Genomic DNA, 143,868 nt, shown 5'->3' on the forward strand with positions numbered 1-143,868 from the left:
ATTTGGGTGAATATGGAAGAATTTTTGTTTTGGACAAAAAAGGAATCAATAAAGGGTGGCGAGCGTTCCGTGTTTTAGTCACGTCGTTTCCTCGAGCATCAGTTTTTTCTTTCATAGAATCAGCATTCTTTCTCACGACAAGAAAAGAAGCGAGCCTCAAAGAATCTAGCACTTTATAAGGAGTGCCTTCATTGTTCATTTGTCAATCCTTTGAGTGTTACTCAAAGGTGACGGTCAGGGTGTTGATGGGACATGTGCAGTCACTCACACGATTATCCTAAAAATGAGCAGAACAGTAAAACAAAAGAAATCACATCTTTTTCTCGTAGGAATGTGTGGTATTTCGTTTGTTTTATCCTGTAAGACTCCTATTCAAGATAATGTTGTGGGGGGGGGGGGGGGGGGGGAGGCATTAAGTGACGACTGAGATTTTGTATTTTTCAAGTATTTTTAATAAAACTCACTTAGTGTTTGCATCTTTTTTACAGTCATTATTCGTATGTATATACAGTTCAAGCTCTTTTTTTCTCTCACTCTGTTTTAACTTTTATTCTTTAACTTTCGTTTTTGCATCTTTTTTGTCATATTTTCTTTTCTTTTTATAACTCCTTTTCTCTATTTTTCACGATATCGTGCTTCCCCATCTTCTTTAGCCGTTTCTCCCAATAGCTATTTTCCTGTTTTCCGCCTTTATTTATTCATTCGTTGGTTCGTTCGTTCATTTGTTCGTTCGTTCATTTGTTCGTTCGTTCGTTCGTTCGTTAGTTCGTTCGTTCGTTCGTTCGTTAGTTCCTTCGTTCGTTCGTTTGTTCCCTCGTTCGTTCGTTCGTCGTTCGTTCCTTTGTCGTTTTTCTTTCGTTAATTCGTTGGTTGGTTCGTTAGTTCGTTCGTTATTTCGTTCCTTTGTCGTTCGTTCGTTCGTTCATTAGTTCGTTGGTTTGTTCGTTGGTTTGTTCGTTCGCTTGTTCGTTCGTTCGTTTTTTCTTTCGTTCGTTCGTTGCTTGGTTTGTTCGCTCGTTTTTTATTTTATTTTATTTCTTTATCTTTTATTCTGTCATCCATTTTGAAGACCACCTGCAGAGATTAATCAACAGAAAAACAAAATATTAACTCTCTTTATCAGGAATACATGGGTAATATATCCTATAATCTTCTAGCAGGGAAGGCTGTCTGTGTGGCTGCTTACATAAACAGAGTTCAAAAGGAACAAATAACAGGTAAAAGAGAACTGAACGAGAACAGAACATGGAAGAATGAGAATTAAAAGCTAGATAGTTGCACACGAAGAATGAGAGCTCAATGGAAGAAAAAAAGACACAGAATGAGAATTGAATGGCTGACCGATAGAGAATATACTAAGAATAGGAGTATTAAATTGTAAAGGGTTAGACACGAAGAACGAGAAGTTTCTGAAGATTCTTATCGGCGTATCCACATGGCATTGAAGGATCTTGAAGTAGACTGAATTTGTGAGTGTTATACGATTAATACGATTTAATTCTTGAACTAGTGGTCTTTGACATTAGCTCTTGCATCTAGTCAAAATATAATTCGATAAATAAATAAATATATTAAAATTTTATATCAGACTTGTGTATTTTCATTGAATAATGTACTTACAATTCTGTCCTGAAATCGTATTGAAACTTGACAGAAACTTTAGCCCTTGTGTTTGCATGTAGACAAGTTGCTACTAACTATGTAAATTCTCATTTCATTTCATTTCTGTAATTCCAAAGCTTACAAAATGTGCCGTTTAAATACTGCTAAAAAAATAAAATAAATCACTTTTATGTGTCTAGTCGTTCTAGCGCTTTCGCACTAATTGGGGACACTTTTCTCTCACACACACTACCACTACATTCAATATTCTATGCACACAACGCTCAACTCACATGTTGATTTTTACGGAGGGAGGAAACCGGAGAACTCGTAGAAAACCCTCATAGCATAGGAGAGAACAACACATCAAACAAACTCAATTCACGTGTGGCGACCGCAGGGTTCGAACCAGTGACCCGACCCGTTGGACTCACAGCGGTGAAAGACGACACGTTGAAAGATTATTATTTTCTTGGGAGAGGAACAAACGACGTGACAAACTCATAAATAATCCAGAATCGTGAGTGTGATTATATCCTAAGATAGATAGATAATGAACGCGATATAGAGTAGTTCCGCCCTCATGGCTTTCTAGGCCAAATGCTAGGGACCCATAGATAACTCGCGTTCATCATTTAACCCTTAACTTATATGTCTTATATAAATTATTTCGTCTGAAATTATACTCACCGACAGTTCTGTGCCTTGTTCTGTGCCTTGTTCTGTGCCCTGTTCTGTGCCCTGTTCTGTGCCCTGTTCTGTGCCCTGTTCTGTGCCCTGTTCTGTGCCCTGTCCTGTGCCCTGTTCTGTGCCCTGCTCTGTGCCCTGTCCTGTGCCCTGTTCTGTGCCCTGTTCTGTGCCCTGTTCTGTGCCCTGCTCTGTGCCCTGCTCTGTGCCTTGTTCCGTACCCTGTCCTGTGCCCTGTTCTGTACCCTGTTTTGTACCCTGTTCTGTACTCTGTCATGTGCCCTGTTCTGTAACAGTTAAGATCCTTTTTTAATACTGATTAAATCAAGGGAACATCTTCATCTGTATAACATTAATTCATTAATAATCATTTTAACCCTGGGCGTGGCCCTTCTACACAAAATCGTAACCTTCATCGAAGTTTTCCAGGACTTTCTCCTGCAAATTTCAAACCTATTTTTCTATTCATTAAAATGTCATCCAACAATTTATCATGGCTATTTGATTCTCGACGTCCCAAGCAAAAGGCCTCCGGAAACATTGGTACGATTGTAGAACGAGCATCTTTTCTTTTTCTTGGTCGTTCCTGAGGTTGAGATGGTTTAGATGAACAAACGCTCTTCTGACAGGGTTTCAAACCAAGAGAGATCTGAAAAAATAATATAAAATATATTTTACTTTGATAAGATATCATTTTTTCTTATCTCTCTCCACCAAGTTTCACTAATGATAAAATATGACTTATCCAATATTCTTCAAATCTATAATTTCCATATTCCTATCCCATTCCATAGCCATAGCCATCTCCATTTCTACTATTTTTCCATTCCCTTTTACATACTAATTCCCATTGCCATCGCTTATTCACAGGTGATGTGCCCCCTTGAACACTCACATAAAATTGCCTCTCACTTAGATAGGATTGAAACCATTTAAGAGCTGATCCCCTAATCCCAAACTTCATAAAAAGTATATTTAACAAGATTTCATGGTTTACAGTGTCAAAGGCAGATGAGAGGTCAAGAAGAACGAGAAAAACTGCTTGTTGCTTATCAATGGCACACAAGATGTCATTGTGCACCTTCAAAAGAGCTGTTTCGACACTGTGATGTTTTTTATATGCTGATTGAAGTGTCACATGAAGGTTGTTTCTCTCAAGATGTTCAATTAGCTGGCAGGCAACTACTTTCTCAATAGCCTTAGACAGAAATTTTAAATTTGAGATTGGTCTGAAGCTGGAATACTCTTCTGGAGACAAAGTTGGCTTTTTAAGAAGAGGTTTGATTATAGCTTGCTTTAACTGAGATAGCATTGATGCAGTGAACAAGGAAAGATTGATTATCTTGGTAATGGAAGGAATCAATTAATCAATACATTTCTTCAAGATTTTGCCAGGAAGAGGATCAAGCTCACAAGATTTCGCCACCAAGGGGGAAATAAGCTTAGAAATATTCTCAGGAGAAATGCCATTAAAAGATGTAAGATAACTATCCAATGTTTCAGGATGAACATCAAGGTCACAAGTATTATCATCAAACTCAATTTTCTTGATCTTGTTAACGAAATATTCGGCAAAAGAAATTGCAAGATGCTCTGGAGATGATGCTGATGGGAAAAGTTTATCTGCCTTTTTATGAATCATTTTTTCAAAAGTAGAAAAAAGTATCTTCATCATCACCACCATCACCATCACCATCATCACCATGATCATCACTATCATCATCATCATCATATCCATTATCATCAGCATCGCCACCATCATCACCATCACCACTATCACCATCATGAAGATGATTATCACTATTATCATCATCACCACATCCACCACCATTATCAACATTACCACCATCATCATCTTCTTCATCATCATCACCATCATCATCATCTTCAACAACATCACCATCATCATCATCTTCAACAACATCACCATCATCACCATCATCATCATCATCACCATCATCATCATCTTCAAAATCATCACCACCATCACTATCACCACCATCATCATCATCACCATTATCATAATTACCTGACGGTGATTTGTCCAGTTAGCACTGTTCCTGTCAGAATACTGCTTCCCAGAAATGCGAGGATGAGATGCTTTGGGTCGTCTTGATTGATTGTCCTTGAGATAAAAGTTCAAAGTTGTAAGTGAATCAATTCAAGAAAAAGTTTGGTGCCTATAATCTTTATTAGAAGAAATATTTACTTTCAAAAATATTGCAGTAAAGAGATTTTTACCGATAAGAGGAGAGACAAGTATGGTGACTTCACCACCTAGGCTCTTTTTATCACTAAAGATAATACTCCATTTTACAGTTCTATTCAGTGACCACGAATAATAGTTCCTAGCCGAGGCTGGAGTTACCGCGCATGATAAACTGTAGTTTTGCTATGCGCGGTAACTCCAGCCTCGGCTAGGAACTATTATTCGTGGTCACTGAATACAATTGTAAAATGGGTTAGTGTTAGCGTTAGCGCAGTGAGTGGTTTCACTGCACAGTTTGGATCACATGCTGACGCCATTCCATGTTCGATAAGAGTACAGGCCGTAGAAAGGGAACCTCAATTTTCTAAATATACACCTGTTTCAAAAAAAAGTTGGTGAAAAGGGTTTGCTGCATGCTGTATGCTGCATGTTGCATGCTGCATGTTGCATACTAAATCCAAATTGTACTTTGGGCGAGGTGAAAACCATCAGCGAAAGATCAAAAAGATATGAGGTTTTTTTTTAACTTTCTCTTAACGCTTTTCCGCATCTTGGAAAAGATCTACCATCACGTTTGTTCCGTCAGGCAAAACAGAGAGTTTTAGATTGAATTTTTTTCTCCCCGCAAACGGCAAACGTGACCACGTTTTCATCGTTTTCCTGTATTTTACTTTACCTTTTGCAAACTTTCTTATGACAAACAAATATCCTTTTGTTTTTATACTACTTGGATTTTTTTGCAATTCCTTTTCAGTTACTTAAAATAATTTTTCACTGATCATCTTGCGTTACACGTTTGCCGTGAACGGCTATCTAAAACTACTCTAATATATTTATTTTTGCCTCTGGTAAAACTAATAAAACAGTCATTGCAAGGTCGTGAATGCAGGACAAATTTCCCGCAGGCACAGAACATTTCAACATCTCATAAGATCAATACTGTATGTGTTGTTTTAAGAGCTATTGCTCTACAGCTCCAAAAGTGTTTATATCACAGTACAGAGACACGAGAAAGCCGATTTATATTGCTTTTATTAAATAATTTTGAACGATTTTGCGCGAGCGTGTCTCTGTCCTCTGATACAAAGACAATAGCCAGCAAATCAGCGCGCGCGTTGTATTTCAAATATCATTATTCGAATATTCATAAGATTGCACATGTCAAAGCTATCTTAATTCGAGTTCCGTCTATCAACATGTCAGTACAGCAAAAGTGTCAGTAATAACACGAGGTAATAGCAAGCAGTTTAATTTGACTTGTTGACTCTGGCTTAGCTATTAAAAATAATTCTACAGACGATTCGGTCCGATGTCAGACAAGCGCATTTTGAGAGTCTGGTTGTTTGCGCGCGATTTTGTTAGAATTTTCTTAGAATTTACAAGCGTTTTAAAAGTGTTAGGAATCTGAATCAAGCATCTTAATAAAAGGACAGTCCTTTAAAGTGCTTATAAGCCTTTGCACAATATTTTCAGAATCGATTCTTTAGATAGTGGGTAGTTGATTGTAAAAATATTTCGTCATTTGAATGTCGGGTCTTCGAGATACGAAGGTTTCTATTCACAATATGTTAATGACTAAGGTTTAAGAATAATCGATGATGCAAGTTGCCATGAATCCTGGATGTAAACTTCACACTTTCAAAAATTTACGTAAGCAAGTTAATGTTCAAGTAAATTCAAATCACTCGGTGAAAAGCAACTGTTCGCAATAGATGTGTGCACGTATTATGCAGGATATCTGGTTTGACTGTATTTAAGAGCGACTGTCTATAAAAATCGACCAAAATCGACTTTTCGTGGCACAAGTCAAAAAATCGATTTCGCTCATATTTTATCCATAGGTAGCCTATAGTGTGAAATGAAATGTGCTGTAGTTAGTTTTTTTAAATATTGCTTTGTTTGGCGAGAATTTGAGAAAAACGATTTTGACCGGAAACGGCACTGAAATCGCCTTTCGCAAAGGTCAAAACTATCAGATTCTAATGAGCCTCGCGCTGGAAAACTACGGCTCTGAACATCGTTGAAACACTATATTTTCTTTTTTAGTATATCTCTTCTTAGTTTGGCATTGAAATACTTCCATAATTTTATTTATTTTCGTCTGGAGAAAATTACAAATTTAAGCTATAATCGCCAAATTGCTTGTAAATAAATCATAGGGTCTGAAAATCGCTTACGTTTTATATGTGCTCTTCCTCCAAATTGCTCAAAAACTGTCTTGTAGGCTTTAAAAGACAATAATCTTCCAAAATATGCAGAAAAATCGCTGGGCAATTTATTTTGACTGAGCTGCTGGGGAGCTTTCTGATCAGCTATTTAGCAATTTTTTGGCTCGTTGTATATTGCGTGACATGATAGAAATTCGTCACGATATTTCAAAAATCTTTAAAGATCGTCTTAAAAAATAGTGAAATCGATGAATATTAAGTATTTCTTTTATTTATAGAACTTCGAGTTATTATTTGGAAGATTTCTGAACTGTTTGTTTACCTCCAAGATCATGAAGCTTGAATCTTGCGTTACACTAAATTGTTGTGAAGGCGGCACAGAGTCCCCGGGTAAACACTGAATTAATTTGCCTTTTTTTTGTCCGCAATAAAATTGCCTCACGCAGAAGTAGATATTTTCATAACAACAAGCAGACTGTCCTTTCCTTTTTTCCTCGATACTCGCCTACTTTTTTTTCTCTACTTCTTGATTTAAACTTAATCCAGTCATGCCACTGAAAGCTCAAGAGATCCGCGACAACACAGGTAGCCCACGCTGTTTGAGTATGCTTAATTAGGAGAACTGATGTGTGAAAGATAAAAAACAAAACAAAACACACTCGTCATACTCATAGTTAGGTTTATAAGCTATTCAATTCATCTAATTAGCTTTGCTTGATAACAGGTACACGATTCTACCAACTGCTGCAACTTGTCGACATACGGTTTCTTTCGCTTGGCTTTGATTTCAGAAACATCAAGGTCGAAGTAAAAGCACGCATCTCGTAATGCAGAAACGCTGAACTTAGCACTGAGTTTCCCATTGGAAAGGAGTTCGCAAATATTATGTGTGTCATACATGATAGGATGACTGAGGCCTATTTCCTTTGTTACTAGTATTCTCAACTCTTCCAATGTCTTTTCCTGTCTAGCACTGCATACATCTTCATCCTCGTTGCCATCATCATCATCTTCTTCTTCTTCTGCAGCTTCTTCTGCAATCAAACCAATGTTGCTTTTTGAAGCAATTCTTGAAAAGAAACTTGCTATTTGCTGACTTGTTAGAAAGTCCTTCCTATTAGGAAACAAGCGATTACCATCAGCATCTTTTGCGCGCCTCATCTCCTTAGCAACAGTAGACGGGTCTTGTTTTCTTCCAGTATCTCTACCAATGTTAAATTTCTTAAGAAGGTAATCTTTTTGGGCGGCCGTGAACTTTCCTCGTCGCGTGGTTTTTAGGGCCCAACCCTTCGGTAGAGACGGTAGATTGGAGCTGACCTCTTTATCGTACGAAGAACCAACAGCAACTTCTTGTAACCTGGTACTACCTTGTTCGAGCTTATTTGCATAATCAATCATAGCCTTGTCTTGCAGGGTTCCCTGCTCCAGCACCTTCTTATGCCTTCCACATTCAAGGTGATACTGTAAGTTAGAATACCTTTGAAAGGATTTCATGCACCCCTCTTCGGGGCAGCAGAAGAGTTTGTCAAATGAAGGGTTGACTGGGAGCTCACTGTCCGACTCTTCTTCGTCGTTATCTGTTGGTGTGTCACTGACTTTCTTTCCAGACCTCGGCGCTGCGAACTGGATCTTTTGGGCCATACTGCTCTCAATTACCGGAAGAGTCGGTATTTCAGCTTTACAATTTTTGGCAAACCTTTTCCAAGAAATGAGGTTTCCAGATCCGATATTGTACGCTTTCCAAATGCGCAGCTCATTTTCACCGTACTCAATGTTATTGACATAACTGACTCCCGCCCACTTGAAAGTTTTAAGAGCTGATGTATCTGGCAAACCCGAAAGCGTGACACTAACATTTGGAACTCCACCTGAAGATTCAATTGCTCTCTTCATCTGGACAGCAGTTTCAATGTCATTGCCTGCGTTGAGGAATAGACCCATGTGGGATTTTATAGTCGCTGCTTTTCTGTCGCAGGCTCCTTTTCCCCCCTGTGGGTCGGAAAAGTCCATCCTTCGAACATTGACACCAAATTTTCCCCCGACTTTTTTTGCGTTGGCGATGATCAATGCCGAGTGATAACACCCTGCATTGTCTGATCTAAAATACACTGATTCGAGGTTGGGCATAACGCCTTTTAGCTGCCTTATTACATCGGCCATGATAACCAAGACTACATCACTTTCTTGGCTACAAGATTGAAAAATGTGAACAAGCTCGTTGTTTTGCCCACGTCTGAACGCCACAGTGATATGCCAGGGTATCCCACGTTTTCCGTACCAATCCCTTTGGCTTTCACGATACTTTCTGGGTAAATATTTCATCGCCCAGTCTTGGACTAAAAAGACTGATTTATCATCTAATTTATCTATCAAGTCAAGCCTTGCGTCCTCCTGGTTAATGGAACGAAGTAGATGGGACTTCCAAGCAAGAATGCTGTGCTTTGCTTGTTCAATGGTGAAGGTTAAATCGTCTACTTCATCTTGGGTTCCAGATATCTTGTCAGGTGATTTCTCGATTTCGTTAATAATTGAAGTCAAGAGGTCACAACGTGCACAATGGCCATCATGGATGTGATCACATGCACACTGGTAATCGTTCGCGGTTGGATCGCTTAGAGCGTATTTTCGACAGTGGTCTGGTACATCAGATGACATAGAAATGTGGACCTATCGTCAAGGTCAGAAATATTACGTATTAATACATGAGGTTAATGGACCACTCTACTACCACCCTGCCTCTCCTACCCCACTCATCCCACTCCCTAGTGGTAGGCCATTACCTTATAGTCACTTTTCAGATAACGCTTGCACAACGCCAACTGCTGTTTCTTCTCTTTGGCCCAAGACATACCAATGCCCAGATCTCCTAGCTTTTCAACTGCTTCCATCAAGTCATCAAAGCCTTTCGCACCAGAGGCCGTAATATAATCCAGGCCCTGTAGGGACTTTCGAACCGATGCTGTACAAACTTCTAAAATTCGAAGAAGAGTGCTCCGACTTAGCGGACTAAATTTGGTTTCTGAACAGTACTGCTGATATTGTTTGACAATGCGTTCTGGAACCATCGACCTGATAACATTGGGTACTGTGATTACTTCATTAGACGACAGGGTGAGCTTCTTCTCGCCAAAGGGCAAATCCTGGATGATATGCTGGCTCGTTATGAAGCAAATAAAATGGTCCAATTTTTCTTGAGGAACACGCATTCTCGTATGACACGGTCTTGGAACAGGCACTCCCTTACCATGAATTAGTGAGTGTTTTTTGGCGATTTGATAGCGATATCGACTCAGATCCGGGATCCACATGCAAAGAGTCTTGTAGCTTATTTTCTCAACCACGATAGATAGTATCTGTCTGCGGGTATCCCACTGATCTGCCTCATTATAACACTGGACAAGGCATTCAAGTAGGGCGTTGTCTACACTTTCAGCGTCGTTTGATGATGTCGGTATCTGCTTTTGAATTGCCTTTGAACCAATTAGGGAATGCCACAATTCATCAGAATCATTAGGTGCTATTATGTTTGAAGATGCTGCTACGGCTTGGCTAGCTTTCCTCACGTAATATCGCTTGGTCCGGTCTCCAGCTTCACTCCACGGTTTATCTAAACAGGATCGCACGGGGCTGATATCTCTACTTTTCAAAAACCTATTAAGGTGATACTTGGCGCTATCTTTCTCGCGCACTTTCGAGGTAGAATCATCTGAAATATCTGAATGCAGGGACAAACTTTCCAAACGCACATCGGCTTCAAAGAGACATGATGGTCGCTCGGCTGCTGGAGTGCTAGTTCCCAGGAAATCAGCTGATTTTTTGTCACCATCCTTGATAAAAAAAAGTAAGCTCAACATGAGTCGGCAGACCTGAAAAAAATTTATGTGATAGCTCCACTGATATTTTTTTGGTAATCTATTACGAAGGCTACGTGAAGAAAATGTCATCAATGGTATCCATGCATAATTTCAGATATATTTTTGTAGTTGAAATAGTCAAAGTTTTTAAATTTGGCCTTGCGCATACAGTATTTATCCCTAACCATTGAAAATAGGCGGGCCAATCAGAAGCCAGAAAAGGCCTGGTTATATAATTGGCTGTATGGCATTGCGGTCTAGGTATTTTCGTTGGTATGGAATAAGAAGGCTAGTTGCCGCTTACCAAACTCAAGTTGGTTATTCCATCTATCAGACTTTCGATTTCTACAGAATCGGGAAGTTCTCTCGGTTTCCCCGTCTTTACTGGGAGGTTTTCTTTATCTTCTTGTACTTCAAGGGTTTGAAGTTTCTCGACCTTGATATAAAAATACACACAAGTTAACTTAAACTTACTGTGAGTCAGCAGACCTGAAGAAAGAAATATGGGATACAAATGCTATCTGAAGAAAATAACATCAAACCTATCCCATTTAATAAGTTCTTTGAATCAGCGGCCTCACATTTATCTATCTCAAACCATTGAAAATTGGCGGGCCAATCAGAATCCAGAAAGGGCGTCGTTATATAGTTGGTGGTATATTCTACGGTGTGTACCCATCAAGCATTGCGGTCTAAGTATTTTGAATGGTGTGGAATAAAGAAAACTAGTTGCTGCTTACCAAACTCAAGTTGTACATTCCGTCAATCAGACTTTCGATTTCCTCTGCTTCCTCCTTGTTTGTTGAGTGTTCTTCATCTTCTTGTACTTCAGTAAAGGTTTGAAGTTTCTCTCTGCACGATCGGCACAACCCTTGACCATAAATAATTTCATCTCAATATTTAAATGTCTTTATTCTCAGTAATGAAAAGTTATCGATTTACTTGATATTACCTGAACCAACTGGAATCAAAATACCCCTTTGTTTTTTTACTTGGCGAGAGAGTACTTTTGACATTCCTCGATCCCCCTTTGGTAATTTTGCTTTACCGGCATGACAAGATAGCATTTGAGGAACGCTACACCTGGTACTACTTCTTTTCCATCCAATTCCAAGAGTGAGGCGATGGAAGGGACAAATGCTCATTGACTCGATGTTTTCCGAGCGTTCAAATATTGATGCACGGGCAAGAATTAAATCAACTTCATTGTCAACATCTTGAAAGCTCCAAAGTGATTTGTGAGAAGAAATATCTTTTGTGCACGTTAACAAACTAACTATCTCTGTTGAGTGCTTCCTGTCTCTCCGATCGTAGGTACAATGCCCTCCAACAAGCGTGTAAAATGAACAGTGCGCTTCCATTTTACTACTGATTTATTTTGAGTGTTTCACAGCAATATAGTGATAAAAACAACATTCTCACGGGATTTTTGTGCGTAGTTATAGCACCTTATTAAAATGTACAAACTGCCACTCAGCAATCCCATTTATGAAATTTTGTTCCAAAACAAATAATAGCAAACCTGCATCGAAATCTTTGATATATATTTAATTTGCTCGCTAAAACTAAGTAAGAAAGACTGCAAGCACAAATGTTTTACGGCGCGCCTAGAAATTAAAAAATCTTTTGTAACCATTTATGATCAGGAATCGCAGCGAAGTCCCTGGTCATTTCTGTTGACTACAATGTAACGCAAGATTCAAGGTTCATGACCTCGGAGGTAAACAAACAGTCCAAAAATTTTCCAAATAATAGCTTAAAATTCTAGAAATGAAAGAAATACTTAATCTTCATCGATTTCACTATTCTTGAAGTCAATTTTTAGAGATTTCTGAAATAGCTTACGCACGTCACGCAATATACAACGAGCCAAAAAGATTGCTAAATAGCTGATCAAAAAGCTCTCCAGCGGCTCAGTCAAAATGATTTGCCCAGGGATTTCTCTTCATATTGTGGAAGATTATTGTCTTATAAAGCCTACAAGACAGTTTTTGAGCAATTTGGAGGAAGAGCACATATGAAACGTAAGCGATTTTCAGACCCTATGATTTGTTTACAAGCAATTTGACGATTATAGCTTAAATTTGTAATTTTCTCCAGACGAAAATAAATAAAATTATGGAAGTATTTCAATGCCAAACTAAGAAGAGATATACTAAAAAAGAAAATATAGTGTTTCAACGATGTTCAGAGCCGTAGTTTTCCAGCGCGAGGCTCATTAGAATCTGATAGTTTTGACCTTTGCGAAAGGCGATTTCAGTGCCGTTTCCGGTCAAAATCGTTTTTCTCAAATTCTCGCCAAACAAAGCAATATTTTAAAAAGCTAACTACAGCACGTTTCATTTCACACTATAGGCTACCTATGGATAAAATATGAGCGAAATCGATTTTTTGACTTGTGCCGCCGTTTGGTGGATTTTTACAGAAAGTCGCTCTTAAAAACCAGCTTGCAGTTAGTAACGGTAAACATGAATGTCTCCATTCCTATCAAGCTGCTCACCTCGACTAAACCTTAACATTAGAAACGTAAGCTAACGCAAGTAACTTGTAAACATCTTGGATTTGCAATCAGGATTCATATTAATCGATAGTATTTGCTAATATCGTGTCTGAATATAAATATCATTATTATTATTAACAGCAAAAAATGATGGCTTGCGCACTTGTGTTGACTTACATTTACATCTGAAAAACACTGAAAAACACTCACCATTGTCGAAGCAAACACTGGATAGAACTCTCCTTTAAACGACTGATGGAAGTAGTGCGTCCCATCGTCCGCAACGGTAAAATAAACAGCATCATTGTACATGAGAGCCGGGGTATCTTGATCTTGATAAACCCATTGTGGATTGAAATAATGATGGCCACAGTACGAGATAGGTTCTGCATCATTCCTGGCCGGCGTCTGATGATAGACTTTGCTTTTTACTTCAGCTTGTGAATTTTCAGGATTAATTGACATATTTTTGTGAGCTCTATCCATCCTTCTTCCCTTTTGCTTTAGCGCTCTTTTCAAAAGATTTCAAGAGATTGTTTTACTGTTCTTTCTATTTTTTTCGGTCCATGATGTACAAGCGTCTTTCGTCAATCTTAATTGTTGTGACAAACGGCAGCGCGCGCAATGGTTTGGTCTAGTATGACGTCACTAACGAAGCGCAAGCGCGCCAGGCTTTGATATGTTGCAGCGGGATTACGAGCGTTGTGCGCGCTTTAAATTTCAAAACCAACTGATTTTGAAAAGAGCCTAATTCTTAAAGGAAGTTTCAGCTGATTAATTAGAATAAAGGAAAAAGGGGGTTTGCAACTGACCTAAAATGTTGCTGAAGGATATCACGTGCCAGTTCCAACACCAAGTTACGTTTTATTGATTATTGTAAACTGAGTACAGAAAAACTCTTGCGCAAAATTAGGCGTAAAGAAGCGGATACATGCACGACGTGATTTTTCATGCGACGTCGCTAAGACTAGGACGTACCATGTGATAACACGTGCGACGTTGCTCTCGCACGATGATATTCGTCGTGTGCGACGTCGCAAGCGTTGAAATCTTTTGTACTTTTTGCGACGTCGCCAGAGACGTCGCTTGCAACGTCGCACGAAAAATCGTATCGAGTTTCCGCACCTGAAACGTTCTAGAAAAGAAATATGAAAGGAATATCTGTGTCCCAGATGTAAAATGAACACCCAAGGTAGGTGTGGAGCACTTGAAAAGCAAGAGAAACGTTTGGCTACACCTTGTGCCAATAAGCTTGCTTCCCTTGTACTCTACCAATGTGTTTGTATCACAGTAAAGAGACACGCACGTATTTTAAGCATGTGATGTTCATTTCACTTTAGGGAAAAGAAAGAAAGGAAAAGAGAGAGAGAAGGAAAAATGGAACGCTTTTTCTTCAAGGAAGCAAGGAAAAGAAGGAAAAAAGAAGAAGAAAAGAAACAAATACGATTTAAAGGAAAGTTTGTTTTTCCCCATTAAACTCCAGCACCTACTTCGGCTATTTACATTGCATATATTATATACACTCAATTGAAAAATCATTGTCAGCCGAAGGAAATTAGCCTGGCTTACATCCGGAATTTCCTTCGTAAATACCGTCTTTACAAAGAAAATTCCGGATGTGACGCAGGCTAAAGGAAATGGTCCATGGGAGAATATTTATGACGTATCTAGTGATACGACTCGTGGAATGTTCATAAATTGTTGCACTGACAGAAATCATGGAGGCTTTCAACACATGTTTCATATCGACTGTTTATCTCAAATGATTACATCAGAGGATAACTATGTCGTTTCCCAGGATACATTTTGGTCCCAGCTTCTATGTTTTATGTTTTGAGCCTGATAATAATTTCGCAATTAAGTGAATATACCTTAAAAAGCAGGATAAATACTGAACAACAGAGTTACCATTATATATTGGCCCATTTATATTACACCCTAATATACCCCAGATATACACATATTTCGAAAATCGTTGTCGCACCAAGAGCCTCAAGTAACAAGCCAAGGCTCCAGAGAACGTCGGTACTTTTAATTATAATTGATTTATTCATGGTTTATGCAAGTGGCTATAGCTCTACACTAATTATCATCTCAAGTAGCCCTGCTTGGAGCAATTTGTGAAGTCAATACATGAAAATGCACCATGAATAAACTAATTACAGCTAAAAGTACCGGTGTTCTCTGCGGTCTTGGCTTGTTGCTTGAGGCTTTTGGTGCCACAACGATTTTCGAAATAGGTGTATATGATATAAACTTCGCATACCCAACACCCGTTATTACTATGCATGTAGAATAGGGCACGTACGATACATCAGATTTTTAGCATGAATTCAAGACTTTCAAATGAAGTACTCTCAAAAACTAACCAAATATGCAGTGAAGATGTAAATACAATGATCTAGATTCAAAAGTGTCGAACATTGCGAAGGAGATTAACGTCATCTATGGTTCAATCAAGAGAATATGAACTAAGAGAAGGAATCCTACCTATATAGCCTTGTAACCATCATGTGCACAGTTTGATGCTATTTTTAAACCATTTGTTTTTCTGCACGTGCATTTATTGCGCGCGCTCTACTCTGTTTGCTTACGTTTTTCAGAAAATTGAAGTAGTAATTTGTTCAACTTTCTGGAGTATTTTTACATTTATTTTCCAAAGCTTTCGACCTACATCGTCATCTTGAGGGCAGATTTGAACATTTGAACATAAGAAAAGCACAAGAAAACGTTAGCAAACAGCGTAGAGCGCGCGCGTACTATGCGCGTGCAGAAAGTCAAACGATCAAATAAATGATATCATTGGATGATATTTTTAGAATAGATTCTAGAAATAGCATCAAAGTGTGCACATGATGGGGCACGGGGATTCCTTCTCTTAGTTCATATTCTCTTGGTTAAATATACTAGTAAATGTGTTGGGTAATCATATTTTTGTAGCATACACGAAGCACCATGCTAAGCCTCGACACATGCTAGGATTTTGAAATATCGAACGTTGTCTATTAAAATTCGTAAGTATTTGTCTTATATATTTATTGGTTATTAGAGATTATTATATTGTATCGCCAATTATATGGTATTGCGCATGCCCGAGAATTTTTTCGGTAGAGTTATATAGCCAATACCGTAGCCATCAAGCTAAGCTGATATTAGTTGAATCAATAAGAAAAACTTATAAATATCTTCCAAAATCAACGGGGAAAAAGAGAAACGGAATTTACTAACTAAAAAAGGGGGAAAAGTATGAAATAATAAAATTTGTTTCCAATGAATATGTATTCAATTCCTTAAGAAAAACCCTTAACTCGTTTGATTTTTCGATGGCGAAATTAAGGTGAAAGGGTAAAAATCAGACTGTGAAAAGCTCGTGACGTTGCAAGGCATGCGCCAGACCAATCAAATTGCAAAAGAATTTACTCTCCATCCAATCAAATACCCAAAACACGACACGAACACGGCGTGGACACGGTCACGCCAAGGTCACGGCACTGCCAGACCAATCATATTGCGCAAAGAAAAAACCCGCCAATCAAAATTCTAGAAAAAAATACGGTCACGGCAAGGCACGCATACGGCACTGAGCCTTTTCACTGTCATGCGAAAACTGCTCTATAAAAGCACGCGAATGAAAGAAACTAAGAATAGAAAATCCAAAAAAATACGTCATGATAAGATGAGAGTCGATAAGTGTTCAGTTCTAACAACCGGAAATACGTCATGATAAGTGCTAACCGGAAGTGGTATCGGTCTTTTTCTCCTCGGTTTTATTGTCATCGTTGTCATCTTTGGTCGGTAGGGTGATGGTCGTGTTGTTCTCTTCTTTCACCGGCTTGAATGAGTAAGCATCTTCTCCTTGTGAATGAAAAAACGAAATGCCTTCACACAGGTGAAGTTTTTGTTCTAATACCACATCTACATAAAATGCTTGTTTCTGATTGGTGGATTGGCAGTGCATTTTTTCTCAATCAGTGCAATTAATTAATCGCACACATCCGAGAACGTTTTACCGTGTTAAGTTGTTTGAAATGCAAAAATAATGGAGCCAGATGTTATCATTTTTTTACTTCAGTATTTTCTGTAGATGCATTAGAAATTACCACCTTAGTTCTCGAAGAATTAATGAAGAATACCATTTGCATTTTGATGAAAGTCGTGCTATGCACTCGTGGTATTAAACCACTTTCATCAAATGCGCGTGGTATTTTTCATTATTTCTTCTCGAACGGTGATATTTGCTATACTAATTGTACACCTAGTTGTGGCTATTTTAGCTGTGTGTGTGCGTTTTAGTTTGTTTGTTTGTTTTCTGTGGTTACTGCCCCAATAAGCTGTCTTAAGGCTAGATATAGTATTCACTCAGAGTTAAGCGTACAATTCTTTACTCGGTTACATCCATACACGACCTTCATAACTGGCTGCTGCTAATTTGCATAAACATTAAAACTCAATGTTTTTGGAGTGAAAACCCTTTTAAATCTTGATCTATGCATTGGTCGATGTTGTCACTGTTCTGACAAATATGAGACTGATAATGCAGCTATAAACTATCATTACTGTCATTTATGCTCTCCCCCCAACTTTCCCCTTAAATTCTAAAAATATATCAAGTGCTGCTAAGCCTGAGCTCTGTTTACTGGGCGAGATAAAGATAGACAAGATTGAACGATAAGGGCTATGGGTTAAAAACCCAAAGCCGATTTATTGAGTTAATAAGTTCAATCTAGATACTTACAATCATTTCATAAAATTTGATATAACTGTTCAAATTTAGCCCAGCAAAGGTGAGGGCAACAAACGCCAAATGCATCCCTGGAAAGCAGAGATGCAGCCCCACCCCAGGCAAAAGCAGCACCAAATAATCATATATAATTTCCTTCTGCAGTATAATATAAGTACTTATTATAAATGTAATTGACAAATTCAGCACTGCTGCCCTTGCTAGACAGTCTGAACTGCCCTAATCAATAAAGATAATATAGCAATTTCATTTGGTTAACAAACAGTAACAATTAACTAATGACACAATGCTGCCCATGCCATACAGTATGCACAACATAATTATATTAAGGCATTGATACACTTCTGCCCTTGCAAGAAAGTGTGGGTAAATCTTAACTCACTTAGAAAATTAAATGTTTTGACCGGTTGAAGACTGCTGCCCATGCTAGACAGTATCAACCGTTCTTCTATATATAACATTCAAACACTTCTGACCTTGCTAGAAAGTGTTAATAGCCCAAGTAACACTTCTAAGACATGTATCATGCTATAAATTGCTGCCTCTGCTAGACAATGATAGCACGACAATGACTTATAAATTACTTTTTAGATGAGGTTTTGGCTGAGAAACTATTAATTCTTATATATTTAAGAAATGCATTGGATTTCCAGCGACCTAGTGTTCTTATCTGTGCATCGGTAAGCCCCAATGCTGCAGTGTGGGTAGCTGCCCCTATGCGAAAACTGTGCCCTTTGTAATGAAAAGGATCTAAACCACATTGTTTAATGGCAGAAGATAGAAAAGATGAAAAAACATTCCGAGGAACAGAGTCACCCGAACTAAGGTTGAAAAGTGCACCAGGCATGTTACCACGTTGGTCGAGGTATTCAAGAAAATATTTAACAGGGCAAGGCCCAGCCTGACGATGGACAGTAATCGAGAAAGGTCGGTTGTTGTAATTATGTTTGTAATTTCCAAATGAAATTCTTATGGCTTCAACATAAAGAGAGGAATTACACAGCTTAAAAACTTGACTTATTTGCAACGGGGGGTTGGCAGACCGTTTCCCATTCACAGTTATTTCCCCCACTCTTAGAAATGCAAAAAATGCAATGGCACACATTGCTCGGAATAAACAAGCCTCGTAAAAAGAATTTGTGGCCTTTGAAGCAGAAGCTAGTAGTTTTTCGAGAATAGGAAGAGTGATTGGTAAACGATTGTCCAACCTAAACCCTATCTTCCCATAACCTTTAAGTATTTGTACTATGTAAAAAAACCTTAGAAGGATCATCATAACCAGCTAATTTGTGTGAGTATGCAATAGCCGAAACGTAAGTATTAACTGTGGAAGGTGCATAACGGTTCTCATATAAATAGGCAATAAACAAAGCCAGCACTGATGGGGAAACTGGCAACTTAGCAGCATTGTTGCTAGGAAAAACACAAGTTGAAAACTTATAAAAAAGAGCCCAAGCTCGTTTGTAAGTTGGTACCGATGATAACTGCAAGCTAGATTGCAAAAGCTTTGAGACTATATCACCCAATTTTGAGGCTGTAAGTGTAGAGGAATTGCTGTTGGCTGAGAGTCCATGCTGGGCGGAGCTAGCTTCATGAAGTTGTGAACCTGCAGGCGAGACAAACAATCGGCTAAGGTGTTGGAAACACCAGCAATGTGTTTTGCCCGAAACAAAATATTAAATTTTAGGCAAATGGCAACTAACTTTCGAACGAAAAACATGAGCTGCTTATCATGGCACGACTGTTTGTTGATTACATGAACTAATGCCTCATTATCAGTAAAGAACAAAATGCAACGATTACGCATCTGGTCCCCCCACAAATATAAACTCAGAACAATGGGGCAAAACTCAAGAAAAGCTATATTATTTCCAAGCCAAGACTTGGGCCATGGCCCATAGCACCAATGGTTGCCTAGTATTGCTCCATAACCAATGGAGCCTGCTGCATCCGTATACAGCTGCAATTTATTTGAATTTGTCCAATGCTCATCCAAGAAAAAGGATTTACCATTGAAATCTTTCAAAAACGTAAGCCAAACATGTAAGTCATCCTTAACCTTCGAACTAATTCTCACCCTATGGTGAGCCGCTTTGATTCCAATAGTGAGGTCTATTAGCCGTCGTAAAAAGGCTCTACCAGGGATTATCACTGAGCATGCAAAGTTCAAAAGGCCAATCAGAGACTGGATTTCTACTAAAGTCACCTTCTTACGATGAATGAAGTCAGAAATAAGCTCAATGCATTTGTCGATTTTATCTCTAGGAAGGCGTGCTAATTGAAGCTGGGAGTCAAGTTCGATACCAGCAAAAGACAAAGTTGAAGATGGACCGCATGTTTTTTCCGGGGCCATTGGTATACCCAGATATTCACAAGTATCAAGAAATAATTGTAGCTGATCTGAACAAAGTTTGGCGGATGGTGCAACAATAAGAAAATCGTCTAATAAGTGTAAAATAGAGGAAATCCTTAACTTAGTTCGGGCAATCCACTCGACTGATGAACTGAAAGTTTCAAATGTTTTACAGGAACTGGCACAGCCCATAGGCATAGCACGATCATAATAATAAAGACCGTCCCATTTCATCCCCAACAAAGGATAATCAGCTGGTTGGATTGGAATAATGCGAAAGGCATTTTTGATATCCGTCTTTGCCCTAAAACAACCCCTCCCATTCTGTTTAACAAAATGCATTGCATCCTCAATTGTGGCATAATGGACACTAGTGTTTTCAGGCTGAATGCCGTCATTAACTGAAGTACCCTGAGGGAATGACAGATGGTGAATCATTCTGAATTTGCCAGGGGTTTTCTTTGGTACCACCCCTAAAGGAGAAACTCGAAAATTGGGAAATGGTGTAGAATGAAATGGGCCTGCTAGTCTATGGGCATCCAGTTCCTTCTGAAGTTTAGCTGAAACAATATCAGGGTTACTGCGTGCACTTAACAGGTTCTCAGCCTCAAAGGAAAGAAACTCCCCTTCAAAATGCAAAGGGAATCCTTCACTAAAACCAGAACGTAAAAAATCAACTATAGACGGTGTATACCCAGAAAGCAATTTACAAAGGCGTTCACATTTTACTGGGGTTGGGAGCCTGTGGTTTGAAATGGCTGGATTGGTTGGAAGTTCTGATTGGCTTCGTGAAGGGACGAAAATTGCACTGAAAGCCAGGGTGGTTTCCCTCACATTTAAAACATGAATGCTTAAATTCACAGCCCGAGCACTCTTTCCCCCTGTGAAAACGATAGCAAAACCCCTTAGGTATCACTCCTGCCTTGTTAGGTTTAACAGTTGAATTATTATTAAGAGGTGATGATGACTTGCTAACATTAACTTGCGCCTGCAACCACAGCTCCCAATGGATATTACCCCACGGAAAGAGTTGAGGCTGACTTTGCCTCAGAAAACGAAAATTTTCATCATAAAATTTCCAATTGTATGACCTAGAGGCCAAGTCCTGAATGGTCTCACCATATTTCATTAGATGAGGTGCTTCGCCAGGGTGTGCCTGGGTATACACTGCAACAAATATCCGGAAAGCAGACATCCAAGTATCAATATTTAAGATGCGCCTGGGTTTAGAAGTGGGCTCGATGGACAGAGCAGGCTGGTCCCCACTTCTATTTACCACACTTATTTGATACTTGGACTCTGTGACTGGATTCATGAGTAACAAACCAAAGTCAAAAAATTCATTTGATAAAATTTTGGATTTAGGCTTCGCAGGAATTCTAGCCTCTAAACTGAGTCCTACTGACTGGAAAACCTGACTGGGCACAGATTTTTCAGGCTGCTCACCTCTCACACATTTATTAGCAGCATTCACGGCCTCATCAACTGTTGTCTCTGCCGACTTTTCACCCGGTGACTGGCCAGTTGTTACATTTACGTTGCTGGACTCCTGAAGGTTTTGCCCAAGGGGTACTTCTGTGAGATCATTATCTGCATCCTGTTGAAATGTTGATGTAGCAGCAGCGTCATTTGCAGTTTGCGTCTGAGTTAAACCTCGAGTCAGCAAGGGGGTTATACTCTTTGTGACCTCAGCGCTCACTCGAGCCACCAGCTCATTAAACATACTGGTAGACAGTGCCATTGATGATGTCGCTCCAGCTGTAGCATCAACCACATCACTCTCTTCCCGAGGAACCACAGGACGGCCTTTCTTGGTTCCCTTCTTATTAGCTTTCTTTTTTGATGCGACCTGACGTCTTAGCTGTTCAAGGACGTGAAGCAACTGATCCCACGAAGTTGTATCACGTGGATAGATAGTTGCCCATGACAACAGCTATCAAAAGGAGTACCGCTGCCCATCTGCCGCGTGACTTCTGTTCTTACGTAACTATAATTTTAGCCTATCTTTAATGGCTTATTAATCAAATAATTACAAAACAGTTGGAGGGGAACATAAAAATCCTATTCGCCAGCAAATATTCCATTTTTATATTTGACAAACTATTGCTGTTGGTTTTATCGTTGCAGTTTTTAGTTGCTGTTATCGTAATAGTTATTGTTACAATCTTTGAAAATGACGATTTCACTCTTGACAAATGCTGCTTTTTTTCCGGAAGCAAATAGGTTTTATAAAAACAGATTTATTAATTAATTTGCTTTATTTATTTTTTCCTAAGCGTGCGCGAATTTGTTTAATTTAATGCGCGTGCACATATGCCATGGTTTGATCGCGTTTTTCTTTGTTAATATGTAACGTTTTTCATTTCCCTGAGGATGGCCGAGTAGGCCGAAAGCTCAGAACATTAAATCTATGGTTGATAAGACAAATTATCATGAATGTAACAACAACCAACAAGGAATTATTTGATTTAAAAAACAGATATGTCTATCTTTCTTATTTTAGGGTACAAACAATCATACCTTGTATAATAGAATAATACTTAGATGTACTTACGAGCACTCAAAGTAACATGTGTATCAGAGGAGCATTCAGAAGCAGTGTTGTTCAACGAAGAGTCGAAGCTCTTTTTAGGGATGGTGCTGAAATGAGATGCGTCATTGGTTGCATGCTTGTTCTGACAAATGTACATCACCTACGAAAAAAAAAATTTTTTAGCTCGCTCTAATCGCTTCAAAAATACTCGGATATTTCTGAATTTAGCACATGAAGTAGCTCAAACATTTAGGTTTTTAATGGTGTATTTCAAATTTTATTCTTGAGTCGCGTTTCTCTTTACGGGCCGATTTTCTGACAGCGGTTTTTTTCAATATTGTCCTCTTGCTCGCTTAAAAATCGATGGATTTTCATGAAACTTCAGTTTCTCGGTAAATAAATGATCATACCTAATTCTGTCGTCTGTCGAGTTTGAAGGAAATCTATTGAGCGCATTTTTAAAAATGCTATTCTTTCGCCCTCTTTTGCCGCACAACTATTTACGCATTCTATTCCCGGAGGATAGAAAATGTATTGTTTTGATGTACCAACATGAACGCTGTAACGTCATGTGAAAACTTTCTGTTAAATCATATTTTAAATACAAATTGTCTCAGTCTTAGAGTCTTACCTTGGGCACGAAAATGAGGCATTGAGTGACAGTCGTACAGAGGATGCATAGCAATGACGTCATACCATATATTGCACTGACGTTGTCCTTGATGACGTATAACACAGGAATGACCAACACGCAAGGAATGACAACGTTGTACACAGCAATACCGATCAGTTTGGAGTCGTTCAGAACAGCGATAGTCACCTGGAAAAAGATATTTACCGATAAAAATGTGTTGGAGCATGGCGTTAAAAAACACTTCTTAGACTCTGATTAGCAGACATTTTCATTTTTTCCCTTGTGTTTAAACATCCTCCTGTTAAAAATAGGAGTTAATGTTGAACAAGAAATTTATAGAAAGCCACTGAAATGCTTCTAAAAAGCCACTTAAGTGCTACTAAAATACTGTTAAAATGCCAATATAGTGCAACTTCAATGACACACAAATCACAGTAAATATGCCACAAAAATGCTACTAAAATGCAGCAAAATATCATTGAAATTCCGATAAAAAGCTCTTGAAGTGATACTAGAATGTATCAGAAATAGGCAGTCAACATTCAAAAATAACGGCCACTCGCCTTTCTCGTTTCCCAAGCCAAGTAGGTTCCAAAGAGCAGCAAAAATCCCTTGTATCCGTACAGAACACCAGTAAAGATGATGAGATGTTGTGAGGTACATTGAGAGTAGTGAGGGATCAGGATCAGATCACCGCCTTCTAAAGTCTGCGAGAAAAACAATCATTAAGGCTGCAGATTTACAGGGTACGATTATTCCTCACAACTTTTGCGCGCAACGTGCTGACAAAACGAATAGACCGGTTTCGAGTTCCTTGATCACGGACTCATTTACTCAGGGTTAGCCTCGTATCAGTGTTTAAATATTCACAAATACCAACGGTAAAGTAAAGAATGCACAACTTCAACAATACAAACACTTTGAAACTCGACGGACCTTGACCTGAACACGTGAATATTCTACACAAAATCGAGGCTTACCCTGAGTAAATGAGTCTGTAATCAAGAAACACAGCGGTAATTTGGAATTCGAAATTGGTCCATTTCTTCGTGTAAATTGACCGTACAACTTAAAACGTACGACTGTAAGTGGCAGCTAAATCTCGACGCAAACATTTCGCACGTTGATGGTGGTGACCATCATCGGGTCCAGGTCTTGCTACCCTAACCTCCCCTCCCCTCCCCCTGGTCTAGTAAATGACTGTTGGTGTTGATGGTACTGTATACCTGTGGCATCATATCGATAGTGCTGACCATCATCGGGTCCAGGTCTTGCTACCCTAACCTCCCCTCCCCCTGCTCTAGTAAATGACTTTTGGTGTTGATGGTATACCTGTGGCATCATATAGATGGTGGTGACCATCATCGGGTCCATGTACTGCCAGGTGACCAGGATAAGGATATCGATCAGGAGGAAGGCAAATACCAGACCGAACAGCTGAGAGTCTTTAATCACCTATTGGGATATGTTAAAAATATGATTTTTTATAAGGAGAATGGATGGTTGGATGGATAACTGGATGGATGGATGGATGGATGGATGGATGGATGGATGGATGGATGGATGGATGGATGGATGGATGGTTGGATGGATAACTGGATGGATGGATGGATGGATGGATGGATGGATGGATGGATGGATGGATGGATGGTTGGATGGATGGATGGTTGGATGGATGGATGGATGGATGGATGGATGGATGGATGGATGGATGGATGGATGGATGGATGGTTTTTTGTAATCGTACTTTTTTCTCAGTCTTATTCAAGAAGATAACGTGTACTCTCCACGTCTTGGAGAACAGCGCACCAAATGCCAAGGTAAAACCTGTAGACACGAACCAGGCCTGGATCTGTTGAGGAAAGAAGTACGTAAGATTGCTGCTGATGTTTTTATTTTTGTTACTGCCGTTGTTATTATAGTTCATGTTGCTGTTGATGGTTGTTGTTGTACCGGGTTGTTGTTGTTTTTTTGCTGTTGCTACTATTGAATTGTTGCTACTATTGTTGTTGAATGATGCTGCTCATATTGAAAATGATCCTAGGCACCCAATCTGCTGCAACAGGGGATGGGAACTACCATTATGCTGCTGTTGCTGTTGCTTTTGCTGCTGTTGTTGTTAGCTGCTGCTGTTGCTGTTACTGCTGCTGTTTCTGCTGTTGCTTATGCTTTTGCTGCGGCATTTGTTTTTGCTTTTGCTGCTTTTGTTGCTGGTGCAGTTGTTGCTGCTGCTGTTGCTTTTGCTGCTGCTGTTGTTACGTGCGGTTGTTGCTGTTTCTCTTGCGCTGTTTTTGTTGTTGTTGTTACGTGCTGTTGGTGCTAATGCTTTAGCTGCTGTTATCGTGGCTGTTACTGATACAATTGCTGGTGTAAATCGTTGTGGTGTTTGTGTTCAAAGTGAGTGTAGGTATGTCTATAACGAAGGTATCCCACCTGACACAGGTTACCGTGGATGTATTCAGTCACAAACTGTCCATCAATACCAGCCAAGATACCAGATATGTAGATCAGTATACAGCCTGATAGGATGATGTTGTTTAAGCGGGGACTTGACATCTTGATGTACCTGTGAAAGAACAATAACAACATTATTATCATGTTAATTTAAAGACCTCAGTTTACGATGTGTCGTCTGTTATTTTCGTATTATTATCATTATTATATAATCATGGATTCTCAGTACTGGACTAAGCATCGCGAGTTAGCTTGGTTGATAGAGCCTCTCTCTTGATTCGAGGGTTTTTCTCTGGGTTCTCCGGTTCTCCTCCCTCCGCAAAACCTTAACACGCTAAATTCCATTTATATCTAGTTTATTATCATATTTATTATTATATTTATATTTATATCTATATTAAGTAAGTCGTAAGTCAGCCCACTGAGGTTGTTGCAGGGTTCGATCTGTGAGTTTGCCATGCCCTGACTTAGATCAGCCCAGAGGTTGTTTCAGGGTTTGATCTGTGAGTTAGCCTTGCCCTGACTTAGATCAGCCCAAAGGTTTGATAATGTTCGAAGCTCTCTGATATTGAATTAAGAATCCAAAGTACCTGACATCTCTGTACTTGATGTTGAAGATAAGGAATATCACAGCCATGATGATTCCAACGAGACATAACGACAACATAAAGTAGAACACAGACTGATTGATGTACTGCGCCACGCGAACCGTCTTACTTTTGCAGATCGGTTTCTTTGGCCCTGCAGAGGGAACGAGAATCCTGTTCTTAGTACTGTGATAAAAAATGAAATTACAATGACTACCAATATCCAATGAGTACAAACGCTTTGATTTCTCTGTTGCTCAGGTTTAGCATCAATTTTGTGCAGAATATTCACGTGTTCCAGTGAAGGTCCGTGGAATATCAGTGTTTGTATTGTTGAAGTTGTGCATTCTTTACTTTACCGTTGGTATTTGTGAATATTTAAACACTGATACGAGGCTAACCCTGAGTAAATGAGTTTGCAATCAAGGAACACAGCGGTAATGTACGAAATCGGAAAACCTAATACAGTCATGCATGTATTTTTTATTTACATTCCTTCCAAGGGCGCAAGCTATTACCCTCACCCCTGAATAAAGGTTTTACACCATCGCGTGACGGCAGCCATATTAGATAACAGGAACAATACAATCGTTTTACATGAGAAAGAATTCAATTCACGAGAACAAAAGGATTTTATTGTTCTGCCATCTAACCATAGGCAGCCCAAGTGATGGTGCAAAGCCTCTAGTAAAATTTGAATATTAAGCAATATGAATAGAATATGACTGCGTACCTTGCCATTGGATCTTAGTGTCCTTTTTGAAGCTCAACTTCTTTGATGTCATGCAGAATGAACCAATAGTCACCATCTTATCACCTAGGAATGACATCCGAATTATTGATTTAAATATTAATTCATTATTAATGATTTGGCAACACCATGAATTGGTACTGGGGGGAAAACATTTCATGGGACTAACCTTGACGCTGTTCTAAATGAAGAGTTCCAAGCCTCTCGTATTTCCTGTCAAAACTTATCTTTCCCTGATAAAACATTTTTTTAAATATGTTTGTAAAATACCATCCATCCATCCATCATCTGTCCATCCATCCATCCATCCATCCATCCATCCATCCATCCATCCATCCATCCATCCATCCATCCAGCCTGTCAGTTATTTATTCATTCCTTCGTTTTTTCAATTCGTTCCCTTAAACATCCACTCATTTTAATCCATGCATGAATGCATTCAATCATCCATCTATCAATTCGTTCGTTCTACATCTGCTCATTAATCGTTCTTTCTTTTGTTCCTTCAAACATTCACCCGCTCACTCGTCGATCCTTGCATCCTTTCAACTCAAGATTAGAAGGGTAACTGACCCCTTATCTAAGCTCACCCCATCAACCTCCTTACCGACATGCCGTAGAAGCTGATGTATCTCATACTCTCCATAAACAGTTTCATCATATCTTCGTTATCGTAGGTAAAATTACTCAGCGTCATTCCTTTAGTTTTATTCCTGGTATCCATGAAGCTTAGCGACTTGTTCAGACTCAGCGCGGCCGTCCACACCGCATCGTATGCAAATGAAGCGTAAACATGAGGCTCGTGGAAGTCACCTTTAGTGACTTCATTAACGTACTCCTCTTCTAGTTCCTTTATTGTCTGAACAGGAAAAGAAACAATATCGATGGAAAACGTTTATGCAAAATGAAAATGAATAAAGAAACAAATATCGAAGGAAAATTTGTATGTGAATTAACAATTTTACAATAACAAAAACGATAAAAACTTCTCATTTTTAGTGATCAAAACAACCAACGGAAAGAGCGCGCGCTCGTTGACGTCAGCTTTATCTGTCTGTCCTCTTATTGATGATAAAAAATAACCAATCAGCGCGCGAGAAATTGGTAAATATCGAAGGAAAACATTTATGCAAAATGAAAATAAAAATAATCTAATATCTTATTTAATGCTTATAAAATATTGCTCTAAGCGCTTGATCATCGTAGAGTATAATACGATACATTATACAGCATTTTGAAAAAACCCTATATGATAAATAAATATGATATATATATCTATATAAATATATGGGGTACATCATTTTGGGAAAATTGAGAGTCGAAAATCGTCTTAACAAATACAGTCAATGTCATTAACGTTGTCCACCGAAAAAAAGACATTTACACATTAACACATTTACACATTTAGACTAAAAGATATATTACGTGTTTCATTATGTATTCTTTGCCTCGTGTGCGTCAGCCTGAACTTTAAATGTAAAATTCAACTCGTGAATCGAAAATCCAGAATGCCCCTACCATTTAGTGAGGATTTAAGATGGAGAATGGTATTTCAGCATTTGTTTTATGCCAGAACCTTCGAGGAAACACGTGATATTTCTTTTAGTCTAAATGTGTAAATGTGTAAATGTGTAAATGTCTTTTTTTGGTGGACAACGTTAATGACATTGACTGTAAGAAATAAATATATAAGAAGATAGATGTATGATGTTTTGTCGTTTTGTCATTCTGCATAATTTTCTTCAGCTTCTTGATGGCCACATCCTGATGGCCGGAATATTAAAACGACAAAATGTCATACATCTATCTTTTTTTATATTTATTTATTACAAAATCATATGCCCACAAATTCACTGCTAAAAAATGTTTCATTAAAGTGCCTTTGGGAAAATACAATCTTAGTTTACAGTGTGGTCATAGGATAAGGTAATTAATTGGTTGCCTTTTGGTTGAAAATTGCTATGTTCAAATAATTCGGCCAAAATATGCTAATTAGTAGAATCGCTAATAAACTCACCTTTCCCGCCACGGTGTCAAAATTGGTCCCATCATGCAACACGGCCTTGGTTCCAAAGTAGGGCCCAAGCCCCCTTTTTACTTGCTCGGGTGTGCAGCTTGTGTCGTTGACATTCCACCATTGGGCATGGTAACCACCGGACATAAGTATCCAGACGTACTTTGGTCCCCACATACCGAGCTTGTAAGCCTGTGGGATGGATAAGGATAGATTTAAAGTCAAACAACGATGTGAAGACCACAACTTTGCATAAAGCCTTGGCCGATTGTCAATCAATATGTCAGTCAATCACATAGTTGATTGACTGGCTAGTCGGTCGGTTAGTTGGTCGTTTAGTAAGTCAGTCACTCTCCATCGTTTCTTCAGGCCATCGACCTTGCTTAAGTCAGTCAGTCAGTCGGTCAGTGGGTCAGTCGGTCAGTAAGAGTCGGTCGGTCGGTCGGTCAATCCGTCCATCTCTCCGTCCGTCCATCCTTCCGTCCGTTCCTCCTTCCGTCCGTCCATTATTCTTGCTTTAGTAAATGAGTTAGTCAGTCAGTCAGTCAGTCGGTGCTATCTATTCTATTTGCATCATTTACCAGCAATTCATACCTGACAAATGACCTGACGTGCGGTAGCTTCTGTGAATGAACCAAACATGACGCGACCATCCTTAGCCTAGGAGAAAAATAAAGATCACTTCAGCAAAGCTCCAGACAACGATGAGGAGCGATGCTTTATGAGTACGCACAACCGGTCACATGCAATATACCTGCTAGAAAGCAAGACAACTTTTGCAGCCCAGTAGAGCAGAGTGAAGCTTACCTTAATATTCTCCAAGGCGTTCGTAGGGTCGTCACTAAATGTCTCATGCGAAACAATACTAACATTGGCTTTCTTCAGTCTTTTAACCAAGTCATTAGACAATCCCAGGTATGTATCCAGGGACTCCTGAAGTACAGCGACGTTCTTCCAGTCGAAATATTTCACCATTTCTACTCTGCCCATGTTTTGGTAATGTTCAGGTGGAACTGTTCGCACAAATGTCTTGTAGACCTTTTTGCATCCCAGACTTGGATTGGCATTGGCCATTGATATCTTTTAAGACAGAATAGTATAAAACGACATACACTGTTACGCTTTGGGATTGGTTGCTGAATTGAACTGGAGAAGGCTGTGAGGGAGAAGGGGAAGGAGATGGAGAAGGGGAATGAGAAGGAGAAGGAGATGGAGAAGGTGGAGGAGGAGGGGGAGAAGGAGGAGGAGGAGGAGAAGGAGAAGGAGAAGGAGAAGGAGAGAGGATTGGCGAAAAAAATGAAACAGTAAGAAAAAAGTTTGTTCTGATTTATGCAAATATTTTTCTCCTTGATATAACTAGATCTGCTTACCTGAATCAAGTTATAGAAATGAACAGCTTTAGCAAAGGGTTCTGCTGACTCAGAGCAGGCTGGTCCAATGATAATGATCTTACGTCTTTCTTCCTTTATGTATTCAACCAGAGCTTTGATGGAATAGGCGTCTGAACACTGTTGAATTAAGAAGACCGTAGTGCATCGTGTATCAAGAAGCAAAGTGTAGTGATGTGAGTTGAAGTTGAGGTGGGGGTTTAGTTGGTTTAGTATAAGTATGATGTAGTGTGGGAGAGTGGTGTGAGTGGTGGTGTGAGTTGTGGTGTGAGTTGTGGTGTGAGTTGTGGGTGTGAGGTGGGTAGGTGAGGTGAGGGTGAGGTGCGGTGAGGTGAGGGTGAGTGAGGTGCGGTCGGTGAGGTAGGTGAGGTGAGTGGGTTGAGGTGTGTGGGTGAGTGAGGGTGCGGTGCGGTGCGTGTGAGGTGCGGTGCGTGGGTGGGTGCTGCGTGTAGTGGTGCGTGTGGTCGTGCGGTGCGTGCGTGCGGTGCGTGCGTGCGGTTCGGTGGTGCTGCGGTGCGTGACGGTGCGGTGCTGGTGCGTGCGGTGCGGTGGGTGCTGTGCGGTGCGGTGAGGTGCGGTGCGGTGCGGTGCGGTGCGGTGCGTGCGGTGCGTTGCGGTGCGGTGCTTGCGTGTGCGGTGAGGTGCGTGGTGAGTGAGGTGGGTGAGTGAAGAGGTGAGGTGAGGTCAACACCCTTACCTTAACATCTTTATGTCCAGTTCTATATGATAGTCGCCTGAGAAGATCAGGTTTGCATTCACGTGTTTTCATAGCCATCTTTACACAGCAGGGATCATGTTGGAGGAATTATCCGCCTTTATTTTAGTTTGAACATCAAATATTCCTCCAAATGTAAGGATCTTCTTAGCAATATTTGGCTGGGTCAAGGACGGCTGGCAGGGCACCGAAAGTACCAGACACAGCACCAGTAGTAAATGCATTGTGTGCCAGGAAATAATATATCTAGAACATAGAAAAATGAGTAGTATTATGACAAGCAGGATTTGGAATTCTATATTTTGTTATCGTCATTTACGGTCTCTTTTGACGCCAAAAGACGCCATCTTGGAAATATGTCTATTTAAACAGTTAAACAATGTAGTGCCAACTTGACCAAGTTTTTCCCTCTACGTCTTTGGAATGGCAATTAAAGATTTATCACATGGATAAGCCTCGGAGGGCAGCGTTTGTCCTTTCCTGAAGGCAGGTAGATATAGATTAATGACAAAGGCTTAAAAATGTTTCTTGTGAAAATGCTCTAAAAAGAGTTCATATATAACTAGGAAAAATGAGGCCAAAAGACAGACCAAGAAAAGAAGACATGGACAATAGTCGCCTTCACGGTTCCCTGCGCCATCTTGAAAGGTAGCCGTGCCTTTGCATCGAAGCGAGACGAACGGTGAGCTTGCAATGATAGAGACCTCTTTTTAACACCTTGTACAATTATTCACAGGTCCCTATCATTGCATGCAAAGGCACGGCTACCTTTCAAGATGGCGCAGGGAACTGTGAAGGCGACTATTGTTCTAAAACTCAAACTTTCAAAGAAAGCGCTCAACTACCTTCACTTGAGACAAATCTAACTAATAACGGATAAAGAGGGCTTCAAATAAACGAAGACTCTAATTCAAAAAAACCCGACAAACTCCGAAATAGACATCGAAAATGGCCAAGTCGAGACATAGAGTGAATTCTAGATTGCTCATGGGGCACTAAAACTTAAGTCTAAACTAAAGAAAAGCTTGAATTCAAGCATAACTATAATTTTTGACATTATGCAAAGAACGTTATATCCAAATAACGGTTAGAATTGGTTTAAATTTGGCTCACAAACCAGAAGGGTAAAATTTACGTTAAAAATTTAAGTCTGCATGGAATTGAACTGATTTCACGAAGGATTGAAGCTAATTACTTTGCGATCTAATTTCCTTAGCTAATGCTGTACCAATGTATGGTGCCGACCTCTTTTTTTATCAAAGGTAAACGTTTGTTTTCGTTATTCTTCCTTGAGTAATTTATAGCACTAGAAATTCGTTAATTCGGTTAGAGATTTAAAAAAAGGGAATTATCTAGTATGGCCTTACGAACCTATACTAGAGCTAGGCTTCACCTTCAAAATATGATCCACTGAATTCTTGAGCTTGTGTAACAGTTACAAGCCTGCTATGAACTTTAATGTCGTTTTCTAGCCTATACAGTGGCGGATCCATCCATTAAATACTAAACATAACGTGCTTTGATTGGCTAATGCTTCCTACGCAGGTGGTGAGTTTGAATCATAAGATTTTCCACTTTGGGAGAAAAATCCACACTAACTTTGATAAGGTTTTTTTTTTCAATAAAATTTGCTGTTAGTGTAGAAAGTTAATTTTTAGAATCAAATTTAAAATTATTTCAAAAAAATCATGATTTTTTCCTACATCAATCTTAAATATGAAAGTTTGTCGCTTTTCTTTAGAAGGAAATACGAGAAAAATAGTGAAAGTAGAAAGGCGATTTCATTCAATCGACTAAAATAATATTTTTTCAAAATTGTTTTGTCAATTTACGTTTCCTGGACGGATATCCTCAAACAAAATATACAGGAAGACACTTAATCATAACTTTAGAAAGACAAAACCCATAATTGAGACGATATTGAATTAGTAGTTCATATTATTCTATAATCTAATCGAAGAAAAACATTTCTATAACCGAAAATGGCAAATTTCAAGTCTTGTCTATTCCTTATGATTAAGATTAGTTTTAGATGAAAAACTTCTTTTTAAAACATAATTTGAGTACACTTTATAATAAACATCCTTGCTATGGTTTACTGGTTTGTTTGCCCGTTTGGGTCGTTTCAAATCTTTAAAGCGTGTTAAGAGAAAAGGCTTGTAACAAATGGTCATCATTACATAATTATTGAGCTTGTTTATTGAATTTCTTTTTAAAAGCTCTTTAAAAGTAGAATCATTGTCATTAATTTATTTGGTTGTTAAATTTTGAGCGTCACACCTTAAAAGTAGTTATGACTATATCGCGCTGTTATAATGATATCGTTAATTCACACACCGTCCTAAATACTTTACTATGCAGTATGAGAGAGCTTCAAATGCTTATTGAGGTAGTACCGGAAAGAAGGCATTTAAATGTGATTATTTCAAAAAATCCATCTATTCAAAGATCTTCAATATAGGAATCACCGAGTTGGTTTTCGAGTCATAAGACGTTATATGTTAAGGGGCGATTCCAATTATCATTAACATTAATTTTTCCCAAATGTACATACTTAAAGCTTTGTGTGGAAAGTGAAGGTTTTCGCCGATCCAAAAGCCTACAGTAAACTAAATGATTAAGTTTATCTATAATATTGTTCTCAGCATTCGCTCAATTTGTTGGTGGGTTGGTGGGTTGGTGGGTCGGTGGGTTGGTGGGTTGGTTGGTTGGTATGTTGGTGGGTTGGTTGGTATGTTGGTGGGTGGGTTGGTGGGTTGGTGGGTTGGTGGGTTGGTGGGTTGGTGGGTTGGTGGGTTGGTGGGTTGGTGGGTTGGTGGGTTGGTGGGTTGGTGGGTTGGTGGGTTGGTGGTTTGGTGGTTTGGTGGTTTGGTGGGTTGGTGGGTTGGTGGGTTGGTGGTTTGGTGGGTTGGTGGGTTGGTGGTTTGGTGGTTTGGTGGTTTGGTGGTTTGGTGGTTTGGTGGTTTGGTGGGTTGGTGGTTTGGTGGGTTGGTGGTTTGGTGGTTGGTGGTTGGTGGGTTGGTGGGTTGGTGGTTGGTGGTTGGTGGGTTGGTGGTTTGGTGGGTTGGTGGGTTGGTGGGTTGGTGGGTTGGTGGGTTGGTGGGTTGGTGGGTTGGTGGGTAGGTGGGTTGGTGGGTAGGTGGGTTGGTGGGTTGGTGGGTTGGTGGGTAGGTGGGTTGGTGGGTTGGTGGGTTGATGGGTAGGTGGGTTGGTGGGTTGGTTGGTTGGTGGGTTGGTAGGTAGGTAGGTAGGTAGGTAGGTTGGTTGGTTGGTTGGTTGGTTGGTCGTTAGCAATGTTATACAGAGTTATTTATGAGAATTCGTTGATTAGTTTTGGCTTATGGTTTTTATTTTCTTTTTCTTGACCTTTTCTCCCTCTCCCTCTCATTCTTTTTCTTTCATTTCTTTGGTTATGTAACAACGTTGTGCAACGCGAATAAGCACCAAATTTTGCTTAAGAAACACCTTGCAAATGAACAGCAACCCTATTCAATCAATACATCCTTCCGCAATATTAGTTTGCTTATCTTATTTATTTTATGAACTAGAACAAGAAAGCATTCAGCTTAATGTACCAGAATATATTTTCTCGGAAGTGCTTTTGTTTGGTATTTCATTATCAATTAAGATTACTTTGAGAATCAAATAGTGAGCGTCTTCTTGTCTTGACTCATACTGAATCGATAGACAATTCATAATCTTTGAGATTGAAAGTGAGTTTAAAGTGGAAGAAAATTAAATTTGTGAGGATTCTTTCATTGTCTACGAAGTTTGAAACCTATTTTCTTTATCCTTCTTCGTTTACTCGTTCTTTCTTTCTTCCTTTCTTTCTTCCTCTCTTTCTTTCTTTCTTTCTTTCTTTCAGTCTTTCTTTCAGTCTTTCTTTCTTTTTTTCTCTCTTTCTTTCTTTCTCTCTTTCTTTCTTTCGTTCGTTCGTTCGTTCTTTCTTTCTTTCTTTCTTTCTTTCTTTCTTTTGTTCGTTCTTTCGTTCGTTCGTCCGCTCGTTCGTTCGTTCGTTCTTTCTTTCTCTCTTTCTTTCTTTCTTTCTTTCTTTTGTTCGTTCTTTCGTTCGTTCGTTCGTTCGTTCGTTCGTTCGTTCGTTCGTTCTTTCCTTCTTCCTTTCTTTCTTTCTTCCTTCTTCCTTTCTTTCCTTCTTCTTTCTTTCTTTCTATCTTTCTTTCTCTCCTTCTTCCTTTCTCTCTCTCTCTTTCTCCTTTTCTTTACCCCTTTTTTCGTCCTCTTCTTCTTTGACACATTTTATAAAATAGAAATGAACTCGAGCTTGAAAATGCTTTTCCTACTAATTTCCATCATAAAATATTCAATAAAAAAACATGCAAAAAAATACTCATCATTTAACCAAACGCGTTTTATTTTCGTTACTTTTGACTTACGATGTGATTTTTTTTCTTAACTACAAATCGAAATTTATATTTTATGCTCAGTAATCCTTAAACCCTCTTTTTAAAAGTGCAATAGTGTGTGTTGGAGTTCGTATTGTTTTAATGCTCTATCATTCGGCGATAACCTATACTTTGTACGTTGTTGTAAGCTAATGGGAGTTTCATTCGAAGTGGATAAAAACTCGTATTGTTTAACTCAAGCATTTAGGCCTAGGGCAAACGTCGAACTTTCCATGCACCGAACTTAATTACATTTAAAAATGCCGCCTCATTATCACCTAATATCCATTGTTTTTAATGAATTTGGTGGATGGAAAGTTCGACGTTTGCCCTAGGCCTAAGTCTCTTCAAACTTCATAATCTACACGTCCCTTTCCGCGCCAAGTCAAATTATTTCTGATCTCAAAAGGACTTCTTCTAGATTTTTGTTGGTTTCCAAGTCGTAATTTCGGGAACAAACTAAACTTTGTACGGTGCTTCGTCTTTTTGATGTTGATGTGTGTGGCAGTACAAATACACTTGTATACGCTTCAAGCAAAACTAAAATATCAGAGAAACTAGAAGAGGTCGACCGGAACTTTTCAATAGGATGGACTTCACTACACTTATTCTTAGTCCATTCAAATGCTAAATTAAATGATTTCGACTACAAACAGAACGGAGTTTTAGGAACTTCCGGTAGAAGAGAAAGTAAATGAAACGTTAACAATCACTTTATAACCTTCCCACTTTCAAGCGAAGAAACACAAGATATTTTGTTTACTTTTACTTCAAACTTCAGTTATCAGTAGGAGAATGCCTACACTTTCCATGTCCTTGCAACAAGCTCTTAATCTTTAGTTTCGAAGAAATAGAGAGGCTCTTTCTTCAGCAATAGGAATTTGGGAAAATGCTTCGAACCCATTTTTTGGGCGACATTCGGGAAAAAAATCAGGGAATCTGATTGGACGATGCATGTCACGTGCACCGTGTCGCACACCACCTGAGGTGGCTCTAACATAATAAGTGAATAGCTCGTATCGCGCCAAAAAAAAAAAAAAAAAAAAAAAAAATCATATATAATAATAATAATATTCTAATATATTAAAAAAAAACGATGATAATAATAATAATAATAAATAATAATAATGATAAAATAATATTTAATATTTCTGAATTTAGCATCTTTAACTCGTCCGTATCGTGTCAAAGAAAATACTCGAATATGACTGAATTTAGCATATCTAGAAGCTTAAACATTTCGGCTGTTAACGGTGTATTTTGGCAAAATTTTAGTTTTGAGTCGCGTTTGCCGTTATGGGCCGATTTTCTGACAGTGGTTTTTCACAATATTGTACACCTGCTCGCTTAAAAATCGATGGATTTTCATGAAACTTCAGATTCTTGGAAAATAAATGGCCATAATTCTATCTGCAGAGTTTAAGGAAATCCATGGGCCGGGCTAAATTGTTTTCTTGAAGTGATACGAAGTGCCCCAATTCTTAGCCGAAAAAGTCCTAAAACTTAGTATGCTGTTTGTCGCAATTTAAGAAACAACTTGATGCGATAGAACACCTGGTATTTGTCTACGAATTCGAAACTTTTTGCCATGAATTTGACATATTGAAAGTATAAGAATTATTTTTTAGAAATAGTAGCTCCTAGCTTAGATTCCCCCCTGAATTTAAGTCTCCACACAGATTCACTTTATTATATTATTATTTACAGTATTACATTTTATAGTATCTAAATTAAGGTTTTAAAAATATCTAAATAAAATGAATAAAGATGGGTTTGTCTTACCTTTACGTCCTGGTCGTTGCGAGAGTTGGACAGCTTGGTACTAATGGTGCGCTCAAAGGTCCTAGGTGTTTTTTGAAGTAATCAAGACAAAGAAAAAACAGATAATTGTTTTCGCACTCAATCAATGTTAAATTAATCTTCGGTATTTTATTGGCGACGCAAACAGAAACAAATGCGTCTAACGGGTATAGTATTTGCGCATGCGTAGTTGCTTCCAAGTGGAACAGACGGCCTTTTGAGGTCTAAAAGGTGAAAATACAAAGAAGGGGAGTGAAAGGAAAGAAAAGGAAAGAAAGGGAAAGGAAAGAAAAGGAAAGAAAGGGAAAGGAAAGAGAAGAGAAGAGAACAAAAGAGAAGAGAAGAGAAGAGAAGAGAAGAGAAGAGAAGAGAAGAGAAGAGAAGAGAAGAGAAGAGAAGAGAAGAAAAACCCTGATGATCAATGAAACCTTGTGATCAATGAACATTTATGATCAATGACGACACTTGACGTTATACGAACAATTATACGTCTCTTTTTATTAATTACTTCCTGCAAGATCATATCATATATACTGACTAGTTTCTAATTTTGAAAAAAATTTTTCGTTTGTTTCTCAATAAGCACCCTGCTACATAGCACTATATTTACGGGCACCCTTACAAGCCAAGGTTTTTGACCAATTGAGCAATGCAATTTGCCAACTTGACATTTCCATGACGATACTTACTCACGAAACAGGAGATGAGATGACTTGTACCAATAGGAGAAATATTTAACGATAAACTTCTCACGCAAATCAAACTTTCGTAGTATTACTTTTTGAAATCATTTGGAGACATAAACTGAACTGTAAAACGAGAGCAAATGGTACGAAAGATTCCATCTCTAATTTTGCTCATATATATATATATATATATATTTATTTAATGCAAACATATGTATGCATCATATGTAAGCATTGTATATTACAGTAAGTTAATGTAAACATTGTATATTGAAATAAGTATTTTTATACCCAGTTTTTGCATATGCTGAGACAAACGTTTTGAATTGTATTCGAAAAGATGAGGAGCGAGGAGAATAGGTATAATATTCCAAAAAATCAATAACGTACTGCGTTTGGGAAAGTTGATAAAAATTGTGGTAGAAACGATTTGGAAAAATAAGACAATGTTTGAAGGAATCAAAAAAAAAAAAAAAGAGAAAAAATTTTCTGGGTATTTTCAAAATATTAGAGTTAAAAAACTTTTCAAAAGCTTCGAGGTATTTTAATATAAAAAATTATCAACCAAAATTCCGATATTTTAAATAAAGATCCGACAAGTTTTCTTCGCAAAGTGTAAATATTATATATTCGTATTCAAAGACAAATTAATATCTTCAAATTCTTAAATTCATTATAACAACATTGAATCGAACAGCTGGATGGGAGACAGTCCTATTGAATGTTCACAATATCTCTCCTTAATGAAAGTTCTTAATCTTTATTTTTTTAATCAACCAAAAACAAATGTGAAGGTTATAAACTACTTACGCAAAATTTGATCATAAATTTATGAAATTTGATAATTATTAATATTTATAAATTTCGATAATATTCCTTGAGAATATTGGGTAGTTATGGAAGTTTTTCGATTGTAGATATGATATTTTAGTATTTAAAATTTAAAGAACTCTAGTTTTAACAATATTAAGGAAGTCAAGAATTAACAGCAATTATGATTCTCTTACGTATTGAACAATGTTAACGTTCATATTTTTTTATTTTCTAAAGAAATTCAAGAATAATGTAGAATATTCTGGAACTTTGCTTTAGTGTTAAAGTCGACGACCGGAAAATTAATATATTTTCTTTTCGTAAACGACGATTTTCTAAAAGAAAATGAAATTTTGAAACGAAAATGATAATAAATACGGAGTGTGACACGAAAAGAAAAGACCAAAAATATAACAAAATCAAAACTTTAACATGTTTGTAGCGAAACAAAAGAAAATCTCCGCAAAAACCATCTTAATTTGAGCAATTCTTCTTACGAATTGTGGAAATTTAGTTACAATTCGTATTAACTTTACGAAAAACAAAAACAAAACAAAAAAAACAAAAACAAAAAAAAAAACCCCAAAATATTTAGTTTTGCGTGAGCATGTTGACCATCCTCTTCTTTGCGTTTAGTGTCTTTTCCGGTTCTAATAGAGCTTTCTTCACATCCTAATAACTGTTATCTTAAAGAATAATACAAAATAGAAGGATGTTAATTTCTTTGTTTTCCAAATACTTATCGAACGTTTGTAACGAACAATTTTTCTAAAGACCTTCAGTTCTTCTGTTATAAAACAGGAACCTTGGATCCGGCAAAATTTGTGGAAGACAATTAAATGCAAAATAACCGTAACAAAAGAACTTGAACAAAATAAGAGTCCAAAATTTCAGAAATATAAATTCCTTGTATATAAATTGTTTGTGTAATAACTTAGTATATATTTTACTTAATATATATTTTTTCAATGTTTGTTATTAGCTTGAAATAATAATAATAATATAATAATTTTTTTTTACAGACTGTGAGAAGTACATTTGATCTTTCTACTCTTTTCATCTGTCTTCTTCGTCGAATTTGACTCTTTAGTTTTCTTCTTCTTCATTAATCCGCACATTTTACAATTCGAACCTTCACCACTGTAACGAATCACGTACGAATTTTTATTCGGAACTTCGTCGGGTTTTTCCGAACTGTCTTCGCTGTTTTGTCGTTCAACGACAAATTTCACTTTATCGTCGAATGACATGTTCTCATAAGCAGAAAGTCGATTGACGATTTCGATAACTTCTTTATCTTCTACTTTAGGTTTTAGTTCCGGGATTGGTTCGATTGGAATAGACTCCAACAGTGCACACAGATCAACTTCATCGAAACTCGAGTTTTTCCTATCGTCATCGGCTACCATCCTTGTATTTTGAAGTCGTGTATCTTGTGTTGGTTCAGGGTTCTTGATGTCTCTATGTTTTCTTTTGCGTAAGCATGAGGTCTGTTTTGGTTCAACCACCATCTTGTCGAACGTTACTCGTTTTTCTGTCTTGGTTTTCCTCTCGCTGGCGTCAGTTGTGTCTGAACTAGTCGTGGATTCGTTGCATGATACTGTGCTTGCTCTTATTGACGGTTCCGTTTTCACATCCATTCTGGAAAGTCAATGACATGAAGAACAACATTGAAAAGAAAGAAAGAATAAAAGAAATATATAAGAAATGAGTGGATGGATGGATGGATGGATGGATGGATGGATGATGGATGGATGGATGGATGGATAGTGGGATGGATGGGTGGATGGATAGCGGGATGGATGGGTGGATGGATGGATGGATGGATGGATGAATGGATGAATGGATGGATGGATGGATAGCGGGATGGATGGGTGGATGGATGGATGGATGGATAGCGGGATGGATGGGTGGATGGATGGATGGATTGAATGGATGGATGAATGGATAGCGGGATGGATGGATGGATGCATAGATAGATGGATGGATGGATGGATTGAATGGATGGATGAATGGATGGATGGGTGAATGAATGGATGGATGGATGGATGGATGGGTGGGTGGGATAAGATTGGATGGGACTTAAGAGATGAGATGGGTGGGTAGACAGATAGATAGATGGATGAACGACATGGTATATGATGGATGGGTGAAATATGAACATACCTTGGTAAAGTCTCACGTTCCTGTCCCTCAATAATCTGGTCTTCCAGCTCTGTAATCTGTTCTCTAACTTCATTCAATTCTTCCTCCAACTTTGCCTTGTACTGAGCAAACTCCATGATCTCTGATTCCAACCTCGCCGTGTCTTCCATGTATGACAACAAATTCGCCCTCAAAAGCTCATTAGATTGATTAACTTTCTCAGGATCGCTCAAGCAATGCTCGCACAACGTAATACCATACTTGCTCTTCATCAATTCATTCTGTAGTTTCAACTTTTCTTTTAACAAATCGCAAATTTGAAGCTCCTTTGTCGCAAGATGCGAGGAGAGGCCAGACAGTTTTTCCTCGAGTCTAGAGTACAAGTCATACATCGTCCCTTCATTGCCATTCTCTCTTCTCAACACCGATAGCAACTTTGTTAATTTTTCTCTTTCTGATTTATTGAGATAGGGAAATTCCGTAAGATTCTCCCCCGTGTTCTCTTGTGATATTTCAGACTGGGATTCAATGTTGCTGGCTTCGCACGACTTTATACTTTCCAAGGCTTCATTATCTTTAAACTGCTGCAGGAAATCCTTGATAATTAATAATTTAATCTTTAGTTCTTCTTGAAATCGAAAGATTTCTGTCTTGTTTTCTCTGATAATACTTATCTCAGAAGGATTGACTAAACATTGTTCGTCTGGTACTAAATTACAATTGGAGAGAGATTCAGCGATATTTGATTCACTTCCAGCACTACTTCTCTCGCTTGATGCTTCAGTTGCCGTCGAAGTGTAACCAGAATCAATAGATATAAGTCTCTGGCGAGAAAAGTCTAATTGTTTTCCTTCAATCCCAAGACAAACTAAAATCCCATCTACAAGGCACAAGAGTTCCTTCTGCAAACTGAGTACAATGTGCATTAATGAGATAAGTTCTTCCTTGACTTGGTCTATAGCTCTGCTCGCTTCATGGATTCTTTTATCTAGGCATTTCCTTTCATCATCTATCGACCCAAGCTCTTCCTTCATTCGAAGTGACTCCTCTTTCCATTCATCCAGGCTGACTTTAAGTTCTTCAACTCTTCCATTCAAAATCCCTTCTGTTTCTTTATACAACTCGATCTGTGTCTTCATACTTTTTATCTCCTCTGAGCATAGCGAACTGTAAGTTCTCAACGTCTCCAGCTCAGATGCCTTGATAGATATTTCTTCTGTTAGAGCAACTTTCTCGTTTAAACAGTAAGTTAAACTCTCTTGTAGCGTCAAGAGGTTTCGTTCAAGTGTTTTTATATCGTGTTGTAGAGCTTCATTCTCCTCAACAGCATTAACTTTTTCATCTTTCATCTCGCTTAGAGAAAAGTTTAATCTAGATTTTTCCGACAACAATTCATCCAAATCGTGTTGCAACTTTTTCACTGTCGCCTCTCGTTCGTCAATATCGTTTTGCAACTTGCTGTTCTTAGTTTCAAAATCCGAAGTTAACTTCTCCAACTCGTTCTCTCTTTCTTGGACTGCTTGTAAATCTCGTTCGAGGAGATTTCTTTCGGACAGGACAGCCGACACAGATGTCTTCAATACATCAGAGGTACTTTCAATCTTATTCCTCAATGCGTTATTTTCGTCCATCAAAGTCAAAACATCACAACGCAGCTTTGAACATTCTTGGAGCACACCTTGTAGTTCTCCTTCGATTTCATCTCTTTGATTACGCTGCTCTTTCATATCCCTTTCTATTTTTACTCTCTGAGCAACCAGTTCGTTGTATTCAGTGTCTAGCTTGCTAACTTCACACATCAAGTCAACTGCTTCATTTTTGAGGCAAAGAATTTCCTGGTCCTTGAGGAAGATTTCTGTCTCCAACTGGACGATAGTTTCTCTCATTTTCTGTTGCTCCTCTTCCACAGGAGACGATTCTTCAGCGTTATTATTTTTGGTTTCTTCCATTTTGCTTTCATTTGAAGCATCACCATCTTTTTTCAGCAGTGAATTCTCTGCTTGTAGTCTAGCAATGTTCGTTTGCAAAAATCTCTCATTTTCTTTATGCCGTGCAACAAGTTTCCCTACTTCTTTCAACTTTCCCTCGAACTCTTCTGCTTTTATAAGAAAACGATTATTCTTGTGTTCAGCTGTTTGTAGTTTTATCTTCAGTTCTTTGGTTTCTCTTCTCGCTTCGTTTGACTCTTCTATCCTGGTTGCTTCAGATCTTTTTAAACAGTTTTCAAGTATTTTGACTTTTTCTTCTAGCTCTCTGCTTCCTGCACGTGCAGTTTTGAGCTGTGCACTTAATTCTTCAATCAACTCGTCCTGAATTTTTCTCTCTTTATCAAGTAATCCTCTTGCTTCGTTACCGTCGTGTAGTTTCTCCTCAAGTACTTTGAGTTCCTCTTTTAATCTTCTGTTGTCATTACCAACTTCTGTGTCTCGACATCTCGAGAGGTCATCATTGCTTCTTGACTTCAGCTGTTCTTCGAGTTCATGAAGTCTTGTACGCAGTGCCATGCTATCAGAAACAGCATCCTCTAACCCAACTGCAACTTTATTTACGACAATCTCTTCATTACCTTCTGCAATTGCGTGCTCTTTCAACTTCTCTTCCAAATCTCGAATTCTTTTCAATAATGACTTGTCTAAGTTTATACTCAACTTTTCTTCCAAGTCTTGAACTTTAGAAATTAAATCCTGGTTGCTTCTTTCTGCGAGTTTTAATTTTTCCACAAGTTCAGAATCACTTGCAAACTTAGGCAAAACACTTTCACTGTCTTGGAGTTTTTTCTCGACTTCAGACAACTTACGATTCAAAGATTCATTTTCTTTCTCGGAATCATTCAACCGTTTTCTCATCTCAGCATTTTTTTCACACAACGCTCGATTCTCAGCCTCCATTTCTGCAAGGCTAGAACTTTCTAATGGATGACTTAGCTTTTCTCTGCTGTTGGTACTTTCTGATCCTTCCAACACGACGCCTTCGTCCACGGATATCAATCTACCATCGCTACGAGTTGAGCTATCTTCAGAAGACTTTTTTCGGAATGACACCAGTGATGACTCCACTCCTACAAAACAAACAAAAGTAATTTAGATACTAATTCAATTATCTCCCGCCCCTCCCCTGACAAAAATTCTGCCAATGTTTGAGCATTTATCAGGGATGGGTCACAATATAAAGTAAATATAAACAGGCTATAGTTTTATTGGAGATAATATGTACATAAACAACTCTTCACTTAAGACGTTTGTAATATTTAAGTATCTCCACCCTCAATGTTGTTGATATGTCAATATTCGCCCGGCTCAAACCGGAAGGGAGGTGACGAGTATGTTCAACTAAAGAATATAACTCTAGAGAATCCTTAGGATCCTGTCTACAAGTAACACTACGCCAGCTTTGAAAAACAGTAGATTTTTTCGTCGCTGATTTTGATTTTTAGCATTTTGGAAAGAACTATTTTCTTAATTTTGATTCCGGGTCGAATGCAGGAACCAATCAATATTGAGATATTTTTGCAATTTCCTTTAACGAACTCAGCATAAATGATTTGTTGGTTTATTTATATCACGTTAGCGCTCTTTTCCATATGGATATGATCGAATGCAGAGGTTAATTGTTTCAGGGTTTTATCTGTGAGTTAGCTATGCCCTGACTTTAATCAGCCCGGAGGTTGTTTCAGGGTTTGATCTTTGAGTTAGCCATGTCCTGACTTAGATCAGCCCTGAGGTTGTTTCAGGGTTCTATCTGTGAGTTAGCCTTGCCCTGACTTAGATCAGCCCAGAAGTTGTTTCAGGGTTCAATCTGTGAGTTACCCATGCCTTGACTTAGATCAGCCCAGAGGTTGTTTTAGGGTTTGATCTGTGAGTTAGCCGTGCCCTGATTTAGATCAGCCCAGAGGTTGTTTCAGGGTTTGATCTGTGAGTTAGCCATGCCCTGACTTACATCAGCCCAGAGGTTGTTTCAGGGTTTGATCTGTGAGTTAGCCATGCCCTGACTTTAATCAGCCCGGAGGTTGTTTCAGGGTTTGATCTGTGAGTTAGCCATGTCCTGACTTAGATCAGCCCAGAGGTTGTTTCAGGGTTTGATCTGTGAGTTAGCCATGCCAGGACTTAGATCAGCCAGAGGTTGTTTCAGGGTTTGATCTGTGATTTAGCCGTGCCCTGACTTAGATCAGCCCAGAGGTTGTTTCAGGGTTCCATCTGTGAGTTAGCCATGCCCTGACTAGATCAGCCCAGAGGTTGTTTAAGTTTTTTGTAAAATTTAAAATCTTTTAGAGTTTTCAATAGAGTTGGAACATACCTGAGAGGTCAAACCTCATCTGCTCTTCTCTTAGTTGCTTTATTTTCTTTTCCATGGCAGCTTTGTCCAGTAAAAGAATACAGTTGATCAGCGCCTTGTCCATCAACACATGACACAAGGACTGTTCCAGGTTTAACACAGTGAAGATTCCTGGTTCTTCGCCTAAGATAACGAAAGACAAACAAACGAAAGAAAATATGAAACAAACAAAACAAAACAAAACAAAACAAAACAAAAAAAAAACAAAAAAAAACAAAACAAAAAAACAAAACAAAACAAAACAAAACAAAACAAAAAAGAAACGAAAAACGAAAAAAATCGATAAACGCATTTTCAACCTAAGGTTTAATGTTGCACCAGTTAGAGACCATGTACTTAGACCCTAGCAACCTTCATGTGATATTTCGAGGACCATCCAGTCAATAGACCTAATCAGCTAAAGTGTTGCTATGTACGTTGCCACCCAATTCAAACCACATGGGACTAAGTTTCATTGTTCGTTATATTTTGGTTTCACAGTTGAATTCGTAGAAACAAACGCTTCTATTCCCAGAAGGTTTGAATTGGGTGGTAACGTACGTAGCAACACGTTAGCCGATTAGGTCTATATAACTTAGACGTCGTTTTGTCTAATGGTTAAGAAGATGCGTGGGCGATGAGAAATGCCTACCCAGATAGCTGGCGACTTCACAGTTGAATGGAGGACGTATGTCATTACTGCAATAGTCGATCATGAAGTTGGTAATTTGAAACTTATAGTTAAAATGTGGTTCAAAAGAAAAGGGATTTTTTTAATTAAAAAAAAACAACAAAAAACAAAAACAAAAAAAAACAAAACAAAAAAAAAAAAACCAAAAACAAAACAAAACCAAAAACAAAAAAAAAAAAACCAAAAAAAAAAAAAACCAAAAAAAAAAACCAAAAAAAAAAAAAAAAAAACCAAAACAAAACAAAAAAACAAAACAAAACAAAACAAAAACTTAAAATGGATCGAAAAAGAACATCGAAAAAAAAAAAAAACAAAAAAAAAAAAATCGAAAAAAAAAAAATCTGGTGGTATAAGAGGAATGGGTGGATGAATTGGGGAAAATGCTTGATGGAATAGGATAGGATGAGACGGATGAGTGGGATGGGATGAAAATAATAGGAGGATGGATGGAATTGAATAGAGTGAATGGGTAGATAGAATGAATGGAATAGGATAGATGGAGAGGATTGGATGAGAGGAGATGAATATGAACACTTACGCATGGGGTCGATACGACGTTGCACATATTCCTTCAATGTTTCGTGTAATTTTCGCTTGTTATCAAGGATAACTGTAGAACAAACACACAAAAAAGAACAAGATTGAGAATAACTACTGGTGTTCATTCATCACAATCCAGATTACTCAAAGAAGATATAAATAATAAATAATAGTATTTTTATACAAGTGAATATCATAAATCTGGCGCGCACTTTGGTCACAATTTATGTCTTATGCTGCTACAATGGTCAATAGAGCAGTTTTCGTATGACTGTGAAAAGCTCGCGGCACAAACACGGTCGTGACACGGCAAGGGATACGCCAGACCAATCACATCGCGTGAGAATTTACTCTCTATCCAATCAAATACCCGGAACACGGCACAAACACGGTGCAGACATGGTCACGCCACAGTCACGGCACTGCTAGACCAAGCACATGCATTACGCGAGAAAAAAATCAGCTAATTGAAATTCTAGAAAGTATCACGGTCACGGCACGGCACGCTTAACGCACTGAGCTTTTCACAGTCATACGAAAACTGCTCTATAACGCGCGCACGCGCACGCGCACGCGCACGCGCACGCTCGTTTATCGATTTGTGCCGCTTGCAGAGATAAATGAAATTTTAAAGACTAAAAACTCTCTCTCCGTTATTTATTAAATTCATTTGTATTAAAAATACTAAAACAACCATTCGCCTCAGGGTAATCGTTAAATAATAATAGTAATAATAATAATAATAATAATAATAATAATAATGATAATATATATACTAGTTAAAGGCTTTTCTGTAAAAGTAAGATTTAAATGTTCTTTAAAAGTGGGCAGTGAAGTAATTTTTCTAATTGTAGCAAGTAAATTATAGGATATAAGAAATGTCCTATGTTTGGGAGAAAAGGGACCAAAAGATCTAGCCTGCATAGCGGCGCTTTAAAAAGGGCCTGGGGAAGGGTACAATCCCTTAGAGCGCCGCTACGCAGACTACAAAAGATCCAGCTTGTCTTTTTTTCATAACGACATACCTGTGTCAGTAGTCTGTTTGTCCAACAAACGAGAAAGAAACTGTACAGCAGCTTTATCTGTGTTCTCTTTGATTCGACACAGCGTACTTCGAACACGAAGCAGTTTCCCTGCGTAGGACGAGTCTGCTAGTCCATTCTGGGCTGCTGCACCAACTAGGAGAAAAATATTTAGATATAAAAATGAAATCACTATGTTAGACCATCATGAAAGGAATCTCTGATGGATCTCATCATCGCTTTCCCATTTCAGGCCATGCGTCATTCCCTTGAAAATCATTTCTTTGTTTAACAGTTGCGCAATAGCATATGCAGCTCAATCTGGGGGACAAAACAATAGGTTCCAATTCTCAGGAGATTGGAATTCTTTTGTTTTGTCCCCTAGATCGAGCTGCTTTGACGTCACATGCAGAGGCTCTGTACCCAATCATTAATGATTTTCCCATTTCAGACAATGCGTCATTCCCTTTAGTCTCATTTCTTTGTTTCACAAAATGGGCCATCATACCAAATCATTACTGATTTTTCCATCCCAGACCACGTGTTATTCACTTGAGAATAAGATTTTTTGTTTTAGTTGTATCCATATTCATGTGTCTTCTCGTGCGCAACCGTGAAACAAAGAAATGATACTCTAGGGAATGACACGTGGTCTGAAATGGAAAACACATTACGCCCAAGCTGAAAAGTTTTTTATCCCAAAAAGTCACCAATCTTCTCTAGCCTGTCAATTTAACCAATAGACATCAGTTTTTTATGTGTCTGTCCTCTTATTGACGATAAATTGCGTCATCACATTGTCAAAGTAGTGTGGATCCACGAGGCGTAGCCGACACATAAAACTGATGTCTATTTGTTTTTACAATAACAAAAACGATAAAAATTTCTCATTTTTAGCGATCAAAACGACCAACAGAAAGAGCGCGCGCGTCCTATTATTGAAAGTAAAAAAAAAAAAAAAACAATCAGAGCGCGAGAAATTTGCAAGTTATTATAAAACTTACATCAGCTTAAACCTACTAATGGTCTATCACAAATCCTGCGCTCTGATTGGCTGAACCACTTATGCAGTCTATTAGTAATAGACCACTGGTAGAGATTAGAATGGTTTTGAAAACCAAAAGAAGCCTGTTCAGACTTACCGTCAGTGTTCGAGTCCTGGCAAGTTTCCTGTCCATTGGCCATGGTACTGCTGATTGGACAAGGCATACTCTTGGTGAAGAAATATTCTGTAAGCTGAAAAATAAACACGTAGCTCGTTAGATTTGTTGGACAAAAGTTGGAAATATCAAAATTCTAGCATTGTAACAAAAAAATGGTTGGTTCAGGATTTCATAGATTTTATGTTTGAAGTTTGAATAATATGTACTTATTGACCGAGTGGGAGGGCAGTCCGAGAGCCAAATATTTTCCCGTACGGCCCGACCTAACTCAGTCAATAAGCATTTTATCATATGACCCTCACGAAAAAAACAATAAAAAAATAAAAAGAAAGAAAGAAATAGTAAATAAAAGCTAAAAAAGAGAAAGTGCGCGGATTCGAGCAGGGCCGTACGAATCCGTACCTCCCTGCTCGCTCAAAGCCGTACGGCTCTGCTCACGCCATTTTCCCGAAGGTTTTTCTAAGAGCGCACGCCCGAGTAGATACGGGTCATATGATAAAACTACTTATGGTCAGAGTATCTGACTGAGATAGTGAGTGCTTGTAGATGTCAACGCTTCTGGATGTCTTTACGCGGGCATTAACATGGCTTGCGGATAATCCAAGTCCCGTAAAAATCAACATGCGAGTTGAGCGTTGTGTGCATAGAACATTGAATGTAGTGGTAGTGCATGTGAGAGAAAAGTGTCCTCAATTAGTGCGAAAGCGCTAGAACGACTAGACACTTAAATAAAGATATCTATTTATGTATTTCTATTTATCTAGTTTCTTAAACTACTTAGTGCGCTTTATCTTTCATTTTATGTACTTATAGACTGAGTTGGCTCGAGGTCATGCCGTATGGACCGAGCGCGTACAAATGACCAAGATATCTTCCCATCCGGCCAGACCTAAAACAGTTGTTTTATTTGATACGACCAAATTTTCCTCCTAAAATTGATAAATATAGAGCGCGTCAAAGAGGAGAACGAGTTTTTCCGGCCTGCTCACGTCAACCCGTACGGTCCCCACCTGCGCGAGCAGGGCCGTGGTCATATATGATAAAATACCTTCTCCCTTTGATCCCCCCTAAACCCAAGAATAGAAGGATTATAGTAGTTTTCTTAATTCCGTCCTACCTCGAGTAATGTTTCCGCACTGTGAAGCAACAGCTCTCTATCCGTAAGTGTGTATAGTTTCTCAGCGGTCACTTGTTTGTTGACACCAGCACCCCCACCATCACGTAGCAAGTCCTCCATACCATAAAACAGCTCCATGGATATCAATTCCATCAGAAGAAGGGCCTTTGTCTGGTTCTTCAGGGACTCCTCTACTGGGTCTGAGATGGTCTTCTGCCACGGACCAACTCGAGCCTTATCTGGGAGGCCCTGCTCATAACGCCCCACTTCTAACTGAAAAGGAATTATAGTACAGTTAAATTATAAAAATTAACTCACACGGTTTGACTTGCTTTGTTGACTCAAACTTACGTCGTTACACGCTAGTTTTTTTTTAGAGCTGTTTTCGGTATGAGCTGGAAACGATTTTTCAAGTAGCCGTTCCATAGTTAGTAGTTCACCTATGACCGTACTGTATAGCCCTACAGTAACTACGCGTTGTGATTGGATAAATTACTGGAAGGCAATGGAAAGCCATTTCAATGTTACGGCATGTTGTACCATGTACATGCTGTAAGTCAGTACCATACGTTTCCCACTCATACGATAACCATTCATATGGGAAGCCATTTTAATGTTAAGTGCTGTAAGTCGTGTCGTATGTTTCCCACTCATATGATAACCATTATTATGGGGAACCATTTCAGTGTGACGACATGTTGTACCGTGTACATGCTGTAAGTCAGTACCGTACGTTTCCCACTCATATTATAACCATTCTTATGGGAAACCATTTCAATGTTATGGCATGTCGTACCGTGTACATGCTGTAAGTCAGTGTCGTATGTTTCCCACTCAAATGATAACTATTCTTATGGGAAGCCATTTCGATGTTAGGTAGTCGTACCGTGAAGTGCTGAAGTCAGTACCGTATGTTTCCCACTTATACGATAACCATTCTATAGTGCACAAGCAGTTTAGTAGATGTGCATTTTACGAGGCTCTCCGAGGTCTTTTGAATCTCCCCGAAATTTGACGAACGATCCGCAAGCCTTCACAAGGGTACCCGAGGCTCCGGGAAAATTGGTTGAGCGTTTTCGGTCTCTCTTACACGTGTGTGGTTTTCCGAGTGGAACAGCCGATAGCTACAAAACACGAACATCTTGAATCGTTTAGTTTCACTGCTTATGAATGGATAAGACAAAGGAGCACCGTCATTTGTTACCGGATTTTCTTATCTTGTAACTAGACACAGCGTCTAACTATTAAATCAAACATTACAATGATAAGACAAAACAGCATTGGAAGCTTTGTTAATACCAAAGATAAAGCCAGGGACTAGATAATTAAGATACATTTTATCTTCAAAAAACTGGTTTTCCTGTGAAAATTGAATACCTCATAGTGTGGCAAAAGTAAAGAAAAGTATTCTGTATTTCTACAAAAAGAGATTTATTGCCTACAATAGATAAAACATGTTGAATGAACGTGGTTTTAACTTCTAAGCTAGACTCTCTTTCTAATTTATTGCGATGACTCGAACTACAATTCACTATACAATTTTCAGTAATTCCAGGACAATCTTTTAGAAATAACTACAAATACTCTGAACCAGAAACCAGTAAATCGAAGAAAATATCTTCCGTGTTCGTTGGTCGTTTACTCGAAATTGTCAATAAGATATAATATAAAGTCCTTAGTTCCATCTCACTAAGTTTAAATTAGATTTCTTATCGGCCTTCACAACTGATTAAAGACTATAAAAGATGCGACGCTTAAGATAGAAGTTGTTATTACTAAGATATGAAGACATTACGTGAGAAAATAAACGCCGTAAGATTACTTTTTAATCAAGTAAAACAATACGAATCAGCTCGGCTTTTGTCTAGAGCTTATGGCAATTACTTTAGCAACGATTTCCAAAGAAAGGTCTTTTCTATGTAAGCCTATATGAATGATTTGATTCGATGGTTCTTTTGTTTTGACATATATTTATTAATATCGATTGACGTATCTTGAATATCGCAATACACGACACATGCATAGGATATTTGTTGCTGGGGGAAAATGCAGCATTTTTCATGTCTATCAGTACGAGCCGTATACAGTTTTCAAAAAAGTGCAAAAAACGAGTTGAAATATTTGAACTTTTCGCTTTCCGCACGTCTGTTGTTTACGCAAAAAAAAAAAAAAAAATCAAGCACAAATGATGGAATTTCTAGCGTCGGTGGTAAATACCACAATCCGCAAAACGCACAAAGCTAAATTCCAATTCAATATATGAATATTCGCCGTAAGTAGATCAGTCCAGAGGTTGTTTTAGGGTTCAATCTGTGAGTCAGCCGTGCCCTGACTTAGATCAGCCCAGAGGTTGTTTCAGGGTTTGATTCGTGAGTTAGCCATGCCCTGACTTAGACAGCCCAGAGATTGTTTCAGGGTTCTATCTGTGAGTTAGCCATTCCCTGACTTAGATCAGCCCTGAGGTTGTTTAAGGTTTCGATCTCTGAGTTAGCCAATGCCCTGACTTAGATCAGCCCAGAGGTCGTTTAAGGGTTCGATTAAATTTATGCTAGTTTTTTAAAGCGATCAGCCGAGAAGTACGATTATATCTATGGTTTGAGTTGAATATCTTCATACCAGGCCATACAGTGACAAACCACTCCTTCCCTCTATCTATAAAAGCAATCACCCTACCCCCCTCCCCTAGGGGTATTCAAACATAAATGGTTTGGAAGATCTTGCCTTCAAAACAAATATTGATGCAATCTCGCAATGAGTTGGTTTACTCCGACAAGGTATTCACATAAGATAGAATGTAATTTTCCCACAGTATACGAAGCAGTTCACACAGCAAGTTACTTGGTGTTGTCGTGTTTGTAATCTTAGTAACGGAAACAGCCCGGCAGGGCAGCAAGCTAAAAATTCGAAATCGTTTCCGGCACATATTTCTATTTCTAACAAACAACTTTTTGATACATTCTGGCGGGAAAATTGTGGAAATCGATACAGGAGCTATAATTTTCTCTCTAATTTAAAGTCGAAAGCATGCTATTCCATGCTGCGTAAAACTGATTTACTTACTACTAAAGCTTTTTGAAATATTGATGAGTTTAATCGTTCAGACATATTGCCAACAGCTGATTCTTAAATGGCTCAAAATAATAACCCTGTTATCACCAACGCCAGAAAAAAACAATTCGTTTTTCTGTAACAAAAAGTTGTCTAAATCGCACTTTACAATCCGCGTCTCCCCAGGAGTAAACGAAATGGGAAAACAGTAAAGTGTTGTGGACAGGGGGGTGCAAGACTTACCTCTACGTCGCTGTCTTTTTTCTGGTTCGCCTTCAACGACATGATGTAGCTCTCGTAGTCTGTTTTAAGACGTCGCCATTCTCTTTCTGGAAAACGAAAGATAGGAATAGATTTTATAGATAGATTTCTCTTGTAATACTCTCCTGTCACTCGCTCGCCCACGGTCGTTCTATGCAATTAACTGTGGACGCTAGAAAAACAGTATTTATAATAATAAGCAAGTTTCAGCTGACAGAAACCGTTTAATCTAAAATTTGTCAGAAGTACGCAGGTGTAGTATAATAGAGGATGATAAGTATTACGAAACGCTTTAAAGGATTGAATATCTCAGGAATGAGGATTCCATATTTGTCATCCAAAATGGTTATCATTACACTGTCACTTAAAACCTTTTTAGGTTAACCACTGTTGTTGTGGTGTTCCAAGCAAGGTAAAGGTTCAACCATATGTATATGTGTCTATCTATATGTATTAACAAGTACGACAGTCGACCTCCCGCGCATACAACAGACGGGTGCGCAACCGTTTTTATTTTTATTTTATATTTTATACGCTTCGCCACAAGGGCAGGGAAAGCCCACAGAGCAAAGCTCCACTGCGGGGATTCATTTATCGGCCAACGGATAGGGATTTGGTTAATACAATATATCCATGAAAACCTTTTTTTGGGGGGGGGGGGGGGGGCAGGTGAAAATGAGGGGGGATAGGGAAAATTTACGTAGGAAAAAGGGGGGATGGGCAAATTTGTATCAGAAAAATAGGGGGATGCACAATTTTTGGAATAAGCTACAAGCCTTGCTTAGGGGGGATCGTATTTCTTTGCATGACTTTAAGGGAAGGTGTTAAGAATTATTCTGGACATACCAAATTTTCACCTGCCCCCCCCCCCCCCCCCCCCCCCCCCCCATCCCTCTGCCATACATTATGAACGAAGACTATACAATAGACAATATACAGGAACCTTGTTTGGGCTACCTGTGATTACACTGAGTGGGAAAGGAGATATAAGAGATTAACCGTATCGAGAATATCTTCTAAGATCGAATTAGAAAAACAAAATCCTTAACGGTTGTTATGGGAACAAACAGTAGACGTCTAAAACTTTACTAAAAACTTGAAAGTTTATTTTTTTTAAATCTCATCTCAAATCATACATCATACACTGAATGAGATTTAACTTGATAAGTTTACGAAATAAAATTTTAAATTCTATACTTGCAACTCAATCGAAGCGACAGAAAAGTCTCATTTTACAGCGATCACTTACTAGTCGCAAGTTCGGTCTTGACAGATTTAACTCAAGTGTTATTGATAAGAATTTATAAAGTCTATTTTATAATCTTTTTGGCAAACAAAAGTGTATATTTGGATTCTACTTCCGTTGAGTTTTGATGATCTTAAGTTTCCAGAAATAAAAATCTGGAATTTGTTTTAAACTATTTGATATTTTTTCAATAAAATCCAGGTATTTTAACAGTTATTTCAAACATAATATTTAAAAAAGTCTAGTAAAGTTCGGTAAAGAGTGGTTTAAAAAGAAACTTCTCAATAGGAAAATTAAAAAATTCATTGATTATAAAATGGCTAGACTAAGAAAGAGGAAATTTATTTTTCTCGGTGTTGGGTATCAACCTGTGGGATATAGATAAGATAGAAAAACAAGTATCAAACTCTTGCAACATTAAAAGATCTGCATGTCGGAGGAAAGCCATTTAGCTGCCAGCTGAAGTGTCAAATCATATTATAGTAATAATACTGTGAGATAATTTTTTTAATAATTGGTCAATGATTATTTTTTAGTAGGAACATAGAAAAGTTAAGTATTTTAAACAAAATTTTAGTTTTAGATTTTTTTCCCTTAAATGGCGTAAATATTATCATATTTATATAATATAAGCTTGTAAGTATATGATTACGTAGACAGTAAAGATCGTAACCTATTCATTAATAATTCGAGTAAGAATCTTAATTGACTAAAACAAGCCTTCAAACAGCTTAAATTCTTAAAGTAGAACCTTGAAGCCTTAAACCCGTAATAGTGGAGTACTGGCTAGTTTCGTAATGTCAATCTATCTAGGATACGGCTGACTTTACTTCACGATTGATATTTTTCACCTCATTAATCAAAATTCTGTTTTGTTCAATGTCAATACTATTATGAGGGGAAAACGGAATGAAACAGCTGTGCAGCTAATTCGACGTCTTAATAAGTAATTATGGTTGGTATTTTAAGGTTTTAGGTAATGCAAAGCCAGGAGAAGAGAGAGTTTTTTAGAGAAAATGTGTACGAATGAGTCTCGTGTCGCAGTCGTATAAGTGTCAAAGAGCTAAACGGATCAACTACAACTGCTAACCACAAGCAATATATTGATCTAATAAACTCCTGTTGTCCCGGTCATTTCGGTTCGTTAATTAAAGAGTAAACCACGTTAATTAAAGAAAACTTTGTCAAACAACACGAATAAATTAAAACATTGCCACAAATTAATTCCAACACGAAATTATTTGTAATTCCATCTAAAAATATAAAATAGAATTACCTTTGTTTTCTAATGTTTCTGCAAGTTGTCTCGCCATTCTCTCGTAGTCTACCTATAAATAATTATAGATAAATATTAATGAATGCAACGTGCAAGAAAGAATTGCTTGTATTCAATATTGATTACATGAGTTCACATGTATCTTGTTTGCAGATGCCAATGGCGACTAAACCATTTGAGTAACCCTGTTTAAGTCGCTGTTTCTCTACCTAAAACCTCGTACAAACCTCAGAAACCCTTACCCTCCATAGCCTAACTTATTCTACTTCACTCTATGATGTTATTTAGCTAAACTAATAATTACTATAAGCATTAAATGGTTCGAATAATTGTGCTTCATTCGTAGTAAATTATCTAATCTCTGAGCTAAAGGAAGCGAATGCGAGTCAGATTTATGCTACTAAAAGATATTTAACTTACGTCTCCTGTACAAGAATTAGAAGAATCGAGATGCCATTCATCGTCAAGTTGTTTAAACAGTTGTACGGTAGTTGTACTATTTCAAGTCAAGTAAACAACTGCGAATGTTTGTAGTTACTCTATTACTTCACGCGGGATCTTTAAGCTATGTGAGCATCAAATAACAGTCTTACATGACCTAGCTTTATCTCTTTGATCTTTTGTGTGAATGATCCCTACTATCAGACCAACCCGTCCACGTTCTAAGCGGTCTGACCTGCAATATTCCGTAGCGAGGCCTAGAATCTACTGGTGCAGAGCGAAGAGAAGTGGGACTTTTGTTTAGCGTAAATTACATGCCATCAGCGACGTCAGATGTGACAATACCGATCTGTTTACATATGTTTTACATCGAAGTCAGCGTTCTTCTAATCCTAAACAAAGCTACGACGGAAATAAGTGAGACGTAGATTCACTCCTTTAAAAAGGTTCTAAATATCCAACTGTGAATGGATTAAAATCACTCTTATCTGCTATTGTTTTGAAAATCTCTTCAAAATAGATTGTCACGTTACGGAGATTTTGGTAATAATGAGAACTCGTTGGTCGAGCGAACGATAGAAATGCTGTACATCCGGTCGATAATCGGAATTCTAATAATAACAACTGTGAATGCCCGACATAGTTGCGTGACAGAAACATGAGCCACGTGAAGTACAAGAAAAATCACGGAACCCCTGCTAGTGCGTTATTGTTAGACTTATTTTCTCCCACTTGGAAGCCATGCCCCTTATGGCTTTACTAATGATTTCAATCAATTTTTAGAGCAGGTTTTCGTACACGGTACTGATATGCCGTAACATTGAAATGGCTTTCCATTGTTTTCCAATCTTCAACCAATCACGTGTATCTGGCTTCGTGTATCTACGGCTTGGGTAAGATACGGACCGTTCCCCATTCATGCGAAAAACGCTCTAATTAGCCATTCTTATGTTGAGGAAAAATACTTGATCGACGTGGCATTGCAGTGCATTGTGGGAATGTTCTAGGGGACAAAACAGACTGCCATCTTGGAAATATCAATCCCGTTTCGCTATTAAAATAATTGTACGACTTGTACATTTCATCTTTCGACAAGACGTACGACAGAAAAGAAAAAAGGGAAAGAGATCTGAATAGAAAAGAAGAGGAAAGATAAGGGGTTTCAGTATGCAATACTGATACGAGAAAAAAGGAAGAAAACGAGAAAAATAACATCGAAAAGAATAGAAGCCAAATAGCAAAGAAGGGTAAAAAAATTAAGCAAGAAGAACTTGAAGGAAAAATTCAAAGGAAACGAAAGAAAAAATGGAAAGAAAGGAAAAAAAAAGGGAAAAAGCCAACATACGTCATTTTCAGGCAAAAGAAATTAACATTTGTAACTCTGTAACCGTCTAGTCTTAAGCAAAGCTTTCACATGAAAATCACCATGTGTCTTTTATCGAGAGTACAAAACGCATCTTTCCTAGTACGAGGAAAAATGTAGTTATCGCTCTAGGACGTCGATTTAGATAGTGTACCTGCACAGCGTGCTCACTGTCTAGGAGTCAACAACGTTCCTAGAGCCTGCGGTCTTAGATATCACTGCACAGCGGGATTTCATCCCATTGCTTCCGACACAGTCTTCCACGTGACCTGAATTGCTTTCCTTGCATGTTATTACATATAAACTTTAATTATAACACTATGAATTGATGACAGATCTTTTCATCACAGTATCACTATTGCTATCTTTAGAATGCTTTTCTGCGTGCAGGGGAGCTAATGTAACAGTACAGCGAACACCAGATGCCGAGTTAAGAGAGAAATCCTCCTAGAATTGGAATATATGAGCTCACTAGTTCATGCTGCTTTTCTCCCAGGAGTTACTTGACTATTTTCGCAATCGACTTGTTTTCCAAAATTGGACCATAATTACATCCCAGGGGGGAGGGGGGGGGGGGATTACATTCCGCTCTTAAATAATCTTAGGCAAGTATGAGAAAAATATTTGAAATGCTGAGAAAGGAAGAGAGGTGTAGGAAGGCGATTTAATCGATATATCTTTGAACGTCAGTTGAGACAACCGTGTGTGGGATGAAAGACAAACAGAGCTCAAAAATTGGCAATGATGTTCGTGGAATTGCGAAGTGCACCAGTTCTATAGCTAGCACAAAGATGAACTAACAACTTCCTAGAGTGCTTGACCGTTCCTTAATTCAATTTTGTAGTCTGGTTTCTTGATTGAGTTAAGTTTAATTGACTCAACGAAAGTATTTATCGGATTGGCACGAACGCACTGAATCTGGTACTGAACGTAACATGTCTGTAGTGTGAAGTGTACTGCAGTTGCCCGATTTTATCATTTCATGGTAGCAATCTTTGAAGACAGAAAAGAAAAATCGTGAAGCTCTTTTCATAAAGACTTCCTGCAATATTTCAGTGCCAATGTTATTTTGACGTATTTTTCTCCCTACAAATACGAATAAATGTACGATTTGCAATAATAAACGAGAAATCTTGCTACGGCAGTGGAACATTTTCCAACGCATCATAAGAGATTTTCCTAAAGAGCAAGATGATCTTCCGATTACACTTTCAACATTGTTTTCCTTAAGAAACTTGATACTTTTGGCTTTTTTTCTTGGAATGAGATATCGATGTAATTTGAAGTATTTGAGTAAGAATTCTGAATTTCAAAGTTGCTTTTAAGATCTACATTTATAAAACCAATGGAAGCATAATTGTGTATTCTCATCTTTGGTGTCTTTCAAAGGTATCTTGTAAAGCGGAGCAAATCATAGATAAGGCAGTGCAAGGTTTAGCATCTCATGCCGGTCGTGTGTGGCATATCGATTTCCAGTTTAGCAGCAACTTTAAACTCGAGAAAATAATAATAATAAATAAACTTTAAAAGCATAAAACGATTTTAAAATAGTTGATGAATGAAGAACTGAAAGAAGAGTGTCGTCCAAGGTTTTGCAGTCGAAATAGCACCGGAAGAAGTTGAATAATGGTAGATTCTTAGAGTGCAGTATTCGGATTTGGTTCAGTTTATTAGGGACAGATAACTGGAGAACGAAAAAGTAAATTTCCAGGACAGTTTGCCGTAAAACATCTGGCCTAGACAACTCATATTAAGCTAAGTACTTCTAACAGGATTAAAAAGACGATTGAGAAAATCAAAGGACGACAACACGAAAGTAATTTTAGTGACTTCTAAATACCTTTTCGGAACAAACAGTAAAGCTATCTTCGCTGTCTTGGTATAAGAGTTCTTCCATTTCGTGTGCTTCGAAGATGGTACTTATTACTCTTTCTCCTTCAGGAGAGAACAACTCTGGCTCCATAGTAAAAGCACACTACCTCATCAGTCGTTCGTCACAGCGCATCTAAATCAGGCTTGACGACGCACAAGCATAAGTACCAAAACATGAATTGTACACCGGAAATCTGACTCCATGATCATGTTACGGTATCTGTGGAGAATTGTGAAGGAATTTTCGGAGAGATGATTCGATCTTGTCGACTCTTGATAGACATCTCACCTCGTACGATACAAACCAAGGGATAGGTTGAGCACAGAGCCGTCTGTTTTCTAATACATTAGGAAATTCCTCTCGATCTCCAATTTAAGAGGCCGATGGATTAAATATGAAGGATGCAAATTCGAATTTTCATTTCTAGTGACCTTGGTGTAATTGGTCTTAGACTTGAAGGAATTTTAGTAACTCGGGATTTCTATGTATAAAGCTGCTCCCCGCAGACTTAGACAAACTAGTAGAGCAGCTAGGTCAAACTTACAGGCGACATCTCCAGGCGAAATGTTTAGATTCGTAGAAACATTTGAGTTTGATTTAGGCAGATATGCATGAAGCAAAGGGTGGGTAGCTTATTTGACTCCAAGGTCTTTGCAAATATCAAAATTCAATAACTTAAAGCGTTCGGTTAATTAAAGAGCTAAAAAGATTATCAGTCTATTGAAGGTTAAGGGCCGGGTCTCGTGGTGTGCTTCAGGCGTTATACAGAATAATCTGCTAATAGGACGTTCAACGCCTATTCCACTCAGCCTTTTTAACTTGACTGGATGTTATTAATTTGAAGGTTGAAGTAGTGATGACTTTTTAATTAAATTTCTTAAAAAGATTTTCATCCTGCATGGGCGAGCGCACGTGAGAGGTATACTTAGACAGTGGATTAATAAATGTAAAAACGATACAACAACCACAACCACCACCACCACGACTACTACCACTACGATCACTTAAAGACTACTCCTACTACCACCACTACCCCCAACCACCACCACCACTACCCCAACTACTACTTCCACCACTACCACTACCACTATACCACTACCACCACCACTACTACTACCACTACCCCAACTACTACCTCCACCACTACCACTACCACTACCCCAACTATACTACCTCCACCACTACCACTATACCACTACCACGACTACTACCACTACCAACACAACCACGACTACTACCACTACCATGCACTACCCCCACCACCACTACCACCACCATCACTACACAACTACTAGAGCAGTCTACGAAATAATGTCACTGCAACGACGACAACTATTACTGCTACTTTCTACTACTAAATAAATAACAAAAGGTTACTACTTCTACTACTACAACAATTACTTCTAACATTATTACTGATGAAGCCACTACCACCACAATCTAAACCTCTTCCGCTACACTACCACTACCACTACCACTGCCACTTCGAACACCAACACCAACACCAACGCCAAGACCAAGACCAAGACCAAGACCAAGACCAAGACCAAGACCAAGACCAAGACCAAGACCAAGACCAAGACCAAGACCAAGACCAAGACCAAGACCAAGACCAAGACCAAGACCAAGACCAAGACCAAGACCAAGACCAAGACCAAGACCAACATCAACACCAACAGCACTACTACTAGCCGCCTAGCACGGTTTTTGATGACGTTTTTGAAACTAATATAGCTTGAGACCACCAACCAGCTATGGTCCAGTTTGATTTTGATCAGTACAAGATAAGATCATTCAGACAATCCTTACCTAACCCAAGCTCATCTCGAATGTGAGAGCAATTAGATTACATTAAAGTATTAAATTTGTTGATAAAATTAATAGCATCGATTCTCTTACAAATATTTAGGGTAGACATGCCATTGAAGTAGTGAGGGGTTGAAGAAAAGATAGATCGATGACCATAACGTTGGTGACGATGACGAAGATTATGAGACAGGTGATGGAGATAAGATAAAAATAAGAAGCACAAAAAGATGAGAAACTTAACTTTCTGTTTGTGGAAGAGTTGAATATTGAAGTAATGCTAGCTCCTTGTACGTGTTGAGGAAGTCTTAATCTCTTTCATACTGATGTAGACCTCAACAAAGCAGACTGACCTGTCCTTGAGTCTTAATATCATTAAATCAGCATATTTTGCCCTCTAGCTAACCCTACTTTGTAATCCTTTCTCCAGACACAGAAGAGAACATTAAGGAATAAAAAAATGAGCGATAACATCTTGATTGTTAATGGAAGAAAAGTTATTATAAGAGACTTCAATTAGATGAATGTCGTTCTCATGAGTAAACTAATCGCCACAAGACCTTTGAGGCGTGGGAAAATGCATAGAGCAGTTTTCGTATGACCGTGAAAAGTTCACGGCACGAACACGGTCGTGACACAGGCAAGGGCATGCGCCAGACCAATCACATCGCACAAGAATTTACTCTCCATCCAATCAAATACCCGGAACACGGCATAAACACGGCGCGGACACGGTCACGCCAAGGTCACGGCAATGCAAGACCAATCATATTGCGCGTGAAAAAAATCAGCCAATTAAAATTCTAGAAAGTATCACGGTCACGTCACGTCACGCTTACGGCACTGAGCTTTTCACAGTCATACGAAAACTGCACTAAGACTTCTTTAATTGAAACAAGAATCAAAGCCTGGAAAAGAATAGAAGGATAAAGAAGACTAAAACTTACTGTAGGAAATTTAATGGTTTTTGACATGGATGGAATGACACATGCTGCTTTGTTTCGTAAGTAATCAATACCATTACCTATCACCATTACCTTGAGAGAGAGCATCATCACTGCTATCATTGCCATCATCATCATACATAACCCTTATCAACTTCAACATTATTCTCATGACTGTTGGAATCACCAGCAGCAGCATCGTCACCATCATCATTACCAGGCGTCACTAACAACAGCATCATCATTGCTACCATTCAGTATCATTATCAACCTCGTTAACGTCATCGTCATCATTACACCATCACCACCATCAATACCACCATCACCAACACCAACACCAACACCACCAACAGCAACACCAACAGCAACACCAACACCAACACCAACACCAACACCACCATCACCACCACCGTCATCATCATTACCCAGGGTTCGTACAGATTTTGTAATACAAAATTTAAGGACTTTTCAATGACTTTTTAAGGACTAATATTCTATTATCAAGGACACAAGATCAACAACAAACAGAAAAATACAGTTACTATACTGACTTGTCTTACCATACTCAACTAGTCTATCAGAAAATTACAGTCAACTTTGCTTAAGAGCCTTCTCCTTTTGGCAAAGATTTTCCTCGACCTGTATTAATTTCTTTGATTTTGAATTGAAAATGCACTTATATTTGCCCATTGTCATAAGAATTCCTTTGTTTTACAGCCTCTAAAACAGCATGCTTCGATGCATGCACTTCACGTTTGATTACTCTGACTAGTACTTATTCTCCCCTCGTCAACATGTGCAAGAAAACGAGGTAGGGTCCGCCATATTGAAGAAAACGAAAACAGGCAGCTCAAAACAAAAAAAGAAATTACATTAATCGATGGAATTATTTTCATTTTGCTCCAAAAATCTTGACTCTTTTTAATTTTGATCCCTAAAGATATATTTTACATTAACCAAGACTAATTCAAGGACTAAATTATCATTTTCAAGGTCTTTTACTCCTTATAGTACACTCAACAAAATTACTCGACTCTGATTGGTCGAGAGGAGTACAATTATAGCGTTAATTGTACTCCGTAGGAGTACCGAATTAAGTCGCTATGGCAACACGGCCAAAACAATGTCAAAACAATTACTTTTCTATCATTTTGTACTTAAAAAACATATAAATAAAATCTTAAAGCCGTAAGAACTAATCTTTTTTATGCATTTCAGTTGCGCGATGGACTGAAAATCGGCCGCCAAATAGACAAAGATGAACGCCGTCGCTTCGCACTTTTTACTGACATTTTGTTGAGTGAACTATAAACAAAAAATCGCACGATCTTTCCTATACAAATCCAAGGAATTTTCAAGGACCTAGCTCAAAAATCAAGGACTTTTCAAGGCTGTACGTACCCTAATCACCACCACCATCATCATTATTATTACTACCGTCATAACAAGAGCATCATCAAAAACAACACATTAAACATCAATGTGGCTATGACCTCATTTCAATGATCTAGGTTGTAGCATTATCGACAGAAAAAAACCTATGGAAAACTAAAAGGAGATGACTTGACTCACAGTCTAGAAGTTGCAGGCAAAATTCATTTTAAAGCGAAAACTAATATACTTTTTATTAACGTGGGCATTAGAACATCTGGCAGGTCGGATTGAAAGTTAATCTTCTTATCCTCCCACACATTCGTGGCCACTGGAAATATTATGTCTTCATTCTTTGATATTATAGATTCTTATGAACAGACACCGCGTATCAAGTGATCTCTCTATAATGGAGCACAGACGTCGCAGTAGTCTTTAGTGAATTACTGTGTTTTTGAGAGAATGGTTCTTTTATTAGTTTCGTCGAGATTTTCTTGCAGCCAACGATGTCGTCGATAAAGGTTTAAGCAACTCTATTATGTGTTTTTTTCCCTTCCTTCTACCGCTTTTCTCTGTTCACTGTTTCGGTTTGCTTGTCTGCATTTCATTTGTGTCTGTCTGTCCGTCCTCGCCACGAGCGTATATATTTATTTGTCTGTCTGTCTGTCTTCCATGATTAGTTTCATGTCACTCAGTAACGAGTAACGCTAGTGCATGCTGTAATCCCAATAAACCTATAGATGCTTTGCGCTCCCACTTGGAATTCAAATTACTCAGATTTAAATTTTGAGAAAGTACTAATAGAAGACCTTTTCTACGTGAAGCTCCTCCCCTTGTAAGTAAAAATATTAACACCGTTCTAATGAGTATCTGTAGCAACGTAAGTAATCATTCCGCACCATCTCTGCTCTCTATAGGTCCTTTGCAGCTAACGGTCACGTGTCTGTACTGGAGAGCAAAATTTTTGTTTTTATTTTAAATTGGTGATTCTTTTTAGCTACTTGTAAAGAACTGAATGATACGATGTGCAACTAGTGTGTTACGAAATGCAGTTTTATTACGATCTCTCAAAACAGGTTGTAGAAAGTTTCTTTGCTCACCAGCATATTTCGCCCATGGGAATCAAGATGTTCATTCATTTGCTCTCAATGAATTAATCAGCACGTGATTACTGAGCTGCAAAGGGCCTATTCTACACTCTAAAGCATTTGTGGGTGTGATTGTTTACCTCGATATTGACACTTGCAGTGTTCTCTACCTTCATCGCCCGCAGGCCGAACTTCAGGCTACACATTGTCTCGTTGACGTCTGTGAAAGATGGTGACACACATACCTAAAGAAAAAGAAAAAGAAAAAGTATTGATCTAGCTGAGGAATCTTCGAAAATTGAAAACTACCGGGCATTTAGTCCATCATTATAAAAAGAAGATAGACTCCCACAGAAAGGGAAGCAAGCAGGCAAGCAGGCAAGCAGGCAAGAGGGCAAGCAAGAAAGTAGGCAAGCAGGCAAGCAGGCAAGTAGGCAAGCAGGCAAGCAAGAAAGTAGGCAAGCAGGCAAGCAGGCAGGCAGGCAGGCAGGCAAGCAAGCAGGCAAGCAGGCAGGCAGGCAAGCAGGCAGGCAGGCAGGCAGGCAGGCAAGCAGGCAAGCAGGCAAGCAGGCAAGAAGGCAAGAAGGCAGGCAGGCAAGCAGGCAAGCAGGCAGGCAGGCAGGCAAGCAGGCAAGCAGGCAAGAGGGCAAGCAAGAAAGTAGGCAAGCAGGCAAGCCGGCAGCAGGCAAGCAAGCAGGCAGGCAGGCAGGCAGGCAAGCAGGCAGGCAGGCAGGCAGGCAAGCAGGCAGGCAGGCAAGCAGGCAGGCAGGCAGGCAAGCAGGCAGGCAGGCAAGCCGGCAAGCCGGCAGCAGGCAAGAGAAATAAACAGGCTAGACCTATAAAGTTAGAGACAAGATTTCAAACGGAAATTCTCCAAATGATTAATTAGGTCAAAAAGAAAACAAATAACAAATTGTTACAAATCACACCGCATAGCGAGATGTGAGATCACGTGACAAATGTGCACGCCATGGGTCCAAGATAAGATGAGAAATGGTTCTTATCATCTGGAATCCGAGGGAAATTAAATAAACAGTGTTCATATTATTTCAGCAATGGTTATCGATACTCTTGAAGATTACAGATTACATTCATGTTGTAGACATCCCTGTGTTGCATTTATCAGATTCTAACGCCTACACAAAAAACCATTGGCTAATTAAAATAACAAAGACACAAATATGCAATGAAAATGCAAAAAGGAATAAATGGGGGTGTGGGGGGGGGGGGGGGGGGGGCAGATACAGGACAGTAATGGAGTAGAATTAAAAAAAGGAGGAGATGATGACAATGGTGATGATGCTGATGCTGAAGTTGATGATAGAGGGGATACAGGACAGTAATGGAGTAGAATTAGGAAAAGGAGGAGATGATGACAATGGTGATGATGCTGATGCTGAAGTTGATGATAGAGGGGATACAGGACAGTAATGGAGTAGAATTAGGAAAAGGAGGAGATGATGACAATGGTGATGATGCTGATGATAACGATGTGGAGATGATGATGACAATGGTGATGATGCTGATGCTGATGTTGATGATAGAGAGGATACAGGACAGTAATGGAGTAGAATTAAGAAAAGGAGATGATGATGACAATGGGGATGATGTTGTTAATGGATGCTGATGCTGATGCTGGATTTGGTTGGCGGTGATGGTGATGATGACGATGATGATTACTGATAATGATTATGAGGGGTTTAATATAGCAACGAGGCTAAGACAACAACAGCCATGTGATTCAACATGTGACAGTACATCTTAGGCAATTGCACTTGCATGCTCAACATGTATGATATCATATTAACTGCAGCCGTTCAGTATGTTTGACTTTAAAATGATGGAAGCGGTGCCAGACTACACCTTAGAAATGAGACGAGAACTGTCTTTTAAAATATTTGACATAAATTGATAAGAATTCAAAACTTAATCCTATATATATACACGCTAAAAATCTCCCACTGTTGACCTTAAGATAACACCTAAGGATCGAGATAAATACAATGCTTCTTCGAACACACTATCTGTAAGATCTTGATATTATTTTTGTATATTCGATATTAAAGTTGATCATCTTTCAAAACATTTTGTTTCATTAAAAGATATAAAAAGAAATCCTACACAATCTTGTTTTCAAAGCCTCACCCAGGTATAACATCTTCGGAATTTTTCGACCTAGTTTTTTTAGCTTCTTGAAATCATTTGAAAATATTTGGGGAAATAAAGACTTTTAAGTATTAAAAAGATAACTGAAGTAGAGATTTTGAAGTATTTAGGACTGAAAGTTTTGAATTTCGTCTACTTTGGTCCGTTATCCATCATTACTGTGAACTCTAATTGTTGCTTGCTCTTATATAGTGTCTGTAAAACTTTCACTAATGAGGCGATATTTTTAATCATAGGACAAAAGTTACTCACTATTAAGCTTGTTCTTGAGTTCCCAGACAATCCATCTTGTAAAAAACGAGTTAAAATCGAATTCCTGTAAGGTATAAAGCTGTTTTTGCCTTCTGCTAGAGCATGGATGACGTTCCTGAAGGACACACACCAAAGAGAATGAATTGTAATCAGTGTTACAGCGTAGAGTCTGGGAAAAAAAGATAAGTTACACGACAGAGGGTATCTTATCTTCTAAACTCATTGAACTGTGTTAGCTGGGGGCTTCAGTGTGATTCAGTGTTGTCTGACATTGAGTAAATTAATTGCTAGACAAGTTGTAACAGAGATTAAAGTGTAAGGATAAACGTTTGATGAATGGGACATTAGTAAAACAAACGAGAGACGTCTGCTAGTGATGTTAAACGTCGTTAGATAAAGCATTCTGGTTCGACGCTTTTTTTGTAATCATAACAATCAGGATAGATTGTCTATCACTGTTCTATGGAAAATATATGCTTATCTCAAGCTTAAATCACAAAAGAAAAGATGGGATAAGATGAAATGGAAAGGAAAGATGGATGGACAGATGGATAGATGGTTGGATGGATGAATGGATGGATGAATGAATGGTTGGATGGATGGATGGATAGATGGTTGGATGGATGGATGGATGGATGGATGGATAAATGGCTGGATTGATGGCTGGATGGATGGATGGATGGATGGATGGATAAATGGCTGGCTGGCTGGCTGGCTGGCTGGATGGATGGATGGATGGATGGATGGACAGATGAATAGATGGTTGGATGGATGAATGGATGGATGAATGAATGGTTGGATGGATGGATGGATGGATGGATGGATGGATGGATGGATGGATGGATGGATGATTGGATGGATGGATGGATGGATGGATGGTTGGATGGTTGGATGGTTGGATGGTTGGATGGTTGGATGGTTGGATGGTTGGATGGTTGGATGGTTGGATGGTTGGATGGTTGGATGAATGGATGAATGGATGAATGAATGGTTGGATGGATGAATGGTTGATGGACGAATGGAAAATTGGATGGAAAAACTAATGGATGGAATAGGTGGGTGGTGGGTTGTAGGGATGGTTTTTAGCGAGCGTGTGGGTTAGACACAAAATCTAGACATTTTTATCTGGAGAAATGCGAGCTACGAGAGATAGCAGTACCCTTCCGTCAGTTACCTTTACAGGAAATCGCACGCTAAAACCATGCTCACGGTACACACAAACATTCGTCTCTAATGAGACTGTTATCCGAGCTCACGCCCCCTCATGTGAGCCCATACAAATTATGTCTCAAAAACACGGTTTTTGGATCTTTTCCCGAAATAATGACTATCTAGGCAAAAAACAGAAGTGGATTCAGTTAATTCAACTATTCACGGACTGTATTATATGGTTTAGATTGAATTCTATTGAAAAAAACCACCGTACTTTTTGAGTTGAATGTACGCTATTGGATGTATTTTACAAGAGAAAATGCATGACATAACCGGGGTCAAGCTAGAAAATCGTCTCTCCTTGAAATAAAACAGAACCTGTCAAAAAAACAGAAGTGGAATTGAAAACCCCGGGCTTTCCTGAACATTTTGGTATATAATTCATAGCAATTTGATAAAATTTAGAACCGTATTTTTGCTGATTTTATAAGCTCATACTATCTGTTGGCTATACATTTGCCTCTTATGGTTTCTTAGGTTGCGTAGCCTCGAAAGCGCGCTAACTACGGTAGTTAGCGAAAGGAAAGAAGATTTACATGTCATTTAGGATGTTTTGTCACGCAGTTTACTTGTGCTATATAACTTTACTTTTAAGAACAACCTTTTGCTTTGGAAAGAGAGGAAAAAGACCGAAAAGAGCAAATATTCCAAATGTATGGGCAATTTTTTCCAATGTAGATCGGTTTTTGTATGAGTAGGGAAACCACGCGACAATTCCATAGCCATACTCTAGCCGCCCTGTATCTCCTGTATCTACCGTTGCCGTAACTACGCTTTGTGGTTTTATAAATTACTGAAGACAGCTAGAATTACTGGAAAGCCATTTCAATGTTAGGTCATGTACCTAAGCGTACTGTAAGTCAGTGCCATGCGTTGCTCCTCATATATATAACCCTCTAATATGGCCCGACTACGCCCTGTTGTTAATTAAGCGACTAGTACTACTTCATGGTTCCGCCTGCCCTTAGTTACCGTTGCTATGTCCCACAAGCTCAACAAATTAGTCTAGAATATCTTAGAATTTAAAAATTGCCAGGTAATACTTGTAGTGCTCTTTAAAACAAATACTGTGTAGTTGTGTGTGGGGCAAGATTTTAATTCCACTGGGAAAACTGCTGCAAAGGTGATTGGTTCGCTGTTGTCTGAGTCTTAACCATAATTAGCCCTAAACTTGACCAGCCACGAAGATTAAATTTTGATGAGCTTAAATGTATTTTATATTCACTAAGCTTTTCAGTTGAGTTTGCACAACATACATTTTGCAAGGAAGTTTTGTCGACAAAATGTGGATGTTGTCAGGGGCAACATCAGAAGTAGCTTAGTATTCAATAGAAAGCAAGCATACATCTTTTTTCCCTACGAAGTGTTTGGTGTAGTACTTACCCAAGTTCTAGTAAAGAGGAGTTGATTGACTGAGCTTCTTGGAGTCGTTCACCCTGAGCTTTTGTTTTCTTAATGCGTTCACTTCCAGCAAGATCACATCTGATATAATAAAGGAGGAAAAATACAGTTTTCCAATAGACCCGTTTCGAATTCCAAATTACCGCTGTGTTTCTTGATTACAGACTCATTTGCACAGGGTTAGCCTCGAGTTTGTGCAGAATATTCACGTGTTCCAGTCAAGGTCCGTCGAGTTTCGAAATGTTTGTATCGTTGAAATTGTGCATTCTTTACTTTACTGTTGGTATTTGTGAATATTTAAACACTGATACCAGGCTAACCTTGTGCATTCATTCATTCATTCACTCATTCATTCATCTATCCATTTGTTTTTCCTTCCTTCCTTCCTTCCATCTTTCCTTCCTTCCGTATCCCTAGACGCAAGACAAGACAAGGGTAGAGTAATCTTACATGTAAAGTCGACCTCTTACTGTAGAAGCTCCATTCGTCAAGCTGTTGACCTTAGCGAAAATATCATCATCTTCCTGAAATAGAAGCACGTCTCTATCAAAACACTACATGCAACAGTTAATACTCGAGGTCATCGTGTATGAAAACAGGAACAGTAGTAATCGTCACATGACCAAGTACTTCAGTTTTAGCAACAAGCAGCATGATAGGAGACTTTTTTAGGAAAGCATAGGTGAAGAACGTCTGCGCGTGCCTAAATCATCGAGCACAGTGTGCATCAGCTGATGAAACGACGAAGGGGAAATGATTTGCAGGGTTGGGAGGGTAGGGATCAACTAAGAAACTTGGAAACAATGAATGAATGAATGAATGAATGAATGGATGGATGAATGAATGGATGGATGGATGGATGAATGAATGAATGGATGAATGGATGAATGGATGGATGAATGGATGAATGGATGAATGAATGGATGGATGAAAGAAAGAAAGAATGAATGGATGGATGGATGAATGAAGGGATGGATGGATGGATGAATGAATGAATAAATGAAGGAAGGAAGGAAGGAATGAAGGAAGGAAGGAAGGAAGGAAGGAAGGAAGGAAGGAAGGAAGGAAAAGGGAAAAGGAAAGGAATGGATGGATGGATGGATAGAAAAAAGAAAGAATGGAAGACAGAAAATACACAGATAGACAAGCGGAATATCTGATTCTTCGCATCATATCCAAGGTGAAATATTTTCACATTTTATAATTGCACTTCAAAGTATTGATTTAAGTCAAAAATTCTAACGTATGAAGGAAATAAATTAATGAATATGTGTCATTTTCAGTGAAAAGCGGACCAATTAGGAGAAATAAACTGTACTGTCAAAAACACAAGCAGCTTGCTTCAACCTCAAAACATCTGTCCAAAATGAAACTCAACTTACGAAAAACGCTTGCTAATAACTTGATTGTATTCAGTCTAGCTGGATATATCTTATTAGAAACCTGGTGTTTCAGCAAGTGTCACAAATAGTCACATCAACAGACAGATTGAATTACGCCAGGCGTCTAACCACATATCGTCCAATCAACGAAGATGTTCTTTCATCTTGTATTACTTCCAACCTTTTCAATTTGTATTGAATAAGACACATCTTTTGCACAATTTTAGTGGGAGTTCTCTCTTGAACTGATTAGAAAACACTAAATATCCCAATAAAATCCAAAAAATCAAATTGGCCCCACTTAAATTGCTAATATACTGGTTCGCAGGATCTGTCCAATCACGTTTGAGAAATTTTCTTCTCCTGTCATAGTTACAAAGGTTCGTTTCCTTTTAGTGAAAAGCAATTTGGGGACATCACACTAACTTGGACAAAATTTGTAAGTCTTCCGATGGATTGCTTCCGCCTTAACTTGACTGCAGTTAAATAGAAGTTTCTACGGTTTTGCTCTATCACCAAATGATCATAATGGCTCTGATCTCCTAACATTTTGTTTAGCCATCTCTTGAAAGCTGGAGACAAATTCATATTTTTCATATTTCAGGAAACATCTATTAATTTCTTCTAAGTTTTTGTTTTCAAGTCATGAATAACAGTTCTTCAGAGCAGCCGTTAATGACTTTTAGTGTGCCGTCACAGAATACTGAAGAAGAGCCGGACTTGTTCGACAACCATAATAGCTATTTTACAGCTTTGATGCTCATTATTAACATTTTGGTAGCATTTCTGGCGACCTTTCTGAACTTGTTCATTATTTTGACTTTTGTGAAGACACCAGCTGTTCGAGAAACCCCTTCGAATGTTCTTGTCCTCAACCTTGCTATTTCAGACTTCGGAGTTGGAATTTTGTCAGCGCCTCTGATCTCCGTTTGTGAAATTGCTAACTTAATCGACCTGAATTACGAGGAAATACGAAATGCCTTTATCGGCGTAACTATTCTATTATTTATCATTTCATTTTTCTCTGTTTCTGCCATCACTGCAGATCGATTTCTGGCTATTCATCTTCACCTGCGCTACCAAGAGATCATTACAATCAAGCGATATGGCATAACTGTATCATGCATTTGGATAAGTAGTTTGTTGTTATGTGGATTAAGCATCGAGCTACATGCACTAGGATACAGGATAGTGCTTCTTTCTATAATCTGTGGCATTGTATTCGCTAACGTATTTTTCCTCTTCAAGATCTCACGAGTCATTCGGCGACACTCAATGCAGATCCACGCCCAAAAGCAAACAATACAACAGTCCATAGACATGCCCAGATACAAGAAGTCAGTCAACACCATGCATTACATCATGTTTGGATTTGTTATTTGCTATTTGCCTTTTCTGGGAATGTTATTTGTGGTATTTGTTTTCCGAGACACGAAAAGGGAGAAATGGACTACTTTCGTGCTGTCTTCAAGTATTGCATTTATGATGTTGAATATAGTGTGATGAATCCTATCATTTACTGTTGGAGGATTAAAGAGATGCGTAATGCTGCTAAAAAGGTGATTCGAAAAGTATGGAAACAAGATAACTAGCTAAACAACTCCTCTGCTAATATTCAGGATTATCAAAGATTCACAGAGAGAAACCATTTACGGCAAGTGTCATTTATGAGTGTTGTAAATATGGATACAAGATAACTAGCTAAACAACTCCTCTGCTAATATTCAGGATTATCAAAGATTCACCACGAGAAGCCATTTACGGCAAGTGTCATTTATGAGTGTTGTAAATATGGATACAAGATAACTAGCTAAACAACTCTTCTGCTAATATTCACGATTATCAAAGATTCACCACTAGAAGCCATTTACGGCAAGTGTCAATCATGAGTGTTGTAAATATGGATACAAGATAACTAGCTAAACAACTCCTCTGCTAATATTCACTATTATCAAAGATTCACCACTAGAAGCCATTTACGGCAATTGTCAATCATGAGTGTTGTAAGTATGGAAACAAGATAACTAGCTAAACAACTCCTCTGCTAATGTTCACGATTATCAAAGATTCACAGCGAGAAACCATTTACGGCAAGTGTCAATCATGAGTGTTGTAAGTATGGAAACAAGATAACTAGCTAAACAACTCCTCTGCTAATATTCAGGATTATCAAAGATTCACCACGAGAAGCCATTTACGGCAAGTGTCAATCATGAGTGTTGTAAATATGGAAACAAGATAACTAGCTAAACAACTCCTCTGCTAATATTCAGGATTATCAAAGATTCACCACTAGAAGCCATTTACGGCAAGTGTCAATCATGAGTGTTGTAAATATGGAAACAAGATAACTAGTTAAACAACTTCTCTGCTAATATTCAGGATTATCAAAGATTCACCACGAGAAGCCATTTACGGCAAGTGTCATTTATGAGTGTTGTAAGTATGGAAACAAGATAACTAGCTAAACAACTCCTCTGCTAATGTTCACGATTATCAAAGATTCACCACGAGAAACCATTTACGGCAAGTGTCAATCATGAGTGTTGTAAGTATGGAAACAAGATAACTAGCTAAACAACTCCTCTGCTAATATTCAGGATTATCAAAGATTCACCACGAGAAGCCATTTACGGCAAGTGTCATTTATGAGTGTTGTAAGTATGGAAACAAGACAACTAGCTAAACAACTCCTCTGCTAATGTTCACGATTATCAAAGATTCACAGAGAGAAACCATTTACGGCAAGTGTCAATCATGAGTGTTGTAAGTATGGATACAAGATAACTAGCTAAACAACTCCTCTGCTAATATTCAGGATTATCAAAGATTCACCACGAGAAGCCATTTACGGCAAGTGTCATTTATGAGTGTTGTAAGTATGGAAACAAGATAACTAGCTAAACAACTCCTCTGCTAATGTTCACGATTATCAAAGATTCACAGAGAGAAACCATTTACGGCAAGTGTCAATCATGAGTGTTGTAAGTATGGATACAAGATAACTAGCTAAACAACTCCTCTGCTAATATTCAGGATTATCAAAGATTCACCACGAGAAGCCATTTACGGCAAGTGTCATTTATGAGTGTTGTAAGTATGGAAACAAGATAACTAGCTAAACAACTCCTCTGCTAATGTTCACGATTATCAAAGATTCACAGAGAGAAACCATTTACGGCAAGTGTCAATCATGAGTGTTGTAAGTATGGATACATGATAACTAGCTAAACAACTCCTCTGCTAATATTCAGGATTATCAAAGATTCACCACGAGAAGCCATTTACGGCAAGTGTCATTTATGAGTGTTGTAAGTATGGATACAAGATAACTAGCTAAACAACTCCTCTGCTAATATTCAGGATTATCAAAGATTCACAGCGAGAAACCATTTACGGCAAGTGTCAATCATGAGTGTTGTAAGTATGGAAACAAGATAACTAGTTAAACAACTCCTCTGCTAATATTCAGGATTATCAAAGATTCACCACGAGAAGCCATTTACGGCAAGTGTCATTTATGAGTGTTGTAAGTATGGAAACAAGATAACTAGCTAAACAACTCCTCTGCTAATGTTCACGATTATCAAAGATTCACCACGAGAAACCATTTACGGCAAGTGTCAATCATGAGTGTTGTAAGTATGGAAACAAGATAACTAGCTAAACAACTCCTCTGCTAATATTCAGGATTATCAAAGATTCACCACGAGAAGCCATTTACGGCAAGTGTCATTTATGAGTGTTGTAAGTATGGAAACAAGATAACTAGCTAAACAACTCCTCTGCTAATGTTCACGATTATCAAAGATTCACAGAGAGAAACCATTTACGGCAAGTGTCAATCATGAGTGTTGTAAGTATGGATACAAGATAACTAGCTAAACAACTCCTCTGCTAATATTCAGGATTATCAAAGATTCACCACGAGAAGCCATTTACGGCAAGTGTCATTTATGAGTGTTGTAAGTATGGAAACAAGATAACTAGCTAAACAACTCCTCTGCTAATGTTCACGATTATCAAAGATTCACCACTAGAAGCCATTTACGGCAAGTGTCAATCATGAGTGTTGTAAATATGGAAACAAGATAACTAGTTAAACAACTCCTCTGCTAATATTCAGGATTATCAAAGATTCACCACGAGAAGCCATTTACGGCAAGTGTCATTGATGAGTGTTGTAAGTATGGAAACAAGATAACTAGCTAAACAACTCCTCTGCTAATGTTCACGATTATCAAAGATTCACCACGAGAAACCATTTACGGCAAGTGTCAATCATGAGTGTTGTAAGTATGGAAACAAGATAACTAGCTAAACAACTCCTCTGCTAATATTCAGGATTATCAAAGATTCACCACTAGAAGCCATTTACGGCAAGTGTCATTTATGAGTGTTGTAAGTATGGAAACAAGATAACTAGCTAAACAACTCCTCTGCTAATGTTCACGATTATCAAAGATTCACAGAGAGAAACCATTTACGGCAAGTGTCAATCATGAGTGTTGTAAGTATGGATACAAGATAACTAGCTAAACAACTCCTCTGCTAATATTCAGGATTATCAAAGATTCACCACGAGAAGCCATTTACGGCAAGTGTCATTTATGAGTGTTGTAAGTATGGAAACAAGATAACTAGCTAAACAACTCCTCTGCTAATGTTCACGATTATCAAAGATTCACAGCGAGAAACCATTTACGGCAAGTGTCAATCATGAGTGTTGTAAGTATGGAAACAAGATAACTAGCTAAACAACTCCTCTGCTAATATTCAGGATTATCAAAGATTCACCACGAGAAGCCATTTACGGCAAGTGTCAATCATGAGTGTTGTAAATATGGATACAAGATAACTAGCTAAACAACTCCTCTGCTAATATTCAGGATTATCAAAGATTCACCACTAGAAGCCATTTACGGCAAGTGTCAATCATGAGTGTTGTAAATATGGAAACAAGATAACTAGCTAAACAACTCCTCTGCTAATATTCACGATTATCAAAGATTCACCACGAGAAGCCATTTACGGCAAGTGTCATTTATGAGTGTTGTAAGTATGGAAACAAGATAACTAGCTAAACAACTCCTCTGCTAATGTTCACGATTATCAAAGATTCACCACGAGAAGCCATTTACGGCAAGTGTCAATCATGAGTGTTGTAAGTATGGAAACAAGATAACTAGCTAAACAACTCCTGTGCTAATATTCAGGATTATCAAAGATTCACAGCGAGAAACCATTTACGGCAAGTGTCAATCATGAGTGTTAAATTCGGTGCGGGGAAGTAGTATTTCAAAGCCAACAATGAGGAGTGGTTTCCTCATGAATGTTTAATGAGTATGAGAAACGATGTTCAAGGGTGATTTTTGAGGTTTTATAGGTAAATGTTTATTGGAATTAAGCTAGCTAATCTTAGCTAATACCAAGTTCCAAGGAATCGTGGTCTTAGCCGGGGTCCGATCGAAGAATTAATAGGAACCGAAATGGTCATAGCGAAAAGGTCAATAGGTGACATAACCCAAGGATAAATAGAAAGCACCGCAGGTATCCCAACCCAAGAATAAATAGAAAGTACCACAGATATCCCAACCCAAGAATAAATAGAAAGTACCACAGGTATCCCAACCCAAGAATAAATAGAAAGCACCACAGGTAACCCAACCCAAGAATAAATAGAAAGCACCACAGGTATCCCAGGGAGATAAATCTCAACTACACTGTTAAATTATTGCGCAACACTTACCTCATAATCAAAAAATGACGGTACGTCCCGTGAACCACACATGCTCCCTTCACTACCCCCTTCGAAGCTTGAGGATGATAGACCTGAGAAGGTGAGGTCACCAATGGAGGAGTCTGACGTCATAGATGACGCATGCGCATCGAATACTAGTGGAAGGAGTGATGACATGGATGAGTGAACAGGTGGAATGAATGTTTAACACTCAAACAATGGATTAGCTTCTTCCTATTCACTCCTTGAAAGTTTATACTTATTCGTTTCTTAAACCAGATTTATTTTAATGTTAGGACGTGCCGTGACCGTGTTGTTTCATTGGTTAAGCAGTAGCCCCTCGCGCTGTGATTGGTGGAAAGTATGTCGTCAATTCTGTTCTTTATTAACAGTAACATTTATCATGCCCTTTGGCAATCGTATGTAATCTACTCTATATAGACATGAAGTCTAATAGATTTCTTGCATGTGACGTCAAATAAACTCAATTTGGAGCACAAAACAAGATAATTTCAATCTCCTGAGAATAGACCAGTTCCAAATTTCAAATTCCAAATTACCGCTGTGTTCCTTAATGACAGACTCATTTGCACAGGGTTAGCCTCGTATCAGTGTTTAAATATTCACAAATACCAACGGTAAAGTAGAGAATGCACAACTTCAACAATACAAACACTTTGAAACTCGACGGACCTTGACTGAGACACTTGAATATTCTGCACAAAACCGAGGCTAATCCTGTGTAAATGAGTCTGTAATCAAGAAACACAGCGGTATTTTGGAACTCGAAAATTGTATATTCCGTATGGCGCTGGAAAGCACAACAGGGCCGTAGCCACGGTGCCGTCGGTCTGGTCTTCAAACGGATCAATTAAATGAGTCTGTAATAGTATAGAACGGTCTGAACCCAGGTGAATGAATGTCAATCGAAGTATTATGATCATCCGGGTGGATGTAGTCCTGAGAAGGACTGTTTGATGTGACTGACGTTTTGACAACCCTGAGCGGAAGTCATCTTCAGAGTCAAGTGAAGAATAAAAGTCAGATTGGTCATATTTATACTACCACGATAACAAGTCTGTAATCTAGAAACACAGCGGTAATTTGGAACTCGAAAATGGTTTAATGGAAACTTATTGTTACGTCCTCCAAATTGGGCTGCATTCCGAAGTGCTGCAAGGGGTCTATAGAGCGAATAAACTTTGTACCAATAATCAAGAAAGAAAATTAATCCACTGCTTGATTACTTTACTGAATTATAGAGGCTTTGCAGCATCACTTGATTGTAGCCATGACAGGAGGCACAACAATAGAGTCTTTTTCCACTGGAAGACTGAATTATTTCTCATGTAAATCACATTAGACCAGATTCCATTGTTCCTGCCTCCTGTCATGGCTGCCATCACGTGATGGTGAAAAGCCTCTATAACGTACATATCAAATCCAATGTTTATTTGTATACGTAGCTATCATGATACCAATGAATCAATGCTTTTAGTATAATTTTAGATTTGAATATAGAGTTTCTCGAGCTGTGATTGGTCGAGCGACAGGTGATTTGAGACGATAATCACTGCTGGAGCGGTGATTATGAGGTTTTCGAAAGTTTGCCAGAGCGAAAGTAATACAAAACGTTTTTTATCCTGAATTTCGACTTTTCTCTGATATTGAAGCCCAAAATTATATTAAAACGATCATCCCCCTCAGACTCAGTGATTATGGTGAATATTTTCCTCGCTGCTCGAAGACTCGCGTCTCAGTAAATATTCCACCGATAATCATTTCGCCTTTGGCCTTTAATTGTTAAATAGACGCAGCATTGATTCAATGTACATGTCGATGTTGTACAGATATGATAGTCAAATGCACATGTCAATGTTGTACAGATATGACGGTCAAATGCACATGTCGATGTTGTACAGATATGATGGACAAATGCACATGTCAATGTTGTACAGATATGATGGTCAAATGCACATGTCGATGTTGTACAGATATGATGGACAAATGCACATGTCAATGTTGTACAGATATGATGGACAAATGCACATGTCAATGTTGTACAGATATAAGATGGTTAAATGCACATGTCAATGTTGTACAGATATGATGGTCAAATGCACATGTCAATGTTGTACAGATATGATGGACAAATGCACATGTCAATGTTGTACAGATATAAGATGGTTAAATGCACATGTCAATGTTGTACAGATATGATGGTCAAATGCACATGTCAATGTTGTACAGATATGATGGTCAAAATTTAAATGTAGTAATTACATATGCAGATTCAACTAAGACTTAAGGCAATGGAAAGTTGAGTTATGTTTGTTTTGGTGAATCCAAAAGAGGCTTAGGATCTATCTACACGCATACAATCGAAGCTATTTAACAAATCACTCATAGATTTCCATTGACTGCCCTCTTATTGATCATAGATCATAGATCATAGATGACGTCTTAAAATGTTCAAAAAGGGAACTTTCAAAAAACTCTGATGAAGCTTTCCTTACATTTACACACCAAGCCCGAAATGCAATATGGACGGTGTGAGTTCAATCAGAAAAAATTCACGAACGTTTTCTGCACGTTTTTTCTGGCATATTTCATTCTATGCTGACATTATTTACATATGATAATGATTTCAAGCTTGGTAAACAATGCAACATGCAACAAAACCTTCACCAACCTTTATTCAAAATACTACATATATACCAGCTGAGCGGTAAACGCAGCGCGCAAAGCATGATTGAACAAAACGACCGGCCATAAGCTTGAAAGAACGAAGCAAACATGGCGGCAAAGTGAAATTGGTTTCATTCTTCCTTTCCACATTTCTGCTTCTTGTAGGCACGTATATTATATCTTAGTCAAAAGAAAGCAGAAAAATAGCCTGGGAATTAAGGATGGCGGCAAAACAGGTAAACGCGCTGTGATTGGCTGAAACAAAATTCGCCGCTTAGCTGGCAAGATAGTGTAGATAAGTAAGCGCAAGTCCGATAAACTACCCCGAGAGTTTGGTCAGTGGTTTGATATGAGAATATATTGCTTTTTTATTGCAAAAATATCAATTTTTTAATGATCGCAAATATTATTCTTCAAATCATCTCACCTCCATATCGCGTGGGCATGTTTATTCTCTCGATCTTCAACTGACAAATAGCATGTGACCTGTTCAGTACACAAGAGAAATAATACTTTATGAGGGTGGTCTGGGTAAGAGTAACGTGGGTAATGGCCGTTAGACTCTCAGAGAGAGTGGTTAAAGAGAGAACTGGATAAAGATTTCATGAACGAGAAATTCATGAGGGCAAGCATATCTCGTAATGTAATCCAATTATGGTCATGGATGGTACACAATTAGAGAGGTCGCTTTTCATTGGCTGAGAACAGCATATGATAGCCAAAGTTGCAGGTCATGTTTACACGTAACATTGCAGTTGCGCATGCATATATGGTGCAATCTCGTTGTTGCATACAAAATTGCAGATGCAATATGACATGAATCCTTAATCGGTAATTACCGCTGTATTTTATGACTATACAGACTCATTTGTACAGGCTTAGCCTCGCTTAAGAGCAATTCATTCACAAAAGTCAACTGAAATGTAAAGAATGTTCAACTTGAACGATACTAATGTTTTCAAATCACGTGAACCTTTAATGGTGTCTGATGAAGATACCCCGATTGAGATTTGCGCTATATAAATTCAATAAATTATTATTATTATTAACCTTTAATGGTGTCTATGAATATTTAGCTTATAGACGAGACTAAGCCAGTGTAAAAGAGTTTATGGTCAACAAAACCTGCGGCATACTATTCTTTAGGTGCAACCACATGACTCAAAACCCCTTGAGATATAACAAACAATGAAACAGCCCCCATGTTGGTTGATCTAACAAGAAATGTTAATGAGGAATGTTTTGTTATCGTCAATCAACATGGCGGCTATGACGTAACATTCATCCCAAGAATTACGTTGTTTCGCGCATCAGTGGCACTGATTTTCTCTGCATAACATTATCACATTTTCCTTTACCTGCTGGAGTTTCTGTTCATCTTTGTCTCCGCAAAAGCGAGTCTTTTCCTTCCCGTGGTGAAGAACGTTGACACATCTTGCGGACTCTTGACAAGTAATTCTGATAAGCGTTCTACGAAGACACCTTTCTTGGGATGCTCACGAAGGAACACTTCGCGCATCTTTCCCGCGCACAAAAGATCGTAGATTCGTTCTTGGTATATTTGTAAGTACGAACACGTGACCTGGGGAAGACGAAAAACATGGTTTAAGATGGATGGATAGTTGGATGGATGGATGGTTGGATGGATGGTTGGATGAATGGATGGATGGATGGATGGATGGATGGATGGATGGTTGGTTGGATGAATCGATGGATGCATGCATGCAAGGATGCTTGGATGAATATATGGATGGATGGGTGGATGGTTGGAATAGAAAATGATAAATGGAATGACGGATAAACGAACAAACAGATGGGGGCAGAGAAGTATGGCTGATAGCAGCCTTTTGACGTGATATTATCTTGCTAATTATAATAAACAGATCACTTACAGTGTATGAATGAAGTTGGTCCCTTTCAACAATGGAGAAGATGGTATTGACTATTTTGGGTGTGATACCATCTGATGCCATGAGTGTATATGTCTTTCCTAAAGAAACATGCGTAGATATTATTAGAATCAAGGTTACATTGATGCATAACTCACCTCTCCCCTCTGGGGTCTAGGGTTTGATTACTGAACTCAGCATCACATGTTGTAGAGTTTGTTACGTCTTTCCTTTCATTGGAAGGGTTTTTCCAAGTTTTCTTCCCTCCGCAAAACCCAAAACTTTAAATTCTAAAGGCCCTGTTACACGTTGAAACTTTTAGGTGAAACTTGTGTGCAACGGCATTGCGAGACAAGTTGCACAGGGGTGTTACACGGCGCAATTTCGTCCTGAAACTTGTTCGCAACACAAGTTTCGGTTGCAGAAGTAGAAAGCAGTTCTAATTTTCGTGAAACTTTCTCGCGACGAAAGTTTCACAAAAGCTGGGGTGTTACACGGTGCAATTGCTTCTGAAACTTGTCTCGCAACGCTGTTGCACACAAGTTTCGCCTAAAAGTTTCAACGTGTAACAGGGCTTTAAGTTTGATTTGGGATTTAGCCTTGCCCTGACTTTGATGTAAAGGTTCGATAAAGTACTTCAGTTTTATATTCTCTTTTGCTTACCTGCTCCAGTTTGTCCATAAGCCATCAGGATGGCATTCAACCCAGTCAGACAAGCCTCTACAAGTGGCTTTCCAATGATCTTGTAAACCTGCAGTTACAATAAAAACGCTTTTGGATTTCCCCCACTCTCCCGTTCTTCTCCAGATTCCTCATTGGGAAAGGAATTTAACAAATAGACATCAGTTTTTTATGTGTCTGTCCTCTTATTGACGATAAATTGCGTTATCACATTGTCAAAGTAGTGTGGATCCACGAGGAGTAGCCGAGGTGGATCCACATACTACTTTGACAATGTGATTTGTGTTTTTAATAAGAGGACAGACACATAAAAAACTGATGTCTATTTGTTTTTTACAATAACAAACACGATAAAAACGTCTCATTTATAGCGATCAAAACAACCAGCGGAAAGAGCGCGCGATCGTTGACGTCAGCTTTATCTGTCTGTCCTATTATCGATGATAAAAAATAACCAAACAGCGCGCGAGAAATTTGTAAGTTATTGTAAAAAGACCTTTTAGGCTTGGGCATAATGTGTTCCTATTTCAGACCACGTGCCATTTTCCTGAGAATAATATTCTTTGCTTGGGTTATATCCATATTTATGAGTCTTCTCGGGATACTCTAGGGAATGACACGTGATCTGAAATGGGTAAACCTGATTACGCCCAAGTCCGAAAAGGTCTAATGCACCAGTTAAGATATCATTAAGTGGATATTGTTAACAAAATGCTTAGCACTGTTTCTTGGGATTTCCCTACCTCTTCATTGACAGTTTCCTGTGGTATGACTTGGTCAAACTCGAACGATTTGGAGGTTTTTCCTTCGTTGACTTTGACCTAGGAAAACGAAATAGACTCACTCCATCCATCCATCTATCCTTCCTTCCTTCCTTCCATCCATCCATCCATCTTTCCTTCCTTCCATCCATCCTTCCATCCACTTTTCTATCCTTCCTTCCTTCCTTATTTCCTTCCATCCATCCATCCATCCTTCCTTCCATCCTTCCATCCATCCTTCCTTCCAGAAGTGGTATATGAGGCATATGGTTAGCATCCTACTAAGTCCTTAAGGTTTACGTGGCCTCATACCCGTTGTCAAGTTAGACATATCTACCTGTGTCATATCTCCATTTGTCACGTGAACAGCCCCTTTTCCAAACTGATCTGTGACGTCATGTGGACCAAGAGGACGAATACGAACAAAGACTTTGATACGACTGGAATCTGAGTCCGGGGATTTGGAGCGCTCTGGAAATGAAATAAACATCCACGATTACACTAATGCGCATGTTCGGAAGATTGGTGTCAAGCATAATCTGATCCTAAAGAGCCTGCATTCTTTATGGTCAGCATCGAGGAATGACAAACTGCGAGCAAAGATAGTTGGGCCTATAAGGGCACTTTTCTATTCGAAAAGCAGACGTGTGGAATGAGTATATTTGATAGCGAACAAAAACAATGCTTCTAATAGAATCTTAAGAGCAAGATACAGACAGAAGCTATGATAAAAAATTGAAAACGCGCGCGCGTGCTGCGTCTAGTTATAAAGCACGCAAGGATTGGCAGAACACGAGAGAAGCACGACGTGTAAACCCCTAGTGCTTTATAACTACACACAGCAGAGCGAACAAGTTTTTTAATTTCTTTTATAGAATGCAAATTAGAATAACTGTTTATTTGGATACGGAATGACAAAATAGAAAGTGCACACGCATGCTGGAAAACGTACATTTGCTTATAGTTCAGCTTCCCTATTCAACTGTCTTGATTCTGATTTGAAACATCTACTCTGTCATCCTAATCCCTCTTACTCTCTTTCATCTAATCTGTCCAATTTCAAGTCTAAAATCCTTCATTTATTTCTTCAGTTGTCTTCAAGTGTCTCGCACTTAGAAGAATTATTCTGTTTTGAGTGTCGCTATAAAATTCGTTGTTCCTGCAGCACTTTATAAATTTTGTCAATTTTTCTTTTCCATTTGATTACAATTGTAATTTATTCAAATTTCCAGTAATATGATGTAATGTTTGCACTTTTAATTTCTCATATTTTTGAATTGTTTCAGTAGTGTGAGGGCCACGTGTTAGATAACTCTCTCTGGGTTAATTGTGTCACCCTCCTTAAATAAAGTTTATTGTATTGTATTGTATGCTGTGTGCTCTCATAAACCACGCGCTCCCAACCAATCCGAACGCGAGATTCATAACAGTTATTTTATAATAAAGTTCAGTGTAGTTCCTTCAGTTAAGCAGTTGACTTTCTCGAATGGAAAGCAAATTTAAAGCTCTACTATTAGCTCTCTTATCTATACATTACGTTTAGGGCTAGTGAAAACTCTAGTTTAAGAAAACTCTTATTGAGATAAATCAAGTGAGAAAATGAACATATTCTCTTGGATAAATCTGATTCGTAAGATAAGTCAAATGGAAGAAACATTGATCTCTCGGGGATTTTTTTTAACAGCACGATAAACAGATATAAGCCAAACTTGACCGATAAATAAACAACTGAGCGACTGAGAGTCTGCGTCTAAAGAAACTAATTGCACATTAGAAAGGATTAGAGTTTTAGATTTACGTTCACGGCAAACGTGAAACGTTAGTTGACCAGTAAAAAATTCTTTTAAGTTACTGAAAGTCCAAGTAGTAGAAAAACAAAAGAGTATTTGCGCTTGGTGAGAAGGTTTGTAAAAGGTAAAGTAAAATACAGAAAAACGATGAAAACGTGGTCACGTTTGTCGTTTGCGGGGAGAAAAAAAAAGTCAATCTAAAACTCTCTATTACTGGAATAAAACGTGCAGTAAGTTAGATGGAAAGAAGTCTTTTGATATATCTCCAATATTAATGGCCTTGTGTTGTCGATCAGACACTGTGATAATCTGAACACTCCTTAGCTACTCCTTCGAGAAAAAATATTTCTTAAAGACAGCATTGTAAAGGAAGAACTAAATATAAAATTTTATACCTTTTTCTTTATTTTTCAGGCCTTGATTTCCATCAGCGTTGAAAGAAATCTTACTCATTTTGAACTCGGAAAAAAGAGACTGAAGACTTCAGCATGGAAAACCGCGTTCATCCATTGATCAATATGATTATAAAAAGATGAACACAAGCTCACCAGACTATACGATAGACACTGGACATTTTCACGTGATTTTTAACGAAAAAAAAGATTTTGGTGGTTTTTGATGTTTTCAGTTTCGTGACTGCAGTTGTATAGTACTATCTGTCAGACCACCACAGGGTTACCATAAATAGAATATTTAAAATTTGCTCGATCTTCTATAAAATAAATCGATAAATAATCTATAACATTTTATTGGTTGTCTTTCAATTAATTTATAAGAATTTAGAAGACCACAGAAATTCATTCCAATGCAATTTAAAATGACATATCTTACTCGTTTGCCTCTTGACTGGATGGTGGTTGGAAGGCTTAACTAAAATTGAGGTTTCAGTAAAAGCAAAACAAGTTAATGGATTGAGCGAAGAAGTGGTTATTATTTAATTATTAATTATTATTATCGCCCACAAAAAAGATAACTCCAGTTTAATGGACTTTTAAACTTGACCCTCAGGAAGAAAACATTGAATAAATCACGACAATGTTTGCATCATTTACTACAACTACCAGAATCCCTTGCACACTTTCTTTTGTTCAGTTTATTAGCACCAATAGAATAAGAAAAGAATTGTCGAGGCATTTTGGTGATAGTAGTAAAAATGACGTCATCATGCGAACGGCAAATGAAATGAAATAAAATTCAGTAATAATGATATAAAATAATTAAATATTTTAGGATACATTTTACTTTTCCGAAAATATCTGCCTCTTATTACCTTATTTTGTTAGTTCTTTAAAAACCTAATTTATTACTGGGTTGCGTTCACCAGTATTTTTAATCGAACAATCAATTAATTATATAGTCTTCTTTCACTTATTTAATAATTTGCCTCAATGCTTTTGCATTCTTTACTCATGTGTATCCATTGCTCTTGTTTTAAAAAAAAGTCTTTTCTAGAAAGTTTGCTCGACAGCTCTAGATGAAAAAACTGCCAATTTTTTTCCTACGAATTTATTCCGAAGCACAAACAAAGCCATATGGTATAATGGAAATAAAAGAATAAATAAAATACAACCATGTTAATCTTGCTAACCACAAGAGCCTCGTTCGAAAAAATACAAGGTTCAATCAATGTTGAACTCACAACTTTAGTTACTGTAATTTTTACAAACTTCTAAATTATGTCATAGCCACGTCAGTTTATTCGCGTGCTGTGACACGTGGTTGGCAGAGGTGGATTTGGTTCTAGCAAAAATGGTAGCTTCGTAACCGTGTAGTATTTTGCTTTTTAGGGGGAAAAATAATTCCATTAAAACCAAAATTATATCTGACTTTAGTCAACTCTTCCATCTATTTTTGTCCTTCAGAAGGCAAACTTCTTGCTACGAAGATATAGAAATAAAGACAAGATACCATATGTTAATCAGATTTTCACGCAGAGCTGATGTAGGTTATCGGCGACGTTAGAAGAAAATTCTTTAGCTGCTTGCACAGATACCCCAACCATTCCCTAAACATGGGAGCAAATACTGCGAATACTTTGAGATAACAGAACGTGCTAGAATCCAAAAACACATTCACGGACGATTTATGATAACGCTTTAAAACAAAACAGAAACAGCGGGATAAGGTGAAGTAGAAAACCATGATTACATTATAATCCTTATTCGATGTTGACAAATACCGTATCCGTTTTGACAGAAGCCAAATATAACGTAACAAACACAAAAACTGTTGCCCAATCCACTAGATTTTGGACGAGATTTACCTCACTTAAAGTAGAAAAATATTTTTTAGTAAATAGTAGAAGTCCCCGGCTTGAATATGTAGAATTTGGAGGCAAAGTATGAGAGAAACGTGCCTGAAGCGGTTTGGAAACTCTGACAATCAACGCCGGTCATTCTAATTACATCAGCGACAGTGGCAGAATTGAGAATGCTAGGTTTAAAGATTGCGGTTAACGGTTTTGAGCAAACACATTTTATATTGATGATACAAGGCAAAAGGCTTTGGATTTGTAGTAGAAGAGTTTTTATAACTATACTCGTAACAGGAGCCAGGAATATTTGAAAAAATAAGAACAGTTACCTTTGCGCTTTTTGTTACTTCTTCTCTTCATTGTCTCCAAGCCATGAAAAAATTATCCTACAAAACCGGCTGCCATCTTAAACTTTCCCAACAAGGATATCGAAGATTAAAATGATCATTCGAATGGAGCAAGTCGTAGCGTTGTGTTATCATTCAACGAAGAAACAGCGGGGGCTTATTCCAACAATATTTTGTAAAATTTAAAATCTATATATATCTTGTTTCTGTCATTGGCTCACATTCGCGAATGTCAAGAATGGATTGACCTCTACGTTGCGTGTTATGAATCCCAGATTGTTATCAAACTCTAAGAATTATTATATACACGATAAATTATTAATTGTAAATGCTGAAATTGAAAAGGAGAGGTAATTATATTAATGAACGGATTAATAGTTGTTTTGTGCGAAATGTTATTTCCGGTGAAGGGTTAATTTTGGTTTCAGATCAGTGAGGATCAAAAGTATGTATTAAATGCTGGAAAAACAAAATATAAATGGCTTATTTTAGCTTTTTAAGATAAAAGTCACTGTGACAAACAAATTCTAGAAAAGGAGAGAAGGAAGGTAGGAAGAAAGGAAAGGAAAGGCAAGAAGAGGAGAAGCGGAATTGTTTGCAAAGCAATGTGTGTATAGAGGAGAAGTGAGGAGAGGAGAGTAGTATTTTCAGTGCAAAGGAATGTATGCAAGAGAGAACGAATTTGCCTACAAACTTTTTTTGGTATTATAGATAATGCAATAATAAGACGTTACAGCTTTATTAATACGGATTTGGCAAATTTAATCTAAGCTCTGATTTTGTTGTTGTTGCCAACAAAAATGGCAATTATTGAATGTGTTACACCCTACCTCGTCGTTTGTATTTTTAAACTGTTTAAAATAATTCTTCTTTAACGTTTCATTTTAAAGAGAAAAAAAGTACATTTCTATGTCACTTTGCTGGCTTTTCTTGGGTATAAAAAAGAATTTATAGTAAGGTCGTAGCAGAGTTCACAGTTTTACACGTGTTTTATAGAAAATCATTAGGGATTAACTGAAGGGTGAGTAATTGAACTGACGGGAATATTAGGAACTAAGACACAAGCTGTGAGTATAAATGATGAGTTACGGGCAAACACCACACACTAAGAGCTTGGTTGCTCGTTTGACTCATCAATCTCACCAATCACCGTTGCAGCAGTTTTTCCAGTGGAATTAAAATCTTGTCTCACAAACAACTACACAGTATTTGTTTTAAAGAGTACTACAAGGATGACGAGACAATGTTCTATTCTTTTCGCAGGACAGTGAACAATTGAAACAATCTATAATCAATTTTCAGCGATCAGAGTTTTAAATTCTGAGATATGCTGGCTAATTTGTTGAGGTTGTGGGACATAGCAACGGTAACTAAGGGCAGTCGGAACTATGAATACACAAAAGTCTTGTACAATTACAAGATTTTTGAAACATCACTCGTACCTTAACAGCAAATTGTACGAGAAGGTCGTGGGATTTCCTATACAAATACAAGAATACAAACTGACAAATACGGAAGCCCATAGGGGACATTGCTGCAAATGGAATGAGAAAAAATACCGAGAATCAAAACCAAGTGGAACTAAAACCCTTGCCAGTAAATTCTGAATCTCAATCAATCTGAATCCAACGCTGCCAATCCGACGCTAGCTTCATTTTGGTTCCAAGGAGGCATCTTAAATCAGGAACATACATTAATTTTTTTCCAATCTAGATTGCTTACTTAACTGTTAATTCTGAATACAAGCGAAAAGGAATAATCTTTCTTTCTAAAAAGATATTGCCAAATTGATAATGATATGCATTAGAAAAAAAGAAAAAAAAAACAAAAACAAAAAAAAAAAAAACAAACAAAAAAAAAACAAACAGTATGGATACGATGGGGTTCGAACCCACCTACAGAAATAAAGTTAAATTTTTTTGTCAGAGTGTTAGTGTTCCAAGGAGGCATTTTAAAGGGACACTTGGATGAAAACACCCCGATTTTTGAAAGTCCGAATAATTAAATTATTTGAGGATAATATGACTCAATTATAATTATGGAAATATGATTAGTGAAAATTTTAGCCTGGGAGCCACTTGCTATCCAGATATTTTAGGTTCAAAGTGAAAAGAACAATAGGGTTGAGTAAATGACGTCATTTACTTACAATTTAGATGCTCAATAAAATTGATGTTTTTTTTGCGCCACTTTTGACTGTTAAGGAAACATGTTGCTCGGCCACTATCTGCGCCATATAGATAAGTTTAAACAAGTTTCAAGTCATTTTCAATTTTCATTGATTTTCATCCAAGTACCCCTTTAAATCAGGAAGATAAATTTATTTTTTTCGATCGAGATTGCCTACTTAACTGTAAATTCTTAACATAAGTAAAAACAGTAATAGGCTAAAAAGATATTGCCAAATTGATAATGATATGCACTAAAAAAATAAAATAATTTATCTGGATACAATAGGGTTCGAACCTACAGACAAAAATTAAGAAAAAAATCGATCCCACTTTGCCATACCCCCGAGACATCCGCAGAGCTGAGGCGTCGTATGGACTTCGGACCTGACGGCGATTAAATCCTTCTGCCCTTGGGTGTACGAATTACGCAAGAAAATGTTCCAGCCGAAGCATCAGGGGAGAGACCAGCCGGCCCCCAGACCATATCGGCTAATCCCTTGCATCTCTGCCACGCACGGAATCGGTTGAAAAAATACTGTTAAAAAATCTAGTCTATTGGGTGCATTGTTTTCACGGCTATTGTTATGCTGATTCACCTGAAACCGTGGTCCAGTGGAGAAAACTTGGGCTTCAATGATATTGAGTCAAGCACGGTTGAGGCGAGATAGTAAATGGATGGGTGACCTGAAACTTATGCACTAAAAAAAATTTGCAAGTATTTTCCCCGTAACTTTTAATCGACTAAATAAAAATCCGTTCTAATATACGTTGAGAAATCGATCGTCGAAAATTAAAAACTGCCTGGCATTTAACCCTTGACCGGCAGTCTGTAATCATGAGCAATTTTTCAAGAATATCTTGAAGAGAATTGTTTGTATCTTGTGCCGAGGAAAGGCATACAAGAAGATGTTGAGTGAGAAAATAAATGTTTGTTTTCTCCAAGTATACAAAAAATTTCGCGAGTATACTTTTGTGAGACCAAAATACTGTATTAACAAACACAATATGGATTAGCCTTACAGTGGCGGATCCAGGGTTTTTCAAAACGGGGTCCAGATCGGGGAATAGATTGCTATGACGTCATATTGACGTCATATGATGTCAAAGTATTAATTGTTTCGTTGCTTTTACCTACTATATAAGCGCTGTTAGTTTGAATAAAAATTATAAAATTTGTCTTAATAATAATAATAATAATAATAATAATAATAATAACAACAACTTTATTAGACAGGGTAACACCGTTACCATAAATGATAATTTTCAGGTGGCCCTTACCTTATTCAATCGCCCAAAACAAAGGACAACCTCATCTTTCGGGGATGGAATTGCTCGAAAGCTTTTACCAGCTCTACCATTTTATTGTCATCAAAAGCTAGTTTGTTGCAAAGACTTTGATGAGCTTTCATCAGGGCCAAACCAGATAGCCTATTCCCTGACATCGTTGAACGCCTATCAGTCTTAATAAGTTTCAGCTGACTGAAACTTCTCTCGCTTTCACATGAAGTAATGGGTAGAGTTAAAGCCAGTTGAAGCAATATGTGTATATTTGGGAACTGCAAACTGCTACAGGATTGAAAGGCATCAGCCAATTTATTTGGAACCTTAGAAGGATTGCCGTTTGATTGCTGTTTCCACTTTCGAATCCACATCTTATACTCTGTTGGAAACATTTGCGAATAAGGCAGATCATCATTATAGAATTTAACCGTTTCAGCAAGTTTTACTGGAAGCTCAGCATCGTCTTCTTTATTGATGCATTCACTTGGAAGAAGGAAAAGTAGGCTAAGTGTAACATCATGAGCAGGGTTATGTACAAATCGTTCCTGCAGCTCGGCAATCACATGCGAGATGAACTCATTATACAATGTAACTCGGAAATAATCTTCTGAGCTAGATACGTTATGATTGTTTCTATTCATCTGCCGTCTCACAATTCTAGGCTTCTCCAGCTGGAACTCCTCTCCATAGAAATGTTGTCCAAGCCTTGTCGTCTCCTGGAAAATCTTCTTAAACTCTGCTTCAGACTTTTCTCTCATAGTTGTTAGTGTAGATACAAGAGAATGTACTTGCCGGTATGCATATGCAACATCAATTGCTTGCATCTGCAGCTTAACTGTTAGTTCTCTCAGTAAGAAAAGGACCTGCTGGAGAATCATGATGCATAAAAGGAATGTCGATGACTCAATTTGAAACAAAAATCCATTTGCCTTTGTCACAGTTTCGCTATCCCACATCCAGTTTGTACCGAGCTCTTCATGTTGGTTTGGGTACACCATGGCCTCTAATGCTGTGTGGATGGCGGGAAGCATTTCTACGAAAACAATGTAAGCATCAATGCGTAGAACCCAACGCGTTCGGCAAGCATCCTTTAGCTTCTTTGCTTTTGTTCCTTGTGGATTCTTTAATTCAAGAACTCTGTCCAAAAGACGCTGCCTCTTTGCTGAGTAGCCAAAGAACCTAGCAATTTCACCAACATACGACTCTGCGTTCTTGAATTCTTGAACTTTGCAGGCAGAAACTACAGCAAGATTTAATCGATGAGCTGCGCAGTGAAAGTAAATTGCCAGAGGGGCCTTCTCTTGTATAATTGATTTGCATCCTGACTTTGCGCCTGACATATTGAAAGCACCATCATAGCATTGACCTCTGAGATTGGCCAAAGACAAACCATTGCTTGTCAGCCATTGCAAAATAGATTTTGCCAATGTCTCACCAGTGATTCTTTCTACTTCAACGAAGTCCACAAATACTTCCTTAACGGCAGAATCAAAAACATAGCGGAGGCATAGTGACATCTGCTCTCTGTTTGAGACATCCGTTACTTCATCTGCTATTACGGTGTAGTACTTTGCTTCCTTTACTTCGTCCAGTATATCCTTCTGGATATTCTTGCCAATAACTTCAATTAGTTGATTTTGTATGGTTTTCGATGTATATTTCGCATTGCGTGGCGCATTTTCCAGGTGTTTAGCGAGCACTTGATCCGTCTCTGCCCGAAAACGAACAAGTTCAATAAAGTTACCTTCAGCTGAATGTTTATCCTCTTCTTGCTCCGTCCAGCATATTTTATCGTCGCGGTGTCCACGTAGTGCGAAGCCTTGTTTCCCACACAACATTACAATCTTTAATAATGATTGAATTACCCGTCTATTTTTTTCAATTGTTTTCTGGGCTTCGCTGTCTAAGATGTTGTTGATTGCTTGCGAAGGGTTTTTGTAACGAGAAAGAAATTCAGCCATTTTCGCCATAGAAGTTAAATGGTAATCTTGTGTTGCATGGCCGTTCATCTTTTCGCATATGTTATTCCATTGTTTATAAGGTTTATTCACAAAGCAACCAGCACCACGTGCTTTTACTTGCTCTGGAGCAAACATTGCGCAAGCACGACAGAATACACCGTCAATGTGAGAACTATAGTGAACCCAAGGGTGTTTTAACAGCCAAGACGGTTGAAACTGCCGTAAAGTGGATGACGTGTTACAAAGCCGTGTACGCGGGTAAGACGATACATTGGGATCAGGCTCTTTGGTAAGAATGTTGTATAAATCGTCTCTACTGATGCTTCGAAAGTCAGTATGTGACTCAAAGAGCAAACCAATATCATACGATTTACAAGGCAACGAAATACTACTGACTTCCTCGTCCATGGAAATCTCCCCACTAAGATCTATAAACAGTATAGAATGTGAAAATACTTTCAAAATGGGGACATTTAATACTTTTAAACGACACTTGAATACAATAAATATTAAATCTGACAAATTGATAAAGCGTAGACTCTGGAAATTATACATTTTTTTCTTTATTGCGCTCATACCTAACTAAGTGCTAACTCTAAAATTTAAGAGTCAAAGTGCTCCAAATAATTACAGCAAAGTGTGTGGTTACATCATTTTTTAACTAATTTGTTAGGATTGCACAAGAGTTGCTCCAAGTCTTTCTTGCTCTTTACTCCCGAACGACGAACGACGTTTTTCCGAAAAGTTATCGTTATTCCGAAGAGATTTCCAATCGGAATAACGGTTCATTGTTCGGTAATTTCGCCATCCGTGATCGCGCCGCTCTAGAGTAAGCAGCGCGAGAGACTTGGAGCAAGTCACTGTCTAGGATTGCACTTACTGTCCTGATCTGATGATGGTGTCGTTACATTTTTCTTAAAACTTGCATTTGTTTCTTCATCTATAATTAAATGTTTGAATGTGAAAATTCAGCGAATCATGCTGGTGTGCATGATAAATTCAAAATCTTTGGGAGTATAATTCTATAATAGACCTATTTACTAGAGATAATTCATGTACCGTAAATGATCTATTAGACGCCCACTGTCTAATAAACGCCCCTCTCTAAAGTAACAAACGCCTCTTATCTATTAAACGCCCACGGCACCCTTCGTATACGAAAATTTAATAGGCGTCTAATAGATCATTTACGGTAATGATTATGCAGCACCCCAATTGCAATTGCATTCTTAATGTAAAACTTATTATAAAACAACAAAGTTAACACAACACTCTAAACGACATCCTTTGTGATTATAAAACAAAGTTTAAAAACTAGTACTAACGATGTTTTTTCATCTCTAGCTGTCATTAAGTAAACGATAACCGGATGTATATGTTTACTCGCTGTCACTTAAAATCTCTGTATCACAGTCACTTGACTCATTGTCTGACGGCTCCCACTCATCTGTGTCTTCGAAGCGTATAAACACGTCTCCACCTTCCACTAATTGATTTCGCGGATTTATTATCTCCTCTTTTCCTGGTAGGGAAATCGTCATGCCATCGTACAATACGGTTCCAATTTCATCCGGCCTTCCAAGAAATGGCCGAATAATTGGGTGAACCAAGCCTGGTATATGTGTTTCTCCAGTCATGAAATGCTCCACAATTTTAACAGTTATCAGATATCTTAGATTATAAATGTCAGTTTCAGGATTGTCCTTGTTAAGTGTGAGCTCCACGAGAAGAGATTCGAAGTGCTGTTTGCAAATATACCGATGGTTGATAAATAAGCTCAACATCTCAGCCATCACGAGTCCTTTTGGCGGCAAGCTTTACTCAGGACAATATTCTTGTTGATGAATAAGATGAAAATACAAATAATATTGTCAATCTTTGTTTACCTTCGCTTTTTTTCTTGAAAAATGATGTGATTGCTTGAAGTTTTTCGTTGGATTTTCGCTTGCTCATCTGATTACATTGATTAATTTGATTTTCGGGAATTCCAATATGGTGGTTCAGTTCTGACAAGACTGTAAGTAGACTACGCATGCGCGCTGTATTTCAACACAGGTAGTCCAAACAGTTGGTCGGGGATCGGGCCGGAAAGGCGATGGCTCGAACTGTATGGCGTTCCATCCCCGCCAAAATTGATGGTTTGTATTTGAAGTTCATCACATGAATTTTGCATTCGAGTAAATTTTTTTATGTTATCATCTTGTATTTCATATGCTTCATCAAGGGTTCAACATACGTGTTTTATATTTGTCGTTCATGTTTTATATTCTTGATTGTCGCTGATTCATTCTAAACTCCACGCCACGTATTTGTCCTTTGAGTTTCACATTACAAACTCGACGACTTTTATTTTCAACTCAACTTCACGCTCCGGTGAACTCGGTTGACCTTGGTAGCCGCTGACCTAAAACAACGCAGTCGTAGGTATGAAAAGAAAAGAAAATGGCGGCAGAGTTTGCCCTCTGTTGTTGAAGAGACAATTCGGCAGCTTGATACAAACCGCCAACAGGAGGACGACTGTAGTAGCTTATTGCTTCGTTTAGAGTATCTAAACCGTATCTAAACCGCATGTGGAAATGTTCATGTCTTTAATTTGTTCCGTATAAATAAGTACTATGATTACACTGGGACTATCTAGCATTCACTGCGGCCGTCAGCTTCTTGCTTTAGGCCCAGACAACGTTTATTGGAATAGGTGTATAAACGCAATAAAATTTAAAAACTAATCTTTCTACGTGGAATATACAATTCTTAGATTTTTTTATCCTGATATCCTAATGCCAAAATGAGACATTCTCCTTTCGATGGTTATGGACACTCCTAGCAAAAGACTTTATTTGCGGCACAGAAAACCCACTTTCTACAAGGTGAGAGACGTTGATCTTCAGAAACCTTGAAAGAAGGGCGACCTGGGTGGCCAGTTAACACTTTTTCTGCCCTAGATTCATGAGATATAAACTATTGTTTTTCGTTCCTTAAGAATTTTATCGCTAATCCAATGCCAGCCACGATTGAGGCCGGTGGTTAACCTTTATTAATAATTGTACGGTTTAGGATACTCTAAACGAAGCAATAAGCTACTACAGTCGTCCTCCTGTTGGCGGTTTGTATCAAGCTGCCGAATTGTCTCTTCAACAACAGAGGGCAAACTCTGCCGCCATTTTCTTTTCTTTTCATACCTACGACTGCGTTGTTTTAGGTCAGCGGCTACCAAGGTCAACCGAGTTCACCGGAGCGTGAAGTTGAGTTGAAAATAAAAGTCGTCGAGTTTGTAATGTGAAACTCAAAGGACAAATACGTGGCGTGGAGTTTAGAATGAATCAGCGACAATCAAGAATATAAAACATGAACGACAAATATAAAACACGTATGTTGAACCCTTGATGAAGCATATGAAATACAAGATGATAACATAAAAAAATTTACTCGAATGCAAAATTCATGTGATGAACTTCAAATACAAACCATCAATTTTGGCGGGGATGGAACGCCATAGAACTGTTTGGAGTACTCGAGCTACCAGTGCGACGCCAAAAACAAGCTATAACTACAGGATACAACCCAAAACTTCTGTAATCTTTTTAATAAAAATTTACAAAATATTTTTTTCTTGATATCCAAAAATTCAAACCAAAAAAAAAAAAAAAAAAAAAAAAAAAAACTTGAAAAAAAAAAACGGGTGCAGCGGACCCCGTCGCACTACCCCTGGATCCGCCACTGCCTTAAGTTTCAAGCATGGACACTAAGTTTTGGTATTTTGTGAAGTCCAATTTATCAGGCATGTTTGAAAGTCAAATTTACATATGTTTTGACTAATTTGCACAGACGTTTTTCACTCGTGTCGGTCTAATCAACATCGGGCTTCTTATTTGTAGCAGCTAAAGGTAGAAATGCTAGTCGGCCCATTCCTCAACAACGTTATAATCGAATCCACAATACTATATCTACTGATTCTCTTGAGGCTTATAATGAAACTTTGAATATTTTATTCCTTATTATTCTATATATTATTCCTAGTACGGAACTTACATATTTGCGAATTTTGCAATATTCTTTAACAGTACTAATAAAAAAAAGTTCGCAATTTTCTTGATGCCGTATTAAATTATTTTAAAATTACATTATATACTAGTAAAAAAAAGTTCGCAATTTTATCAACTTTCATAATTTGCGAATTTTCGAACTGTATCATACTATGTACTAGTAAAAAAAAGTTCGCAATTTTATCAACTTTCATAATTTGCGAATTTTCGAACCGTATCATATTATATACTAGTAAAAAAAAGTTCGCAATTTTATCAATTTTCATAATTTGCGAATTTTCGAACCGTATCATATTATATACTAGTAAAAAAAAGTTCGCAATTTTATCAATTTTCATAATTTGCGAATTTTCGAACCGTATCATATTATATACTAGTAAAAAAAAGTTCGCAATTTTATCAATTTTCATAATTTGCGAATTTTCGAACTGTATCATACTATATACTAGTAAAAAAAAGTTCGCAATTTTATCAACTTTCATAATTTGCGAATTTTCGAACTGTATCATACTATATACTAGTAAAAAAAAGTTCGCAATTTTATCAACTTTCATAATTTGCGAATTTTCGAACCGTATCATATTATATACTAGTAAAAAAAAGTTCGCAATTTTATCAACTTTCATAATTTGCGAATTTTCGAACTGTATCATACTATATACTAGTAAAAAAAAGTTCGCAATTTTATCAACTTTCATAATTTGCGAATTTTCGAACCGTATCATATTATATACTAGTAAAAAAAAGTTCGCAATTTTATCAACTTTCATAATTTGCGAATTTTCGAACCGTATCATATTATATACTAGTAAAAAAAAGTTCGCAATTTTATCAACTTTCATAATTTGCGAATTTTCGAACTGTATCATACTATATACTAGTAAAAAAAAGTTCGCAATTTTATCAACTTTCATAATTTGCGAATTTTCGAACCGTATCATATTATATACTAGTAAAAAAAAGTTCGCAATTTTATCAACTTTCATAATTTGCGAATTTTCGAACCGTATCATATTATATACTAGTAAAAAAAAGTTCGCAATTTTATCAACTTTCATAATTTGCGAATTTTCGAACCGTATCATATTATATACTAGTAAAAAAAAGTTCGCAATTTTATCAACTTTCATAATTTGCGAATTTTCGAACTGTATCATACTATATACTAGTAAAAAAAAGTTCGCAATTTTATCAACTTTCATAATTTGCGAATTTTCGAACCGTATCATATTATATACTAGTAAAAAAAAGTTCGCAATTTTATCAACTTTCATAATTTGCGAATTTTCGAACCTGTATCATATTATATACTAGTAAAAAAAAGTTCGCAATTTTATCAACTTTCATAATTTGCGAATTTTCGAACCTGTATCATATTATATACTAGTAAAAAAAAGTTCGCAATTTTATCAACTTTCATAATTTGCGAATTTTCGAACCTGTATCATATTATATACTAGTAAAAAAAAGTTCGCAATTTTATCAACTTTCATAATTTGCGAATTTTCGAACTGTATCATACTATATACTAGTAAAAAAAAGTTCGCAATTTTATCAACTTTCATAATTTGCGAATTTTCGAACTGTATCATATTATATACTAGTAAAAAAAAGTTCGCAATTTTATCAACTTTCATAATTTGCGAATTTTCGAACTGTATCATACTATATACTAGTAAAAAAAAGTTCGCAATTTTATCAACTTTCATAATTTGCGAATTTTCGAACTGTATCATACTATATACTAGTAAAAAAAGTTCGCAATTTTATCAACTTTCATAATTTGCGAATTTTCGAACTGTATCATACTATATACTAGTAAAAAAAAGTTCGCAATTTTATCAATTTTCATAATTTGCGAATTTTCGAACTGTATCATACTATATACTAGTAAAAAAAAGTTCGCAATTTTATCAACTTTCATAATTTGCGAATTTTCGAACCGTATCATACTATATACTAGTAAAAAGAAGTTCGCAATTTTATCAATTTTCATAATTTGCGAATTTTCGAACTGTATCATACTATATACTAGTAAAAAAAAGTTCGCAATTTTATCAACTTTCATAATTTGCGAATTTTCGAACCGTATCATATTATATACTAGTAAAAAAAAGTTCGCAATTTTATCAACTTTCATAATTTGCGAATTTTCGAACTGTATCATACTATATACTAGTAAAAAAAAGTTCGCAATTTTATCAATTTTCATAATTTGCGAATTTTCGAACTGTATCATACTATATACTAGTAAAAAAAAGGTCGCAATTTTATCAACTTTCATAATTTGCGAATTTTCGAACCGTATCATATTATATACTAGTAAAAAAAAGTTCGCAATTTTATCAACTTTCATAATTTGCGAATTTTCGAACTGTATCATATTATATACTAGTAAAAAAAAGTTCGCAATTTTATCAACTTTCATAATTTGCGAATTTTCGAACTGTATCATATTATATACTAGTAAAAAAAAGTTCGCAATTTTATCAACTTTCATAATTTGCGAATTTTCGAACTGTATCATATTATATACTAGTAAAAAAAGTTCGCAATTTTATCAACTTTCATAATTTGCGAATTTTCGAACTGTATCATATTATATACTAGTAAAAAAAAGTTCGCAATTTTATCAACTTTCATAATTTGCGAATTTTCGAACCGTATCATATTATATACTAGTAAAAAAAAGTTCGCAATTTTATCAACTTTCATAATTTGCGAATTTTCGAACCGTATCATATTATATACTAGTAAAAAAAAGTTCGCAATTTTATCAACTTTCATAATTTGCGAATTTTCGAACTGTATCATATTATATACTAGTAAAAAAAAGTTCGCAATTTTATCAACTTTCATAATTTGCGAATTTTCGAACCGTATCATATTATATACTAGTAAAAAAAGTTCGCAATTTTATCAACTTTCATAATTTGCGAATTTTCGAACTGTATCATATTATATACTAGTAAAAAAAAGTTCGCAATTTTATCAACTTTCATAATTTGCGAATTTTCGAACTGTATCATATTATATACTAGTAAAAAAAGTTCGCAATTTTATCAACTTTCATAATTTGCGAATTTTCGAACCGTATCATATTATATACTAGTAAAAAAAAGTTCGCAATTTTATCAACTTTCATAATTTGCGAATTTTCGAACTGTATCATACTATATACTAGTAAAAAAAAGTTCGCAATCGACAGGCTGCCGCTCGTCCTGCTGAGGGGAAGAAAACCATCTTCTGCTCGCGGGGTAGTATTTTAAAAGACTTAGTCTCGGACAATATATGGTAGTCAGAAGTCTCGCCGGTTAATTATATTTAGACAACTAATAAAGGTGTCGATGACGCGGTCAACAAACGATCGGGACACCGGGACATGTAGGTCAATGGATGCAAAGAATATCAGAAAATCTTAAAAAAACACATGCACTTAGAATGAACTAAGCGATCTTTATTAATGTTTATTACTTCTTTTTCATGTAACGTTTTTGTTCTTGTCACCCCCTTCCCCATCACTCCCCCCGATCAGACCACCATAAACATTGCATTTTTAAATACTCTCCCCCATCGCTGAACTATTATCGGCCGCGATACATCTTGGTAATAATTTATTATCGTCTCCCATGTATTATGCATCACTGCAGTTTAGAAACATAGTTATGTTCTCCACTTTCTTTAAATAAAATACCGTATTACGACTAGCAAAAATTATATCATATAGTACTAAAAAAATTTCGCAAATTTATCAACTTTCATAATTTGCGAACTCTGATACCGTATCATATTACATACTAATATATGACAGCATAGCATTTGTCCAAAAAAAACCCGATGCTTGAGATATATTTATGATTGGCTACGACCAATCCCGGGGGGAGGGGGGGTACTACCACCCCAACTTGAGAAGGGGTGTGCCGCCTGGACCTCAAAACCCTGACCCTATCCCAGACCTAAAAATTTGATTTTACATACCCTACCCCAGACTAAAACTAAGAATTATACACCCTATCCCAGACTAAAAGACGGAAAATACAGTTTTACAATGGATTGCAATCAATATTCACTAACGTGCTTATTGTTTTTGTGTCGTCAGAAAGCGTAGCCTATTCGCCAGACAAGAACGACCAAATCGTAACAGACAAAATGTTAAAAAATGATACCCTACCCCAGACACAAAAGCCGAAAAACCATACCCTATGGGGCGGTACATACCCGTATAGCAAGTTATAGGGGAGTACACCCCCCCACCCACCCCCCCCCCCCCCCCCCACCGGGCGACCAATGAGTAATTTCCGCAGAAAATCATAATTTGCATATAGGTGTTAAAACTAAGACATGACAAACTGATATACATTTCCTTTGTTTGAAGATTTGACACTCATACATCTCATAGTGCAGCACAGGATAGACGCCACCAAAAAGCAGGGAAATGATATGATACGGCATCAGAATTCGCAAATTATGAAAGTTGATAAAATTGCGAACTTTTTTTTACTAGTATATAGTATGATACGGTTCGAAAATTCGCAAATTATGAAAGTTGATAAAATTGCGAACTTTTTTTTACTAGTATATAATGTAATTTTAAATTATTTTAATACGGTATCAAGAAAATTGCGAACTTTTTTTTATTAGTACTGTTAAAGAATATTGCAAAATTCGCAAATATGTTAATTCCCTTCCTAGTATCGTGCTAGAATGGTGGCCTATTACACCACAGTACAACCAGATTCTTCAGGGGCAGAGGTGCTTTTACTTGAGAAAAAGCGAGCCAAAGTAGTTTTATTTCACTTTTGGGTTTTCAAATAATTCTGGCCGATTTTTCATATAGTCTGATTTCTGAACTTGTTGAAACTTTTTGAAATTTCTTTCTCACTGAATTCCTCTCATTTTATGTAGCACAAACAGGAGGATTTTCCTACAAAAGGCTTAACAATAATTGATAGATGGGAATACTGAAATCTCATGGTTCAGTGAACATTCTGATATATTTGTGTAAAGATATCCGATTTCATTGCTATGATGAAAATGGCAATCGTTTTTCCAATGAACTTTTAAATGAACTCCTTATAAGTAAAGGTTTGGAAGTACATATTGAGATGAAAATTAGAGTATATAGCCGACGTATCGGTGTCCCTCGGACACCGCTATCGAGCGAGTGATCAAAAATCTAGTCCTTATAGTGGTAATACTCTTTCTGTGTCTGTCTTTCGATCGATTGAAATAAAAGTAATAAAATTGAAAATCCGTAAACACTACGAAATAAATATCACAGTTCTTTTAATTTCCGGAAACTAATAGAGCTGACCTTAGGGTACTTAAGCCGCCCGCGTCTTGTAAGCGTGACCCCACGCAATCAAGTACTGAAGAACGGCTATGAGAAGTATTGAGTTCAAGAAATAAATTAGCAGTGTGAGAGGAAAAAAAAAAAACAAAAAAAAACTCGTTATGAAATTTGGGTTCAGATAAGGAAAGACACCACAGGGAGCCCATTGAGAGAGAATTCTTTGTAACTTAATGTCGACATGTGAGTAGGTCTTCGTTCTTTTGCGTGTTTTGAGGATTTTCTCTTGGTTTTTCGGTTTCTCTCTTTCTACAAAAATCAGCTTTTAAATTGCAAACTGGGCTCAGTGGAAGAAGAGCCATTCTTAGAAGATGTCACTGCTAAATCCCCTTTATTACTCGGGCTTTTCCGAAGGAAACGGCCGAGTTATAAATTGGGCTTCGTTTTCTGCGTTCAGTCACAAATCGCCGTCGCGTTCACAGCGCATGCGTTGATTCTATGTAGTGCGTATGCGTGGTAGTATGCGCCGTAAAAGCACATGGTCGACGAGTAATGGCGAATTGTCTCAAGGTCTCGTTGCTGACTGCGAAAAATATGGAGTCTATGGAGTTTCACGGTCAAAGAGAAAGCCCGAGGTCACGCAGTCATGCGTCTAGTTACAGATTTAGGATCGATAACAGTGTGTGATAAAGCCGCGAATAAAAACCATATCACTTCACGGTGAACTGGAAATTCTAAACTTTGTCATTTTATCGACCCTAGAGCCTGATATGTTTTATCCACTCGTTTTCCATGTGATATCGCTCACTCGCTCGTTCGCGATACGGAAACTCGTGAATAAAAAATTAAACGATATCGAGCTCTTAATATATGATAATCTCTATTGATTTATTCTTATTTTATTTTTCATTAATTTATTTAATCCGGGTCATGTAATAGTCATTCCGAGGTCGAGGAAAAAAATAGGTCAAGTTAGAACTGCATTGCATTGTTGGACTATTTTGGGAGCATATTTCCAAGATGGCGTCTATTTCGTCCCCTAAAACAATCCCACAATGCTCTGCTATGCCAACTCGACCCAGTTTTTTTCTCAACCTCGGAGTGACTAATACTGAGATGAAGTCTATAAAGAAAAATTAATCAAGCATTTCCCACAAAAAAAATAAAATCAGATCATTCCAACAACATGTATACCACAGTTACCCCAACAGTGGTCACGTAGCGAAAACAACAGGTGAAAACCCATAACAACCAGCAAATAAACTCTGTTTACCTTACTGGAAAACCTAACCTTTTAATTATGAGATTTGAGTGTTTCGTATGTATTCTTTGTGCAAATTTATAAATATTTCTCGAATACCATGTTAGGCAGAGTACTAAAGAGATATCAACAAACATGGCGGTAAGTTAACCAAACAAACAAAAATTTCAGACTTTTGATGTAGTATGATCATATAGATATATTTTTCTAGCTTTCACGCAGTTGATTACTTACCAAATATCGTGAAATAATTGATCTTAGAATATCTTAGAGCGGTGGGAAGTCTCCCTCTCTTAGTCCCGGCTTTTTCAGTTCGCGTACGTCGTTTACCCTTTCTCGGTTCGTAGTTCTTGACCTTCATATCGAGTTAATGAACGGGAAAACCAGGTCAAAGCTGGTGAATAATAAAATAAATAAAAACATTAGGAAGAACAACATTAGAGTCATTGGGAGAGTTTAAGTCATAGAATGAAATCATACTTAGGTAGCAGATTCCAACATCTGTTTTATAGATCCGAAACAAGGACTTTGGATCCAGGAATGTTGTTCTGTGTCACTAGGGAATTGCCTAACGGATAAGGGTTATTGGTTAATTTTTATTATGGATCCGAGGCCTTATGCGGAAATTGATTTCGGTGCATCTATAATGGAAGCTGGTTATGGAATGCTTGAATTCGGAACACGGACTGGCTGGAACCCGAAATCCAGAATCATTCTCCACTGCTGAATTTGTGTAATGTGACAAAGTAGCTTTCCAATTCATAGTGTGTACTTTACTTACTTTCTTTGGTTCAAAATGTAGCCCATTTCAGTGCTACGACTTTGCGGTAGTGATTGTCTTGGAAGCCATTTCAGTGCTACAGTATCATAGCTTTCTCAGTGTGCACTTTATCATCACAAACTCTGATCGGTCCAGAATGGAACCATTTCAGTGCTACAGTATCGTAGCTTTCTCAGTGTGCACTTTATCATCACAAACTCTGATCGGTCCAGAATGGAAACCATTTCAGTGCTACAGTATGGTGTCAGTGATTGTTTTGGACGCCATTTGAGTGCCGCATTTGATTGGTACCGTACCGTTGCCAGAGTTATCTTCTATATCATAGTTCACTTTTTGTGCTTGCAGGGTATTGTTATTCGTAGTGATCTTTTCCAGTCTACTGGGTTTTGTACACCCACGAAGAAAACCACACATTATCATGATAGTAGCAGATGACCTGGTAAGATAAAACAAACATTAACTACAATGTTGTCCCATTATCTCCTGGGGGACCAGGGAAAAGGTTCGAGATATCCACGCAGATCCACGGGACGTGGCCCAAGTCCGAGAGAACGCTACTCCAAGTTAATGGGCCTTTTTCACACGGCAGTCATATTGGTTTGAAAAATGGATTCCACCACGCGTAGCCTCGCATTCAAATATTTGAGAATGAATCTATAACGTTTTTATGTTCTCATAAGAATAAGCATGGCCGCCGTGTGACAGAAGTTCATTGTATCATGTGACAGTTTCAATTAAAAAAATTTTTTTTTTACAGTTTCACAAATTAATCAAAGTAATCTTCATGTTCTATGACTTCTTTAACATAAAGAAACTGAGGCTTTGGCTTCCTTTATTCCAAAGTTTACCAACTCAGACCGTTGTAAGTTTTGTAGACAACAGTCAAAACAACGGTGATAAAATATCACCTTTAGTCGATCAACTAGATCGCTCTGAGTGAAATGATCATAAGGGACACTAGCAAGAAATATGATAAGCCTCACCTCAAAACACCTCATTGCGTGCTGTGTTACACTTAACACAGACACTTTTTGCCAGGTAATTTTGGTTATCGATCCTCCTTACTGCCAAACAACACTGACTCTCCTCTTCCTTTCCCCCTGAAAATGTATAATCATTTATTCAACAGGGCTGGGATGACGTCAGTTTTCATGGATCTCCCCAGATTCCCACGCCATACATCGACCACTTGGCAAATAATGGAGTTATCCTTAATAATTATTACGTATCACCAATGTGTACGCCATCAAGAGCATCTATTATGTCTGGGAAATACCCAATACATCTAGGTAGGTACACAGGGAGCCCAACAAAATACTTTATACAGTACGAACTAAGCCCCAGCGTGTCATCCAGCATGGACGTCATCACGTGACCATCTATTCATTTGCATTTATTATGTCTATTTCAAGGTATGCAGCATTTTGTGATATACACAGCACAGCCATATGGATTACCGCTGGACGAGATTACTTTACCGATGTACCTAAAAACACAGGGTTACCGCACAGCTGGGGTCGGCAAGGTAGGGTCTATATATTATCAAATGCAGTGGTTGATCTAGTGGGGGCATTTGGGTGGTGGTTCGAATCCCGAACCGAGGTACCAATGTTTACATCAGATTTGATTTGCTAATAGAGGTTTTGCACCATCACGTGCCTAAGCCCATAATAACGCTTGGGCTGCCTGTGGTTAGATGGCAGAACAATAAAATCCCTTTGCCCTTGGGAGGTGAATTTTTTCTTATGTAAAACGATTGTATTGTTCCTGCCATCTAACATGGCTGCCGTCACGTGATGATGCAAAACCTCTATCTTATTGAATTACAGTGGCATCTAGGTTTCTTCACCAAGGAATATACCCCGGTGTACCGGGGATTTGACTCGTTCTACGGGTTTTGGAACGCAAAGACTGACTACTGGAACCACACCTCTGACGAGAATAATTTCTGGGGAATTGATCTGAGAGACAATATGGAAGTAAGTACTCATCAAGCTAACCAATCATATTGTCCAAAAGAAATTGGGTACTATTTTAAGTCTCGGGCAGAGACTGGACAACCATTTGGGTAGACAGTACCTATAGCAACATACTAATATTCCCAACACAACGAAGCGTAGAAAACTTGGAGAAAGTTCTGAGAAACTAAGTGAAGTAATTAACTGCTTTTGCAACGTTTCTGGACTCCCGTTGGTAATATTAACCGGCCTTTTTGAAACTAAATGGGGATACCCTGTTGAAATGTGGGAGTAATTTATTTGAAATGTCAGTCCCTTTTGGCCAGTTTACGCAAACGTTTGCCCAGTTTAACCAAACGTTTGCCCAGTCTACCCAAACGTTTGCCCAGTTTACCCAAACGTTTGACCAGTCTACCCAAACGTTTGCCCAGTCTACCCAAACGTTTGCCCAGTTTACCCAAACGTTTGACCAGTTTACCGAAACGTTTTCCCAGTTACCCAAATGTTTGCCTAGTCTACGCAAGCTAAAAATAGTCTAAAAAAACAATTTTGCCCAGTATCTTGGTGACAAAATAGAGGGAATTCCTTAATCTTCAATTCGACACGATAATATCATGGCATGGCACGGCACGGCACGCTAAAGCATGCCTCTACTGCACACAATGCATCATTAAAAAAACGTAAAAAATTCGGTAAAATTGATCCGTTTGAAGACCAGACCAACATCACCAGAAACTCAATAATGTTGCTCAAAATTTGCCAAAAACTTGCTTAAAAGTTGCCCGAAATCGTAAAAGCATTCGAGCAACTTGTGGACAGCCCTAGCTCTAGCTCTGTTGCGCCTTCCAGTGTCATACGGGATTAACTTTTACCTTTTGATGACCAGCCTGTTAGCACAGAGAGTGGCGTGTACGGGACAGAACTATTCACACGAGAAGCTGTCAAAGTGATCGACAACCACGACAAGAGCCAACCCTTGTTTTTATATCTCGCACATCAAGCAGCACACTCAGCTAATCCAAACGAGCCATTACAAGCACCACAAGACAAGATCAATGTGAGTAATGGAGATCCTGTTGATAAAAGTCAAGGAATCAGGTGAAAGATTTCAAAATATAGACATTTAATATAGACATATAGACTCAGCTAATCCAAACGAGCCGTTACAAGCACCACAAGACAAGATCAATGTGAGTAATGGAGATCCTGTTGATAAAAGTCAAGGAATCAGGTGAAAGATTTCAAAATATAGACATATAATATAGGCATATGATTATGGTCTTCATTAGAGAGGGTCTGGATAAGGTTTACTACCGGACGACTCACAAATCCCATAAAATTTATTTTTCATATTATTTTATTCAATATTTTAACAGGAACATCTAATTTAGCACAGGCTCGTTTAAATAGAGTCCCGTATAAAATAAATATAATTACAAAGTAATTAAACACAACATGAATTACAAGTTACAATACGATACAATATGATAATAGTTCAAAACAAGCGTAGGTAGTTATTCTAGAGTTTAAAATGGTGCTTGGCCTTTTCCTTAAACTTTCCGAGATTGGAACTATGCCTTATGTGTAACAGAAGTTGGTCGAAAGTGTGCGCTCCATTTATGCGAAAGCTACCTTGGTGTTTGTCGATTTTAGCTTGTGGAATGCGGAGTAAGTCTTGGTGCCTAGTACGATAGCTATGGATTTCCCTGACATGTTTTAACTGTCAAACAAATAAGCTAACGAAATTTAAACTGAAAAATGACATGTGGACCATCCTCCGCTCCCCACCCCCTCTCCCCCATTGATCCAGACCCTCTTCAGAAACGAAGGGGATTGAAGTTGAATCCTAGGGTTGCTGTTTTGTAATTGGATAATGCCCAATAAGAGCACGACAAAGAGCACGATGAAACGAATAAGTCAGGCGTTTTTCGTTGGTATAATAGCAACGTGCGCGCACCGACGATTAGAATAAAAAAGCTGACTTTAAGTTTTCTTGCTTTTTGGCATTTAGAGATTTACAGACACCATCGATCAGTTGCAGCGACGTATTTACGCTGCCATGGTAACGTCGTTAGACCAATCAGTTGGAGACATATATTCAGCATTGAGCAGGAATAAAATGTTAAAAGATTCGGTGATTATTTTCACCACTGATAACGGTGGAGCACCGCATGGCTTCAACTGGTAAGAAATGAAGAACACGTGAGGTATGGATAGGTGTATGTATGGTTGGCTCTGCGATACTGATGAGGATTGCATCCATCCATTCTTCCATCCATCCATCCATCCATTCATCCTTCCATCCATCCATCCTTCCATCCATCCATCCATCCTTCCTTCCATCCATCCACCCATCCTTCCTTCCATCCATCTATCCTTCCATCCACCCATCCATCCCTCCATTCCATCCATCCATCCATCTATCCCTCTATCCATCCATCCATCCATTTATTCTATTCATCCTATCCATCCATCCATTCATCCATCCGTCCTATTCATCCTATCCATCCATCCTATCCATCCATCCATTCCTCCATCTATCCATCCCTCCATCCACTTATCCATCCTATCTTTCCATCCATCCATGCATCCACCCATTCACTACACTATTTTCTTTCAACAGGAACATGGGCTCCAACTACCCTCTCCGCGGTGGCAAAGACATGCTGTGGGAGGGAGGGGTCAAAGGAACGGCCTTTGTGTACAGTGATCTCATTCAACATAAAGGTCGTGTTAGTCATGATCTGATTGACATCACCGACTGGGTACCAGCTTTTCCATCCAATTTTCCATTCGTCCATCAACCATTCATCCATCTAACCATTCATTCATCCATTCATCCAACCATCCAACCATCCATCCATCCTTCCATCCATCCATCCTTCCATCCATCCTTCCTTCCATCCATCCACCCATCCTTCCTTCCATCCATCTATCCTTCCATCCACCCATCCATCCCTCCATTCATCCATCCATCCATCTATCCCTCTATCCATCCATCCATCCATCCATTTATTCTATTCATCCTATCCATCCATCCATCCGTCCTATTCATCCTATCCATCCATCCATTCCTCCATCTATCCATCCCTCCATCCACTTATCCATCCTATCTTTCCATCCATCCATGCATCCACCCATTCATCCATTCATCCATCCACCCATTCACTACACTATTTTCTTTCAACAGGAACATGGGCTCCAACTACCCTCTCCGCGGTGGCAAAGACATGCTGTGGGAGGGAGGGGTCAAAGGAACAGCCTTTGTGTACAGTGATCTCATTCAACATAAAGGTCGTGTTAGTCATGATCTGATTGACATCACCGACTGGGTACCTACTATCTACCACCTGGCTGGAGGGAACGCTGAATTCCTTCATGGATACTTAGATGGAAAGAATGTATGGGAGACAATATCTCGTAGAGGGAAACTATCACCAAGAGATGAAATATTGCATAATATTGACCCGTGGTGGGTGATGTATCTGTTATTATTAAAGCGTAAATAATCGATGAAAACGATGTGAGAGTCCAAATCTGTACCTTGTAAACGATCGTACAAATCGCCCGCTCATATTGTATATGTATATATATATATATATATATACCTAAACTCGCGCAGTCAGCAGAAGAGTTGAAACTTACAGTGTCTATCGACAGCTTTAGGAGTTAACAAAGTGTTTTCATTGATTTGCAATCCGACTTTTTATACAAACGCCTTGAATATTTCACTATAGTAGATTGATGCATATATTTGTTGGAATTCAGGCGTAAATTTGAAGCGATTCGCAAAGGCCGGTACAAGCTGGTGGTCGGTATGGACGATACGTATCAGGTTGGATGGCACCCAAGGTACAAAGGAAGAGATATCTCGTTGCTAAGGCAACCGGATACGTTACCAGGAGCTATCCTCCGTTGTGGTGTGTGGGATAAAAGTAAGATGTGTGATTCGAGTAAAGGAAAGGCTTGTTTGTTTGATATGAAGAAAGGTAAGAGTCAGTCTCCTACTACGACGTCCTCTACACAGTCGCTATTAGTATCGTCACGCGACTTAGGGAAGTGGGCGTTGCGTGACGACACTAATATCTACTTAGGGGAGTGAGCGTGGCGTGACGACACTAATAACTACTTAGGGGAGTGAGCGTGGCGTGACGACACTAATATATACTTAGGGGAGTAAGCGTGGCGTGACGACACTAATAACTACTTAGGGGAGTGAGCGTGGCGTGACGAAATTAATATATACTTAGGGAAGTGGGCGTTGCGTGACGACATTAATAACTACTTAGGGGAGTGAGCGTGGCGTGACGAAACTAATATATACTTAGGGGAGTGAGCGTGGCGTGACGACACTTATATATACTTAGGGGAGTGAGCGTGGCGTGATGACACTAATAGCGGCTGCGTAGGAGACTAGGCAAGAGTCTGATGTTAAGCAAGTTTGTGGCGCGCGTTTAATGAGCCGTACGTTTTACGGATGAATGAATAGATAAAGAATTAAAGAAGGAGGGGTAGGCTCCCGAAACGGCGAAGAAAGAAAGGAATCGAAGAAATGAGGAAGGGAAGGAAGGGAGGGACGGAGGGAGAGAGCGAGGAATGAAAGAAGGAAGGAAAAGGATGAAACGAAGGAAGAAACAAAGGTGGGAAAAAAAACCAAGCAAGCAAAGCAAGGAGAGAAGCAAGAGGTAATAAAGAAAGCGCTCATAGCCAAATGGATCAAATAAATATACAGAATAAATGGAATGGGTGGAATTGAACTGGATTGAATAGAATAGAATAAATATCTGGGTGGACGGGCGAATGATTTAAAAAGATATGCAAACTTTGTCTTTTCGCAGATCCTTGCGAATACCACGATATATCTTCAGATCTTCCCCACATCGTACAAGAATTAAAAGAACGCCTTGATTTCTATCGTAAATCATCGCGCCCGGTGTGGTACCCTGGCATCGATAAGAACGCAAACCCCGCTCGGTTCGGTGGTTTCTGGGGCTCTTGGAAAGAACTTAAAGACAACAGCAGTCTAATAAACGCATGGAACTCTGTGTGGAAACTCGCAAATATACAACGAAATGCCGCACAAAGGAAAGTTAAAGGAGTGAGCAGCGCTGCACACGGCAACACTGGAACATCTGCCAACGGTATTATTGACTTAGCTTGGGAGCAAAGTAAGCCATTGGCTGACTCTATGGAAGACAATGGAGCGACATTAACATGGACACCGAATAAACCAATAGAAATACACTCCAGTGAGAAACCTAAGGACCACGTTGATAGGTTTTATTACCATCGGTTTTCTGATTCAAGAAATGAGTATTCGTTGGAGTAATTGGAGCTTATTAGGGACGGACCATTAGATTTTTGAGGGGGTGGGCAAAAACCAAAAAAATTCAAATCATGTCCAAAAAAACATTCCTGCAAAAAATAAATAGCCCAACCCCCCCCCCCCCCTCAAAAATCTAATGGTCCGTCCCTTAGAAGAATAGGCTCCGAAGAATGTAAACATTTAGCAAGCCCTACTTTGACATGCCGATTTGTGAAGATGGTTTTTTGGCTAAAGACGAGAGAGCGAGAAGAGAAAAATTTCATTTCAAAAAACAATTCTATAGAGGAAAAAAAACGGAAGCTTGGTGAAATTTGGAATTAAGAAATCAGGACGAAGAATAAAATCTAAAGTTCTGCTCCATGAAAAAGAATAGAAATATTAATTTATAAAGATTGAATGTGATTTGTTTTTGATCTATTCGATTTTGACCCGTGTTATTCGATATTTTAATCCATTCGATTTTGACCCGTTTTATTCGATATTTTGATCTATTCGATTTTGACCCGTGTTATTCGATATTTTGATCTATCCGATTTTGACCCGTGTTATTCGATATTTTAATCCATTCGATTTTGACCCGTGTTATTTGATATTTTAATCCATTCGATTTTGACCCGTTGTATTCGATAATTGGATTCATTCCATTTTGACCCATTTCATTCGATAATGGATGCCATCCATTTTGACCTTTTTATTCGAAAATTCATTTCATGAACTAAATTCATTTCATTTTGACTCGTGTTATTCGATATTTTGATCTATTCGATTTTGATCCGTTTTATTCGATATTTTAATCTATTCGATTTTGACCCGTGTTATTCGATATTTTGATCTATTCGATTTTGACCCGTGTTATTCGATATTTTGATCCATTCGATTTTGACCCGTGTTATTCGATATTTTAATCCATTCGATTTTGATCCGTTTTATTCGATATTTTGATCTATTCGATTTTGACTCGTGTTATTCGATATTTTGATCCATTCGATTTTGACCCGTGTTATTCGATATTTTGATCTATTCGATTTTGACCCGTGTTATTCGATATTTTGATCTATTCGATTTTGACCCGTTTTATTCGATATTTTAATCTATTCGATTTTGACCAGTGTTATTCGATATTTTAATCCATTCGATTTTGACCCGTGTTATTCGATATTTTAATCTATTCGATTTTGACCCGTGTTATTCGATATTTTAATCCATTCGATTTTGACCCGTGTTATTCGATATTTTAATCCATTCGATTTTGACCCGTGTTATTCGATATTTTAATCCATTCGATTTTGACCCGTGTTATTCGATATTTTGATCTATTCGATTTTGACCCGTGTTATTTGATATTTTAATCTATTCGATTTTGACCCGTGTTATTCGATATTTTAATCTATTCGATTTTGACCCGTGTTATTCGATATTTTGATCTATTCGATTTTGACCCGTGTTATTCGATATTTTGATCTATTCGATTTTGACCCGTGTTATTTGATATTTTAATCCATTCGATTTTGACCCGTTGTATTCGATAATTGGATTCATTCCATTTTGACCCATTTTATTCAAATAGGGATCCATTCCATTTTGACCCATTTCATTCGATAATGGTGTCATCCATTTTGACCTTTTTATTCGAAAATTCATTTCATGAACTAAATTCATTTCATTTTGACCCGTGTTATTCGATATTTTGATCTATTCGATTTTGATCCGTTTTATTCGATATTTTAATCTATTCGATTTTGACCCGTGTTATTCGATATTTTAATCCATTCGATTTTGACCCGTGTTATTCGAAAAATTTCATTTCAAAAACAATTCTATAGAGGGAAAAAAACGGAAGCTTGGTGAAATTTGGAATCAAGAAATCAGGACGAAGAATAAAATCTAAAGTTCTGCTCCATGAAAAAGAATAGAAATATTAATTTATAAAGATTGAATGTAATTTGTTTTTAATCTATTCGATTTTGACTCGTGTTATTCGATATTTTAATCCATTCGATTTTGACCCGTGTTATTCGATATTTTTATTTATTCGATTTTGACTCGTGTTATTCGATATTTTGATCTATTCGATTTTGACCCGTGTTATTCGATATTTTAATCTATTCGATTTTGACCCGTGTTATTCGATATTTTAATCTATTCGATTTTGACCCGTGTTATTCGATATTTTAATCCATTCGATTTTGACCCGTTTTATTCGATATTTTAATCTATTCGATTTTGACCCGTGTTATTCGATATTTTAATCCATTCGATTTTGACCCGTGTTATTCGATATTTTAATCCATTCGATTTTGACCCGTGTTATTCGATATTTTAATCCATTCGATTTTGACCCGTGTTATTCGATATTTTAATCCATTCGATTTTGACCCGTGTTATTCGATATTTTGATCTATTCGATTTTGACCCGTGTTATTCGATATTTTGATCCATTCGATTTTGACCCGTGTTATTCGATATTTTAATCCATTCGATTTTGACCCGTGTTATTCGATATTTTGATCTATTCGATTTTGACCCGTGTTATTCGATATTTTGATCCATTCGATTTTGACCCGTGTTATTCGATATTTTAATCTATTCGATTTTGACCCGTGTTATTCGATATTTTAATCTATTCGATTTTGACCCGTTTTATTCGATATTTTGATCTATTCGATTTTGACCCGTGTTATTCGATATTTTGATCCATTCGATTTTGACCCGTGTTATTCGATATTTTGATCTATTCGATTTTGACCCGTGTTATTCGATATTTTGATCTATTCGATTTTGACCCGTTTTATTCGATATTTTGATCTATTCGATTTTGACCCGTTTTATTCGATATTTTGATCTATTCGATTTTGACTCGTGTTATTCGATATTTTGATCCATTCGATTTTGACTCGTGTTATTCGATATTTTGAGCTATTCGATTTTGACCCGTGTTATTCGATATTTTAATCCATTCGATTTTGACCCGTTTTATTCGATATTTTGATCTATTCGATTTTGACCCGTGTTATTCGAAGTTTTAATCTATTCGATTTTGACCCGTTTTAATACGATATTTTGATCCATAAAATTTAGGATGAAGCTATCAGGACGAAGAAAAAATTCTGCTCCATGAAAAAGAATCGAAATATTATTTACGAGTGAAGATTGAATGTAATTTTAGAAAATACTGGGGTCCTTGTCAAACACGCCAAAAACAGGAAGGCTATGAGCCAAACAAAGATAATTTCACAGCGATTTAGTGAGAAACCTCTTAATATAATAGAAATATGAAGAGGTTATTAGATCAAAATTATTGAACAGTCGTTTTACAATCCTTGTAAACAATATTAACCAAAAAAGCACCTGTTGTTTCATTTCAATAATTTATGGCTCGCCCGAAAGATTTTTTTGACATTATTTTATCAATACAAATTATATTCATTCCTGCTTTACACTAAACGAGTAATAAGAAACGGGGCATGGGTAGTTTTGGATTATGGAATGGATTGGCCAAAGTTTAAAAGGTAAAATATTTTGTATGTAATAATCTTCAAATATCATTTCTACCGTGTCTAATATCTTATGGCGTTTTATGGGGCACGACAGTACATCATAATATTAGCCGGGACAGGTACGGTTTATAAACAAACTGAATCTTATATAAAATAAAGAGATACGAGATAGATAGGTCAAGAAGGTACGAAAAAATAAACACGCAGAGAATTTTAGTTCATGCTACACTTAGTCATATTACCATATTTAAACTTAAGATCTATATTCGTACGTGAACCATAACTTGATACAACAACTTGACATTATTGTGCTATTTATTCTTAAGTCGTTGCTGAAATATTTTTGGTACAACCAAATTTGTTAAAGATTGACCCTCCATGACAAAACTTCGAAAAGTACGTCAAACGAGTAAAGTGGGATATTTAGACTAACTTCAAATAAAATGCACTAATTTCTAACTTATATTTCGGGTGTTAGTAAACCGGGATTGATGAACGGCGGAACGGCGGAACAACCTCAAAATAAATTACTTTATAAAATAACTGCTGTCACGAATCTCGAGTTCTGATTGGTAAGGAGCGCGTGGTTTATGAGCTTACAGCACACGCGCGCTCTTTCAGTTGCGTCATTCCTATCTTATGGTTATTGTGATATGCATGTTATAAAAGAAATAAAAAACTTGGTTTCTGTGCTGTGTGGAGTTATAAAGCACTTGAAGGTTGCCAGAACACACAGAAGTGTCGAAAAGCACTTCGCATATATACGCGTCGTGCTTCTCCTAACACTTTTCTCGTGTTCTGCTAACCTCCACGTGCTTTATAACTACACACAGCACGCACGCGCGTTTTCTATTTCTCCAATAATGCACCTATATACAAAAAGACACATTCAACATGACTATACAATATTGGTTACAATGCATTCTTATTTTTTTCTTATAAAGAGCCTATACTCTATATTACGTTTTTATAGCGTCTTCATGGGATTTAACTAGTCCCTATCTCAACCGTCTACTTTGATGCGCTTTTCATCGAAAAGCAAGATGGCGGAATGGAGAGCCGCGTTGAAAAAAAAAAAAAAAAAAAAAAAAGAGTTTATTGTAGAAAATATTGTATAAACAATAGTATTGAATGAATCAGTATAAATGTCTTTTTGCTTAAAGATGCATTGAAATTTTTTACTTAGGCTGTTCCGCAGGTTCCGCGGTCCATCAATCTGCGGTTTACGAACACATTCGTTAAGGGGGTGGGGTGAGTGGGTAAGATATTGTCAAAACCTACCATATCAATGATATGCCATCCGCTTGTGCATTGTCTTTGTTATCCGTGGATTATTCGTCTCTTTTGCCCATCCAAGGCGGTTATTGATCCATGCAATTCAAGTATTTTCTGCCTTGTTTTGGAGATCTCTTGGAACTGTGTCAGCACCTGTGGTGAATAATATCCAAGGACCATTAACATTTATGGTTCAGACTTCAATTAGTCCCTTTTCTCATTGGTTTTTTTTTTTTTACTTCTATGTTTTATGAATAAAGACTCATCTGCACAGGTTTAGCATCGCTTAAGAGCGAACCATTTGCAAAAGACAACTGTAATGTAAAGAATGTGCAAGTTGACAACACCGACGTTTTGAAATCGCACGGACTTTTAATGCTATCTGTGAATAGCTGACTTATAAACGAGGCTAAGCCTGTGCAAATGAGTCTGTGTAGTCTTCAAAAATAGCGGTATGCATCGAATGCAAAACTGCTGCATTGGTGGCGCGCATTCTTTCCCATGAGAGTGAAAGGCAAAAAAAGCCGTGGCCGGCATGTTGGGTGTCATTGCAAAAAACACAAAGACAAAATGTTTTTTTAAATCAAATAAAATGAAGGCCATAACGTCACATACACCCAATAATAGTAAGATTAGATTCAGCTCTTGATTATTTAGAAACAAATAGATAAGAATCCAACGGATTGCTCCTTAAGGTAATTTCCTTGTTTTGCACTGCGCATTTTTCTGCGCAAGCAACTGAAAGCATGGAACTAACAAAGTTTAGGCATTTTTCTTTCGGAAACTATTATCATAAATATTTGGAGAGCATCTAGCGAAAAAACGAGAATGGTGACCCCATTTTTTATTTCAGTTTTTAAATGTCCATAACATAATTAATGTCCATGCAAAGTTTCAGGACAAAGTTTTCAAGGGAATTACCTTAGCAACGCACTGATTAAAAGAGTTTAGTTGAAACAAACTTGGGCTGTTTGTTTTAAACCACAACAGTAAAATGGCGATCGGATGGAAGTTCTTTCAGGATTACCGACCAAAGAAGTACGACCTTGCGCTTATGAAAGTCATCATGAATTCAGAGTAAAAACACTCTAAATAATATATTTATAAACGATTGTTATCTATGTTCATAGCTTAAGCAACATCCACCGCCATCACTTTGCTAGCATTCCTTTTTGTTAGTACTTCGTGTCATTTCCGATCCAAACAAGTTTATTTGTCATTCAGGGCTCTTTTGTTCGCGTCGATTCTGTTGCTTGTTTGTTCAGTTGGCTTTGGAAAGACGAAAAAACCCAACATCGTATTTATAATAGCAGATGATCTGGTAAGTTTGAGCACAGACTTCTAAAATTCAAATCTCTCTTACTCTTAAGTTGTCTGTCTGTCTTTCTCTCTAAACCTCTATCTGTGGGTCTAATTGCTATTTTTGTGTGTGTTTATGTTTAGTTTGAAGGTTCGGTTCAACTTCAATAAACCACATGAATTATTTATGCGTACAGGGTTGGGATGACGTCAGCTTTCATGGCTCACCCCAGATCCCCACGCCAAACATCGACCGTTTGGCAAATAACGGTGTAATACTAAACAACTACTACGTATCACCAATATGTACACCAACAAGAGCATCGATCATAACGGGGAAATACCCAATACGCCTAGGTAAGGACAGAGGGAACCCAGTGAAATATTTTAGGCCCCGTCCACACGTATCCGCAAATTTTTTTTTTTTTTTTGCGGATACGAAAATGTTCGCGTCCACACGCAGCGTATTCGAATCGTTTTCGAATCGTTTTCACTGTCCACGCGTATCCGGAAATTTCATGATCCGCCCTGATGCACGCTAGTGCCCTAGTCCCTTTGACGGATAGTTTTTCTTATTGAGCATGCGCAAAATTGTGTTTACGTCAGCGTATTCGAAAATTTGCGGATACGACAGTCTACACGTATCCGTATTTGTAGCGTATTCGAAACTTTCCACTCTGGAGACCGTTTTCGAAAATTTCCGGATACGGATACAAAAATTTCCGGACACGTGTGGACGCAACCCGTATCCGAAAAAAAAAATTGCGGATACAAAAAATTCCGGATACGTGTGGACGGGGCCTTATACGCACAGGCCGGCAGGAACACAGGGAGCTCGGCAACAAAATATATACACCTTTGTATGTACGATCCGAGCCAAACAAAATATAATGCAGGTTAAATGATGCAGATTATAAGGCCAATTAATGCTTCCTATGCACCTAGGTGAGAAACTCAGTATTGATTTTAAACTTATTTTTAATTATATCGTTATTTGCATTTCTTATGTCTATTATAAGGTATGCAGCATTTTGTAATATACGCAGCACAGCCATATGGATTACCGCTGGACGAGATTACTTTACCGCAGTATCTTAAAACACAGGGTTACCGCACAGCTGGGGTTGGCAAGGTAGGATACCATGTTGAACAAAATAACTCATCTTCAAGCAAATTTTACACTGAAGCTCCAGAAAAACATTACCAATAAATAACTTTGAGCTTTTCGACATCTATAATTCTATTAATGCTTAGGTTATCCAACATGGACGTTATGACGTCATAGGAAGTTGAAAAACGTTCCTTTTTATTTCTAGTATTTGTACTCTCTTTTTATTCCAGTGGCATCTAGGGTTTTTTGCTAAAGAGTATACCCCAGTTAACCGTGGTTTTGACTCGTTCTACGGTTTCTGGGGCTCGAAAACTGACTACTGGAATCACTCGTCCTACGAGAATGATTTCTGGGGAATCGATTTGAGAGACAATATGGAAGTAAGTAACACAACCGTAGATTATTTCGACATAGAAGCGGCGTTGGCACGTTACGGAATAGACGTCTTCGGCTCTGACGTAATTTTTTCCCATTTCAGACCACATGTCATTCCCTAGAGTATCATTTCTTTGTTTAAGGCTTGTGCTCGGACATATGAATATGGATACAGCTCGAACAAAGAATCTTATTCTCAAGGGAATGACACGTGGTCTGAAATAAGAAAGCTGTACGCCCAAGCTAAAGAGATCTATTCATAGTTTGGATTAATTAAAACAGATTCTTTCAGCTTGGGTGTATTGTTTCCCCATTTCATATCGCGTCATTCTCTTGAGAATAAGATTCTTTGTTTAAGTTGTATACATATTCATTGGTCTTCTCGTGCGCATCCTTTAAACAAAGAAACTATACTCTAGGGAATGACATGTGGTCTGAAATGGAAAAAATACTAGACCTCGAAGATTAAAAGTTCATTTGCTGTTCGAATCCCCTACTTGTGCACATCATTTTCTATCTTCAGCCAATCAGCGCAAAGAATTTAAGTGGTATATATGGAACCGAGCTCTTCACATACGAAGCTGTTGACATAATCAAGGATCACGATACAGAAGTACCGCTGTTCCTTTACTTGTCTCATCAAGCTGTGCACTCTGCAAATCAAAACGAACCTCTACAAGCACCTCAGGACAAGATCGATGTAAGATCAAAATAAAATAAAGAATTTGTGACTTGTGAAACACACTAACCAACCAAGCTACATTTGATCCTTATCACAAGTGTGTGAGGTCACTGAGGATCAAACTATGGACCTCTTGCTTAGCAGGCAGCACACTAACCAACCAAGCTACATTTGATCCTTATCACAAGTGTGTGAGGTCACTGAGGATCAAACTATGGGCCTCTTGCTTAGCAGGCAGCACACTAACCAACCAAGCTACATTTGATCCTTATAACGAGTGTGTGAGGTCACTGAGGATCAAACTATGGACCTCTTGCTTAGCAGGCGGTACACTAACCAACCAAGCCACACTTGCTCCTTAAAACAAGTGTGCGAGGTCACTGAGGATCAAACTATGAACCTCTTGCTTAGCAGGCGGCACACTAACCAACCAACCCACACTTGTTGCTTAAAACAAGTGTGTGAGGTCACTGAGGATCAAACTATGAACCTCTTGCTTAGCAGGCGGCACACTAACCAACCAACCCACACTTGTTGCTTAAAACAAGTGTGTGAGGTCACTGAGGATCAAACTATGAACCTCTTGCTTAGCAGGAACACTAATTACATTAAACTAAAAATTATGTAAATTTTTTTATCATTTGCATTAAAATTTTCCACTTGCAGAAATTTAAAGACACTATTGATAATGAAGATCGGCGTAAATACGCTGCCATGGTAACCGCTCTCGACCAATCAGTGGGCAATATCTATGAAGCACTAAAGACGAAGAAAATAGAGGATAATACTGTGATCGTATTTACTACAGATAACGGTGGAGCACCTAACGGATTTAACTGGTAATTATCTTACATGGATGGATATCTTATACAAATGAGACGAAAGGCTTTTATCCAAATTGAATTTAGAAATTTGAAATGGATCCATTTATTTAAGAAATACCCAACGAATCGTAAGTGAGCATGCGCGTGAAACCTCATAGATAAACTTGACTGGAAAATATAAGATAATCACTTCTTATATTATGTTCTTTGTACTGATGTGTCCATAGGAACATGGGGTCGAACTATCCGCTACGCGGGGGAAAAGACATGGTATGGGAAGGAGGAATAAAAGCTACAGCCTTCGTCTATAGCGACCTCATCTCCAAGAAGGGTCGCGTGTGTCACGACTTGATTGACGTCAGTGATTGGGTCCCTACGCTGTATTACGTCGCAGGGGGTGACCCTGAATTACTGCAACCAAATATGGATGGAAAGAATGTGTGGGAGACGATATCAAGAGGTGAGAAATCACCAAGGGATGAGATACTGCACGCTATTGATCCGTGGTAAGTCCGTTATATCTCCCTTATTGTACTAACCACTCCCCTCCCTTTTCTTGAGCCCTGAAACAACCTCTGGCCGACCTATGGCTTGATCTAAGTCAGGACACAGCTAATTTTGTTAAAAATATTATATTTGATATTTGTAGGCGTAATTTCGCAGCAATTCGTCGAGGCAGATACAAGTTAGTTGTTGGCATGGATGACACTTATCAAGATGAACCATGGCATCCGAGATATAAAGATTTGTTAGCCACGGAACAGCCTCAGGTCATACCTGGGGCTGTACTAGACTGTGGAGAAAGATCCAAGCAAGATAAGAAGTGTGACAGTAGGAATGGTTCAACATGTCTCTTCGATATGGTAGAAGGTATTGTAGCTAAAACTGATTTTTGGCGCTTGCAAACGTTTGTCGTGCGATAATACTTTTCTTTTTGCTTCTTTCACCCATTCACTTGACCAAACGCCAATCTGTCCTTCCATTTGTCCATTTACACATACATCCATCCATCCATTTATTTAATCATTCATCCATTCGAGTATCTTTTTACCAATACATCATCAGATCCATGCGAGTACAACGACCTATCCAATCAAATGCCTCAGATGGTCCAACAGCTTCTAAAACGCCTAGTGGAGTTTCAAAAAGGTTCTCGTCCAGTTTGGTACCCACCCATCGACACTGACGCCGACCCGGGCAAACGTGGTGGATACTGGGGCCCATGGAAAGAACTTACAGACAACAGCAGCCTCATAAATGGATGGAATGCTATCAGCACTTTACTTGTCACGGAGATTTTAGGAGGAAAACATGGCGATCATACTGAACAAAGGTGTCAACATGATACGAGACATATTGATGAAATCCTTCTGCAAGTACCTCCAGATCTTCTAGAAACGACGAAACTTAAAGACCTGATCAATAGAGTTAATAGCTATAAAGATTTTTGTAAATCAGATGCTAAAATGACATGGACTGCTAACAAACCTGTTGAAGTGTTTGCTACTGAGCAACCAAGAAACTGGACTGACAGGTTTTATTATCGGTTGAGGTCAAAAAGGTAATCTGTTTTAACATTAAACAAAACGCCTTACAGTTCTCACAATGTTAAGGCGTAATTTTCAAGAGCGCATCCGCATGCATCTAGAGTCTCTCAGGGAAGCGTTCGTAAACCACAGGAAACCCATAATAGAGAGCAAAGTTACTTTTCTACTGAAGGAGCAATCCAAGTATAGCCGGGTTCCCTGTGGTGGCCCTTTTAAATTTGTGACACCTTAAGAATCACATTAAATAAAAAACACATTAAGCCTTTTGAAATTTTCAAAAACAGCATAAAGCTGGATGTCTTATATTTTGTCCGTACTTCCAATGCGTACATTCCATCTTGCCTCTGTCAACCTTTAGTCCTAAAATTTGTGTATTCCTGGCTATTTACATTACCTGTGTACATTAAAAGTCTTAATTTTGATTTTTTCATGATTTAATGCGAGAATACGTAATCACAAAAACAAACGCTTTACATTGACTGCCCAAACTTCTGTGTTCAACGACCAAACACACTAACATTGACGCATTTTAGGAGTTTGGCTGTAATTTTATCTCTTAAACTCCCACAGTTACTAACCATCCATGCTATAAAGCTGTCTTTACCTCGTGCATAATTCTTTAGGTGACTGGTTCGTTTTCCAGTCGCGAAATTTAAGGAACTGTAATACCGGTACGGCACAAAGAAGTCTGAATGTCTTCGGTAAGTCATCGTCCAGTTGAAGAATCCGTTATACATTTTGGTAGCTATGAAAGTATAGTAAGGATTTTCATGAGTAAAGAAAATCCATCTTTGCTTCCAACTTCTGTCTCGTGAGATCTCTTTTATTATATTTACGCTTGGCATGTCTTTTGCATGGAAAACCAAGGGCGGATCCAGGGGGAGGGTCGGGGGGGTCGCGATCCCCCTGTCATTCCTGAGGTCAAATGGGCTTCCTGTGGTAAAAATGCGACTGGGATTCCTTTGCCCACAAAATTTACCCCCGAGACCCCCCCTTCAAAAAACCCTGGATCCGCCCTTGAAAACTACCGCGTCACTTCTTGCCAAATCCTTTTATCGTATGTTAGCCTGCAGCTCTTTACCTCGCCGGCAAATTTTGCCGCCAGGGTGAGTAAAATCATGGGTATTTTTCAAACCTTGCCATGAAATACGACCGAACACTGGAGTATATAGCAAAATCACTTTGTATGCGTCTTGTAACATGTTTAGGTGTTGCTTCAGCATAGTTAGTGGTGTGGTTAATGGTTTCAGCGAAAGTTTTTTTCGCTCCAGTACCGCGACTGCTGCTTTTGTTCTTTCTTTTATGTTTATGTTTTTTATCTTCATCGTTTCCGAGGTTATACTAGATTGTCGTTCATTATTGCCGTCGAATTTTCTCATGCCATCTTGTTTCATCGGTATCATTAGAGAACGAAGAAAAGGAAGTCGAAGGAAAACCATTACAGTCAGGATTAAAGACAGTTCTGTTCCAGCAAAAAATATCTTATTAAGATCCATTGAAAGTGACTAGTTGTTCGTGGTCGGGTACCTTCGGCGCTCTTGGATCGACATTCTATAGAGTAGGTGCATGTTGCTTCATTGCCGCCATCTTGGTTGACGATAACAAAGCATTCCTCATTTAAAGCTTCTGTTGTTAGATCAACCAAGATGGCCGCTGTTTCATTGTTATTCATATCTCAAGGGATTTTGAGTCATGTGGTTGCACAAACTCTATAGGAATTCTGATAAACTTAAAAAATTCTTTATACAATATACAGCCAATTGTTTTTACGCCACTCCTCTTCCCAGTGTTGACCTGGAGCGACAAGATCGATTTATTGTGGCACGGTTTCGCAGAAGCAGTACCACTTAAGCAATAGAAAACTTTTTCCGTGTTTACATAGCCTGATAACAACACGAGGGGAGGTTGGGAGAATTCGAGACAGTTATGCAAACCCGAGACGTAGTCGTCACAACTGTGTTTACATACCCTCATGCAAACATGGCTATCAACCAATCACAGCGTGCGTACTATTTAATTTATTTTATAATATGCTATCGATCCATGTCCGTGAGTGAGTAAACTTTACACAGGAACCCCAATAACACATTTTGTAGCAGTATCAGATAATCAGATGCCAAGCGAAACGATCAATACCCGAACGATCACACTTCACAACAAAAAACAACACTGAACAACGAAAACAATCATAAACTTAATACTCGTTATATTTGTGTCTTAATTTCACTAAGGCCCCGTTTACACGGACCCGGATACTTTTTTGTAAACGCATATTTCTTTTATCCGTTTAGGCCTACCGTTTACACGGAGACAGTCTTTAGCCGGTTATTTTCGAAAACGCTTTTCAAAGCGGATATTTTTGAAAACGCTTGCTATGCGTTTCCGTGTAAACACTCGGAGCCAGATATTTTCGTAAACGCTGACGTCACTAAACAAAGGAGATAGCAGGCTCAAGAACTATGCGCATGCTCATTTAGCTCCCATGAGCGTTTTCGAGTCGATGGAGCTTTTTCGTGTAAACGGTCGACTAACGATGCGAAAACGATGAGCGTTTACGCGAAGCCGCATGTAAACGCACATTTTTTTATCCGGATAAAAAAACATCCGGCTTCGTGTAAACGGGGCCTAAATCTCACAAATGCACTCTATCTTCATCATCATCATCATTATTGTTGTTGTTGTCGAATTCTCTCACCTCAGTAAACAATGTTTTCATTTCATTTTCAAGTCCCAGCTCTCCATGTTCAACAGATCAGCAAAGGTATGTCAAGACTCCTTCATCGTCATCAAGCCTCTCACGTGGGTGGAAAGAGGAGCTCCCCTGCGCGCATTCCATTTCCTGAGCGCTGCCTTGTCCGACATGTGAGTCTTGAACCTCATGAGTTCCTCAATACTGTGAATATTAAGCTGTTCTTCAAGACGAATTGGCTCCACTGGTTTACCATTGCTGTAAAGAAATTAGAACACCATGGGTGATATTTATATTGTTTTCTTTGATCAGCCCAGAAGTTGTTAGTTGGCAGGGTTTGATAAAATTGATAGTTAATCTCCAAAAGTAGTACTAAAGTACGTTCTACCAGCTGAACTGAAATAGTGAAATGAAGTCACTGCAAAACTGTGGTGTCATGAAGCCATGGTGTCATGCAAAAATTGTCAAGTGAAAAATATAAACCTGTCCACCATTGCACAGTAAATCGGATAGGGTGGTTTTGGCCCCAAAAATGGGGCCAAAATTTTGACCCTATAGTGGCCTCCTTAAAGTAGGGCTATTTGGGCACTACCGGTAGGGGCCATTTATTAAGGTACAGTACTGATAGACCCATACCAAAATGGCTTCTGTGAGGCCAAAATGGCATTGTTCTATTTTGGCCCTAGCCTGGGCTAAAATACCACAACTTTGAAAAAGCCAAAATGGCTCTCTGGGGTCAAATTGGCCCTCTCAAATTTACTGTGTGCAATAAAAATATATAACTCATAATTTATTGTGTTACTGTTTTCAACCTCTCATTAGCAAGGTTTCCTTCCCATTTGGTGGCATGGGAATCAATAATTTCAGGAGGAAAAATGACACCTCAGTTTTGCAAACTTTCTCGTTCTGATTGGCTAACATTTTCTTTCAGATCAGCTGGTAGTAGTAAGGAAAGAAATAGAAGAAAACCGCAAGTTGGAAGACGTAAAAGAACCAGGGCGGATCCAGGGGGGGGGGGGGGGGGGGGCAAAAGGGGGCGGAAGTTCCCCTTCAGCAGAAAAAAGCTTTTTCTTATTGTTTTCCGTTGTGTTGACGGAAGAAACTCAATAAGCCCCCCAAACTCAATTAGCCCCCCGCCTAAAATTTTGGCTGGATCCGCCCATGAAGACCCATTAGCCACTAGCAGTAAACTTGAAAATTAAATGCTTAAGTCTTTTAGTTATTGCTACTATTAGAAAAATATTATCAAAATACTATGAATATATCATATTGAGAGAAAAATTAATAATAATAATAATGATACTGAATATTAATGATGACGATGTTGGTAATAATAGCCGAGGTAAGTAAATAGTAGAATTATCTCAATACTAAAGGCCCATGTTCTTGACGAGAATAAGCAGCAGAAACACAAGTCATTCCAGCTATTCTTGGATCTTGGAAGGACCTTTCTCCTATTGCCTATCGCCTTTGGCGATAACGTTTTTTGAATTAGGTGTAAATATCAAAAATAAGAGAAAAGCCGAATTAACACTGACAAAAACATGCTAGCACTTTTTATGCGACTTTTTCAGCAGAACGTAAAACCAAAAGTTATAATCAGTCTTTTAAACTTCTTTCATACTTCACAATATTAGTATTATAGCGGCTTTCTGATCTAGAGCCTTCTACAGTCAACTCTCGCTTTGTGGACACCCCGATATTACGGACACCTTGCTATTACGGACAGGAAAAAAATCCGAGACAAAAATAATGACGAAGAAATGTCCGTAAATAATTTTCGCTATTGCGGACGTTCGCTATTACGGACATGAAGTGATGGTCCCGAGGGTGTCCGCTGTAACGAGAGTTGACTGTATCTCCATTCAAGCTTGTTTGTCAAAACCAGTCTAACAGTTGAACAGGTGGCTTTTACAATACTTTGCAGGGACGGCGGAGCAGTTTTTTGATTGGGGGGGCTCCATAGTGACATTGTATGACAAGGTGAGGGGTTGAGTTTAGTGAAAATGTATCAACATTTCACAAAAAGTGGGGGGGCTAAAGCCCCCCCCCCCCCCCGGCCCCCCCGGTTCCGCCGTCCCTGCTTTGAATCCGTTTCTTTCTTTAAGGGAATATTGGGAAGGCCATTGCATGAGCGGATCAGTGTGTATAAGTTAATTTTTGTTAATTTTGTTAATTTATTATTTTAAATCTTTCAACCCGATTCAATGTCAAATTCTTGAAACCATAACAAATGTCGTGACTGAAGTTTTCAAATATTATGCTGTTTTTCTTCTTTCTCCCTCTCCCTCTCTCTCTCTCTCTCTCTCTCTCTTGCTCAAACCAGTTTGAACTTATACGCGAACGTTACTTTATTCCTAGAGAGGCTGGAGATGGTGACATTGCAAAACCAGTTATGATGCTTTAAAGAAATAGTTTCAGCCTTTTTAGTATATCTTAATCTAAGAGAAAAGACTAATCAAAGGAACTTTCCTTCATATAAATCCATCATATACATACACACACACACACACACTTCATATACTGTACATACATATATACACGCATACTTCATATACACACATATATACACATACATATTATATTATTATAAATACAAGCAGTATTCGAGACACTTAACACTCATAAAAGCAGGTTAGAAGCGATCCTGATTTAACCTTATATTGGTTGTAAAGTTTAATAAAATTTTGTTTCCAATCAAAATAGTCAAACGACGAATTGGCAAAACAACCTTGGTTGACCTTGTCAGTTTGAAAACTTTGATTAAAGTTAGACTTAGATAATTCTTTCGTTTCTCAGCAAGATTTCGCATATTCATTCCATAATTTGGCAATTGTCATTAACTTTTACAGTCGCGCTAATTCTTGTTAGTATTAGTTTATTTTCGTGAGCAAGGATTTCCATGACCTACCGACTAGCCCAAGTTCAGGTGGCATTTTCACACCATTACCTCAAAACATGGCTTGTTAATGCAAATCACCCAAGCATCATTTAGAACAATACTCTGAACTGAACTCAACCTGACTGCTAACAATGGATAAGCGTGGCTAAAGCAAGAGGGGGTAGTTTTCCAAAGAATAGAGCGAAACAGTTGATTCTAGCGGAATATCCTGCCGAGTTCAAAGAAAAGACATGTTTATCCGACCACAAATTGTCTAGCACTAGATATATTGTGTAGGCTACACGGGCAGGTGGCTTTAGCATTAAAAATATTAAGATAGAAATTCCTTTACTTTTCTTCCCAAAAGGGTTCCATTTTCAAACACAAGTCAATAAAAACCTGAGCAATACATGTGAAAGCGTCTAATGTTCAAAAGAGGAAAATTTAATAGCCCAAAAGAGGATCTCCTTGACTTCCTACCGTAAACACCCAATCAAAACAATTGCCAAAGTAATAGAACTGTAGTCTATCTTATTGGTGCCCATAAAATTGATTTTATCAGAACTCGGGGTTTTAGACTCTGGTTTTCAAGTAATGAAATGATATACATGAATAGTTTGAGTTGACTACAAACTATGAACCCAGAAAGAAGTGTTGCTAGTTGAATGATGTTTCTTTATCTTTATGACAGTATAAACAGCCTTTTATGTTATACTACAGCTTAAAAATCAACACTTTTCACAATTTTCACATTTTGAAGCATAGATCGGAATTGGTTGAACACTGCTAACGAAAGAGTCTAATTTAGTCTTTCATTTTTATGGCAAATACAAAACTTTATGAATGGAAAAAAAAAAAAAAAAAAAAATCTGAAAACTTATAGACTGAATAAATATAAATTCCTTGAAATTTGTGCAGTGAACAAAAGCAATTTTTAATTCAGCCATAGAAGGGAGTTATTTTCGTCTTTTCTTTAAAAAAAGCAACTCAAAGATGCATTGTCTCTTTATTTTCAACTGACGATTCGATACTAAACATCTCTCCAGGGTGTCTATGTTCAAGCTGCTAGTCCGCAATGGGTCGTTTATATGTTCGTCGCTGTCTTGAGCGAACGTACAAGTCTTCAATGAAATAGCTATGGTAAATATTTGTGTAAGGTGAGCTTGTCTTTGTTCTCAAGAGGATTTTCTTTAAAGATATTCAGTAATTTGCTTCTAAGAAAGTTTCCCATTAATTTTCAAAAATAATACCTGTAAGCTTGTCAAATGTAGTCGTGGTTTCTAGGGTTTTCGTGGCAGGAAAGTAGTTGGAAATTAGTTTGGTTTTTTAAATGGAATTTACTAGAATTTAAACCCATAAACGATTTAAACTATGAAAAAAGAGATGCTGGTCATATTTTTGAGAAGAAATTGCTTTTTTTTCTGTCCAAAGATGAAAAGATTTGTCAGTTCAGGAAAGAAAAAAAAAAGACAAGAATATTCAAATGAAATGTTGTAAAACCAATTCAAAAACTACTTAATATGAATAGTATTTTGACTAAAAAACTGAAGTAAAAGAGACTTGGGTATACATGAATGCGTCAAGTTAGGAAATTGGAAAAAAAAAAACTTTAAATATGTTGGTAACCTTATCCTATGTCGTACAAGGGTTTTATATCTTTCTCGAAATTTGTAGTCTACCAGTAGCTGGAATCGTTGATTTCTGGATTTCTTAAAATAAAGTTGAATATTACTCGAGGCAAGAGGCAATGGCGAAGAAGAAAAATGTTGAATTCAAAGCGGATAAGTCTTGTCTGTATGAAATATTATATTTATTAGGGTTTGGTGATTTCATAGAGCAAAGGTACAAGTGCTTTGAATGCTGTAGTTCCTAAAAAATATCTGTAAAAATTTTACAGAATGTCTTCACATAGTAGAAGACTGTAAGAAATTCATAAGAATTGCGAAGAAGGAATGCAAAAAGCATGCATAATAGTATAAATATTTCGAAATATAAGATTCCTCAATTTAGCTTATATAGCAGTTCTGGATTCAAGATACGATTAATTATTGAAAAGCCGAAAGTCTTCATGCGTTTTTATTCACAAAAAATTTAAAATCTTTTCATGCAAGACGTGTTATAAAGTAAACACCATCAACTCTAACTTCATGCCCCTTAATTTGAAAGTCAGTTCAAATATTTTGTAAAAAATTCGTGAATAAATATTTGGAAAAGATATCAATATATGTCGAATATAATCGTCTTGAAATTAAATTATTTTATCTAGCGAAGTTTAATGGCCTTACTTGGCCACTCCATGCATCAAAGTTACCAGAGAAAAATTTAATAGATTTAATAGTGCTTTTCATTAATTTTAGGCAAATTTCATTTCTGTCTCAAAACAACGCGATTACCACTTTTAAAAGTGTGGCTAATTTAAAAGGAGATCTAAAATGACATACTTTTAGGATTTTTTTCGCGAGGTTTAAAAATTCTTCAAGTAAATTTCAATTTTAAGTCAGGTATATTTTGGGACCTCATATCGATAACCTTATTTCCAATAATTTATATCGGTGGCTAGATAGAATGATTGTATATGCATTTCCAGCCCACTCAGTGCCTCTACAATAGCCAATTCGTGTGTCTATTATATGTTTGTACACTCCTCATTAAGGACCTGCTAGGAAAAGTATAAACGACTTTAGAAAATAGTAAACATTAGCACAATTTGTGCTTTGTTAACCATGGATTTTTCTTCTTCTACAAAAGACGAAAACATTTCTAACGCTCAAGCGAGCGACGAAGACCGAAAGGATCGAATCTTCCTTTTTTTTATGGAAAAAAATTGTATACTTCTTTCTGTCGGTTTTCTTTTAAGTGATTTTTTATCATGCATGTGCTTCATCGTTGTGTTGTTTGAGTTCATGTTTCTTGGAGAATCTTTGCCTGCAGACTTTACATTGATACGGTAGATTGTCAGTATGAGTGTGCATGTGGAACTTTAGGTTGGACATTTTGTTGAACGCACGTTGGCATTTTGTACATTTGAATGGCTTTTCTCCGGTATGAATCATGATATGGTTACGTAGATTCCCCTTTTGGTGGAATCCTTTTCCGCATATGTCACAAACGAAAGCTTTTTTTTCGCTGTGTGTTCGAATATGAGTCTTAAGCGTTGACGATCTGTTGAAGGACTTGTTACAAGTGTCGCACTTGTGAGGCTTCTTTTGAGTGTGGATGATTTTGTGCCGACATAACGTGCTTGACAATCGAAAACCCTTGCCGCAAATGTTACACACAAACGGACGACTCTCGGTGTGGTCTGGCATTTTAAGATGAATAGAAAGTGTGTATTTCGTTTTGAAAATCTTCCCACATTGATCACACCGATGAATAGCTTTATTGGCCCGGTCTTTCTTAATCTGATTGGCTTTTTGTTTACCCGCTTTATTAATTCCAATACAGTTTGTTTGAGGTTCATCTTCTTCGCCACTGCTGGAGAAGTGTACACTGCTGTCTGAATCATCGTACGTTCTGCATCGTTTGCTCTTCTCTCCATACTTCAGCCTGACATCTTTTGAATGATTTCTTGCGGCATCTATGCAACCAGACGGATTCTTTTTATTATTAATGAAATCAGTTTCCAAGGACAAATTTTTGGCCGTGTTATCCAAAGAGCCGCCAACACACACATCAGCAGGATAAGAAAACTTTCCTTTACGCTGCGAGACAACATCTACTTTTTCGGCCTTGTTTTCCCGTAAAATCTTTGAACGAAACCCCTTGCCTACATCACTGTCGACCTTTGCGTTCACTGAAATTAAATCAACGAATGATACTTCCATCAATGTTAAATGAACATGAAGCTTTTTCGGATTCAGAAGCAAATGGCTGGTTAACATACTCAGTTTGTTTTAAGAAATTACGATTGCTTGCTAAATCTAACATTCGCTATCCTAAATATCTACTTGTCAATGAGGATGACACTTACCTCTATGAGGACTTAGGGGAGAGGGCCACTCTAAGGCATCCGCTTTCATGAAGGTCCTCTTTAGCAGGAAAGCTTTAGGCATTTTTTCGTAATTCCGAATGATATTCAATTTTCTGGTGTTGAAGGTCTTTGGTGGCAAAGTCACCAAGCGCGTGTTATTGCTTCGACGGTTAGGAGACTAAAACTGAGACGAAATGATCATAAGTGTCCTTTTCTATTGATGGCGGAAAGCTATCGTTCCGAGAGGTCTTGGCTGCTATGGATTAATCTCTTAACAACTCCATTTCATATTGTGGTTGCAGATCTGTATGCCTTTTGTCTTGGAATCGTATAACAGCCACACTGACCAATCAAATAACAGCACCCTAAACAACCTGCAAACATTCTTCATAATTCATGGACTGTACATATGAAAATAACAGCCCGTTCACCTGCTGTTCTTAGTAATCATTTGTAGGCTCTTCTACGAGGATTCTTCTATAATCATACCTCTAAAATCGAGGAGATATCCCAGAAGAATTTTGGGATCGATTTGAGGCAAAAAATACGGACATTTGGTATATTTTTGTGGTTGATTCGAAGCTTTGGACATATCGTGTTTTTTCCTAGGGTTTTCAATCGCATGCAAATACCCAAGCCTTGGTTGTACTGAAATATTTATTCCTCTCGCTATAGGGTGCAAAAAGTGTTGTTTTGGGAATCCCTGTTGATATTCGGAGTTCATTGGCTGTCTCTTATAATGAGTTCAACCCAAGGGACGGCCAACTTTTTTCTCCTAACCACAAACTTAATGTTTTCACCCCCTAAACTCTCAATGTTTTGTTCAAAAAAATCTTCAATATTCTTTACTGCCTGTTCTTTTCTAGGAGATCAACAAACATTGCCTCTATTTTTTTGCGATAATATTCTTTGCAATATCTTTAATAGTCCATGAAAGTTTTTCCCCAAAAAAAGTTCAAAAACTAGCCGGGCAAGCAATGTCACAAACTCTCTTACACAATATTTTCAAAATACATTTTAAGAAAGAACCAAAGTCGAGTTCCGGATGAAAGAATTTGGATGATTTGTTTTCAAGACATAAATAAATACTGAGTCTGGTAAATTCTTTTTTAAGAACTTCTATAAATATTTGGGGATGATACAAATGTTGACACAAAGGTTCTAAGCAACAAGATGACACTCTAACAGTTGCATTGCATTCGGAATCGTTGAACAAAAAAAACCAAATCTTTTGGGGGCCTTTAACAAAACCTGTTTACCTTGGCATCAAATTTCCAATGTTCATTTTGTCATTGTTCTAGAGTCAATCTATTTAATTTACCTAACAGTAGGTCTCAGAGGGAAGGTGCACGATCATTGTACTCCATACAGGAGCTAATTAAATAGGACGTGTGTCTATTATTATTGGCAGCTGGTTTGTATTTAAAAATATCCACAACTATAAACATCAATATGAGAGTCTATTGAAACTGGAAAGTGATCTTCATGCCAAGACTTTAAAGGAATTTTATTAACCACCTTTAAAAAAATGAAAAACTCTTAACTCAAATCCCTTAATGATCTTTCTGTGGTCGCCTAATAAGAACGATTAAAACTGTCAGATATTCAAGATTAGGGTAGAGATCTTAACCAAAATTGACCAAGAATTATCGCAATTAGATCAATAGAAAACAATTTCATTTTTTCGGTAGAGATGCAATAGGAAAGCTTAAAAGACCTTTAAGCCTTCTGACGATCGAGACTGACAACAGCCTCGCGGCTGCCTAGGGGCCAATCCCAACCTTAACCAATATTAGCCACGCATTCTCCACAATATATCAATTGAAAACAAAATAAACTTGTTAAAGTTCAACTTCTTGGTGAGCGTGTTAATAAAGAAGATTAAAAGCTATTTGAGGATTGAGATTACTAGGTTGCCTGCATATAGACGTCTCTGCCAGCCAATATTGCTTTAAGTAATCGGAGAGGACAAAATGAAAATATTTGCCAGATGCAAAATCGCGTTTATGAATCGAAGAATGCACTATTGTGTCGGTATTTCTGTGAAAAAGACCCAAAGTTAGAATGAGTAATTGCATTAGGACTGAAAAGTAAGGTAAGACTCTCTCTCCGGGCCTTCTACCACGAAATGATGTACCATTAAATAAGAAGTCATAAAACTGAGAATATATGAAAATCAAAATTATTATTGACAAAGACGAAAATTGAAATGTTTTTGAATTATCGCTGGTGGGGAAGCCGAATAACTGTTTCCTTTTTTTAATCTATGTCCCAGCAAAAGAGTCTACATTCTCAGAATATATCATACTTGTGAAAACTAGCAAGGTTTTATGTTTACTTCGACACGTACATTATTTTATTTCTTTTAAAAACGTTAATATTAAACGCATTGGCCAGTGCAATGATAATCACTTTTCAACAATTCAAAAATAATAATCTTTTGCCGTAATAATTTGTTTTGTGGTTTTGAAAGTTACGCTGATTCATCAGATTCGCTAACATTGGATTTGAGCGCGCATTTCCCATACCTATCTTGTAAAATAGTTAGACCATTCCAAACACACAGGAACAGTTTGGATAACTTAATGTTTAATTCAAACAACAAGAAGACAATTGAAGACGAGAAACTCAGAAAATATCTCGCTTTGCAAGAGAAGGAAGAGGTAACCGAAATAAGTGTAAATTTTGGAAGAGGGAAAATCGAGTTAAGTAAAAGAAACATAACGAAATGAAACTTCGCCATTAATTTTGACTTGTAAAACCTCGGCATAGAGAGAGGCAGAGAATTGGCAATGAACTATTGATTGACCTTAATAATTGTACGAATTTAGTATATAGTACAAGAACCAAGATTTATTGAGAATTCCAAAGAGTTAATTAGGAGGCTTGGGCTAGCTTTAAAGCTCTCGAAATCTTAAAACTTCTTCTGCGAAGCAAAAACTACGTAAGAAAAGTTATCAAATTGACGGGATAGAATGCGCATGAACGGTGCTATTAAAGTTCGTGGAAAAGTACAAATTTATCCTAAAGGTAAAGAGCTTAATCTGCAAACAATTTACTAATTTCTATACTAAATTTGAACGGTTCTTCCTTATTTTGTCACCTCCGAACGAAAGTTCTCAACATTGTGAATGCTCGTCATTGAATTTTTTAATTTTAGATTTTAGCATCGTTTTTTAACTTTTGAAAAGTGTAATATCTAACATCTTTCTCTTCACTTATTGTCGATCTTTTCCAAGCGTTTCTTTCATAATCAAATACTATATTCATCTATAGATTTTATGTTAAGGTATTCACCACTGAGGGACTCGTACGCAGTAACAGTGAGAAAATCTCAAATTTCAAACTTTTTCACACTCAGTATAGTAACGCGAGTTCTCTGGCTTTTGTGTCTCTCAATCAAATTTTCAACGGTCTGATTTTTGATCGACGGATGCCAAAATTATGAAAATGGGTGTAAGGAGTTTAGTGTCTTTAACGCAAAAAAAAAAAAAAAAAAAAAAAAAAAAAAAAAAAAAAAAAGAAAGCAAGCAAGGAAATATTACTATTATGCTTTCGACCAAACCTCTTTTTTTCAGATCTTTTTCCCATTCATTTTCATGCGCGATTTTTAAGGCAACTTTATTGTCGTTGGCATCTTGTTTGGCCGCGAAGATTAAAGTTACGCTTTTTCAATCATACTATTTTTGCTGAAACAAGAACAAGGTATAAACATAATAATCAGGCGAACAATACTTTCTTTATGACTTGAGATAATTCTATATATAGAACATTTTTGGCATGTATTCTTATTTTCATGAGAAATATCGAAATCCATAAACTAACTTTGAAATTTAGAATTTCAACTGAGCTGCACGTTTTTTCAAGAAATTCAAGGTCGTGTCTTTCGAGTTGAGTTTACTTTCAATATTTTCTACTTGGCTTCAGTGTAGATTGTTTATAACTATCCTGGCTTTCCGAAATTGTAAAAACAAGTTTTGATATGATGAATAATGATATTTATCCTGGATATTTATACAAGTTGACGATTTATTATTTTTGTTTTAAACAAAGCGAACGGGCGACAATCCTGAGAATGAATAGAGTGTCCTTTCAGCAAAAGCATCTTCAGCATTCTGTACTCAAGTTGCCTGTGTTTTTTGGTGAATAAAATGCTCTCAAACTGTACAATTGACTTGAAAAGGCCATCTGAAGAAAGATTTTGGTGTGAATAGTAGGACTTGAATGAATCAATTTAGAAGCACGCGTCTCGCGGCGGGGAGTCAACAGGCGCTTAGAAACGACCTTGAAGCGTTGAGCATTAGTCATTACTCCAACGCGTGGCCTTCTTTTTGAAAACGACAAAAAGAAACCTGTTCAATTGAGCCTTTTTTGTTGAAAAACACCCAACAAAGGCATAATTTTGAAGCAAAATTAAATCGCCTGAGATTTTGCAGTAAAAAAAATTTCAGGACAACTTGCTAAGAAAATAATCCAAAAAGCAACATGCATCTTAATCAGTCGTATTTCACTTTGAAAATGCAAGCAAGTTTTCATCTATTTTTTGCTCTAGAATTTTTACAATTCGTAATTATAACAGAATAAAACTAGAATCCTTAATTAGCTTGGGCTATTAATATCTTCATGGACAGATTATATTTTTAATCTTTTTTCTCTAAAGTGTTCACAAATAGATTATTTCAGTCCACACTCTGTCAGTTGTACAGCTTTAGGCCCTGGCTAAACGAGGAAACATGTTTACCGCGCGCATGTTTCCTCGATGTTTCCAAGTTTAGCCACATGCGAAACATTGCTGCGTGTAGCAAATTTTGCTTCCAAGACGCAAAAAATGTTTGGCTGTGCGGCAGAAACATTTCATGTTTCCAAGACGCATGGAAACATTGTTTCCCGATGTTTCCTGACAGTCTTGCCAGCTTATGAAACATTTAGGGAAACATGTTTCCTCGTTTAGCCAGGGCCTTACGAGAACAAACTTATTTTTAAAAAATATCTAAATAAGTTGATATTTGTATCTAAATTTTCTTTATATATTTTAGAAATAATTTTCGCAAAATAACCATTTATCAGGTGACTCGTAGGTATAATTTGAGAAATATTTTTTTTTCACCTGATTTAAAGACATGTATATAATTTCTCTTTATGTATGAAAGTGTCACAATTATAATCATGGTTTTAAGATTGATGTGGTAAATTGACTTGCTATTTTATTTGAAATTTTGAAAAACAGAACCAGATATGGTTATAAAGCATTTTAAAAATCCTTCAGTTTAATTTGGAAGAAAATATATTATAATATTTATAAGAAAACTACAATTTCAACTCCAAACTAAACCAGTCTACTTCTGAAAATCATTTACTGATCGTGGTTATTCAAAAAAAAAAAAAGTTTTTAAAGCTAGCTAATAGTTTGACAGAAGTTATTTGTTTCTCGCGGCATTTTACTGATTTTGATGTCAAATCAAAGGAAATTTTTTGCGCAGACGTTTTTCACTTGTGAAGCACGGGTGGCGTAGCGGTGAGAGCGCTCGCCTCTCAGCAATGCGACCCGGGTTCGAGTCCCGCTGAGTTCGGTGTCGTATGTGAGTATAGAGTTGTTTGTTGGTTCTCTCCTGTGCTTCGAGGGTTTTCCGGGTTCTCCGGCTTTCCTCCCTCCGCAAAAATCAACTCCTAAATTCCAATTGGAATTACAGTGGATGAATAGCTATTCTGTAGAAATGCCACTGTTAAATCCCATTCATTTTTTTATTTAATTTATCATTATTTTTGAACATTTCAATATGGTTGTATACAGTTTTAGTCAACTTCGATGTTACAATCTCATTTGAAATACTTCGAGTAGTGACTCGATCTATTCCCGATTAAAATATGAAAAATCTAAGCAAAAATAAGAACTGTTCGATTATGCAGGAGATGCAAGATAATTCTGCAATCGATAAACGCGTTAGTTTAGCCTGGTTTTGGCTTTCAAAATACTTGAAGCCTATTTTATAGATTATTTTTATTGTTTAATTTAGACCATACCTCCAGACGCAATGCTGAAGCGCAGCATGGAAGCGCAAAGCATTTACTGCTATGCCGGAGATTTCTACATATACAGACTGATCAGGAATCTCGGCCGAAGCCTAAGGGTGAGGTTAGTAGGACCCTAGACGACACGAGTGAAAACGTCTGCACATGCTCTGAATCCGTATGCAAATTAGTCGAAACATATGTAAATTTGGCTTTCAAACATGCCTAATAAATTGGACTTCACAAAATACCAAAACTAAGTGTCCATGCTTGAAACTTAAGGCTAATCCATATTGTGTTTGTTAATACAGTACCTTGGTCTGACAAAAGTATACTCTCGAACTTTTTTGTATACTTGGAGGAAACAAGCATTTATTTTCTCACTCAAACTCTTCAAAATTCTTAGAAAACGTGCTGAAATGCACGCATGCGCAAACGTTTTTCTCTAGGGTCGCCTACGCTATGACGAGCAGACCCAATTTTTCGCTTGTCGCTTACTAACAATTCATTATCACTCCTTTGCATGTGGGATGCGTTTATATAATTAGCTGCGAAGTACAGTCGGTTGGGATAAAAACCTTTCTCTTGGTTGTAATAGATTTTCATATACTATAATCACCACTTACTAAGCCGTCACCTATGCTCCACCTTTCCCTATGGAAAACTCGGCCGTGACGTGGACATGAGTTCACGCCTTAACCTTGTCCATGTAAAAATAATAACTAAGGTCTTATTTTTTTATTAATATTTTTAAAGGATTTCATTTAATCCTCTAAAAAAAACCTTTAAGACTCTTTAAAGAAGCATTTTTTACTACAATCCATTAAAGAGAAATAAAGAGATAGAGTTTGGGAAAAAAGAGCTGGACCATTTACCACAATTTCCCTCACCCCACCCCCACTACAAATTTCTCTCCTATGACTTATAATGAGAATAATATGGCGAAGAATTTGTGTAAACATTGTCAGCCACACATATACAGATAAAACAAAGGAATAAGGAAGATAAAGGCAATAAGCACAATGCTAAAAGACAGGTAAGCTTATAAGACAAGAGATTCTCAGAACTTACTTCACATTGAGCGAAAATTCCTTGAGTCGGATTGAATACAGTCGAGCCAGACGGCACTTTGACAGATTATTCTCTCAGATTGTGTTCTTCTTGTTTCCTTCACAAATCGTCCAAACAATTCTAGTTTGTTGTTATGGCTTTAAGTAGTGTTTTTATCTCGTTTTCCTTCGAAAAATGAGGGATATCTTCTTCTAAATCTTGAACTTGAACCGGCCATTTTGATTTTGACTATCGAAAAAGGCGGGAAATAATCTGAACACAGCAGCGCTTCTGATTTCAAAAATATAACGAGGATGCTGATTGGCCAGATTTAAACAAAGAATTTGATTGGGTAACGCAAATTGTGGGATTTTATTTTTTCCTCATATTTACTATTACTTTATTCTATAATTTTTGTTCTTTTATTGCTTTCTTGTTTTTTTATTGTTTTATTTTTATTGTTTCTAAGTGCCTTGTTTTTATCTTGCTATATTTTTTGCTTCAAATCTTTATCATTTTGTTTTCTTTCGTTCTTCAAGGTTCCTTTTCTTTTTTATTATATTTTTTTATTATTGATTTTTGTTTGTATTTGTTTTAGCTTTTTTTTGCTTTGTTTGTGTATGTGTTTTTTTTTAGCTGTTGCTAATTATAATAAACCTCTTTGGCTTGGGATAATGCTTTCCCATTTCAGACCATGTGTCATTCCCTTGAGAATAAGATTCTTTGTTTGAGCTGTATAAAATAAATAAATAAATTGACTTTATTTAATGAGGGTGACATAAGAAGACTTGAGAATAAGATTCTTTGTTTGAGCTGTATCAATATTCATGTGTCTTCTCATGTGCAACCGAGCACAAACCTTAAACAAATGATACTCTAGGGAATGACACGTGGTCTGAAATGGGGAAAAATTACGTCAAAGCCGAAGAGGTCTATTTGTAATAAATCATGACTGTTCATGCATCTCTCACTATAATTAAATAAGTCAACAAACATGACACTAAAATCTAATTTTCTTTAATAAGTTTTATTTATGTCTCTTACAACATGCACCTATACCTTCCAATATTTTATATTCAAAATGATTTATATTTTAGATATCCATAAAGCTTTTTACATTATAATTTAAACATATACTACATTTAGTGAGATTAATGCACTGAAATAAATTCATAGCTGCATGATCCCTTGCTTCTTGTTTGAATTAGATCTATCATAGATCACAAATGAGACTTAATAATGTATCAATACCTATAAACATAAACATACTTATTTTACAAGCTGTTTCAATTAAATATACACTATTCTTTAAATTTCATTTTAAATAAAACCATAAAAGTATAGGTTTTTTCACTTTGATATATCTCCAATATTGTGCTTAAGCTTCTCAACCATCTCCAACATTTCTCTGAAGATTACAATGTTTCTGACTATATATAGCAGATCTTGTGATGGATAGTCTGTCACATCTTCTTCTGGAGGGAAACTTCTCTGAAGAAATGATTAAAATATAGCAAGTAAATAAAAGGCCAAACTATGAAATATTATCTTTTAGTAAAAGAATTGTCTTCACCCCACCCCCACCCCTTTTGGAAAGATCTAGTACAACAGGGGAGGGGTGGAGGTATCAGAGTCATATAATATTATTAAGTGTCTTCCTAATCCCTTGCCTTCCCCTTTGTAAATGACTGGTACTACTGGGAAGGGGTGGGGGTGGGGGGTGGGGGGGGAGGGGGTTATGAGACTACTATATAATGAACCTCCCTCCTTCGTAAAGAGGCAATACCGCAGGGAAAGGGTGGAGGGTTTTAAGACTCTTAATAATAATATTACTAACACTATCATCCACCTTCTATCCCTGATATTTACTGTGTCATCTCATAATTTTTCACCATTTTGCCCTCTGTAGAAAATTGTGTGTGTATTTAGAGGGAGGGGGGGGGGGGGGGGGGGGGGTTAAACTTATAGAGTTTCAAAAGTGTCAAAATTTTAATTCCTAGATGACAAATGTGTTGGTCCTATATGTCCTATAATCTTGATTAATATTATAGATTCATTATTTACTCACCAAAAACTCTAGAGTTATATTGTCCAGGTATTCTTCCAATCCAGGAAAATCTGGTTTGTCTTTTGGAGGTTTGTAACCATTTTCTTCAAGCTAAAAATTATTATGAAAAATGTTAAAAACTGTCGGTTGAAAATTGGAAAACTGCGACAAGGATGTACTGTTTCAATACTAATCAATCAATCTTATCTTGTTGTCACTGGTTAAAAAAAATTTTTATTACTATCCTTAGCTCAGCATTGGAGAAAAACAAGAGCAGTATTTTGGACTGAATTATGTTTTTTAAATAAGATGTTTTTTGCCATTATTTGTTTATTGTATGTTCATTTCTTTTTATTTAAAGAAAGAAAGAAAGAGAAAGTCAAAGAAAGAAAGAAAGAAGAAAGAAGGAAGAAGCAAGACGAATAAGAAAGAAGAAGACAACAATAAGAACAGACAGAAGAAGGAACACCTCGAACCAAGAACCCCGCCCCCTGCCTCCTGCCGTCTTCCTCCTCCCCCCTCCCCCTCCCTCCCGCCCTCCCGCCCCCCCTCCCCCCCTCCTCCCTCCCTCCCTCCCGCCCCCCCTCCCCCCTCCCTCCCCTCCCTTCCTCCCTCCTCCCTCCCTCCCCCTTCCCCCTCCTCCCGCCCTCCTCCCTCCTCCCCCCCTCCCTCCCTCCTGCCTCCTCCCCTCCCTCCCCCCCCCCCCCCCTCCCTCCCTCCCTCCCTCCTCGTCCTCCCTCCCTCCCTCCCCCCCCCCCTCCCCCGTCCCCCCTCCTCCCCCACTGCCCTCCCTCCCTCCCTCCCCTCCCTTCTCTTCTTCCCCTTCTTTCTCTGTCACTCCTCCAGTTTCCCCCCAAGGGGAAAAAGAAAGATAGAAAAGAAACCAAAAAGAGAAACAGGAACACACTTAGGGTTAAGACTTCTATAAAAATGGTAAAATAAATGATACGAAAATGATACTTACAATATTCGCGATAGTTTGGATGGTGTTGGTGATACTTCTTTCAATTTCCTGACATCTGTCTCTCAAGTAGAAAGCTTTCATTTTCAACGCACTTCGTCCTACGATCAACATTGTTTTTCCAAATTTGGCGTAAATATTGGAGTCGTCGAGTAAGATCTTTTCACTGGTGGGCTAAAAATGAGTAGCAAAAATGAAATCAGATATGGTGGTAGAGATTTGCGAAGAAAATTATATGTTTAGGGAGAAACCCCTAAATTGTTATTCCATGTGGGCGGGAAAACCCCCGGTGGAGGTGATAACAATAAAATCCCCAACAACAAAAGCTGAGCGAAAACTACGAGTTATGAAATCAGTCTATTATAAACAAATAATTATTTTAGCAGTTAATGAAAAGGTCAATTGATCGGGAATTTTGGAAAGGACCGTAAAAAAGATTGGGTGGGGAAATCTGCTCGTTTTTGGTCATTCTAAATTCTAAATCTTTTCGATTTTACAAAATTTATAGCTATCGTTAGAGATTTGTAAAGACAGCCCTCGTTTCCTTATTTCAGCTTATTTTAGTAGTTTGAAAGTGAAAGATCAAATGCGGCTTACCCTTTCTTGACCAGACTCTGTAAGACCAAACTGAAGACGTTCAATAACATCTCTCTTTACTCTTTGTTCAAGAATCTGAAACTTTTATTGAATAAAGACAAATAAATAAATTAGGTTAAAATTATCTCGAAGAAGGCTAGCCGTTCGAATCGGAGCCAAGGAGCTATCGCGATTAACCTTTTTGTGATAAATAAATTGTATGACAAAAAAATGTGTACATACCAGATCCTTTCTAGACACCTCAGCTTGAATCGCAATTGTTCTCCACTGCTTTTTTAAGGAATTTCTGTCCTTTTCATTTAGTTTTAGGTGTTCTAACCCCAACATGTTTGTACCTTGCTTCAATGCTTGTCAAACTAGAACTAATAGCAGTATCGCGAAGCTCGGTTATATGAACTCTTTCCAAGGGGATTCCAATAAATCTATTTTCGTCTATAGCGTAATCATTATGGAATTACATTTTGCTTGATGGTTCATTACAGCCCTATACATCCGCTAACTGGATTTTCTTGGAAACTTGAAAGGGCGTCAACTTATCCGCTCAGCTTCCGGAAAAAAAACCCCTAACTCGTGATTTCAAAACAAAATAAGCCTTCCCTTTCGCTTCTTTAATTTCGTATTTTTAAAACTATTTTGAATAAATCAAATGTTAAACATTTTTATAAGGTTTGACCGATGGTTAGATCTTTTAAAGTGAGTTGGATTTTATTTCTTATGCAGGATATTCACTTCCGGAGTATAGTGATACCTGCTTCCTGTTGTGCTTGCGTGACGCCCACATCACATGAAAGAGGAGGGCTAAAAAATCTTAAATTTACTAAAAATATATATACTTGACGTCCACGTGCATTTTGTTGGTGTATTACAATTATTGCGTGACATTTCTAGAGCACTAAGTATTTTAACAGTTAGTTTAGGAAATCGCACGATCTCGAGTACAATTCGGAATTTATAGGTACTAGTGATGTTTTGAAAATTTTCAAAATTGGATCAATTTGGGAACTTTCAAAACATCACGAGTATCTATAAATTCTGAATTGTACGAGAACATTGTGCGATTTTTTTTTATAGTACACTCAAAAAAAAAAAAAAGAGCAACTTAATAGGGACTCTACCGAGTACAATTTGGAATTTAATTGTACTCCTCTTGTACATGTCCAATCCCTTTGTAGAGTGTATTATAACATGAGTTATTTTCATCTTGGCTGCTGTTAGATTGTCAGATTGTCAGCAGCTAAATTTTTTTAAATGTTATAAAATCGTTAATAGCTTCTGGAAAAAAACTATTGCGATAAATTCAATTTTAGAATCAACTCAAGAAAAATATGATTCAACTCAAGTCACTTATTGTAATTTGTGAAGAACTAAGGCATTCTGATTAAGTGTCTCGTGACTTCAATTAGGAAAACCAAAACCTGGGATTCTTAAGTACTTGGAATCAACACGTGTTTATCAAGTCTTCCGCGTCATCTGAAACTACTCTAGCGTACCGTGACAATAACAGTCATAAAATACAAGATTACAGTCAATTTGTTATTGACCCCCGAAGTGACCTCTAGATCATTCGGCTATCTCACAGATCGATCCCCGAAACAACCTCTGGGTTGATCAAAAATCGGGGAACGGCTAACTCCTATGAGCGTGTTGGGTTTTTTTCCGGAGGGAGGAAAACACTACAAAACGCGAAGAAAAAACCCTCGAATCAAGGGAGAATCTAGCTTGCCGTGCAGACGTTTTTAGTGTCAGCTCGTTCCTTCCCCTCCCCACAAACCGAAAGTAAGCCAAGGTGAAGGACAGCTTCCAGCATTTCGAGAGGCGCGC

General features: G+C 37.7%; 9 protein-coding genes, 1 long non-coding RNA gene and 1 pseudogene across 12 annotated transcripts in view; 3 read left to right on the forward strand and 8 right to left on the reverse strand.

The window, feature by feature from the left end:
- Window positions 1–16,304: 16,304 nt before the first annotated feature.
- LOC148912148 (gamma-aminobutyric acid type B receptor subunit 2-like) lies at window positions 16,305–24,537 on the reverse strand. The gene is made up of 5 exons (XM_089027972.1): window positions 24,508–24,537; window positions 23,845–23,988; window positions 23,279–23,467; window positions 22,669–22,807; window positions 16,305–16,875 (listed from the first exon to the last, which is right to left on the reverse strand). The coding sequence occupies exons 1-5, from the start codon at window positions 24,535–24,537 to the stop codon at window positions 16,751–16,753; spliced, it is 627 nt and encodes a 208-aa protein (XP_088884098.1). The 3' UTR covers window positions 16,305–16,750.
- On the reverse strand, window positions 19,132–20,382 carry LOC116286575 (uncharacterized). The gene is made up of 2 exons (XM_031693135.2): window positions 19,839–20,382; window positions 19,132–19,367 (listed from the first exon to the last, which is right to left on the reverse strand). The coding sequence occupies exons 1-2, from the start codon at window positions 20,346–20,348 to the stop codon at window positions 19,275–19,277; spliced, it is 603 nt and encodes a 200-aa protein (XP_031548995.2). The 5' UTR covers window positions 20,349–20,382; the 3' UTR covers window positions 19,132–19,274.
- Window positions 24,538–27,780: 3,243 nt separating the features above from the next.
- LOC148912149 (gamma-aminobutyric acid type B receptor subunit 1-like) lies at window positions 27,781–31,250 on the reverse strand. The gene is made up of 7 exons (XM_089027973.1): window positions 31,173–31,250; window positions 30,458–30,595; window positions 29,895–30,167; window positions 29,682–29,747; window positions 29,091–29,279; window positions 27,840–27,932; window positions 27,781–27,786 (listed from the first exon to the last, which is right to left on the reverse strand). Exons 1-7 carry the CDS (start codon window positions 31,248–31,250, stop codon window positions 27,781–27,783), a joined length of 843 nt encoding a protein of 280 aa, XP_088884099.1.
- Window positions 31,251–37,864: 6,614 nt separating this feature from the next.
- Window positions 37,865–87,289, reverse strand: LOC116286585 (uncharacterized). 2 transcript variants are annotated; one of them, XM_089028203.1, is made up of 21 exons: window positions 87,144–87,289; window positions 83,108–83,241; window positions 82,753–82,830; window positions 81,992–82,079; window positions 81,332–81,429; window positions 80,798–81,021; window positions 79,867–79,925; window positions 76,761–76,906; window positions 70,080–70,153; window positions 69,612–69,710; window positions 67,017–67,131; window positions 64,739–64,843; window positions 55,713–55,764; window positions 53,173–53,258; window positions 49,882–50,154; window positions 48,744–48,837; window positions 47,605–47,757; window positions 46,578–46,649; window positions 45,331–45,492; window positions 41,059–44,095; window positions 37,865–40,533 (listed from the first exon to the last, which is right to left on the reverse strand). In XM_089028203.1, the coding sequence occupies exons 1-21, from the start codon at window positions 87,172–87,174 to the stop codon at window positions 39,909–39,911; spliced, it is 5,805 nt and encodes a 1,934-aa protein (XP_088884329.1). In that variant the 5' UTR covers window positions 87,175–87,289; the 3' UTR covers window positions 37,865–39,908. The 2 variants fall into 2 exon arrangements, with proteins under 2 accessions (XP_088884329.1, XP_088884330.1); XM_089028204.1 differs by lacking the exons at window positions 64,739–64,843; window positions 67,017–67,131; window positions 69,612–69,710; ... (7 more) ...; window positions 83,108–83,241; window positions 87,144–87,289 and adding an exon at window positions 59,357–59,895.
- Window positions 87,290–90,615: 3,326 nt separating this feature from the next.
- On the reverse strand, window positions 90,616–94,367 carry LOC148912150 (52 kDa repressor of the inhibitor of the protein kinase-like). The gene is made up of 3 exons (XM_089027975.1): window positions 93,968–94,367; window positions 93,455–93,514; window positions 90,616–93,002 (listed from the first exon to the last, which is right to left on the reverse strand). The coding sequence occupies exons 1-3, from the start codon at window positions 94,365–94,367 to the stop codon at window positions 90,616–90,618; spliced, it is 2,847 nt and encodes a 948-aa protein (XP_088884101.1).
- Window positions 94,368–103,198: 8,831 nt separating this feature from the next.
- Window positions 103,199–111,346, forward strand: LOC116305430 (arylsulfatase B). The gene is made up of 10 exons (XM_031715323.2): window positions 103,199–103,309; window positions 104,295–104,388; window positions 105,079–105,238; window positions 105,362–105,474; window positions 105,779–105,928; window positions 106,794–106,964; window positions 107,919–108,091; window positions 109,098–109,379; window positions 109,676–109,896; window positions 110,746–111,346. Exons 1-10 carry the CDS (start codon window positions 103,269–103,271, stop codon window positions 111,234–111,236), a joined length of 1,896 nt encoding a protein of 631 aa, XP_031571183.2. The 5' UTR covers window positions 103,199–103,268; the 3' UTR covers window positions 111,237–111,346.
- Window positions 111,347–114,683: 3,337 nt separating this feature from the next.
- LOC116305431 (arylsulfatase B) lies at window positions 114,684–122,217 on the forward strand. The gene is made up of 10 exons (XM_031715325.2): window positions 114,684–114,742; window positions 117,230–117,326; window positions 117,502–117,661; window positions 118,324–118,436; window positions 118,646–118,795; window positions 119,314–119,490; window positions 120,139–120,311; window positions 120,524–120,802; window positions 120,946–121,166; window positions 121,362–122,217. Exons 1-10 carry the CDS (start codon window positions 114,720–114,722, stop codon window positions 121,859–121,861), a joined length of 1,893 nt encoding a protein of 630 aa, XP_031571185.1. The 5' UTR covers window positions 114,684–114,719; the 3' UTR covers window positions 121,862–122,217.
- A 123-nt stretch (window positions 122,218–122,340) lies between these two features.
- Window positions 122,341–123,237, reverse strand: LOC116305443 (inactive fucosyltransferase B-like; annotated as a pseudogene).
- Window positions 123,238–128,444: 5,207 nt separating this feature from the next.
- The window catches only part of LOC148912151 (uncharacterized), a 21,039-nt gene continuing 5,615 nt past the window's right edge, over window positions 128,445–143,868 (forward strand). The window contains exons 1-2 of one of the 2 annotated variants that reach the window (XR_016119414.1): window positions 128,445–128,570; window positions 137,398–137,648. This is a non-coding gene — a long non-coding RNA (uncharacterized LOC148912151). Of the gene's footprint in view, window positions 128,571–133,829; window positions 134,047–137,397; window positions 137,649–143,868 lie in introns of those variants that run through there. The other variant, XR_016119413.1, reaches the window with a different exon arrangement.
- On the reverse strand, window positions 129,202–131,701 carry LOC116305447 (uncharacterized). The gene is made up of 2 exons (XM_031715345.2): window positions 131,384–131,701; window positions 129,202–131,206 (listed from the first exon to the last, which is right to left on the reverse strand). Exons 1-2 carry the CDS (start codon window positions 131,463–131,465, stop codon window positions 130,281–130,283), a joined length of 1,008 nt encoding a protein of 335 aa, XP_031571205.1. The 5' UTR covers window positions 131,466–131,701; the 3' UTR covers window positions 129,202–130,280.
- On the reverse strand, window positions 139,444–142,489 carry LOC116305448 (uncharacterized). The gene is made up of 5 exons (XM_089028136.1): window positions 142,270–142,489; window positions 142,048–142,128; window positions 141,454–141,624; window positions 140,511–140,600; window positions 139,444–139,933 (listed from the first exon to the last, which is right to left on the reverse strand). Exons 1-5 carry the CDS (start codon window positions 142,372–142,374, stop codon window positions 139,793–139,795), a joined length of 588 nt encoding a protein of 195 aa, XP_088884262.1. The 5' UTR covers window positions 142,375–142,489; the 3' UTR covers window positions 139,444–139,792.

Source organism: Actinia tenebrosa, unplaced genomic scaffold, assembly GCF_029948245.1.
Source record: "Actinia tenebrosa isolate PJP-AT-01 unplaced genomic scaffold, QUT_ActTen_1.0 PGA_scaffold12__29_contigs__length_12842862, whole genome shotgun sequence".
Taxonomy (NCBI): Eukaryota; Metazoa; Cnidaria; class Anthozoa; order Actiniaria; family Actiniidae; genus Actinia; species Actinia tenebrosa.

What these genes read in the sequence shown, in the direction of transcription:
- LOC116286575 (XM_031693135.2), bottom strand. Translation starts at nt 20,348, where the DNA reads ATGAAATGGGACGGTCTTTATTATTATGATCGTGCTATGCCTATGGGC. An exon ending in TCAAAGCGGCTCACCATAGG is followed by an intron (nt 19,368 to 19,838) that starts GTGAGAATTAGT and finishes TCTCGCCTGCAG; the next exon opens with GTTCACAACTTCATGAAGCT.
- LOC148912148 (XM_089027972.1), bottom strand. Translation starts at nt 24,537, where the DNA reads ATGGTCAGCACTATCGATATGATGCCACAG. An exon ending in TGGCTTGGGAAACGAGAAAG is followed by an intron (nt 23,468 to 23,844) that starts GCGAGTGGCCGT and finishes ATCTTTTTCCAG; the next exon opens with GTGACTATCGCTGTTCTGAA. An exon ending in GCCTCATTTTCGTGCCCAAG is followed by an intron (nt 22,808 to 23,278) that starts GTAAGACTCTAA and finishes TTTTTTTCGTAG; the next exon opens with GTGATGTACATTTGTCAGAA.
- LOC148912149 (XM_089027973.1), bottom strand. Translation starts at nt 31,250, where the DNA reads ATGGCTATGAAAACACGTGAATGCAAACCTGATCTTCTCAGGCGACTA. An exon ending in ATTTCTATAACTTGATTCAG is followed by an intron (nt 30,168 to 30,457) that starts GTAAGCAGATCT and finishes CTGTCTTAAAAG; the next exon opens with ATATCAATGGCCAATGCCAA. An exon ending in TTGACACCGTGGCGGGAAAG is followed by an intron (nt 27,933 to 29,090) that starts GTGAGTTTATTA and finishes TTTCCTGTTCAG; the next exon opens with ACAATAAAGGAACTAGAAGA.
- LOC116286585 (XM_089028203.1), bottom strand. Translation starts at nt 87,174, where the DNA reads ATGAAGAGAAGAAGTAACAAAAAGCGCAAAG. An exon ending in ATGAACAGAAACTCCAGCAG is followed by an intron (nt 79,926 to 80,797) that starts GTAAAGGAAAAT and finishes TGTACTGAACAG; the next exon opens with GTCACATGCTATTTGTCAGT. An exon ending in GTAAGAGGTCGACTTTACAT is followed by an intron (nt 69,711 to 70,079) that starts GTAAGATTACTC and finishes TTATTATATCAG; the next exon opens with ATGTGATCTTGCTGGAAGTG.
- LOC148912150 (XM_089027975.1), bottom strand. Translation starts at nt 94,367, where the DNA reads ATGGCTGAGATGTTGAGCTTATTTATCAACCATCGGTATATTTGCAAA. An exon ending in CTGTGATACAGAGATTTTAA is followed by an intron (nt 93,515 to 93,967) that starts GTGACAGCGAGT and finishes ATTTAATTATAG; the next exon opens with ATGAAGAAACAAATGCAAGT. An exon ending in ACCATCATCAGATCAGGACA is followed by an intron (nt 93,003 to 93,454) that starts GTAAGTGCAATC and finishes TACTGTTTATAG; the next exon opens with ATCTTAGTGGGGAGATTTCC.
- LOC116305430 (XM_031715323.2), top strand. Translation starts at nt 103,269, where the DNA reads ATGTTAGGCAGAGTACTAAAGAGATATCAACAAACATGGCG. An exon ending in GCACAGCTGGGGTCGGCAAG is followed by an intron (nt 105,475 to 105,778) that starts GTAGGGTCTATA and finishes ATTGAATTACAG; the next exon opens with TGGCATCTAGGTTTCTTCAC. An exon ending in GCACCGCATGGCTTCAACTG is followed by an intron (nt 108,092 to 109,097) that starts GTAAGAAATGAA and finishes TTCTTTCAACAG; the next exon opens with GAACATGGGCTCCAACTACC.
- LOC116305431 (XM_031715325.2), top strand. Translation starts at nt 114,720, where the DNA reads ATGGATTGGCCAAAGTTTAAAAG. An exon ending in GATTGGCCAAAGTTTAAAAG is followed by an intron (nt 114,743 to 117,229) that starts GTAAAATATTTT and finishes TTTGTCATTCAG; the next exon opens with GGCTCTTTTGTTCGCGTCGA. An exon ending in GCACAGCTGGGGTTGGCAAG is followed by an intron (nt 118,437 to 118,645) that starts GTAGGATACCAT and finishes TTTTTATTCCAG; the next exon opens with TGGCATCTAGGGTTTTTTGC.
- LOC116305447 (XM_031715345.2), bottom strand. Translation starts at nt 131,465, where the DNA reads ATGCCTAAAGCTTTCCTGCTAAAGAGGACCTTCATGAAAGCGGATGCC. An exon ending in TCCCCTAAGTCCTCATAGAG is followed by an intron (nt 131,207 to 131,383) that starts GTAAGTGTCATC and finishes ATTTAATTTCAG; the next exon opens with TGAACGCAAAGGTCGACAGT.
- LOC116305448 (XM_089028136.1), bottom strand. Translation starts at nt 142,374, where the DNA reads ATGTTGGGGTTAGAACACCTAAAACTAAATGAAAAGGACAGAAATTCC. An exon ending in TCCAAACTATCGCGAATATT is followed by an intron (nt 140,601 to 141,453) that starts GTAAGTATCATT and finishes AATAATTTTTAG; the next exon opens with CTTGAAGAAAATGGTTACAA. An exon ending in ATATAACTCTAGAGTTTTTG is followed by an intron (nt 139,934 to 140,510) that starts GTGAGTAAATAA and finishes TCATTTCTTCAG; the next exon opens with AGAAGTTTCCCTCCAGAAGA.